The sequence below is a fragment of the Lithobates pipiens genome, unplaced genomic scaffold (assembly GCF_037356315.1).
Source record: "Lithobates pipiens isolate NorthernLeopardFrog02 unplaced genomic scaffold, aLitPip1_a1.2 Scaffold_16, whole genome shotgun sequence".
Taxonomy (NCBI): domain Eukaryota; kingdom Metazoa; phylum Chordata; class Amphibia; order Anura; family Ranidae; genus Lithobates; species Lithobates pipiens.
In genome coordinates, this window is record NW_027507748.1 from 309,714,962 (window position 1) to 309,859,140 (window position 144,179).

The following is a 144,179-nucleotide window of genomic DNA, read 5'->3' on the forward strand; positions in this document are numbered from 1 at the left end:
ATTTTTTTCTTGCACTTCAGGTAAAGTGGTTCTAAAGGCTTAAAGTAATACCAAACACACACTATTCATTTTACATTGTCCCTTCTATTTCTGTATGCGGATGATGGCACTGTAACTATTTTAATTAAAAAAACAACAACATCTAAGTATTTTTTCCTAATCGATATACAGCTGTCATATGACTCAGATTTTTCCCAGCCAGTCTACGGGTAAACATAAGCAGGAGGAGCTTCTAGTCCCCAGCTGCTGGTCACATGTTCAAAAAAAAAAAACTGCCTTTGGAATACAGAGTAAAAATAAATAAATAATATAAATAAACTGTTTTAAATTGGCATACAAATATATATTTGAAATGAAATCTTTATCATTTTGTGGAAATAACATGTTGTGAGCAGATTTCCACCAGTCATGGTATGTGTCACGCCCCTCCATCCTGTTTCTTAAAGGGGAGGGCCACCCTGAAAAACAAAAAAATGTTAAAAATTACAAAAAATCTAAAAAAAAAAAAATGAAATTTTTTTTTATTTTTTACTTACCAGAAATGCCTGTTGCTAGGCACTTTCTCCTAATCTTCCTCTTCCTCCTCCGCGGAGATCTTCTGTCTTCTGTCTTCGTCGCGGCGTCTTCTGGGTAATGAGTCGCGCTGTGTTCTGGGAACTGTGTGTTCCAGAACACAGCGCGTCCCATTCGGAAAGCGCTGCGGAACTCGTGCATGCACAGTAGCTGCGGGACTCGCGCATGCGCAGTAGGAAACGGGCAGTGAAGCCATAAGGCTCCGCTGCCTGTTTCCCTTACAAGGGATGGCGGCGCCGGGACCCGAGAGCCGAGGGACGGGTCGGCCTCGGGCGGCCGACATCGCGGGCGCCCTGGACAGGTGAGTGTGTTTATTAAGTCAGCAACTGCAGTGTTTGCAGCTGCTGACTTTTTTTTTTTTTTATAACCGGCCCTCCGCTTTAATTATTCTACATGTATTATTTCGCCCCCATTGTGTCTTAGCTGATTAGTGAGCATGGAGGAGGGAGGGAGTGGGCTGTCATTTACCACACTGTGTATAGGTCCACATATGTGACTCTATGTGACATGTGTGATGTTCGGACCTGGGTGGCAAACCCCATTAAAGTCTTAAAATGAAAAGTCCCCATTTTGAAGGCTTATGTGCAAGTTATTGGCTATAAGAAGGGTATGGGAGCCCAGTTACTGCCCTGGGGGACATGTACCCATGCAAAAAAAACTTTTAAAAAAGATTGTTTTTAAGGAGCAGTTATATTAATGGTGCTTAAAGGTGCTTAAAGTGAAACAATAAAAAAGAAAAATTCTTGTAAATATAGTGCCTGGGGGTCCCCTTTAGTCTGCCTGTAAAATGGCGTATCTGTACCATGTATAGATTCTTCTGCAGCAAGCAAAACTTACATTTATAAAGAAAACAAAATGACATTTAACGTGATTGTAAGTCTTGTTTTAAAAAAATAATAACAAACATGTTATACTTACCTGCTCTGTATAATGGATTTGCACAGGGCAGCCTGAATCCTTCTCTTCTCGGGTCCCTCTTCGCTGCTCCTTGCCCCTCTGTCATTTCGAGTGCCCCCACAGCAAGCAGCTTGCTATGGGGGCACCCGAGCTGCAGCTCCGTGTGTCTATTCAGACACTGAACTGCCATTTGGCCCCATCCCTTCTCTCTGCTGATTGGCTAAATGACTTTGATTAACAGCCGCAGAAGACAATGGTGCTGCTGCTGTGTCTCAAGCAATCAAGAGGGAGGGTCCCAGAGGGCCGAGGGACTTGTGGACATCGCTGGACAGAGATGGACCTCAGGTAAGTATTGGGGGGCTGAGGGTGGCTGCTACACAAAGGCTTTTTATCTTAATGCATTCTATGCATTAAGATAACAAAAACCTTCTGCCTTTACAACTCCTTTTAAATTGATTTGCCCCCGCAAGCTTTCTTTATTTTGTAAGCAACAGCTTGGGGAGCCAGTCTGTATGATGAGGCCACATTTTAGTGCACTCGGGAAAAGATCCGAGATTTTTTGGATAAATTCTGGTGTCTCTTTGGCAGACTTTGGATGTAAATAACACATATTTGCACCACAGTGAGCTAGTCTAATGTGAAGAAGCCAAATTATAGTACACTCAGGCCAAGATTAACATATTTTTTTAGATAAAGTCTGGTGTCTCTTGCATAGACTTTGGCAGGGGCGTAACTAGAAATCACAGGGCCCCATAGCAAAATGTTGTATGGGCCCCCCCCCCAAAAAAAAAAAACTAATGCCATTGAACAACAGATTACCACACCCATGTGGCACAGTACCCAGGCAACAGCTTATATTCATTTCGAACAACAAAGTATGCAGTATACTGTATGCAGCCCCTGAAGGACACAGATTGCTGACCTCCATCAGTACAGTGCAGACCCCCCAGCAGTACAGACACCCCCTACCTCAGTGCAGAACCCCAGCAGTACAGACACCCCCTACCTCAGTGCAGAACCCCAGCAGTGCAGACACCCCCCCAGTGCAGACCCTCCCAGTGCAGACACCCCCCTCAGTGCAGGACCCCCCAGCAGTATAGACCCCCCTCAGTAGTACAGACCCCCCAGCAGTGCAGACACCCCCCTAGTGCAGACACCCCACTTAGTACAGACACCCCCCCATTACAGACCCCCCCCCCTCAGAGCAGGACCACCCCAGCAGTACAAATACCTCCCAGTGCAGACACCCCCCAGGCCAGACCACCCCCTCAGTACAGACCGACCCCAGTGCAGACACCCCGCTCAGTGCAGGACCCCCCTCAGTGCAGACACCCACCCTCAGTGCAGACCCCCCCTCAGTAGTGCAGACTCCCCCTCAGTGAAGACCCCCCTCAGTAGTGCAGACACCCCTCCATTACAGACCCCCACTCAGTGCAGGACCCCCCAGCAGTACAGACACCCCCCAGTGCAGACACCCCCTTATTACAGACACCCCCAGCATTGGAGACACCCCCCAGCATTGCAGACACCCCCCCTGAGTAGTGCAGACCCCCCTCAGTGCAGACACCCCTCAGTAGTGCAGACAACCCCCCCATTACAGACCCCCCTCTGTGCAGGACCCCCCAGCCGTGCAGACACTCCCCTCAGTGCAGACACCCCCCCAGCAGTGCAGGCTCCCCCCTCAGTAGTGCAGACTCCCCACCTCACGGCAGACACCTTCAGTAGTGCAGACCCCCTTCAGTAGTGCAGACCCCCCTAGTAGTGCAGACCCCCCTCAGTAGTGCAGACCCCCCTCAGTAGTGTAGACCCCCCTCAGTAGTGCAGACCCCCAAAGTAGTGCAGGACCCCCCCTCAGTAGTGCAGACTTACCCCTCAGTAGTGCAGGCGCCCCCCACAGTAGTGCAGACCCCCCCTCAGCGCAGACCCTCCCCCTCAGTAGTGCAGACCCCCCCACAGTAATGTAGACTCCCCCTCAGTGCAGACCCCCCTCAGTAGTGTAGACCACCCTAGTAGTGCAGACCCCCTCAGTGCAGGACCCCCCTCAGTAGTGCAGACCCCCCTAGTAGTGCAGGACCCCCCCCCTCAGTAGTGCAGACCCCCCCTCAGCACAGACCCTCCCTCTCAGTAGTGCAGACCCCCCCACAGTAATGTAGACTCCCCCTCAGTGCAGATCCCCCTCAGTAGTGCAGACCCCCCTAGTAGTGCAGGACCCCCCCCCCTCAGTAGTGCAGACTTCCCCCTCAGTAGTGCAAGCTCCCCCCACAGTAGTGCAGACCCTCCCCCTCAGTAGTGCAGACCCTCACCCTCAGTAGTGCAGACCCCCCTCCACAGAAATGTAGACTCCCCCTCAGTGCAGACCCCCCTATGTAGTGTAGACCCCCCTAGTAGTGCAGACCCCCCTCAGTAGTGCAGACCCCCCTCAGTAGTGCAGGACCCCCCTCAGTAGTGCAGACCCCCCTCAGTAGTGTAGACCCCCCTCAGTAGTGTAGACCCCCCTCAGTAGTGCAGACCCCCCCAGTGCAGCAGACCCCCCTCAGTAGTGTAGACCCCGCTCAGTGCAGCAGACCCCCCCTCAGTAGTGCAGACCCCCTAGTAGTGCAGACCCCCCTCAGTGCAGGACCCCCCCTCAGTAGTGCAGACCCCCCTCAGTGCAGCAGACCCCCCCTCAGTAGTGCAGACCCCCCTCAGTGCAGCAGACCCCCCTCAGTAGTGTAGACCCCCTCAGTGCAGCAGACCCCCCCCCTCAATAGTGCAGACCCCCCTCAGTGCAGCAGACCCCCCTCAGTAGTGCAGACCCCTCTCAATGCAGGTCCCCCCTCAGTAGTGCAGACCCCCCTCAGTGCAGCAGACCCCCCTCAGTAGTGCAGACCCCCCTCAGTAGTGCAGGACCCCCCTCAGTAGTGCAGACCCCCCTCAGTAGTGTAGACCCCCCTCAGTAGTGTAGACCCCCCTCAGTAGTGCAGACCCCCCCAGTGCAGCAGACCCCCCTCAGTAGTGTAGACCCCGCTCAGTGCAGCAGACCCCCCCTCAGTAGTGCAGACCCCCTAGTAGTGCAGACCCCCCTCAGTGCAGGACCCCCCCTCAGTAGTGCAGACCCCCCTCAGTGCAGCAGACCCCCCCTCAGTAGTGCAGACCCCCCTCAGTGCAGCAGACCCCCCTCAGTAGTGTAGACCCCCTCAGTGCAGCAGACCCCCCCCCTCAATAGTGCAGACCCCCCTCAGTGCAGCAGACCCCCCTCAGTAGTGCAGACCCCTCTCAATGCAGGTCCCCCCTCAGTAGTGCAGACCCCCCTCAGTGCAGCAGACCCCCCTCAGTAGTGCAGAACCCCTAGTAGTGCAGACCCCCTCAGTGCAGGACCCCCCCTCAGTGCTGCAGATCCCCCAGTGCAGGACCCCCCTCAGTAGTGCAGACCCCCCTCAGTGCAGCAGACCCCCCCAGTAGTGCAGACCCCCTCTCAATAGTGCAGACCCCCCCAGTAGTGTAGACCCCCCTCAGTGCAGCAGACCCCCACTCAATGCAGACCCCCTCAGTAGTGCAGACCCCCCCTACATACCTCAGAACAGCGCTGATACACAGTGCAGTGTGTGTCCCTCGAGCGTAGGCTCCTCCTCCTCTGTGGATGTAAACAGAGAGGAGGGGGAGGCGGCTGAGGTCCGTGCTGCTGTGTCCCTGTCCCGGCACGAGGTACAGCGGAGAGCAGTGTTAGTGATGCGGGCGGCTGCCGCTACCCCAGTGTGTCACCCCTCTGGCGGGTGTCACCCGGAGCGGCCAGCACCCGCCCGCTAACACCACTCCCCAGGCCCCAACTCGGCTGCGGGCCCCATAGCGCCCGCGTGGGTCGCTATGGCGGTAGTTCCGCCACTGGACTTTGGATAGAAATAATAGGTGTGGAAAAATTAGGCTTTGGGTGTTGGTGTGCCTTCACACCTTAACCCTATAGAAATACTCTTGATGAAAGCAGAAATTGTGCTTGCTGTAAAAAAATTAATTTGATGCCCCTATTAAGCAGTTGCTGAAAAATGTATCTTTGGGTGTTGGTGATGCCTTCGCGCCATAAACTTCTAGAGGTACTCTTGATGAAAGCAAGAATTGGCCTTGCTGTAAAACAGGTGTGGAAAAATTGATCCTTATGTGTTAATTGTGCCCATGAAGCCTATACCAAAAAATGACTTCAAGATAAAATCAACACAAAGCTAGGCAGCCTAGACAGTCTAGACACACCTGGTGGGCATGTCACAAATCAGGAGGTTTACGGCAGGTGGCGTTCCCATTGAATTTCAGCCAACCGAACCCTGTATGACCACCTGACATGGCTAAAGACTCTTCTGGCCTGCCTTAGAAGATCTTGCAAACCTGGGTACCTGTTTAAGTAACGCTGCACCACCAAATTGAGGACATGTGCCAGGCATGGCACGTGTCAACTTTCCCTAATGTGGACCTTTCGGCAGACTATTATTATTATTATTATTATTATTAATAATAAACACGATTTACACAACTACAACCCAATAACCCAACAATGCCAAAACATTGCTTTCCAAGTGATGGTACAAAGCTGGAATGGCCTTATGTGCAAAGAAATAGCATCTTGGAACCTGCTGTTGTGGCACAGCACATTGTGCAAATTTACGGAAGGGGGCAGAATGAACCAGATGGAAAGGCAGGAGTTGTAAAGCCAGCCATTTAGACAAGCTGGAATTTAGCCCTTGTACGCATACGGTCGGAAATTCCGACCACAAAATCTGTCTGATTTTTTTCTGACGGATTTTGTCCGAAACTGGTGTTGCATACACACGGGGTCTCGTACTTTGATCTGAGCATGCTTTGTCCGATCGGAATTCTCTACAAACGATCGGAAAAAGTCAGATTGGATTTTGTTGTCAGGAAATTTGAGATCCTGCTCTTAAATTTTTTCCGTCCGAATTACCGATGGAAAAAGTCCGCTAGAGCCCACACACGATTGGATTTTCCGACAATATAATCCGATCGGAACGCTTCCGTCGGAATTTCCGACCATGTGTACAAGGGCTAAGCGTGTGTGTGGCAGGGAGTGTATTTTTGCTGCAGCAGCTGGAACAGAGAAATTTGCCTGCTATACTCTACAGCTGGTGGCGTGCTGCTGGTGGGAGGTTAAATGCCTTGTCAAGCACGTAGTACCCAAATGGCTGGTGTTTTTGCCATTCTTGATCTGCTTGCAACAAAGATTGCAAAATGCAACAGTGTGATCGACTGCACATGTCCTAAAAAAAAGGCCCATACAGCTGAGCTGTGGGAAGTAGGCCAGGAGATAACAGCTCCACAATCTGATAGAATAAGGTGGCTGCTCTCTACTCTTCCATGATGGCTGCCTCTGGAGGACATCCTGCCTCTTTGAGATTGAGGTTGGGGTTGTTTCTCCCCCTCACTTTCTTCCTTTGCTATATCCATCAGCCAAAGCTTTCTATGGGAAGGAACCTTTTATAGTGTGGGATGGGACTATGGGCACTAAGTCATGATTGGAGTAAGTCATCATTACTTTGTCCAATCAGTGCTCTGTGCCCTAATTGGCAAAGCCTTCCAGCTGACCAGCTGTCCTAGAATGCACTGTCAAGCGCGCAGTACATTGTGGGGTGCTCAGCAAGCGAACATCCGTTGTTCAAGACAAACTTTTGCTCAACCATAACCGTTCCCCCAACTGTAGTGGAGATAGAGAGCAACAGGATCAACCAGGTTTTTTTGCAGAATACAGAAAATTAATCTCATAGTGACTGAGTATAAACAGCATGTAATAGAGCATTTACATAGTTGCCAACATTTCAAAAACATTTTAGGGACATTTTTCTCCAGAAAGCCAATGTAGGTGGAATAGAATGTTAGTAAGGAGGGGACATGTAGCACTGTCTTGACTGTGAGAAATTGGGTTTAAAACTGCACTGCCCAGTGACAGCTGGATAACAGAAACCTTTACCTTCAAAGTCCCCCTGTAAAATCTGAGTCCTTTATCATCACTCCCCCCCCCCCCTCTTTGCAGGCTTCTGATCATCAGTGTCCCTATTATCAGTGCAGCCCCTTCAGTGCATATTAGTGCTGCCTCATCTGTGCAGCCTCATCAGTGCCCATCAGTGCAGCCGGGGACACCATCGGGGGTACAGTCCATACACTTGTAAGGGACCCGATCGACTGGCTGGGATGTGAGAAGGCAGGGACGGGTGCAGAGGAGCTTGTGACTGCTTCTGTATGTGTCAGCCGGCAGCTACTGCTCTGTGTGATTGAGCTCACATCGGGCTCTTTGTTGCCACCTCTGGCCATTTCCTGCATGGGCACTAGTGAGCTGCCTGTACTGAGTGTACTGTATGCTTGACTACAGCTCCTATCTGTGTCTCAGCCACATGTGGAAACAAGAGCTGGGACTAGAATGTCCACCTTACAAGTAAGGGCTGTTGTACAAGTGAGGGTGGCTATATTTAATTTTATTACTGATAGAGTTTTGCATACTTAGATCGGTAATGCATATGTGTTTTTGACTTCGGTAATAAAGTTTGAAGCAGTTTTAATGAAATATATATTGTTAAACAGAGAAGGCTTGTTGGCAACACATGGAAGCAAGCCTTTATAACCATTTATGTAGAGCAGGGGTGTCCAAACTTTTTTCAAAGAGGGCCAGATTTGATGAAGTGAACATGCACGAGGGCCGACCATTGAACCATTAAAATTCTGTCTGCGTGTTTGTTCAAGCACTAATACACTGCCCAGCAAAAATTCTCTTGCCTCTGCTCTTTAGGGGTACCATTAATTCTTAATGGTACCCCACACATTGGAAAACGTGGGGTGCTTTTGGTGCAGTTCAATTAGAAAAAAAAAAAAAGATTGGGGACTTCTTTCCCTGTATTTTTGTGGGTAGGGAAGCCCATTGAAATGAATGGGCTTCCCTACACGCAGCCACACAGATGTGAACCAAGGGCTTGTTCACATGTCAGGTTGGAGGGGCAGTAAAACTACATGGTTAAGCTGTTTTTACCACCCCCACCTTCTCCCCCTTTAGCTGCAGAGGGAACAGCTGGGAGTGTACACATGATATGGCTGCAGCTGGAGGTATACCAAGGATGTGTGTGCATTTCACAGTTGCGGTATAGTGATGCCGCATTTACAGGCTTAAAACAAGTGGTGAGGAGGCAACATAATGCCTCTTTACTGCCTTTCAAATGCCTCTGAAAAGCGATCTGTGCATGGATTTCTTTGCAGAGGAGCAGCAGTCCTGGCTGCTATCACACACAAGCCCTACAAAAGCAGTTCTGATAGTACAGGAATGGGGGGGGGGGGGGTCTGGATTAAAAGTAACATACACACAGACACATGCAAACAAATGCACGCACACACAGACACATACATACAGACACACAGACATACATACAGACACACATACAGACACATACATACAGACACACAGACATACATACAGACACACATACATACACACATACATACATACATACATACAGACACACATACAGACACACATACATACAGACACACATACAGACAGACATATAGACACACATACATACAGACACACATACATACACACACATACAGACACACATACTCACAGACACACAGACATACATACATACAGACACACAGACACACATACAGACACACATACATACAGACACACATATAGACACACATACAGTACATACAGACATACATACATGAATAAAGCACTTTTAAAATGAATGTAGCTTCTAGCACAGTATTTATTTTTTTTGTTTAATAAATGTTTATTGAAGGCAAAAAGAAAAACAGAAAAGCAGGGAATACAAACGACATAAAAGCATGAACCTGAACATGACCTGACAATAAAGATTCTGTAGGTAGAGTCTAGGGCATTAAGGACTGGAAGGAACATTCATAGACCCAAAAGAGCATTATCAAACCAGTTTCATACTCCTTACATGACTTTGTTTGAATAAATTGCTCTCAGCAATGCTTTTGATAGCCCAAATGAAAACCCTTATGTTTTCGGTCAAGTGGGGGAAAGTGTGCTTGGTTCCCAGTATTGTACAGTATTGTACCTTTCCAGCTTCCTCATTCAGCTGGGTACTGCACTATAGGGGGAAGCAGAGAGCACAGCACACTTCCCTGCATTTTACTTTCACTTTTGGGGCTGAGGAGCTTCTCAGAGTGCCGATGTACAGCTTGGCATCGCTCATCTGACAGCCCTGATAGCCAGGCGGTCCGTGCAAAACCGGTCCGCGGGCCGCGATTGGCCCGCGGGCCAGACTTTGGACATGCCTGATGTAGAGTGTAGACAATCGTCTTCCCTATTTTTGACCACAAGATGGCAGCGCGTGTTGTTTAATTCAGCCTGCACCCTCCTGGGTGGCAATGGCTGCATGAAACATTTTTTCCTCATCTCTGATATGCCTGGTTTGTTTATCCAATGAGCGCTTTTGGGCTATTTGGCTTAACCAATGGCAGCGCTCCTTTGTCTTGCCAATGAACTATATAGAGCGTCGGCGCAGACGTGTGGTCGTAACCCTGATGACATCATATCTGACAAAACGATCGTCGGGACACTACGCTCACACGCATGCGTGATCGCTTACACATGTTCGTGGACTTTTTACTTGCAAGGAATTCCTTTTTATCCATTTTGTACTGAACACTTGCTTTTGAGTTGGAATATTTGTATGCAGCACTGCAATACTTACCATTAAAAATACCTTAAAAAGACAACACTGCACCATTGGGACAATACTGCATAGGTCTAATCATCGCTCGATGTCTGTGGAGGCTTCTGGTGGGAGACACTCAGGACATCTGGACATCCTTTCATGGGATCCCTGATCCAAAAGCACTTTGTGACCCCCCTGAATAAGGGTGGTCGCTGGCTTTCTGGTAAGACTTTTACCTCACTGTGGTAATGGGTATCACGCGGTCAAGCATTTGATCCAGGCTTCACATCTCACATGGGATCTTTTTCATTAAATTTCAGCCATTAGTGAATTTTTTTCACATTCACACTGTTGAATGATTTATCATTTGGCACTTTATATGTTACTGTACTTTATAATATAACGTGTACAGCTATTGTGTTGGTTACATGAAATCAATATTGTATAGCAGTCATAGCTACTTTTGCACATCTGCACTTTACCGTTATTATATGCTATATTCACATTTGCATTCATTTGAATTGTATTTTTCGAGCTGCACTTTATATTTTCACATGTGTGTGTACATGCCTGTGTGTGTGTACATGCCTATGTGTGTGTGTGTGTGATATATACACATGTGAGGGGGGCTGAGAGCATACTGGTGTGAGGGGGGCTGAGAGCGTACAGGTGTGAGGGGGGCTGAGAGCGTACAGGTGTGAGGGAGGATGCTAGTGTACAGGTGTGAGGGGGGCTGAGAGCGTACTGGTATGAGGGGTCTAAGCCCCCGTACACACGGTCGGACATTCCGACAACAAAATCCGTCGGATTTTGTCCGAAACTGGTGTTGCATACACACGGTCGGACAAAGTTGTCGGAAAATCCGATAGTTCGGAACGTGATGACGTTATTTCGTTACGACGGGACTACGTTCAGGCTAGTAGCCAATAGCTTTGGTCTAGGAATTTGATCTGAGCATGCGTGGTACTTTGTCCGATTGGAATTCTTTACAAACAATCTGACAAAGTCCGATCGGATCATGTTGTCGGAAAATTCTATATCCAGCTCTCAAACTTTGTTGGTCAGACATTCCAACGGAAAAAGTCCACACACGGTCGGATTATCTGACAACACGGTCCGATCGGACATTTTCCGTCGGAATGTCCGACCGTGTGTACAAGGGCTAAGATTGTACAGTTGTGAGGACGGCCAAGACTGAGGTTCATAGAGTGAGGGTATGGGATTCCATGACTACTGGAATCCCATATGTACATATACTTATGTACAATAAGTATACAATGTAAAATATCTGACAATAAAACAATGTTTTGAGCAACACTAGCAGCAGAACAGCTAAACAGTACACATTTATAAGCAGTGTGGCTGAACAACCAAAGCAGTGTTGCCTTATTTTGCCAAAGTGAGTACCAACCATGGTCAAGGAAATAAATGCCATTTTTGGGCCAAGGAAATGTTCTGGTGTAAGGTAGTATGAGCTCCCTGAAATGTGAGGCACAAAGAACAGTCCATAGCACTGCTCCTCTTGGAAGAGGAATGTATCAGACATTGGAATGCATTGTTTTTTTAGCAGTGCACTTCTGGGTAGACGTTGGCTCCCCTATTCTGGGATCCATGCTTGTAGGGAGAGAGTCCAGTCACTGCTCAAAATAAAGGGGTGTTGTCAGTCCCAGTGTATCTTCTGTTTTTTCACTCCAAGACCATCATCCTATAGCACATAGCAAAATGTCATCTACATTATCAGATTTTCCCCTTAAAGTGATATTAAAAGTCTCTTTTAAAAAATAACAAACATGCTATACTTACCTACTCTGTGCAGTGGTTTTGCTCAGAGCAACCCAGATCCTCCTCTTCTCAGGTCCCTTGATGGTGCTTCTGCCCCCTCCCTCCTGCTGACTGCCCCCAGAGCAAGCAGCTTGCAATGGGGGCACCCAAGTAGGCTTGCTGCTGAGCTGCAGCTCTGCTTATCCATTTACACAAGAGCCATGGTTCGCCCCATCTCTCTCCTTATTAGCTCAGTAGCTGTGATTGCCAATTGCTTCCGCTGCTGTCTCAGCCAATGAGGAGGCAGAGTCCCCGAAGAGTCGAGTCACTCGTGCACATCGCTGGATCGAGATGGGGCTCAGGTATCAGGGTGGGCTCGAGGAATGCTGCATAGAGGTTTTTTACCGTCATGCATAGAATAGTAGTAGTCAAGATGAGCTAGGTCAGCAACTGGAGTAAGGATACAGGATCACAGGTTCTCAGGACACACAGAAGTGTACAAGGACACGACAAACCAGGTATGTTACACGTGTAAGTACACGACGAATAAGTCCAAGTATTCCTGGAAAATGTCATTAATAAATCGCTGAAGTGTTGCTGGGACATTGCATAGTCTGAAGGGCATAACCAGGTACTCACAATGCCCAAATCGGGTACGAAACACAGTTTTCCATTCGTTACCCCCATGTATATGCACCAAGTTGTATGTCCTTGTAGGTCCAATTATGTGAAAATAGTGGTCGATTTGAGTCTCTGAAATGGTTCTGGCACCAAGGGTAAGGGGAAATTGCTGGTTTCCCTCACAAGAAATGGCAGTGGCAGCACCCGAGAGCCAATTGAAAAATCAGCTGGGGTGAAGACATCGCTGGATTCCTGGACAGGTAAGTGTCCTAATAATAAAAGTCAACAGTTACAAGATTTGTAGCTGCTGACTTTAAATTTTTTTCTGCGGGAGCCTGGAGCTCCTCTTCAAAAAGATAGGTTCTATTGTAGGCAGTTATAAGCAATTTCAATAGGATTTACTTTCAAGAATTTTGCAGTAAAGATTATTTGCTATGGATCTTCTGTTTATAAGAAGGCTGGTGAAGGAATCCCTTAGAATTTCATAGTCTATGCTACATCTTGAGGTGCAGGTCCCTACAAAACCATAAGTTATTGATAAATATATGTGCATATTGTATATCACAATGATTTAGGTGTCTTTTTGTGGATTCAATTGAAATCCAGATAAGAGAACCAAAATCACGATGAAGTGGAGAATTCAAGATCTTTATCTGAGCTATGTCCATCCCTCTATGGATGTAAACATTGACATACACAGTGCCTTGACATTTTCCACATTTTGTCATGTTACAGCCAAAAATTTACATGTATATTATTGGGATTTTATGTGAAGGACCAACACAAAGTGCCACGAAATTGTGAAGTGGAAGAAAATGATAAATGGTTTTCACATTTTTTTACAAATAAATGTGAAAAGTGTGGTGTGCATTTGTATTCAGCCCCCTACTTTGTATAACCACCTTTCACTGCAGGTCTTTTTTGGGTATGTCACTCCCAGCTTTGCACATCTAGAGTGACATTTTATCCATTCTTCTTTGCAAAACAGCTCAAGCTCTGTCAGATTGGATGGAGAGAGTTTGAGAAGAGGACAGCAATTTTCAAGTCTTGCCACAGATTCTCAATTGGATTTAGGTCTGGACTTTGACTGGGCCATTCTAACACATGAATATGCTTTGATTTAAACCATTCCATTGTACCTCTGGCTGTATGTTTAGGGTCGTTGTCCTGCTGGAAGTTGAACCCCTGCCCAATCTCAAGTCTTTTGCAGACTAACAGGTTGTCTTCTAAGGTTGCCCTGTATTTGCCCTCAACTATCTTCCCATCAACTTTGACCAGCTTCCATGTCCCTGCTGAAGAAAAGCATCCCCACATGATGCTGCCACTACATGTTTAACGGTGGACATGGTGTGTTCAGGGTGATGTGCAGTGTTAGTTTACCGCCACACATAGCGTTTTGCTTTTAGGCCAAAATGTTTATATTTGGTCTCATCTGACCAGAGCACCTTGTTCTACCTGTTTGCTGTGTCCCCCATATGGCTTTGCACAAACTGCAAACAGGACTTCTTATGGCTTTCTTTCAACAATGGCTTTCTTCTTGCCACTCTTCCATAAAGGCCAGATTTGTGGAGTGCACATCTAATAGTTGTCCTGTGGACAGATTCTCCCACCCAAGCTGCGGTTCTCTGCAGCTCCTCCAGAGTCACCATGGATCTCTTGGCTCGTCTCTAATTAATGCTCTTCTTGCCCTGCCTGTCAGTTTAGGTGGACGGCCATGTCTTGGTAGGTTTGCAGTTGTGCCATACTATTTCCATTTTTGGATGATGGATTGAACAGTGCTCTGTGAGATGTTCAAAGCTTATTTTTTTTATTTATTTTTTATTACCTAATCCTGCTTGAAATTTCTCCACAACTTTATCCCTGACCTGTCTGGTGTGTTCCTTGGCCTTTGCAATGCTTTTTACTCACTAAGGCCGGGTTCACACTATAGCGATGCGGGAACGCCGCGAATCCGCGGCGTTTACCCGCATCGCACACCTCCCGCCAGTAGTTCACACTGCCCTATGCGGACGGCTGGGAGTGTCAATGTTATGTTAATGACACCCCCAGATCCGTCGGCATATCGCAGTGCGATCTGCCGACTCGCACAGGAATCGGATCGCATGGTGTGAACCCCCATGCGATCCGATTCTGTTGCGGACCCAAAAAAAGGGTCCTGTGCGAGTTTGCTGCGGGAGCGCTGCGAATTCAGCCATACTATCTGTATGGCTGAACTCGCATCGCTACGGAGATCGGATGTGATTTGCTGTGCGAATCACATCCGGATCTCCCCCCGCAGCGGTGTGAACCGGGCCTAAGGGTCCTTTCACACGGGGCGGATCAGTTCTGATCCGCCCCGTGGATGTCCGTTTGCTCAGCGGGGATCACTCCGCCGATCCCCGCTGAGCAGGGAGATGACAGGTCTGTCTCCGCACACTGTGCAGGGACGGACCTGTCACAGCGCCGCTCTCCCCTATGGGAGATCGGATGACGACGGACCGCAGTGCCCGTCGTCATCCGATCCGATCCGCAGACGGATGGAAAAATAGCTTTTTCCTCCGTCACACTTTTTCGGATCGGAGCGGGTCGGATGTCAGCGGACATGTCACCGCTGACATCCGACGCTCCATAGAGCTCTATGGAGCACCCGTTCAGGTCCGCCTGAAAAACTGACAGGCGGGCCTGAACGGGACGTTAGTGTGAAAGGGGCCTAAGGGTCTCTAAAAAACCTCAGACGACTTCACAGAATAGCTGCATTTATACTGAGATTAAATTACACACAGGTGGACTATGTTTACTAATTAGATGACTTCTGAAGGCAATTGGTTCCACTAGATTGTAGTTAGGGGTATCAGAGTAAAGGGGACTGAATACAAATGCACGCCACACTTTTCAAATATTTATTTGTAAAAAAAATGGAAACCATTTTTCATTTTATTTGCCACTTTGTGTTGGTCTGTCACATAAAATCCATTTACGTTTTTGGTTGTAACATGACAAAATGTGGGAAATTTCAAGGAGTATATTTTGTCACGGCACTGTAAGTGAACATCCATACAGCCGCTACATCCTCTCGGCATGTTGGCTGCACTGAACACCCTCTGTACAGAGAGGTACAAGTCAATGAATGAAGTCTGTGAATGAAGCCTAAAAGCAAATCTTTCACCACACTGAATATACAGTATCTCACAAAAGTGAGTACACTCCTCCATTTTTGTAAATATTTTATTATATAGTGTAAATTTGCTGCCCCCTCAAAATAACTCAACACACAGCCATTAATGTCTAAACTGATGGCAACAAAAGTGAGTACACCCCTTGGTTAAAATGTCCAAATCGGGCCCAAAGTGTCAATATTTTGTGTGGCCACTATTATTTTCCAGCACTGTCTTAACCCTCTTGGTCATGGAGTTCACCAGAGCTTCACAGGTTGCCACCGGAGTCCTTGACTCCTCCATGACGACATCATGGAGCTGGTGGATGTTAGAGATGTTGCACTCCTCCACTTTCGGTTTGAGGATACCACACAGATGCTCAACAGGGTTTAGATCTGGAGACATGCTTGACCAGTCCATCACCTTTACCCTCAGCTTCTTTAGCAAGGCAGTGGTAGTCTTGGAGGTGTGTTTGGGGTCATTATGTTGGAATACTGCCCTGCAGCCCAGTCTGCAAAGAAAGGGGATCATGCTCTGCTTTAGTATGTCACAGTACATGTTGGCATTCATGGTTCTCTCAATGACCTGTAGCTCCCCAGTGCTGGCAGCACTGATGCAGCTCCAGACTATGACACACCCACCACCATGCTTGACTGTAGGCAAGACACATTTACAGTATCTTTGTACTCCTCACCTGGTTGCTGCCACACACACTTGACACCATCTGAACCAAATAAGTTTATCTTGGTCTCATCAGACCACAGGACATGGTTCCAGTAATCCATGTCCTTAGTCTGCCTGTCTTCTGAAAACTGTTTGCGGGCTTTCTTGTGCATCATCTTTAGCAGAGGCTTCCTTCTGGGATGATAGCCATGCAGACCAATTTGATGCAGTGTGCAGCGTATGGTCTGAGCACTGACAGGCTGACCCCCACCCCTTTAACCTCTACAGCAGTGCTGGCAGCACTCGTAGGTCTATTTCCCAAAGACAATCTTTGGATATGACGCTGAGCATGTGCACTCAACTTCTTTGATCAACCATGGTGAGGCCTGTTCTGAGTGGAACATGTCCTGTTAAACGACTGCATGGTCTTGGCCACCATGCCGCAGCTCAGTTTCAGGGTTTTGACAATGTTCTTATAGCCTAGGCCAGTGATGGCAAACCTTGGCAACCCAGATATTTTGGAACTACATTTCCCATGATGCTCATGCACTCTGCCGTGTAGTTGAGCATCATGGGAAATGTAGTTCCAAAACATCTGGGGTGCCAAGGTTCGCCATCACTGGCCTAGGCCATATTTATTTAGGCTGGATTCCCACCTATGCAATTGTAGTGCTTTTTGCATTTTGCACTACAGTCCATTTATCATGGTTTCCTATGGAACACATTCTGTAGTGCAAATCTGAAAAATGCAAAAAGCACAAAAAATGCCATAGGTGTGAATCCAGGCTTAGAGCGACAATTCCTTTTTTCAGCTCCTCAGAGAGTTCTTTGCCATGGGGTGCCATGTTGAAGTTTCAGTAACCAGTATGAGGGAGTGAGAGCGATGACACAAAATTTAACACACCTGCTGCCCATTCACACCTGAGACCTTGTAACACTAACAAGTCACATGACATCAGGAAAGGGAAAATGGCTGATTGGACCCAATTTGGACATTTTCACTTAGGGGTGTACTCACTTTTGTTGCCAGCAGTTTAGACATTAATGGCTATGTGTTATTTTGAGGGGACAGCAAATTTATTTACATTGTTATACAAGCTGTACACTCACTACTTTAAATTGTAGCAAAGTGTCATTTCTTCAGTGTTATTATTAATTATTATTATTATAAATATCTTGTTTATTATTATTGTCACATAATATGTCACAGTGTTGTCACATAATATATAATAAAATATTTACAAAAATGTGAGGGGTGTACTCACTTTTGTGAGATACTGTAGATAACATTTACTCTTTCACACAAACACATATCACTTTCACCATTTATATTTTTACTGGTCTACACTTATTTTACACAGATCCATACAGTTGTAGGTTTAAGTCCATTCAAGTTTATATGTCATTTACTAAGGCAGCGGTCCCCAAATATTTTGGTGCCATTGACCGGTTTTGTGGCAGACAATTTTGGTGAGGCTGGCGACTACAATGTATTGCTATTTTTACTTGCCGCACAGCAGGGGGTGAGTGACAAGCGAGTGAAGCTCCGCCCCTGTTAATAAGTGGCGGCTATTCTCCTCCTCCTGACACCCGAGGCACATCAAACACTTAAAGGTCCCCCACTGCCAGCCAAACAAGAGGCGGAAAAGCAAACATCTGCCAATAGAGACCGAGCTGCCACCAACTCCCCCTTTGTGCTCCCCAGCCCCCAACAGGTCACAGACTGGCACCGGTCCACGGTCCCGGGACCCATGATGCAAGGCATGCATGTACAGTATACTGTGATCATTTCTAAATCACCTCCTCACACTATATTACCCTCCAATACACAGCACCCCGTCTCCCATATACCAGCACACGTATAGTACCCTCCAGTGCACAGAACCCCCACCTGTGCCATACACCAGCATACATACAGTACACTATAGTACCAACCCAACATACATCAGCACATATACAGGACACTATAGTACCCTCCAGCACACATACAGGACACTATAGTACCCTCCAGCACACATACAGGACACTATATTAGCTCCCATACACCAGGACACTATAGTACCCTCCAGCAAACATACAGGACACTATAGTACCCTCCAGCGCACATACAGGACACTATATTACCCGCCAGCACACATAAAGGACTCTATAATACACTTCAGCACACATACAGGACACTAGATTAGCCTCCCATACACCAGGACACTATAGTACCCTCCAGCACACATACAAGACACTACAGTACCCTCCAGCACACATACAGTACTCCATAGTACCCTCCAGCACACATACAGGACACTATATTACCCTCCAGCACATAGAGAACATTATAGTACCCTCCAGCACACATAAAAGATGCTATAGTACCCTCCAGCACACATACAAGACACTATACTACCCTCCAGCACGCATACAGGACTCTATAGTACCCTCCAGTGCACAGAACCCCCACCTGTGCCATACACCAGCATACATACAGTACACTATAGTACCAACCAATACATCAGCACATAAACAGGACACTATAGTACCCTCCAGCACACATATAGGACACTATATTATGCTCCAGCACATACGGGACACTATATTAGCCTCCCATACACCAGGACACTATAGTACCCTCCAGAAAACATACAGGACACTATATTACCCTCCAGCACACATACAGGACACTATAGTACCCTTCAGCAAACATACAGGACACTATAGTACCCTCCAGAAAACATACAGGACACTATATTACCCTGCAGCACACATACAAGACACTATAGTACCCTTCAGCAAACATACAGGACACTATAGTACCCTCCAGTACGCATACAGGACTCTTTAGTACTCTCTTATATACCAGCACACATACTGTACACTATCGGTCTCTCCAACATACAGCACCACCCCCGCCGTCATCATAGCACAGCACACCCATCAGTCAAGCACTGTAAAAACTCTTTTGTATACACCAGAAGCCACGCCCACTTTCCACTGTCACGTGATCGTGACCTCACGTCCCGTCCACCTCCAGACCCCTCTATTCTCTACCGTAAAGTAACTTCTGAGAGTCTCGGCCGGACTGTACGTTACGGGTTTAGCGCCCGGTGTTAACCGTCCGTTGGCTCCAGTTACAAGTGCCCTGGCGGAATCCTCCGAAGAGCGGGCTGACGACGAGGGGGGGAGGTGAGCTCAGATTAACAGCTTTTACATACATCTACCTAAACCTCTTCTCTTTCGTTGTCCCCCTATTTTTCGTTATAGTTTGTTCTGGACGCATGAGAATGGCGCATGGAGCAGTCCAAAGTTGTGGGGTGACAGGGGGGGTGTAGCATAGTGTATAGCTGGTTTTCTCTCCATTACAGGCCTTCTGGACTGACTTTGGTAATGGAAGAGTTGCTTGTGTGGATGTTGTGGAGGATCAGTGTTCTAATATGTAGCTTGTCTAGGTCAGAGTGAGTCAGGGAAGTGCTGGATGTATACTTGTGTACATAGAGCAGTAAAGAGGAACTTCAATGAGGAAAACAAAGGCAGTGTAACCCATGGGGTAAAATACAGACTATAAAATCCATTCATCATACAGACTAGGCTATCTTATATTCCTTAGGAGTTTCTGTTCTCTGCCTCACCGCCATTCTCAGTAAGGCTTCATGCATACGGATGTTTTTTGGGCATCCAACGTAAATTGTGGTCATCATTCCGCACCCGAGGGAGAGCGTTTCAACTTACAGACGTCTATACTAATTGCAGTACTTGGGTGTACTGCATGCTTGCGTAAACTTGCACACAGGTATAGATTCCTGCTTGCACCAGTCACGTCTGTGCCCCATTTACACAAGTACAGCGTATACCAGCATGCATTCCTTACTATGGGCTGACATAAACTGAAGCTGTCTCTCCCAGGTGCAGAAATGTGCCCTTAATTTCAATTGGATGCCCAAAAGTGTCCAGGTGTCTGAGGCCTAAGGGCAGCGTAGTCATCTTTTCGTTTCTAAATCTCTGTGCCACCTACCACAGTGATCAGCAATATCCCACGCATGTGTACCCAGCACATTAGCAGGAATTGTTTTCTGTACATGTTGCCATAGTCTTGACAATGTGTAAACGGCACGATTCCATACAGAGTACTGTTTGCGCATGCGCAGGATTGGCAGTGCATGGGCTCTTAGAGTTTCCTCAAGACTTGCAGTATCTCACAAAAGTGAGTACACCCTTCATATTTTATTCTGTCTTTTCATGTGACAACACTGAAGAAATGACACTTTGCTACAATGTAGAGTAGGGAGTGTACAGCTTGTATAACAGTGTAAATTTACTGTCCCTTCAAAAAAAAACTCAACACACAGCTATTAATGTCTAAACCGCTGGCAACAAAAGTGAGTACACCCCTAACTGAAAATGTCCAAATTGGGTCCAATTAGCCATTTTCCAACCCTGGGTGTCACGTGACACGTTAGTGTTACAAGGTCTCAGGTGTGAATGGAGAGCAGGTGTGTTAAATTTTGGTGCTATCGCTCTCACTCTCATACTGGTCACTGGAAGTTCAACATGGCACCTCATGGCAAAAAACTCTCTGAGGATCTGAGAAAAAGAATTGTGGCTCTACATAAAGATGGCCTAGGCCAGGGCTCGACAAACCCCAGGCGCCAGGTCGCCAATGCGACCAGAAATCGCGACCTGGCGCCTAAGCTGCCACCAGCCCACTCACCCAGACATGCAGCAGCATTAACACTGACTGCCGTCCTCCTCCCTCCTTCACACTCTGCAGCACCGCGTCTAGTGTGTGAAACTGACACGCAATGGAGAGAGGAGGATCTGTCAGCCTGATGTGGGGGTGGGACCCAGCAGCGATCAAACACCAGCCAATGGGATCTGGGCGGGCCGCTACGTGTATGTGGCCCGCCCCTTTTCTTAAGCAGCCCAATCGTTGGCTGCTGTTTGATCGCTGCCGGGTCCCGCCCACCCCGGCCGGGTCCCGCCCACCCCGACATCAGGCTGAAATCTGACATATCCACCTCTCTGTTACGTGTCAGTTTCACACCCCGGCAGAGTCCCGCCAGCTCCTCTGTTACATTTCAGTAACAGAGTGCTCCGTGTGAAGCCTGCCAGTTCCAATCAGTGCCACCTGCTAGTGCCACCTCCAATCAATACCACCTGCAACCACCAACCAGTGCCACCTGCCACCGCCAATCAGTGCCAGCGCCAACCAGTGCCACCTGCCACCGCCAATCAGTGCCACCTGCCACCGCCAATCAGTGCCACCTGCTAGTGCCAACCAGTGCCACCGCCAATCAATACCACCTGCCACGACCAACCAGTGCCACCTGCCACCGATCAGTGCCACCTACCAGTGCCACCTGCCACCGCCAATCAGTGCCACCTGCCACCACCAATCAGTGGCAGTGCCAACCAGTGGCACCTGCCAGTGCCACCACCAATCAGTGCCACCTGCCAGCGGCAACCAGTGCCATCTGCCACCGCTAATCAGTGCCACCTGCCACCACAAATCAGTGCCACCTGCTAGTGCCAACCAGTGCTACTGCCAATCAATACCACCTGCAACCACCACCCAGTGCCACCTACCAGTGCCACCTGCCAGTGCCGAGTGCCACTGCCAATCAGTGCCACCGCCAACCAGTGCCACCTGCCACCACCAACCAGTGCCACCGCCAATCAGTGCCACCTGCCACCGCCAATCAGTGCCACCTGCCACCGCCAATCAGTGCCAACCAGTGCCATGTGCCACCGCCAATCAGTGCCACCTGCCACCACAAATCAGTGCCACCTGCTAGTGCCAACCAGTGCCACCGCCAATCAATACCACCTGCAACCACCACCCAGTGCCACCTGCCAGTGCCACCGTCAGTCAGTGCCACCGTCAGTGCCGAGTGCCACCGCCAATCAGTGCCACGTGCCACCGCCAACCAGTGCCACCTGCCAGTGCCAACCAATGCCACCTGCCACCACCTACCAGTGCCACCTGCCACCACCTGCCACCACCTACCAGTGCCAGTGCCACCTGCCAACACCAACCAGTGCCACCGCCAATCAGTGCCACCTGCTAGTGCCAACCAGTGCCACCGCCAATCAATACCACCTGCCACGACCAACCAGTGACACCTGCCACCGATCAGTGCCACCTACCAGTGCCACCTGCAACCACCAACCAGTGCCACCTGCCACCGCCAATCAGTGCCAGCACCAACCAGTGCCACCTGCCACCGCCAACCAGTGCCACCTGCCACCGCCAACCAGTGCCACCTGCCACCGCCAATCAGTGCCACCTGCTAGTGCCAACCAGTGCCACCGCCAATCAATACCACCTGCCACGACCAACCAGTGCCACCTGCCACCGATCAGTGCCACCTACCAGTGCCACCTGCCACCGCCAATCAGTGCCACCTGCCACCGCCAATCAGTGGCAGTGCCAACCAGTGGCACCTGCCAGTGCCACCACCAATCAGTGGCACCTGCCAGCGGCAACCAGTGCCATCTGCCACCGCTAATCAGTGCCACCTGCCACCACAAATCAGTGCCACCTGCTAGTGCCAACCAGTGCCACTGCCAATCAATACCACCTGCCACCACCCAGTGCCAATCAGTGCCACCTGCCAGTGCCGAGTGCCACCGCCAATCAGTGCCACCTGCCAGTGCCACCTGCCAACGCCAATCAGTGCCACCTGCCACCACCAATCAGTGCCACCGCCAACCAGTGCCACCTGCCACCACCTACCAGTGCCACTGCCAATACCAATCAATACCACCTGCCACCACCAACCAGTGCCACCGCCAATCAGTGCCACCTGCCACCGCCAATCAGTGCCACCGCCAATCAGTGCCAACCAGTGCCATCTGCCAACGCCAATCAGTGCCACTGCCAATCAGTGCCACCTGCTAGTGCCAACCAGTGGCACCGCCAATCAATACCACCTGCAACCACCACCCAGTGCCACCTGCCACCACCCAGTGCCACCTGCCAGTGCCACCGTCAGTCAGTGCCGAGTGCCACCGCCAATCAGTGCCACCTGCCAGTGCCACCTGCCACCGCCAATCAGTGCCACCTGCCACCACCAACCAGTGCCACCTGCCAGTGCCAACCAATGCCACCTGCCAGTGCCACCTGCCAGTGCCACCTGCCAATCAATGCCATCTGCCAGTGACAACTAGTGCCATCGCCAACCAGGGCCACCTGCCATCGCCAACCAGGGCCACCTGCCATCGCCAACCAGGGCCACCTGCCATCGCCAACCAGGGCCACCTGCCATCGCCAACCAGGGCCACCTGCCAGTGCCTAACCAGTGCCACCTGCCAGTGCCTAACCAGTGCCACCTGCCAGTTCCTAACCAGTGCCACCTGCCAGTTCCAAACCAGTGCCACCTGCCGGTGCCATCTGGCAGTTCCACATGCCTTCCAGTGCCACCTGCCAGTGCCAGCCAGTTCCATCTGTTGCCAGCCTTACTCTTTCTGGTCAGCCCATACCCCTGATGTAACAGCGTTTCAATGGAGTTATTGACTGGGTGCTCCATTGTGAGTTAGGGATAGGGGGTGAAAAAGAGTGGCCTTACCCCGGGAGCTGGAAAAAAAAACTGGCTCCTAACTTTTTTAACTGGCTCCTAAATTCAAAGCAAATTTGTCAACCCCTGGCCTAGGCTATAGTCATCGTTAGGTGGTGGCTATTGAGGATGGAGACCTGAATGTGGGGTCAATAGCCCAGAGTGTCCAGCTTTGAGAAAGGATGGACAGTGCGGCGGCAGCCACATTTTACCTTGTGTGTGATCCGGCCCTGCCCACTGAACTGTTATTGGCGAAGTGATATTCCCCCTGAGGAAAGCGGCAGAACGGCTGCGGTGCTCAATTTCTCCTTGTATGGAGCCGGTGCGGCGACACCCCCTTCTCCCTCCAGAGTCTGTCACGCTGTGTTTATGCCTTAAGCAGCCAGCAGGAGAATGGAATAATGACCGTGGTGGCTGGCTGGGACAGAAGACAAGGTTAAAGGGGTCTCCCCCACACACAGTGGCTGAATTTGATAGGGCATTTATTTTTATTTTTTTCTACAGAGCCCGCAGAGCATTGCACCCAGTTGTATTTTCCCTGGGTGGGGAAATACAACCATGGTTTACATTGTACGTCCTTCTACACCATGTGCCCTATAAAAGGGGGTGGGCATTAAGGTGTGTATACATATATACAGAGTAAACACCTCAAAAATCTTGATATACCAGATGTGTGTGTCAGGTTGGTGAGTGTAATGGTCAGGGTATATCAGGTAAATGAGTGTAATGGTCCGTGCATGTCAGGTAGGTCAGTGCGTAACACCCCCCCACCCCTCCCCGGTGCCAGGCTTGGACTTCGGGCTGAAGCACCTGTTTTTTTTTTTTTTTGTTTTTTTTTTTGCCACCTAGCAACACCTCTGGCCTAGGCTATAAGAAGATTGCCATGACCCTTTAACCACTTCCCGACCAGCGCACGACGATGTACGTCGACAGAATGGCACGTGCAGGCATATTGGCGTACATGTACGTCCAATATTCGTTGCCGCCGTGCCATCGGGAGCGCGCCGCCGGCGGCGCGCTCTCGCGCTGGTCGGGACCCCCGTGAGTCCGGTCGCGGGACCCGCGGACTCGATCGCCGCGGGCATCCCCGCGATCGTCTCACGGAGCGGCCGAATGGAGGAAATGCTGTATAAACAACATTTTTCCATTCTGCCTAGCAACTAGTGACGCTGATCTCTGCTCCATGTGATTGGAGCAGAGATCAGTGTACACTAAATGAAAGCCCAACCCCCCCACAGTTAGTAACACACCCCTAGGGACACTTAACCCCTACACTGCCACCCACTGGTTAACCCTTTCACTGCCAGTGTCATTTACACAGGAATCGCTGCATTTATATAGCAGTGATTACTGTATAAATGACAATGGTCCCAAAAATGTGTCAGAAATGTCCGATGGGTCCCCCACAATGTCGCAGTCACAATAAAAATCGCAGATCGCCGCCATTACTAGTAAAAAAAAAAATAATAAAAAATTATTAATAAAAATGCTATAAAACTATCCCTATTTTGTAAACGCTATAACTTTTGCGCAAACCAATCAATAATCGCTTATTGCGATTTTTTTTTTTTACCAAAAATATGTAGAAGAATACGTATCGGCCTAAACTGAGGGAAAAAAATGTTTTTTTATATATTTTTGGGGGATATTTATTATTACAAAAAGTAAAAAATAATGCGTTTTTTTTCAAAATTATCGCTCTATTTTTGTTTATAGCGCAAAAAATAAAAACCGCAGGGGTGATCAAATACCACCAAAAGAAAGCTCTATTTGTGGGAAAAAAAGGACGTTAATTTTGTTTGGGAGCCACATCGCACGACCGCGCAATTGTCAGTTAAAGCGACGCAGTGCCGAATCGCAAAAAGTGGTCTGGTCTTTGACCAGCAAATTGGTCCGGTCTGAAAGTGGTTAACTGAACGGCAGCAGGGTGGCCAAGACCATACAGCGGTTTAACAGGACAGGGTCTACTCAGAACAGGCCTTGCCATGGTCGACCAAAGAAGTTGAGTGCACGTGCTCAGCATCATATCCAGAGGCTGTCTTTAGAGAAATAGACGTATTAGTGCTGCCAGCATTGCTGCAGAGGTTGAAGGGGTGGGGGGGGTCAGCCTGTCAGTGCTCAGATCATACGCTGTATACTGCATCAAATTGTCTGCATGGCTGTCATCCCAGAAGGAAGCCTCTTTTAAGGATGATGCACAAGAAAGCCCACAAACAGTAGACAGGAAGACCAAGGACATGGATTACTGGAACCATGTCCTGTGGTCTGATGAGACCAAGATAAACTTATTTTGTTCAGATGGTGTCAAGCATGTGTGGTGGCAACCAGGTGAGGACAAGTGTGTCTTGCCTACAGTCAAGCATGGTGGTGGGAGCGTCAGTCATGGTCTGGGGCTGCATGAGTGCTGCCGGCACTAAGGAGCTACAGTTCATTGAGGGAATCATGAATGCCAACATGTATTGTGACATACTGAAGCAGAGCATGATACCCTTCCTTCGTTGACTGGGCCGCAGGGCAGTATTCCAACATAACGACCCCAAACAGACCTCCAAGACGACCACTGCCCTGCTAAAGAAGCTGAGGGTAAAGGTGATGGACTGGCCAAGCATGTCTCCAGACCTAAACCCTATTGAGCATCTGTGGAGCATCCTCAGTTGGAAGGTGGAGGAGCGCAAGGTCTCTAACATCCCCCAGCTCCGTGATTTTGTCATGGAGGAGTAGAAGAGGAATCCGGTGGCAACCTGTAAAGCTCTGGTGAACTCCATGCCCAAGAGGGTTAAGGCAGTGCTGGAAAATAATGGTGGCCACACAAAATATTTACACTTTGGGGCAGATTTAGTCATTTTCACATAGGGCTATACTCCCTTTTGTTGCCAGTGGTTTAGACATTAATGGCTGTGTGTGAGTTATTTTGAGGGGACAGAAAATGTACTGTTATACAAGCTGTACACTCACTACCTTACATTGTAGCAGTGTCATTTCTTCAGTGTTGTCACATGAAAAGATAGAATAAAATATTTACAAAAACATGTGAGGGGTGTACTCACTTTTGTGAGATACTGTATATGATTTTTTTTTTTTTATCTGCGTAGCCCCCTTGCAGTGTGGGCTACACCATTCTGGCCTAGGGGAGAAATGCGGAAGCAGAGGGGGGCAGGCTTGGCGAGGGGGGGGGGGGGAAGATTTTAATAAAGCAAGCCCCCCTTACCCCAAAGTGAACCCACAGCTGTATGCAGCTCTGCGTGTTCAAAGTGTCACTAAAGGCAAAACTTTTTTTTTTTTGGGGGATATAGTGGAGAGGAATTAGAACACTGGTGAGTTTTTATTGCTATCTGTGTTCCTGGTCGGGAGATTCACCCTCCTGTTTACTGTTCTCATCGAAAGTAAAAGAAAATCCCAAATTGTGGGTTGTCCTCAGAATAGGAGTAGAGGGGAAATCTTTCAATGGTGACCCTCCAGGATTTCCTAAAGCTCCATACACACTATCACATTTTCTGCTGAGTTTTTCCTTCAGATTTACCAAAACCCTATACTGTGCTTTCTCGATGGACTCGCCACCTCCTGGGACCTGTACTGGGTTTCAGGAGTAGAGATGGGCTCGGGAGTGTTCGAAATCACACATGCCCAATTCTGCCAGGAAGCCTACACTGCACACGGCTAATCACGGGCAGTGAGACATTTCCCGGTTCGCAGCTGCACAGATCGGGAAATGTCTCACTGCCTGTGATTAGCCGTGTGCATTGTCGGCTTCAGTGTTTGACAGGTGGGATTCGAACACGCCCGAGCCCATCTATCTACTCAGAAGGTTGTGGTCTAGGCGATCCAAGTGGAAGTGTAGCTGGTACCTGTCAGAAATAGCTACCTGCTCCAAGGGACAAATTAAACCTCCAATAGTGTTGGAGGAGTGGGGGGGAGGAGAAAAAGCAAAGCTTCCCTTCTAAGGTGAAATCACAATTCAACATATTCCTGGCTCCAGGTGGCTTCCTTCATCCATTGGACCTATCCATCACTGCTGCTCTCTAAGGTACTCTCATCCACGATTGCATGCTTACCTCCTCCACTTACAGTATCTTGAACTTGATAACACCAAGGGACCGCTTACACTTGGACCACCAGAGTAAGGAGGACTCTCCGAAGCTGTCCAGATTTGTTCATACCTTGCCTGGCTTCTTCAAGTTGAGTGGCATTGTGATGCCCCCATTGCTAAAGCCAAGGCAACAAACATGACACCAGATCTTTAAATGCTGAGATGGACTACATTGCTAGGCTGGGGGAACGAGGATAAAATAGCCTGCCATGGATGTCAAATGCTTTTAAAATGGTGGCTTGGGCTTTGGGGAAGGGGTAACAAACCAAGGGGATTGAGTAAAAACAAGCCTAAGTGGGTGTAGGTAAGTGATTTCACATTATACTGAAGGTACATTAGATAGTACTGGCAGTTTATTGGGCAGCGAAGCAGCTTTAATTGGGGGGGGGGGGTATTAACCACTTGCTTACTGGGCACTTAAACACCCTTCCTGTCCAGACCAATTTTCAGCTTTCGGTGCTCTCACACTTTGAATGACAATTACTCAGTCATGCAACACTGTACCCAAATGAATTTTTTGTCCTTTTTTTTTTCCCACAAATAGAGCTTTCTTTTGGTGGTATTTGATCACCTCTCAGGTTTTTATTTTTTGCGCTATAAATGAAAAAAGACCGAAAATTTTGAAAAAAAACGCATATTTCTTTGTTTCTGTGACAGAATTATGCAAATTATTAATTTTTCTTCATAAATTTTGGCCACAATTTATACTGCTACATATCTTTGGTAAAAATAACCCAAATTAGTGGATATTATTTGGTCTTTGTGAAAGTTAGAGAGTCTACAAGCTGTGGTGCGAATCGCACAAAATTGATCACATCTGATGTACTGGTGGCCTATCTCGCTTCTTGTGACCCGAACAAGTCAGGAAAGTACAAATACCCCCCAAATGACCCCTTTTTGGAAAGTAGACATTCCAAGGTATTTAGTAAGATGCATGGTGAGCTTTTTGATGTCATTTTTTTCCCACAATTCTTTGCAAAATTAAGATTTTTCATTTTTTTTTTCTCCACAAAATTGTCATTGTAATAGGTTATTTCTCTCACATGGCATGTGTATACCACAAATGACACCCCCAAAAAAATTCTGCTACTCCTCCTGAGTATTACAATACCACATGTGTGGGACTTTTTCACAGCCTGGCCACATAGAGAGGCCCAACATGCAGGTAGCGCCATCATGTGTTCTAGGAACATAAATTACACATCTAACTTGTTGACTATTTATTACGCTTTTGAAGCACCAGGACAATGACACGGGGCACTGATGACACGGGGCACTGATGACACGGGGCACTGATGACACGGGGCACTGATGACACGGGGCACTGATGACACGTGGCACTAATATGTGGCACTGATGACAGATGGCACTAATATGTGGCACTGATGACAGATGGCACTAATATGTGGCACTGATGACAGATGGCACTAATATGTGGCACTGATGACAGATGGCACTAATATGTGGCACTGATGACAGATGGCACTAATATGTGGCACTGATGACAGATGGCACTAATATGTGGCACTGATGACGCGTGACACTGATGACAGATGGCACTGATAAGTGGCATTCATGACACGTGACACTGACAACAGATGGCACGTGACACTGACAGGTGGCACTGATGACAAATGGCAGATACGTGGCACTGATGACAGATGGCACTAATACGTGGCACTGATGACAGATGGCACTATGTGGCACTGATGACAGACGGCACTTATACGTGGCACTGGGGGCGGATGGCACTGCTGGGGGCGGATGGCACTGCTGGGGGAGGATGGCACTGCTGGGGGAGGATGGCACTTTTTACTTTACTTTTTTTTACTTTTTTTTTTTTCTTCAGCTCAAGGCAGAACGGCTGCCGCTGCAGCCATTCATCTCTCCCCTCTCACTCTGTCTGTGTGAGGAGGGAGAGCGGCGCTGAGAGATGATCTCATATGTTTACATATGAGATCATCTCCCATTGGATACGCCGATCACGCTGTAAACGGCCGCTGTGATTGGCCGTTTACAGCGATCTGTGTTTGCCTGTCCCCGGGGGACACGGCGAACACAGAACTTCCGCGATGCGCGCCCGCGGCGGCGCGCATTGCGGAAGTAAACATTAGGACGTCCAGGGACGGCCTCCCGGACGAACGCGCCTGCTCTACAGCCGTCATTTGGCTATAGGGCGAGCGCGAGGTGGTTAAAGAGGAACTGCAGTCTGCTCACATATTTGTAATAAAAACATCTTTTGTCATTCTGAAGCTTCCCTCCAACCACTTTGCATATTCTTTTATATAAACTGTGATTCTGTACTTGCCAAATATGCTGCAGAAATCTCCCTCCACTGAGTCTGTCTGCATCTATTTTAACAGTGGGCAGCTGAAGGTGCTGCCTGTTCACTTCCTGGATTCACACACAGGCACGCTTCCAGCTCTGAAGCTTTCATTGGTCCTCTTATGGCTCACCCCCCCTTCCTGGTAAACTCTCACCAGAGAAAGAGAGCTGTGCATGATGTCATAAGCCTAGGCTTTATACTAGACAAGAAACAGAAAGTGGGCTGTATAAGTGTATAGTAAAAAAAAATTTTTGCCAGTAAAGTTAAAACAACAAGGGCAGAAGATTTAATAGATGAAAAGTTTAAAAAAAAATGACTGAAGGACCGCTTTAACAATTGCTGTTCAAAATTTTGTTCTGGTTTGAATTGTTGTCCTGTGGGAGATCTCCTTTCCGATTTTATTGTGAAAGGCCTTGCCAAAAAGGAAATGTGTTTGTAAATAAGCTAACAAGGGAATGTTGCTACACTGGGTACCTGAGTGACTTGTTACTTCCAAGGTCCAACTCAGACACAGGTTTTTTTTCTTTTTACATTGTTTAGTGAGAGAGTTGTAATATGTGAGTATTGCTTTTTGTGTCCCCACCAGGAAGATGTTCCCTTACTTCCTGTGCTGCGACACCATTACAAGAAATGGGGATTTGCTGACGTCTACTAGACAGGAAGATGCAGACGGGCAAAACAAATCCGATACTCTAGTTTAAAGTTATATCTACATAGATGATTAGGGGCATACAGTAGATTTCTTTGCCAAGTCACAGCTGGAAAGTCTGTACAAAGCAATGACAGGCTGACAAGAGCCGCAGCTGTTCGCATGTATCTTCACACCTGGAAATTACCTGCAGTTAGGGACAAGTGTCTGATCCTGGACCTAATCTTTTTGTTTCCAGGGTTTCTTATCCCATCCCTAACCACGGGTAACTGGGAGGTGTGCATCCTTTTTGGTTTAAGGTCTCAAAGCCTTTAGCTTTTTGGATCAAAAGTACAAGAGGGTCAGTAGCCTGCTGCGCCTCTGACGGACAGACCTGCGAGTTGGCTAGTGATAATAACTTTTGTTGGAGATTCATAGATTACACATTAGATACAGATTGGTCATATCTTTACAGCTGGGATTGATAAATTTGCTTTGAATCTAGGGGCCAGCTAAAAAAATTTAGAAGGCTTTTTTTTTGTCTAACAGGACTTTATTTTCGGCAACTGAGATGGCAGATCTTGAATTTGTGCATGAAGGGGACTGGAGCTGGGCATGCTGCTGAGTGGGACAGCTTACTCACTGGGTGATTTCAGGGTATGCATGTCCCTTTTGGCGCTCTTGGGGTGTGGGAGTTTGACACTTGAGGTTGTTTGGGCTGAGGTTTTTTATGTGTCGTCTAGGCTGGACTCTGCTCTGCTTCCCTGCTTGTCCCCGGTGCCATGCGCCGGGACCGGTGGGGTGAAGGAAGGGTGGACCATGGTGCGCACAGATTTTCTGCTGCTGAGGGAGAGGGGAGTGTGGGGGAGCCTTTCTGGGGGGCAGAGGTTAGATAGATAGAAAATAGATAGGAAAGTATATCATTTATTTTGTTTTGAACCTTTTTTTTAATTTTAATTTCTTCAGTTTCCTTGTTTCCAGACCTAGGCCAATGATGCTATACATCTCAGGAGTCTTCAGGAGGGGCTTTCCCAGTGTTACTAAACCCAGGACCCTGCATTCACTATATCGGACCGTACACGGAACATGGAAATGCAATAGTTTTAGTAAATATAAACTGCTGAATACCCTTTTTCATCAGCAGTTAAAGCAGTCTTGTGACTTCTGTCAGTGTCTGGTTAAAGCTTGTAGGAGGAGATTTATTTCTCCTTTGAATTGTCCTATAAGGCTGCAGGACCCCTGAACTTCTGTGTGGACAGTGCTGATTGACCCTGTGCTGATAACATGCACCCTCCCAAGAAAAAACTCTAGCAATAAACACCAAACTGAGCATGTGCAGCTTGTCCCCTAACCTCTGTTCTTTTAGGAGATTATTTGGGGACAGTGGGAGAAGGGAAGGATCAGAGAACACTGGGACAAGCAGCATTTTTACACAATGCAGAGGATTAACCCCTTAGGTTCCACTGTGACCTATATGATTTATTGCATATACAGACTGATTTTACTGTTGTGGGTTTAGTAACACTTTAAGCCCAACCTCCTGCCTGCATGCCTGAGCCAAGGGCAAATGGATTGCAGAAAGTAAATTCTACATGAAACCTCTGCCCTTACTCAAGATGGCCACAGACAGAAATGCTTGGGGATGTTTTTCAAAGTAATTTCTCAGCAAAATAAATCCTGGAGACATGGATGGTTGGGGAAGTTTACTCTGAATATTGAAATTGAATGAAACCATGTTTTTGGTTTGTGGTGCTCAAATGCAGTGAATTTACGCTTTAAGTTTATGGCTAAATATCGTTTTGGGCCAGGTGACCTATGAGACAGAGGAAGCAGGAGGGGGGCCGAACTTCTCTGTGCCATCTCTGTTTTGGGACCTGTCAACCCCCCCAAAAGGTGCCAAATGTGGCCGGGTGGGGGTTAGGGTGGAGGCGGCGAATATGCAGATGTTCTGCTTTTGGGTGGAACTCCGCATTAAATGTCATTTGTCATCAGGTCAGCACACTACCCTTTGGAGCTGTATCAGGCCCTAGATTCTTCAGAGACTGTGGTGGACGCAACTTACTGCCTTAAAGTGGTTGTAAACCCTTTCAAACCACTTTGACCTACAGGTAAGCCATAATCTAGGCAAGAAATATCTCCTTAACCTACACGGTTAAGGAGATATTTTACAAAAATAGGGCACCGCTGTCTATGGTGCATTTGTGCCATAGACAACGGCACAGGCGCACTGGGTGCGCCGCAAGTAAAGGCAAATATGCCGTCACTTACGGCTCCCGCCTGCATGTGCCGGAGTGACGTCACCGCTGCTCCAGCCACTCACATCGCCGGAGCAGCAATACTCAGAAGGAAGATGGGATACTTCATGCTACAGGGGACAGCGGTGACATCGCTGGCTCCTGTGTCAGGTAAGTGACACATAATGGGGTTCTATGCGATGCATAGTAGTCCATTATGCTTTACCTTTGCAGGGAAACAAAGAGGAAGTAAACCCATCAGGGTTTACTTCCTCTTAAAAAGTCAAGCTTATGTTGTGGAACAATATTTCTGGAAATGCTGGCGAGGAGATCAGATATCATTCTCAAATATCAGGGAATTAAATGTAGTTCGGGAAGAACTACAGACAGCACATGTCCACAGAAGACACTTTTCAATGTTTTTGGATGAGCTGTGAATTAAATCAACAGTTTGGAAGGTACATGAGGCCCAATGCTTCCAGTGCTAGGACACCAGAAGCTCCTTGACCTTTTATGAAACAAAGGCTATATCATATTGCAATGACCTTTTACTGCACTAGAAGCCTTGGGCAAAACAAAGCTCTTTAGGAAGAGGAGTCTTTTAGAGAGAATACCTCATTCGGAATTTCCAGATTTGCTATAACAGAAATATGTTGAAGACTTTTTAGGTCATAAACCATTCATGCATCTCTTTATAGTTTCCATCGGGTTATCGGGAATAAAGTGAAGGGAGACCGAGGGAGGAAGTTTTGAGGCCTTTGACCTCTCCTGATGTTCTGTCCCATAATTAGGTGGGAGGACACAGTTTCACTGAGCTGCTGTCCTGAAGGATAAGCTCATCTTTCTAGCAATCATTAACAAGTGTAGTAGAAATGTTGCTAACATTTACTTAACAGTTTAAGAATTCTTTGGAATGTTTTCTTATTGTTATCACTAATTTAGGGATACTTAGATGTGCAAACTTATTTTTTTTTTTTTTCTCCAGGCCCTTTACAAATACTTATCTGATGTACCTACAGTGCAATGAGAAGTGCATAAATTGTATTCCTTGTACATTAGAGCGTCTCCAAAGTAGCACAGTTTCCAGTGTGACTTTGGAGTGCAACTTTGCGTCTCTTGGTATGGCTTTGATCTGACTTTGCATTCTCTGGGCCAAAGTCGCATCAAAAGTCAGGCCAAAGTCATGCAGGAACCTTTTCTGAAGTCACAGCAACTTCTGTAGTGCCAGTAGGAACGGCTCTCAAAGTAAAAAAAAAAAATATTTTATATATCCTGCAACTTGGGGTCTCATAAGTCGGATCCCAAGTCGCACAAGTGTGAAAGGACCCTTTGACACCTCAAGAAACAGATTATTGCACGAAAGTGATTGTAAAGCTTTGTTTTTAAATTTAAAATAACAAAAATATCAGTTGCCCGATCTGTGCAATGGTTCTGCTCAGAGCAGCTCTGGTTCTCCTCTTCTTTGGTCCCCTGCTGGTCCTCCTGTCTCCATCCTTCACCTGGCTCCATCGAATGCATTAGGTAAAAACCCTTTAGGCTTTAGAAACACTTTAAGAAAAATGTGTATAGTTTAAATGCCATGTTTTTAGGCTAGCCATACATGCTTGAATTTGTCCCCAGCAATCAATATATTCCCCCATCCACTTTAAACTGTGGATGGGATGTATCTACACTGCTGGCTATTGTATATAGACAGCTGCAACACCCGTGTCTGTCTGAGTACCCTGATCAGTGACTGCATCTTATACACCTGACAATTTTCCACCTGGCTCCTTTGATTTTTCCAAACCATTCCTGTCCCAAATTATGGCTGCTTCATCGGGATTTCAAGCTGTGTATGGGCAGATTTTTGTAGTCGTGCTTTATTTTTATTTTTCTTGGTTTGTATTAAAGCGGAACTTCAGTAACTTTTTCATCTTTCCATCTATTAAATCCTTTGCTCGATCTGAATGTCACAGTTCCGTTAAAAATAAATAAATAAAAATTGGTAATAAAAATGCCATAAATTAGTTATTGGTTAGGAGCTGCAACATTCGTGCTTAACCAATCAATATATGCTTATTGCGATATTTTTGGTTAAAAGAAAAAATATAGAATACATATTGGCCTAAACTCAGGAAGAAAAAAAATGTTTGGGGGGATATATTTATTATAGCAAAAAGTAAACAATATTGCTTTTTTTTTGTTTTTTTGTTTTATAGCATAAAAAATAAAAACCGCAGAGGTGATCATATACCACCAAAAGAAAGCGCTATTTGTGGGGGAAAAGGACGTTAATTTTGGTTGGGTAATGCGTCGCACGACTATGCAGTTGTCAGTTAAAGCGGCGCAAAAAATGGCCTGGTCGTTAAGGGGGTAAATCTTTCCGAGGCTTAAGTGGTTAAGATACAGATGTATATCATTTTTTTTCTCTTTGCCTCCTGAAATATATACGTTTATACACTCTCAGTATATGTTGACAACATGATATATTTATTGGATTGTCTGTCAAGTTTCACATTCATTTTTCCGTACTGCAGTCAGTCCTTGCCTTTTTATTTTCTGCGTATAGTGATAACAATGTACAGAACCTAATACAGAGATCATAGTTTAGGTAAAAGATAAGATCACAGGTCTATAGTACATGTGCACTTGTTTTAACCCTTTTACTGTTGCTGCCGTAACCAATAATCACAATCTACTGTGGTGACTGGTGTGCACTTTGAAGGGAGTGGATTTGGGGCATCATAAATGATATGCATCTCACTTTTATTTTTTTAAATTTTGTTCATCCTTTCTTTATTTACTGCAGCGGGTTGAAATGCATTGTACTGTACATTGAAGTAAGTACTACCTTGCCCTATGTTTTTTTTTTTTTTTTTTCAGCATGAAGTGCAATAGTGTGGTGGACTGACAGATAGGACTCCGTGCAGATTGCCTTGTCTGTCTTTTGAGACTGTGTTGGACAAGGATGCCCAACTCGTATAGTGTGAACAGGCCCAAAATGTTACAGCTCAGTGTATAGTATATAAACAGACTTGCAGCTGCATGACCCTCTGTCCTCTCTGCTTCATGGTATAGGCATGAATACTTGAGTACAAGTATTATGTTTGTACCTAAAAGCTGGACTTTAAGACCTCTTTAGTTGGATTATGTCTGCACATCCAAATATCCTCTGATGTCTCTTGCAGCTTATTAAAGGCAGGTCATTTTACGTTTTATTAGCTGCTATTATTTCTTCAAGCAGGCTTTGTCATTGGGTTTTTTAGGCTGACTTTTGCCAATTACACTTACACATAAAAAGTATGTTTGAAAATATGTAGATCTAAAGCTTCTCAATATAGATATTTATATCTCCTTACCTGAACTCCATAAATGTAGTCACTCAAGTATACATTTTACAGTGGCCCTGGGTGTCATTAGTGAGAAATATACTGAAATCCACTCTTTGACCAGATCACTCTTTAGTGGCTAAAGAGATGCAGTTCTATTTTTAATCTGTGATTACATTTTAGTGCAGGCATGCTGTGTTTCTCCCAGATGCGATGAAGACTCCCATACCACTAGCAGTAGTATATTATCAATGTCTCTAGATGCCTACACATCAGCCTTCCTTTCCATTTTACCATCATTGAAGCACAGAAGAGGGGTGGCAGAAAAAAGATCAAGTGATCCTTCTAACCTGCCTTTGTCTGAGCAGAGATACAGATTTGTTTCAATCATGTTCGAATCCACTTACTTTTGACAGACTCACTACCTCTGTTGGAAGTCTGTTCCAAGCAACAACTTGGAATCCTTATGGATAGAGCTCCAAAGGGATGTAGCTAAGGGGAAAATAATACTGGGAAGTATGCTATATGCCTTATAATGTGAGGGAGAGGAGGGGGGAGACTGACCTCCTATCACAATTTGGATTAGCAAGGATGGGAAGTGTCGTCATAATGGGGGATTTTAATTATCCAAACAGACTGGGTGAAGGGAACCACACATTCATCTAAGGCTTGCCAGTTCCTAAATGTCTTGCAGGACAATTTCACGGGTCAGATGGTAGACGCACCAACTAGAAATAAAGCGTTACTAGATCTACTGATCACCAATGTGAAACTCTGGGGCAATTTAGGAAACAGCGATCACAGGTCAATTGGCTTCAGTTTAAATCGCACAAATAGGAAATATAAGGGAAATACAAAGACACTGAATTTCAAAAGAGCCACCTTCCCTAAACTACGAACCTTTCTAGAAACGATAAATTGGGATAAAATCTTAAGAATTAAGAACATGGAGGAGAGATGGGTTTGCTTTAATAGCATATTAAATAAGGGCATTAGCCAGTGCATCTCATTGGGTAATAAATTTAAACTAGCAAAGTCCCGGATTGCTAAACTCCAATGTAAAAATGCATATAAAAGCAAAGGAGAAGGCCTTCAAAAAATACAGGGTTGAGGAATCATCATCAGCATTCAAACTTTACAAAGAATGCAACCAGAAATATAAGGGTGCGATTAGGGCAGCTAAGATGAAACATGAAAGACACATAGCGGAGGAGAGAAAAAAAAATCCCAAGAAATTCTTTAAGTATGTAAAGGGGAGGATGGACCATATTGGCCCCATAAAGAATGAGGAAGGACATCTGGTTACAAAGGATGGGGAGATGGTGAAGGTATTGAATGTATTCTTCTCAAGCTTCACAAGGGAATCTAGGAGCTTTAGTAACCAAAACTGCAGTGTCAATAGTATGCAAGCTCTTGGAGGGGATGATGAGGAACTATACACAAGATTTTAGTAATGAAAATTTCATCATTCTCAGTAATCTGCATGGATTCATGAAGAATCATTCTTGCCAAACTAATCTATTAACATTCTATGAGGAGGTGAGTTGCCGTCTAGACAAAGGAAGGTCCTGTAGATGTGTATCTGGATTTTGCAAAATAGTTTGACACAGATCCCCATAAACGTTTACTGTACAAAATTAGGTCTGTTGGCATGGACCATAGGGTAATGAGTACATGGATTGAAAACTGGCTACAAGGGTGAGGTGAGTTCAGAGAGTGGTGATAAATTGGGAGTACTTGGTATGGTCAGGGTGGGAATTGGGGTCCCACAGGGTTCTGTGCTGGGACTAATCCTATTTAATTCATAAATGACCTGGAGGATGGAGTAAACCATTCAATCTCTGTATTTGCGGATGATCCTAAGCAGGGCAATAACGTCTCCACAGAATGTGGGAACCTTGCAAGAAGATCTAAACAAATTAATGGGGTGGATTACATAGCAAATGAGGTTTAATGTAAAATAATGCATTTGGGTAGCAAAAATCTGAATGCAGTCTATACACTATGCAGTGATGCCGAACCTTGGCACCCCAGATGTTTTTTGTTTTTTTTTCAAATATAAGTTTTATTAAACACCAAGGGAAGGTCCCGACATTACAATAAATCAAAAGGTACAAATCATGTGTGTATACCATGTTCAGCATAACAAGTTTGCATGCACTACCACATAGTCATACATCGACCAACTAACATCGAATAAACCGGTAACGCATAAGGCTATGTAGTACCCTTTTCACCATTGTGGCTGGTGTTTTCCACTTTTTCTCCGTGAAACAAGGATGAAGAAGAAAAGGGGGAGGGAGGAGAGACGTGAAAAGAGTAGACATTGAAGCGGAGGGGGGCAAAGGGAGTGGTGGAGGGGAGAAAGGGGGGGGGGGGAGCTCACCTGGAGCGAAAGCTATCGTGGGCGGACGACACAAATTTCAGTGTCATAGTTGGTAAATGGCCGTTTATGACCCTAGAAGGGATTTTCCCTCATCTGAGTATACAAAAATATTCCAAATGGCCCAGGTAGCAGCATAATTTTCACTTTTGTGTTGCGCAGTGAGGACCAGGTCCTCTAGTTTCCTGATTTCCTCCACCTTGCGCATCCAGTCCGACACTGTTGGCATGCATTGTTGTTTCCAGTAGAGCGGAATGCATGCCTTCCCTGCACTTAGTAGGTGGTGGAGCAACAATTTATTTGTAGTGTTTTTTTACCTGCAAAGGAAAAGGCATAATGAGCTCCATTATGAAATACTTACCTTAGAACGAGGCTTCGACATCTGTCCGGATCCATCCTGCGGGAGCTAACATGTTCCCTCGGCGCGTCTTCCGGTTATCGTGGCTATAGCGCTGTGAGTGGCCAGAGCCGTGATATTGTCACTCCCGCGCATGCGAGCGGGAGATTTCTTTCTGGCAGGGTCCAGCGTCTGCCGGACTTTCAGCCGAGAATCCCCTGTGCGCATGCACCGCTGCAGTCAGTGGCGCATTGTGAGAGGAATATTTTTTTTTTATTACCTACAGGTAAGCCTTATTATAGGCTCACTTGTAGGTAAAAGTTCAAAAAATTACTATACAACCACTTTAAGGGGAATCTGCGACAGGTGAAGGAGGAAAAAGCCAGCGTCATTTGGTATTGCATATTCCGTAAATGTCTGAGTGATGTGCCTGATTGTGCTCCAAAAATTCTGAAGGTTGGGGCAGGACCAGAAGATGTGAAGCATTGTGCCTTCCTCATCCCCACAACGCCAGCATTGATCTTTGGTATTGAGAAAGCATTGGTGTAGTCTGGAAGGAATATGGTACCAACGTGTTAGGATTTTATCGTTTTGTCTCTTGTGTTCTAGTACATATGTATGTTTTTTACAGAGCAACTAATAATTTTCTGTTTTTGTGTGTCAGAGAACGTCCGTCCGAGATCTCTCTCCCACCTGTCTAGGCCGAGTAGGCGGGGTTGTGTAGGAGGGGAGTTAAGTAGTGTGTACATTTTGGAAAGGATCAGGGAGCGAGTGAAGGAAGTGGTGCAGCTGCACTGCTTTCCAAAAAGGGAGTTCGTATGTGCCTGGCTCTTCAGTTCCAGCAAAGTGGGGCAACATCCCACCGCCACAAACTTGGCTGCATGATCAGAGCCTGTACTCCTCAGGGCACTGAACTCAGTGGATTGGAGGCCTGGTGTAAAGTCTGGGTGTCCCAGTATTGGATAGAGTGGGGATTTGTTCGAGGTGAGAGAGTGTTGTGTACTTGTCTGTTTACCGTGACGTAATGTGTGATTTCAGTATCAGAGGAAGGGATTCGTAGCACCATAACGCACTCTTTAGTGGGATATTCATCTGCGCCTGCTCTACCTGCACCCATAGCTTAGTAGTTTCGTTTTATCTCCGGTCTAGTATTCAGCCTAATTGAGTGACCTGGAAATATTGTCAGGTATCCAGTATCGCTAAGCCTCCCTGATCTTTGGGGAGTGACATCTGAGTTCTATTTAGGCGGGTATTTTTGTTAGCCCAAATAAAACGTGTAAAGAGGGATTGTATTTGTTTGAAGAACGAAAGTGGTATGTTACGGAATGGGAGTTTAGCATGTTGGAAGTGAGGTTCCTGTATAAAGGCGATGTCTGCCCGGGATTTCCAGAGGTCATTCAATAACATACGCCTTTTTTCCGGGATGTTTAGGCCCTTGGCGTTGAGCAAGATTATTTTTATAGAGTCCATCGCTCCGGCTGAAGGCAGGGAAGAGGAGGACCTGTAAGGGGTAGGGGAGAATAGAGGAGGAGTGAGGGGGCAGAGAGGAGGGTGAGATAGGAGAGTAGGGTAGGTAGGGGGTGAAGAGGGAGAAGGAATGTAAGAAAGACGTAGGGACAGGAGAGTGACCCGAGAAAGGAAAGGGGCGACTCTCCCGAATGGGGCAATGCTGTGGGGGGAATGATATGTGAAGGGGGGCAATGCTGTGGGGGGAGGGATATGTGAACGGGGGCAATTCTGTGGGGGGAGGGATGTGTGAAGGGGAGGCAATTCTGTGGGGGGAGTGATGTGTGAAGGGGGGGCAATTCTGTGGGGGGAGGGATGTGTGAAGGGGGGGCAATTCTGTGGGGGGAGGGATGTGTGAAGGGGGGGCAATTCTGTGGGGGGAGGGATGTGTGAAGGGGGGGCAATTCTGTGGGGGGAGGGATGTGTGAAGGGGGGCAATGCTGTGGGGGGAGGGATGTGTGAAGGGGGGCAATGCTGTGGGGGGAGGGATGTGTGAAGGGGGGGCAATGCTGTGGGGGGAGGGATGTGTGAAGGGGGGGCAATGCTGTGGGGGGAGGGATGTGTGAAGGGGGGGCAATGCTGTGGGGGGAGGGATGTGTGAAGGGGGGGCAATGCTGTGGGGGGAGGGATGTGTGAAGGGGGGGCAATGCTGTGGGGGGAGGGATGTGTGAAGGGGGGGCAATGCTGTGGGGGGAGGGATGTGTGAAGGGGGGGCAATGCTGGGGGGGAGGGATGTGTTAAGGGGGGCAATGCTGTGGGGGAGGGATGTGTGAAGGGGGGGCAATGCTGTGGGGGGAGGGATGTGTGAAGGAGGGGGCAATGCTGTGGGGGAGGGATGTGTGAGGGGGGGAGGGATGTGTGAAGGGGGACAATGCTGTGTGGGGGGAGGGATGTGTGAAGGGGGACAATGCTGTGTGGGGGGAGGGATGTGTGAAGGGGGACAATGCTGTGTGGGGGGAGGGATGTGTGAAGGGGGACAATGCTGTGTGGGGGGAGGGATGTGTGAAGGGGGACAATGCTGTGTGGGGGGAGGGATATGTGAAGGTGGGTATTACTGTGTGTGGGGTGATATGTGATGGGGGCAATGCTGTGTGGTGCGGGAGGGATATGTCATGGGGCAATGCTGTGTGGTGGGCGAGGGATGTGTGAAGGGGGGGGGCAATGCTGTGTGGGGGGAGGGATGTGTGAAGGGGGGGGACAATGCTGTGTGGGGGGAGGGATGTGTGAAGGGGGGGGACAATGCTGTGTGGGGGGAGGGATGTGTGAAGGGAGGGGGACAATGCTGTGTGGGGGGAGGGATGTGTGAAGGGAGGGGGACAATGCTGTGTGGGGGTAGGGATGTGTGAAGGGGGGGACAATGCTGTGGGGGGGAGGGATGTGTGAAGTGGGGCAATGCTGTGTGGGGGGAGGGATATGTGAAGGTGGGTATTACTGTGTGTGGGGTGATATGTGATGGGGGCAATGCTGTGTGGCGGGGGAGGGATATGTGAAGGGGGGGACAATGCTGTGTGGTGGGGGAGGGATGTGTGAAGGGGGGGACAATGCTGTGTGGGGGGGGAGGGATGTGTGAAGGGGGGGACAATGCTGTGTGGGGGGAGGGATGTGTGAAGGGGGGGGGGCAATGCTGTGGGGGGGAGGGATGTGTGAAGGGGGGCAATGCTGTGTGGGGGGAGGGATATGTGAAGGGGGGGCAATGCTGTGTGGGGGGAGGGATATGTGAAGGTGGGTATTACTGTGTGTGGGGTGATATGTGAAGGGGGGGGGGCAATGCTGTGTGGCGGGGGAGGGATATGTGAAGGGGGGGACAATGCTGTGTGGCGGGGGAGGGATATGTGAAGGGGGGGACAATGCTGTGTGGTGGGGGAGGGATGTGTGAAGGGGGGTCAATGCTGTGTGGGGGGAGGGATGTGTGAAGGGGGGGGCAATGCTGTGGGGGGGGGAGGGATGTGTGAAGAGGGACAATGCTGTGTGTGGGGAGGGATATGTGAAGGTGGGTATTACTGTGTGTGGGGTGATATGTGATGGGGGCAATGCTGTGTGGCGGGGGAGGGATGTGTGAAGGGGGGGACAATGCTGTGTGGGGGGGAGGGATGTGTGAAGGGGGGGACAATGCTGTGGGGGGGGGAGGGATGTGTGAAGAGGGACAATGCTGTGTGTGGGGTGGGATATGTGAAGGTGGGTATTACTGTGTGTGGGGTGATATGTGATGGGGGCAATGCTGTGTGGCGGGGGAGGGATGTGTGAAGGGGGGGGACAATGCTGTGTGGGGGGAGGGATGTGTGAAGGGGGGGGGGCAATGCTGTGTGGGGGGAGGGATGTGTGAAGGGGGGGGACAATGCTGTGTGGGGGGAGGGATGTGTGAAGGGGGGGGACAATGCTGTGTGGGGGGAGGGATGTGTGAAGGGGGGACAATGCTGTGTGGGGGGGAGGGATGTGTGAAGGGGGGGACAATGCTGTGTGTGGGGGGGGGGGGAATGACCGGAAGATGTGAAGGGGACAAGCAGCAGCACACAAAATGAGGTACTGCACAAGAAATCTGTAGGGGTATTGACTCTTAAACGGACTGAAATAAAAGGTGCAATTTCCCACACATGGAACTTGCATGGTACAAACGTACCATGCAGTCTCCATACAGCTGCATTTTTAAAAAGGTGCCAGGACTTTTTCCCAGCAGAAAACAGGCACATCAGCCCATTCAAATGAATGGACTGTCATCGCACAAAACTGCAATTTGGACCTCGGCTGGAAGAAAATTACTAATCGGACCTCCATGAATTTTTTTAATTTGATGCTCCTGTAGTAGATGGCTCAGCAATGGCATGCAATGCCAAGCTGCTGCTAACAAACCAAATAGAATATTGGCACGCATTAAAAAAATGGATTAACTCCAGAGATAAAATAATTCTCCCGCTCTACTAGACTCTGGTCTGCTTGAGAAGGGATATGATTTCAATATACAAATACCATACTGGTGACCCCACAATAGGGATACAACTTTCTTATGGAAGGGAGTTTAACAAGACTTGTGGTCACTCATTAAAATTAGAAGAAAAGAGTTTTAACCTTAAACTACATAGAGGGTTCTTTACTGTAAGAGGCGGCAATGATGTGGAATTCCCTTCCACAGGCTGTGGTCTCAGCACCTGAACGACTGCAACTTACAGGGATATACAATGTAATACTGGCGTATAATCACACACATAGTTTGGACTTGAGTCTTTTTCAACCTCGCCTACTATGTAACTACTGTTTCCATAAAATAATACTTTCTAAGGCCCCTTACACGGGGTTTGGCTCCGCTAGAGTCCACCTGCTCGGTGAGAAACCTGTCTGCTGATACTCGTTGAGCAAGAGGGTGGCTGGTCTGTGTTCTCTCCGCGTTTGCAGAGTGGACATAGGTCCTTACCTCTATGGCTGGTCGGATGTAAACGGACCTCCAGTCCGATTATACCCGCCTGCCATCCGATCCGCCAGACAGATTAAGAACGGATCTTCATCCGTCTGTTTTTAATGGATTGGATGTCGGCAATGCTGCTCCATAGAAGAGACTGGAGGGTCCAATCCGATCCCCCTGAAAAACTGAGAGGTGGACCCGGTGGGTTGACTAGTGTAAAAGGACCCTAAGATTAGTTTAAACTTTCCTCTGCTATTTTGAGGTCATGTCAAATACTGCCCACATATGGAAAATAATTCGGTCCGGATGGCCGCACTGCAACAACGATTTCTTTATTGGTGAAAAATCATACAGCAAAAGATGAAATCTACAGCTGACATGTTTCACGCTGTAACTACTGGTGCTTACTCAAGCTTTGCACACTGAGTCGGCACCATTATTTGATGAGAAGATTTTTTTTTTTGTGTCCCAGACACCTGGAGCTAGTTCTTTTCCCTATTTGTTTAAATACTGCCCTCCTGAATCCTTTATTTTTTATTTTTTAACCCCCTTTTATATGTATTTAAAGGTTTCATCTCTCCCATTTCCATTCTTTCCTCCAGACTTTAGCCTATACAATTTGAAGGCAAAACTTTCTTACCTTCTTTTATTTTAGTTTACGTTTTTTTATTGCTGTCTGTGCCCCATTAAGGAGACCTCCCCCCCCTGTATTTGTCCTGTTTATCATTATTTCAATTACTATTATTGAAAGTAAAAGAGAACCCCACATTCTGGGCTGTCCTCAGAAAATTAATAGTTCTGGTGACCTGGGGATCCCCAAGGGATTCCCTTAATTTGCAGGGATTTCCTCTGACTTCCTGTTTTGGCTATGGGATAGGAAGTGAAGTGAAATCTCCCTTGTGGTCAAAAAATAAACAGATGGGGGTTATGACCCTCCCTTACTCTGTCCAAAATGCCTTTTTAGTTCTACATCCTGCAGTTCTATGTTTCCGTATTCTCCCCTAATAGGTTTTATCCATCAGACCTTTCACCGTTTTTGTTGCCTGTCTCTGGACTTCGGTATCTTTTTTGTACATGAAGTCTTCAGATCTGGACACAGTATTCTAAATGAGGTCTAACTAAAGATGTGTATATAGGGGAATTAGTACCTTCTTCCTCCTGCTGGTGACCAACGCTGCCTTTAATCCATGGTTGGCCCCAACTCTCAAGCATTGCTATTGATTAGTAAGTGCACACAGCACTTGGGCTTAAAAGATGGAGCTGGCATGTCAAATCGAGGTGTGCAGATAGTTCAGTGCCAGGGTGCTCTCAGATTTGGCACACTGAGGTGCACAGTGAAATATTGACTTGAATCTAGTTCAGGCATATAATGATTTAGGCCGGGTTCACACTAGCTGGGGTTTCTAGCAGGGGGTCTCGTGCGTACCTCCTCTCCGTTTCAGGGGTGACTCGGGTCTGAATTTTTGCCTGAATACGGACCTGAAACGAAGCCGAAGACACACGGGCCCTTCTTCCAGTGTGCTCTGCGCCCGCCCCGGAGGTGTGTGAAGTGGCTCCATTGAGAGTCGGTCACAGTCTCCCGTCATGCAAATTGGATGCGGAACAAACACGCTTCCAATTTGCATAAGTGTGAACCGAGCCTTAAGAAACCAGATTTTTAAAAATCCAAACCTAGCTGATAGGTAGGCTGTGTAAAGAGATTTCTGCATATGCATAAATGTGACATCTCCCAACATACATTCATTCAGTAGTGAAAGTCTAAAGCTAGTAATATCCCCTTCAAATTTCTCTTGTTCATCCCAAGGGCCGAGCAAGAGAAGTCCATTGATTCCCCTATCCATGCTAGGCATTGTGGATAGAGCAATGTTGGCTATTAACCTCCCTGGTTGGTTTCCCGAGTGTGACTCGGGGTTAAATTTCCATACCCTTAGCGGTAACCGCAGACCACACTCAGGATTGCATTGTATGGTCCTGGTGCAGTCTACGTACCTTGTCCCCAGGGTCCTGCGATGTCATCCTGCTGTGTCTGTGGGCTCTATCCTCTGCCCGATGCCTGTGTGTGCCAGGCTCTGTTACCTATGAGCGTCACGACACATGGGGTGGAGCCTGGCGGCAAATTCAAAAAGTCGAAAATTCATAACACATACAGTAATCTCCCACTTCCACTTGGGCTGCCTTGGCGGCCCCTCCTCCCTACAATCTTTTGGGACACATGGGTCCCAGTAGATTGCCCGGCCATTTGGGACACACAGCGCAACTCTCGCATGCACAGTGTGCACCCGGCTGTGAAGCCGCAAGTTGTCACAACTGGGTACCCACAGTAGTGATGCCAGTGGAGAGGGAGAGAACCGAGCCTTCGGGTGCCTGCATCGCTGGACTGTGGGACAGGTGAGTGTGTTTTAAGTCAGCAGCTACAGTTTTTTGTTTTGTAGCTAGCTGCTGACTTTTAACCACTTCAATACAGGGCACTTAAACACCTTCCTGCCCAGACCAATTTTCAGCTTTCAGCGCTGTCGCACTTTGAATGACAATTGTGCGGTCATGCTACACTATACCCAAATTAAATTTTTATCATTTTTTTCCCACAGATAGAGCTTTCTTTTGGTGGTATTTGATCACCTCTACGGTTTTTATTTTTTGCTAAAAAATACTAAAAATACCGAAAATTTTGAAGAATTTTTATTTATTTTTTTGTTTCAAAACTTTGTAAATAAGTAAGTTTTCTCCTTCACTGATGGGCACCAATTAAGTGGCACTGATATGTGGCATTTATAGGCGGCACTGATAGGCGGCACAGATGGTCGACACGGATGGGCACTGATGGGTAGCACAAATTGGCACTGATAGCTGGCACAGATGGGCATGGATAGGTGGTATGGATGGGCATGGATAGGCGGCACTGATAGGTGGCACGGATGGGCACTGATAGGCGGCACGGATGGGCACTGATAGGCGGCATTGTATTTTATACTGTACTAATGGATGCCAATCAGTGCCAAACAATAATGCATGCCAATCAGTGATGTCCATTGTGGGCACTGACTGGAATCCCTGGTGGTCTAGGGTGGCATACCTTGTGCTTGGTATCCCTGGTGGTCTGGTGGCGTCCCTGGTGGTCCAGTGTGGGCATCCTCGGGGGGGGGCTGTGCTGATAATCGATCAGCACAGACCCCCCCCCCCCCCTGTCAGAGGAGCAGCCGATCGGCTCTCCTCTACTCGCATCTGGCAGACGCGAATGAGGAAAAGCCGATCACCGGCTCTTCCTATTTACACTGTGATCAGCCGTGATTGGACGCGGCTGATCACGTGGTAAAGAGTCTCCACCGGAGTCTCTTTACCGAGATCGTAGTTGCGGGGTGTCAGACGGACACCCCGCAACAACGATCGCCGTGATGTGCGCCCCCGGGGGCGTGCAGCGGCTCAAAATCCTGATCACGTCATATGATGTCCGGTCAGGATTTTGAAACCACTTTGCCGCCGTGCTTTTGTTATAGGGCGGGCGGCAAGTGGTTAATAAACGCAAACGGCTGGAACTCTGCTTTAATATTTACTACTTGCAGCCAGCACGTGATAAATGTGAGGATACAGAGTGACCTAAACAAACTGTTTTTACTACAATGTTGTGAATTATCAATTGACAAAAGGAAAGCATACCTTGCAAACTGAGCATAATGGAAGCACCCGGTATTAACCACTTTCAGACCGGACCATTTTGCTGGTAAATGACCAGAGGTCTTTTTACAATTTGGCACTGCGCTGCTTTAACTGGTAATTGCGCGGTCATGCAATGTTGTACCCAAACAAAATTTGCGTCCTTTTCTTCCCACAAATAGAGCTTTCTTTTGATGGTATTTGATTGCCTCTGCAATTTTTATTTTTTGCGATATAAACGTAAAAAGACCGCAAATTTTGAAAAAAAATGATATTTTCTACTTTTTGTTATTAGAAAAATCCTATAAACTCAATTTTAGTCATACATTTAGGCCAAAATGTATTCAGCCACATGTCTTTGGTAAAAAAAAAAAGTCAATAACTGTATATTTATTGGTTTGCGCAAAAGTTGTCACATCTACAAACTAAGGTACGTTTTCTGGAATTTACGCAGCTTTTAGTTTATGACTGCCTATCTCATTTCTTGAGGTGCTAAAATGGCAGGGCAGTACAAACCCCCCCCAAATGACCCCATTTTGGAAAGTAGACCCCCTAAGGAAATTGATAAGTGGCATGTTGAGCCCGTTGAATATTTTATTTTATTTGCCTCAAGCGATTGAATAATGACAAAAAAAATAATTTTTTTTTTTTACACAAAGTTGTCACTAAATGATATATTGCTCACACATGCTATGGGCATATGTGAAATGACACCCCAAAATTAAATTCTGCTGCTTCTCCTGAGTACGGGGATACCACATATGTGGGACTTTTTGGGAGCCTAGCCGCGTACGGGGCCCCGAAAACCAAGCACCGCCTTCAGGCTTTCTAAGGGCGTTACAGTTTTGAAGGCCATAAAATGCCAAGATGGCACAAACCCCCCCCAAATGACCCCATTTTGGAAAGTAGACACCCCTAAATTTAGGGGTACACTAGTGAGACTAGGTAATAAATGGCGGGTGCCCTGAAACTATAAAAAAATAACTAACCAACCAGCGTCACCTGTAACAGTTATATGGTGATCACTGGTGAAAGGGTTAACTAGGGGGCAATCAGGGGGCTTTATGCGGTAGTATATGGGGGTCCCTGGCGCTATAAAAAGCTGCGGCGAACCTAAATACCTACCTGCCTAACTAGCGTCACCTGTGACACTAATACAGCGATCAGAAAAACGATCGCTTATTAGGCTGGGTTCACACTGGAGCGATGCAGGAACGCCACGAATCCGCGGCGGGTTCCCGCATCGCATGCCTCCCGGCGGCAGTTCACACTGCCCTATGCGAACTGCTGGGAGAGTCAGTGAAATGTTAATGACACCCCCAGATCAGTTCGCATATCGCAGTGCGATCTGCAAACTCTGATCGCATGGTGTGAACACCCATGCGATCCGATTCTGCTGCGGACCAAAAAAAGGGTCCCGTGCGAGTTTGCGGCGGGTGCGACACGAATTCAGCCATACTATCTGTATGGCTGAACTCTAATCGCACAGAGATCGGATGTGATTTGCACTGCAGTGCGGTGCGAATCACATCCGTTCTCATAAACCGATGCCATGTGAACCCAGCCTTAGTGACACTGGCGACGGGGGGTTAGGGGGGTACCTTAGAACTAAAGGGGGCTAACCCTAACTGCCCTAACAGTTATTACAGTCACAAATGACACCCGCCGGGTGATCAGGGGGTTAAACCTTTATTAGGTAATAAATGGCGGGTGCCCTGAAACTATAAAAAAATAACTAACCAACCAGCGTCACCTGTAACAGTTATATGGTGATCACTGGTGAAGGGTTAACTAGGGGGCAATCAGGGGGCTTTATGCGGTAGTATATGGGGGTCCCTGGCGCTATAAAAAGTTGCGGCGAACCTAAATACCTACCTGCCTAACTAGCGTCACCTGTGACACTAATACAGCGATCAGAAAAATGATCGCTTATTAGGCTGGGTTCACACTGGAGCGATGCGGGAACGCCACGAATCCGCGGCGGGTTCCCGCATCGCATGCCTCCCGGCGTCAGTTCACACTGCCCTATGCGAACTGCTGGGAGTGTCAGTGAAATGTTAATGACACCCCCAGATCAGTTCGCATATCGCAGTGCGATCTGCAAACTCGGATCGCATGGTGTGAACACCCATGCGATCCGATTCTGCTGCGGACCAAAAAAAGGGTCCCGTGCGAATTTGCGGCGGGTGCGGCGCGAATTCAGCCATACTATCTGTATGGCTGAACTCAAATCGCACAGAGATCGGATGTGATTTGCACTGCAGTGCGGTGCGAATCACATCCGTTCTCATAAACCGCTGCAATGTGAACCCAGCCTTAGTGACACTGGCGACGGGGGGTGATCACGGGGTTAAACCTTTATTGGGGGGTTAGGGGGGCACATTAGAACTAAAGGGGGCTAACCCTAACTGCCCTAACAGTTATTACAGTCACAAATGACACCAATGCAAAAAAAAAAAAAAAATGCAATTGGTGTCACTGTGACTGGGGGGGTGATCGGGGGGTAAAGGGGGGGTGTGAGTGTGCCTGGCATGTTCTACTGTACGTGTAGTGTGTTGGTGCAACTCACCGATCCTCTCTCCTCGGTGCCGGAACGAAAAATACCGACACGGAGGAGAGATTACATCACTTCCTCTCCTGTGTTTACATTACAGCAGAGGAAGTGATGTCACGGAGCATTTCTATTCGTCGGGAGCGATCGCGAGGGGGTGGCCATGAATGAATGGCCGCCCCCTCATCCCGGATCGCTCCCGTACGAAAACCGACCGCCGCAGGCACCGGGGGGGGGGCCCCGATCGGGCCCCCCACCCGCGGGAAGGCAGGGACGTAAATATACGCCCATATGCCTGCCCGTGCCATTCTGTCGACGTATATCGTCGTGCGGCGGTCGGCAAGTGGTTAAAGTGGTTCTAAAGACAGAAGATTTTTTCTCTTAATGCATTCTATGCATTAAAAACCACCTGTGTGCAGCAGCCCCCTTAACCCTAACCCAAGCCCCATCACGACTCCCTCGGCCATCTGGGACTCTCCCTCCTGCATCGCTGGACCGTGGGACAGGTGAGTGTGTTTTAAGTCAGCAGCTACAGTTTTTTGTTTTGTAGCTAGCTGCTGACTTGCAGCAGTGCCATTGGCTCCCCCTTCTGTCAATCAAAGTCAGTTAACCAATGTGGAGAGAGGGGGTGGGGCCAAACCGCGGCTCTGTGTCTGAATGGACACGCAGAGCTGCGGCTTGGGTGCTCCCATAGCAAGCTGCTTGCTGTGGGGGAATTCGACAGGAGGGAGGGGCCAGGTGTGTCAGCGAGGGAACCGAGAAGAGGAGGATCTGGGCTGCTCTGTGCAAAACCACAAAAGTAGAAGGCAAGTATAACATGTTTGTCATTTTTAACCACTTAGAGCCGGTTCACACTGTGGGCGATGCGAGGCGACACGACTCGCCGCGCTCTGGCAAGTCGCCCCCGTTCTGTACAATGGAACCGTTCTGAGAGGAGCGACTCGAGTCGCTCTGACTCAGAAAAAAGGTTCCTGTACTACTTCTGGGCGACCTCGGGGCGACTTGCATTGACTTCTATACAGAAGTCATCTGCAAGTTGCCGCTGAGGTCGCGGCGAGGCAAGTCGGTGTCGCCTCGCATCGCCTGCAGTGTGAACCGGCCCTTAAGGACCAGGCTTTTTTTTTTTAGATGTGGTGTTTACAAGTTAAAAACTGTTTTTTTTTTTTTTTTTTTTTTTTTTGCTGGAAAATTACTTAGAACATCCAAACATTATAAAATATATCAATATACTAAAAATATTTAAAAAATACAGTTTTTTTATTAAAAAATAAGACAACAGTAAAGTTAGCCCAATTTGTTTTTATATTGTGAAAGATAATGTTACGCTGAGTAAATTGATACCCAACATGTCACTCTTCTAAATGCACATGGTCCATTTTAGCCACAGTAACGAAGATCCATAGACAAGCTTCAGCTCATTCTCCCAACCGACAGACAGACCCCTTTAAAGATGACCATAGATCATGCGCTTTTCTTTTTGCAGGGAAGAATGAATCGACTTGGGTACAATCAGCCTGCCCATAGATGGTTAGAATTTCGACCGGTCCCTGCAAAACTCTCTATGGCTGGCTTAAAGTGCTTCACTTCTTAGAGCTTAAGGATATTTATATAGTTTTGTTACTGTGGTTCACATTGACAGTGTGCGGGATTAACATTATGGAGCCCAGATATTGAGTCGGATGTGTCCAAGCATCAGATTGCACCTGGTACCTGGCTTCATTGTTCATTATGTTTTTTTATTTCCTCCAGCTTGTGCCAGGAGGCAAACAGACCCATGTTTGATCTATGGGCAGGTTGGTGTAAATTGACCTATGTCCTTTTATGTCCTGTTGGCTCTAAACTGACACATTTAGCTCCAAATAATGCAAAAGGCATTAAAACTTTTTTCTTTTTCCTGGAACTAAATGCACACTGAGGTTACTTGTAAACTGATGCACATCCATTGACATCTGCCTACCTATAGATTAATAGAGCTTACAATCAGATCAGAAAAACTGATGGGTGGATATGATTGGACCGCTTGTGCAAAAGGACCAAGCTTTCTGTGGGACTCACAAAACATGAAAATGAAAGGAAAGAACAGACATGCCTCATTTTGCAAACCGCACTGCACCACGCAGGTCTGAACAGTCCTATTGAATAACAATGCTTTTTATGACTCTGTATAATCCAATAGAAAAGCCACACATGAATGATGTCTTCACAGCAAAACATTAATCAGCTGTCAAGCTTCAGCAAATGATTTCACCCCCAGGGTTATCTCCGACATGTTTCACCTGATGAGCTTAATCGTAGAAGAACTTGCTTTCCTGCTTCTTTTGACACATGCACTGTTTTGCTCTACAACACACACATTGAAATGCAAAAATGTGAATTGCACCTTTTATAGTTTCCCTTAAAGCAGAACTTTCCCCATAACAGCTTGATAAAAAAAAAAAAAAATCATGTTCTTTATCAAGGAACATACATTCCACATGATTTTTTTGCTACCAAAATTGGTGGGTGCTGTTAATTGCCTCCAGCATTGCTTCTGTTTTTTCATGCTGGAGGCTGCCATTTTGCTGAAGCCCAGAGCACTTGAACAGCAGTAAATCATAAAGTGGAACTAAACCTATCAACTTAAGTTTAAAAAAATAAATAAAATAAAAAGTTACATTCCGGGATTGCTAACTGCCACATTTGCTTTTGTCCTCAACCAAACTTTCAAACCATCAAATGGCTGGTGTCCTAACTGATCACATGTGCATTACCATGGCAGTTGTGGATCAAACAGAAGCAGCTTCTTAAAGGATGGGAGGGTTCCTCTACAAATTTTGTCATTGCCTAAAAGTGCCTTAAAATGGAGAGCAACTGAGCATATGCAGAGCCGGGTGAGACAGTGTAATACTGGATTTTAAACAATATAGATCCTTATTTGAATTTTTATTTTTATTTTTTTTTACATAGCTATACCTGCACCCATAAGTGGAACCCACCCATTACACACACCACGAATGCCGGCAGCAGCACCCACGAGCTGATGGAAACATCGGCTGGGGTGCCGACATCGCTGGATTTCAGGACAGATAAGTGTCCTAATATTAAATCAGCAGCTATAGTATGAACTCTGCTTTAATTTTCTGTCTAAAGTTCCACTTTAGGTAGTTATTAAAGTGTAATTAAAAAACTATAAAGTAATGATTAAATGTACAAAAAGTGTAGAAAAGGGGGTTTCAATAAAGTCCAAACGCACAAAAGGCTAAGATCACAAAGTCCAATGGCTATGGAACAAACAAACTCCTCATGTGGTGCAAGAAAATAGAAACTGGAAAAGGGAAATCCTCCACCTTAAGAGAGCCATCGACACACAGGTTAAGATGTACTCTTACCAAAACAGGACCCTTTAATTATGGAAGGTCAAATCAGCCTTAAACCTACGATTGTTGGCCAATCGAGCGTCTTCAGGGCGCGTGCCAGGATCTTGTCTTGCATACTAACGGTACACAATTGTCGTGCAGCAAACGTAGTGACGTACTATGAGCAATTTCAGCTCTTGAGCAACACCCTTTGGGACCCTTCTTCTAATTTCCTGTTTGAGCATCGATTCCGAGCATGTGTGTTTGTACTTTTTGACTTTTGTGTGACGGATTTGTGTACTGACCATACGAAAATTTACCAAACCCTTATAATATGAGGTTAAACCTTAAGAGTCCATTCACACAGGGGCAACATGACTTCCAGCGTGACTTTTGGAGGCAACTTGGACACGACTTTAAGTCACCCCAGGCCAGATGACTTTTGCCGTGGCCAATCAGAGAATAACCAGCTCTCGAGGGGGAATTCCACGTCAAATTTTAAATAAAAAAACAGCATGGGTTCCCCCTCCTGGAGCATACCAGGCCCTTAGGTCTGGTATGGATTTTAAGGGGAACCCCCTACGCTGAAAAAACAGCATGGGGATCCCCCCAAAATCCATAACCGCCCCCCCCCCCCCCCCCCGAACCGTACCAGTCCGCATGCTCTCAACATGGGGCTGGATGCTTTGGGAAAGCACCTTGTCCCCATGTTGATGAGGACAAGGGCCTCTTCCCGACAACCCTGGCTGGGGAAAAAGTGTCTATATATATATATATATATATATATATATATATATATATATATATATATATATATATATATATATATATATATATATATATATATATATATATATAAACGCAACACAGGTTTTTAAAGTAATTTATTAATCAGCTCCGGGGGTCTTCTTCCGACTTCTCTGCTCTGTTCGGCCTCTCCTCCCGGTGTCCGGCCTCTTCTCCCGCTCTCCGGGGTCTCTCCTGCTCTCCAGTTCTTCTGCCCACTCCTCCGCTATTTTCTTCCAGCTCTTTTACTAGCGGAGGAGCCCGGTCCTCTCCGTCCTTCTTCCCTCTTCTCTTGTCTCTTTCTTCTTCCAATGTTGACACAACGCTCGCTCCTGCTGTAATGGCTTGTGCGACGTGCGCGGCGACTTATATAGGTATGGGGCGTGGTCACCGGTGATGCCACAGGGTGATCCCGCCCCTTATGACATCAGTCCCAGCATGCCCCGGGACTTGACGTCACAGACTTGTCACATTAACATTACCAAAAAAAATTTTTTATTGGAGAAACAGGACTACAAAATTTTAATTAAAAAGCAACTATATAAAAAATAAATATGAAACAAAATGGCTAGTAATTAATAAAAAAGTTACGATCCCAATCTGTTGATGCCATGAGGAGTAAAACTTTTGAGAAAATTCATCCATCCATCTATCCATCATTATACACAGTGGGGAAAAAAGTATTTAGTCAGTTAGTCGAGTTCTCCCACTTAAAAAGATGAGAGAGGCCTGTAATTGTCATTGGTATATCTCAACTATGAGAGACAAAATGTGGAAACAAATCCAGACAATCACATTGTCTGTCTGATTTTTGAAGAATTTATTTGCAAAGTATGGTGGAAAATAAGTATTTTGTCTATCAAAAGTTCATCTCAATACTTTTATATATCCATTGTTGGCAATGACAGAGGTCAAACGTTTTCTGTAAGTCTTCACAAGGTTGTCACACACTGTTGCTGGTATGTTGGCCCATTCCTCCATACAGATTTCCTCTAGAGCAGTGATGATTTGGGGGTTTTGCAGGGCAACACGGACTTTCAACTCCCTCCCAAATGTTTTCTATGGGGTTGAGATCTGGAGACTGGCTAGGCCACTCCAGGATCTTTTTGAAATGCTTCTTACGAAGCCACTCCCTCGTTGCCCGGGCAGTGTGTTTGGGATCATTGTCATGCTGAAAGACCCAGCCACGTTTCATCTTCAATGCCCTTGCTGATGGGAGGAGGTTTGCACTCAGAATCTCATGATACATGGCCCCATTCATTCTTTCAAGTACACGGGTCAGTCGTCCTGTTCCCTTTTCAGAGAACCCGCCCCAAAGCATGTTGCCGCCACCCCCATGCTTCACAGTAGGTACGGTGTTCTTTGGTTGCAACTCTGCATTCTCTCTCATCCAAACATGACGAGTTGTGTTTCTACCAAACAGTTCTACTTTGGTTTTATCTGACCATATGACATTCTCCCAATCCTCTTCTGGGTCATCCAAATGCTCTCTAGCAAACCTCAGACGGGCCCGGTCATGTACTGGCTTAACCACTTCCCAACCAGCGCACGACGATGTACGTCGACAGAATGGCACGGGCAGGCATATTGGCGTACAGGTACGTCCAATATTAAATGCCGCCCTGCCATCGTGAGCGCGCCGCCGGCGGCGTGCTCCCGCGCTGGTCGGGACCCCCGTGAGTCCGGTCGCGGGACCCGTGGACTCGATCGCCGCGGGCATCCCCGCGATCGTCTCACGGAGCGGCCGAATGGAGGAAATGCTGTGTAAACAACATTTCTCCATTCTGCCTAGCAACTAGTGATGCTGATCTCTGCTCCATGTGATTGGAGCAGAGATCAGTGTTCACTAAATGAAAGTCCAACCCCCCCACAGTTAGTAACACACCCCTAGGAACACTTAACCCCTACACTGCCACCCACTGGTTAACCCTTTCACTGCCAGTGTCATTTACACAGGAATCACTGCATTTATAAAGCAGTGATTATTGTATAAATGACAATGGTCCCAAAAATGTGTCAAAAATGTCCGATGGGTCCCCCACAATGTCGCAGTCACAATAAAAATCGCTGATCGCCGCCATTACTAGTAAAAATAATTAAAAATTATTAATAAAAATGCTATAAAACTATCCCTATTTTGTAAACGCTATAACTTTTGCGCAAACCAATCAATCGCTTATTGCGATTTTTTTTTTACCAAAAATATGTAGAAGAATACGTATCGGCCTAAACTGAGGGAAAAAATGTTTTTTTATATATTTTTGGGGGATATTTATTATAACAAAAAGTAAAAAATAATGCGTGTTTTTCAAAATTGTCGCTCTATTTTTGGTTATAGCGCAAAAAATAAAAACCGCAGGGGTGATCAAATACCACCAAAAGAAAGCTCTATTTGTGGGGGAAAAAAGGACGTCAATTTTGTTTGGGAGCCACGTCGCACGACCGCGCAATTGTCAGTTAAAGCGACGCAGTGCCGAATCGCAAAAAGGGGTCTGGTCTTTGACCAGCAAATTGGTCCGGTCTGCAAGTGGTTAAGCAGAGGGGCACATTTGGCACTGCAGGATCTGAGTCCCTGGCAGTGTAGTGTGTTACTGATGGCAGCCTTTGTTACATTGTTCCCAGCTCTCTTCAGGTCATTCACTAGGTCCCCCTGTGTGGTTCTGGGATTTTTGCTCACCATTCTTGTGATCGTTTTGACCCCACGGGGTGAGATCTTGCGTGGAGCCCCAGATCGAGGGAGATTATCAGTGGTCTTGTATGTCTTCCATTTTCTAATTATTGCTCCCACCGTTGATTTCTTCACACCAAGCTGCTTGCCTATTGCAGATTCAGTCTTCCCAGCCTGGTGCACGTCTACAATTTTGTTTCTGGTGTCCTTTGACAGCTTTTTGGTCTTCACCATAGTGGAGTTTGGAGTGTGACTGTCTGAGGTTGTGGACAGGTGTCTTTTATACTGATAACAAGTTAAAACAGGTGCCATTAATACAGGTAATGAGTGGAGGACAGAGGAGCTTCTTAAAGAAGAAGATACAGGTCTGTGAGAGCCAGAAATCGTGCTTGTTTGTAGGTGACCAAATACTTATTTTCCACCATAATTTGCAAATAAATTCTTTCAAAAATCAATGTGATTGTCTGTCTGGATTTGTTTCCACATTTTATCTCTCATAGTTGAGGTATACCCATGATGACAATTACAGGCCTCTGTCATCTTTTTACTTTAACCACTTGCCGACCGCCGCACGACGATATACGTCGACAGAATGGCACGGGCAGGCATATGGGCGTATATATACGTCCCTGCCTTCCCGCGGGTGGGGGGCCCGATCGGGCCCCCCCCCCGTGCCTGCGGCGGTCGGTATTCGTTCGGGAGCGATCCGGGATGAGGAGGCGGCCATTCATTCATGGCCACCCCCTCGCGATCGCTCCCGACGAATGGAAATGCTCCGTGACATCACTTCCTCTCCTGTAATGTAAACACAGGAGAGGAAGTGATGTAATCTCTCCTCCGTGTCGGTATTTTTCGTTCCGACACCGAGGAGAGAGGATCGGTGAGTTGCACCAACACGACACTACACAGTAGAACATGCCAGGCACACTCACACCCCCCCCGATCACCCCCCCCTAATTACCCCTGCCCCCCAGTCACAGTGACACCAATGTCATTTTATTTTTATTTTTTTATTTTTTTTGCATTGGTGTCATTTGTGACTGTAATAACTGTTAGGGCAGTTAGGGTTAGCCCCCTTTAGTTCTAATGTACCCCCCTAACCCCCCCAATAAAGGTTTAACCCCGTGATCACCCCCCGTCGCCAGTGTCACTAAGGCTGGGTTCACATTGCAGCGGTTTATGAGAACAAATGTGATTCGCACCGCACTGCAGTGCAAATCACATCCGATCTCTGTGCGATTCGAGTTCAGCCATACAGATAGTATGGCTGAATTCGCGCCGCACCCGCCGCAAATTCGCACGGGACCCTTTTTTTGGTCCGCAGCAGAATCAGATCGTATGGGTGTTCACACCATGCGATCCGAGTTTGCAGATCGCACTGCGATATGCAAACTGATCTGGGGGTGTCATTAACATTTCACTGACACTCCCAGCAGTTCGCATAGGGCAGTGTGAACTGCCGCCGGGAGGCATGCGATGCGGGAACCCGCCGCGGATTCGTGGTGTTCCTGCATCGCTCCAGTGTGAACCCAGCCTAATAAGCGATCATTTTTCTGATCGCTGTATTAGTGTCACAGGTGACGCTAGTTAGGCAGGTAGGTATTTAGGTTCGCCGCAGCTTTTTATAGCGCCAGGGACCCCCATATACTACCGCATAAAGCCCCCTGATTGCCCCCTAGTTAACCCTTTCACCAGTGATCACCATATAACTGTTACAGGTGACGCTGGTTGGTTAGTTATTTTTTTATAGTTTCAGGGCACCCGCCATTTATTACCTAGTCTCACTAGTGTACCCCTAAATTTAGGGGTGTCTACTTTCCAAAATGGGGTCATTTTGGGGGGGTTTGTGCCATCTTGGCATTTTATGGCCTTCAAAACTGTAACGCCCTTAGAAAGCCTGAAGGCGGTGCTTGGTTTTCGGGGCCCCGTACGCGGCTAGGCTCCCAAAAAGTCCCACATATGTGGTATCCCCGTACTCAGGAGAAGCAGCAGAATTTATTTTGGGGTGTCATTTCACATATGCCCATAGCATGTGTGAGCAATATATCATTTAGTGACAACTTTGTGTAAAAAAAAAATTTTTTTTTTGTCATTATTCAATCGCTTGAGGCAAAAACATAAAATATTCAATGGGCTCAACATGCCACTTATCAATTTCCTTAGGGGGTCTACTTTCCAAAATGGGGTCATTTGGGGGGGTTTTGTACTGCCCTGCCATTTTAGCACCTCAAGAAATGAGATAGGCAGTCGTAAACTAAAAGCTGCGTAAATTCCAGAAAACGTACCTTAGTTTGTAGATGTGACAACTTTTGCGCAAACCAATAAATATACAGTTATTGACTTTTTTTTTACCAAAGACATGTGGCTGAATACATTTTGGCCTAAATGTATGACTAAAATTGAGTTTATTGGATTTTTCTAATAACAAAAAGTAGAAAATATCATTTTTTTTCAAAATTTGCGGTCTTTTTACGTTTATATCGCAAAAAATAAAAATCGCAGAGGCAATCAAATACCATCAAAAGAAAGCTCTATTTGTGGGAAGAAAAGGACGCAAATTTTGTTTGGGTACAACATTGCATGACCGCGCAATTACCAGTTAAAGCAGCGCAGTGCCAAATTGTAAAAAGACCTCTGGTCATTGACCAGCAAAATGGTCCGGTCTGAAAGTGGTTAAGTGGGAGAACTTGCACAATTGGTGGCTGACTAAATACTTTTTTGCCCCACTGTAATAATTAAAAATATATATATAATATGAGCTGCCACGACGAGTCGACGTAATCGATTACGTCTTCTACAAAAATACGTTGACGTGCGTGCAGGGCGTCGATGCGTCACAGTGCTTAGTATCTACCGCTATCCTCCGTGCCACCGTCCCTAGGGGTGCAGCGGATCGTCGCTGATCCGTGATCCGAACGGGTCACCCCATTCGGATCGCCACATGCCGCGCTCCGCGGTCTCAGCCTTAGGAGAGGCCGCGGCTTTAGGCCCAGCTCCGAAGCGGCGGCCATCTTTCTACACCCAGGCGTTTACAATGTGATCGCTCCAACGGAAACAAACCAGCGTCATGGCATGACGCTGGTTTCTCTCTCCCCTCTCTGTACTGATCTGTGCAGTGGAGGGGAGAGGTCGGATGGAAGCAGCCATCCCTCCATACCCAGCCCATACTCTGCCAGCCCATACTCTGCCAGCCCATACTCTCAAGGTTATCCAAAGGATTAATTAGCTAATCAAAAAAAAAACCCACTAGATTCATAAAAAAATAATAATAATCGGATAGTCGTTGACTAATCGAAATTGACAGACAAATTAATCGTTAGTTGCAGCTCTAATATAATATATATATATTATATAATTTTCCATCAATCTATCCACTTGGTCTCCATTCTAGGTAATTCTCTTAATTTAAGACTACCCCTCCAGTGGGGAACAAAATACCCACAAACGGGGTCCTAGTGGGTCCCTATTGTTATGTACAAGATCCTAGTGCCATGAGACACTATGATTCTTGTATCCTCTTTTAATGTTGGCAATATGCTCATTGAACCTATCATTAAAGCGGAACTAAACCATCAATTTAATAGTTTAAAAAAAAAAAGTTACATTCCCGAACGTGACAGAAATCTGTCACATTGGTTGCGCTCTTGACTAAACTGTCAAGCCATCAATTGGCTAGTTTCGTAACTGATCACATGTGCCGCACCATGCTAGTTGCAGTTCAAGCAGAGGCTAAGATGGCAGCTTCCGCTCATTGAACACAATAGGAAGGTTTAGTTCTGCTTTCATATGAATATTCAATATTTTTAAAGTATACAAATGATGAAATATAATAAAAATATTAGTTTGGCAATACAAAATATAAAATGGTAAGCCGGTTATAGTTTCTTTTCGCTAGTTATTGATAGTAATGGTGTAGTTTGAACAAATTGCTGGAAAATATCAGCTACTTTATTTGTATAGTAAAGATGTGAGTGATACCAGACCTAATAGTGTTTTTCAACCTACATTTCCCCTGATATGTAACCTGGGCAGCACAAGATTTGCTAAAGAAAGATCCATTTATTGAATAATCATTGTTTTCAATAACATCACTTGTTAATATAATATCTCTATTTTAGCTACCAAGCCTTATTGTGGATATACCTAAAATATGTTGTTGTTACCACCACAGATTCTGCTTTGTATGGGAGTGCCTGCCCACCAGAGAGTGGAGGAACAGACTGTCAACTGCCGTGGGATCCGGGATTAGGGTAAGCCGTACTCTGCATCTCACCACCCCTTTGGAAAATAAGCATTTTTTCTGCATCAATTGAGGGAGTATGAGACATGGATATTTATTATATGTATGATTGGAGTTCTCTTTTAAAGTTAACCTTTGGTTTGCAATAAGTTTTACTTTATACCCACCCCCATCCCTATCATTTTATGCTTGCCTATCTGCACTCTACTGCTACTCCGTTTAACTGGGGTGCTAAACCATCTCTTTGTAAGCTCATGTCCAGGATTACTTTCACTTTAAATAGAAAAAAGTGTTCAAACTGAAAGTAAACTTGGACACAAGCTTTAAGTTAGATTAGCAGCTGGAGCTTACACAGGGCTGACTATCTACTTGCCTCCATGTAATAAGACCGAGCTGATTACCAAAAGCTAACGCTGTGCCATAACCATAAATTACTGGTATTTCTATTTCTCCTAGTTGGTAAATGATGAAGCAGGGGGACAAAATAGTTGTAAGTAGGTGCTACTAGGGGGTCAAGCTTCAAAGCAGAATTATTGCTTTGCCTAGCTGCACAAAGAACAGGTTAGCTTTAAAGTGATTGTTCAAAATCCCGTAGCTGTTGACTTTTAATAAAAGGACCCTTACCTGTCCAGGAATCCGGCGCTGTCCTCGCCAAGGCTAGTTCTTCACTAGCCTTCAGGTTCCCAGTATCTACATCCTAACTGGGTAACCAGCTATGCTGCTTTTGGTTCTACAGCTGATTTCCCACTGCACATGCGCAAATCGTGCTCTGCTTTGGGAATGGTCCCTCAGTCTTTTGGGGCCTGTGACATGTCCCAGAAGACAATGAGGAGAGAGGAAGTGGAGGAGTTCCCCTTTGGGTGAAGTTCTGCTTTGTTTTCTTGTTGCAGTGAGGTTGATTTGTTGTGCAGACCATGAAGCTTTGTGAACTTTACCATCTGACTGTTTTATACTTAACAGCAGCAATGGCGATGACTGAACAAACGCAGTGTTTTCCAATGAGCAATCACACAAAGGAACGTGTCACCATGACGAAGATGACATTGGAAAACTTCTACAGCAACCTCATCGCACAGCATGAGGAACGAGAACTAAGGTGATTCTATATCTCTTTTATGAATGTTGTCTCAATCCCCAGTATTTTATAGTAACTTATTTTTAAGCTTGGTATACTTAGAGGTGTACAATGACACGGAGCAGTCGTTTTGCAGACATAGATTTGCTGCTCTTATTACATTTGGCTAGATCTGTAGCTGGAGAAACATCAGAGAAAAAGCTACATCTTTCTTTTTTTTGTTTTTCCTGACTCTGGTGTCCTTTCTGCCCAAGCCATCCCAATGCACTCATCTCTCTCTCTCTCTCACCTAGTCCACATAAGCTTTGAGCTGTTCAAAATTTTATTAAAAAAAATGATCATCGTGTGAGCGTCAAGGAACTTCATATTCCATCATTCACTACCTTACTGCATCACAGAATAGGGTGTGTTTTACCACTCTGGACCACTCTTGAAACCTTACTATATCTATCAGCTCTACTTTCCACCCACGTTCCTATTTCTTCCATCATAAACTCATGTAGTGAACACCAACTATGCCCGATTACAGATTGAATGGATTGTTCAGGTGGGTTATTTTATTACATAGTTTTGGTAAATCTAAAGGAAATTGTACAGAGATTGCACAATCAGATTGCATAGTGTATGTCCAGCTTTATACAAGTACATGGGAGGAAGACATTCAGCTGTCAATGTTCTTGTAGTCCAGGTCCAGCTCAAACAAAGTGGGAGTGTGCTTTATTTTGGAGCATTTTTTTCTGTTGCATGCACAGGGAAGCTCATTTATTTATTGCTGTGTGGATGCATCATTTCTCAAACAAGACACAGGGGCCAGTTGCACTGTTACAGGTGACCCACTATTTTAGGGTTGTCATCCTGAGTCTTTCGCTGGTTGAGCCTAAGTCCTCCTTCATGTTCACAGGCACCTCAATGTCCACTCAGGACTTTTTGACTGTATGTGCTCACTTATTGGGACATCCTGCCCGCAGAGGCTTAAAGCGTGCTCCTTGGCCTTTCTCTGCACAGTTTCTCTGGCTTTCCGGAAACCCTAGATCAGACTGGGCCTTTGGTCCCTGTCTCCATCTCTGACACAGTCTCTTTGAAGAAAGACTGCTGGGACTCTAAATCTATTTTTGACGCACCACAGAGGTTTGAGCACTGGAGTGTTCTTCATCTTGTTTGTGGCAGGCAGAAATCCTGACTGACAAAGCTTTGAATCAGAGCACAAACAGATTCTAACACAAGTCCCTGCACCCAATTCTAGATCGGTTTCAAGCCTGCAACAAGTGGCATACCTGACTTTTTCAACTTCTGCAACTATGTTGCAATTTCTTGAACAATTAACGGCTTTAAGGGCTCATTTACACTTGCTTCGGCTTTAACACACATTTAGGCCAGTTTACACTTGATTCAAAACAAGGCTTCGGACACGCTTTATTAAAGCTCTCTGAACACCAGTCAAAGCTCCTGTCACTAAACAAAATGGATAGCTTACAGTCCTGTTTACACCTTGCTTTTGCTTTGCTTCGGCATCGCTTCAAAAATTATACCCCATGTAGCTTTAGTGGTGCTTCAAAACATCTTCAAAGCCTCCCTAGAAGTCTATGGCAAAGCTTGCTTGAAGCCCCACCAAAGCCTCATCGAAGAACCAAGCAAAAGCAAGGTGTAAACAGGACTGTAAGCTAACCATTTTGATAAGTTACAGGGGCTTTGACTGGCGGTCAGAGAGCTTTAAAACTGTGCAGGCCTCAAAAGAGCCAGGCTCCTTCTCCTGCTCAGCCATCTCTACCATATTCTTTCCACTGCAGCAGTGGCAGACATTGTTGCAGTACTGATGTTCTAGGCATGTGATACACTTAATGATTATTTATGTAGAAGCTGCATATGCTGTATTTCCCCTTTTCAACGTGGTGAGACAAATCATTTTCTGAAGGTTAGAAAAACTTTTACCTATGGTTGTCCGCAGTTCTACGCAGTTACTTTCTGTTTAAAAAGAAATGATAATGAAGTATATTATTATGATTATTATTATTTACTATGATGCAGTAATCATCACAGCCAGCCATGACCCTACTATTTTATTGTAGTGTTTTCGCTTGTCTTGTTCTGTATATAAAACTTGTAATGCTTTTTTTTTTTTTTTTCCTTTTTTAATGCATTTTTAACTATATGCAGTAGTATTGAGCTAGACTGGAAGCAAGTCAGGTAATTCTTTACCTTCTCAAGTCATTTATGTGAGCACTGAGAAAAAGCGGACCGTGCCACATAAGCCATTTCATGGTATAGTGAAAATGAATGGAACAACAATGTACAGTATGTCTCAGATTTCTCCTTTCTGTTTTTAGACAGAAGAGGCTGGAAAAAGTGATGGAAGAGGAAGGCCTTCGGGATGAAGAGGTAAAGAAAACTATATACCTACAGTAATTACTTGAATTAATTATAAATAAACATCTCTGGATCAAATGACTGCATCTCCTTCACTTCTGATAAAATCTTTGTAACGTGCACACTGCTGAACTAGAAGATCTGCCCATCTGCTACTTTTTATTGGTTGAAAGAAAAAGTAGAAATTCCTTTAAATCTCATGCAAAGTAAAATACCTGTGTGAGTACCCTCCGATGAAAGCTGCCAAGGTAAAACCCCAGGCTCCATACTATTTCTGGGACAGTGAATGCTATTCATACTGAGCAACGCACATTTTACTTCTGCAAAACAATACAACATTTTGTCAAAAAAATTGGGGTAGTATATGATTTTTCTTCAGTGAATATGCCAGCATGGGCAGCACACTCCAATTTTTACTTAGCATTGTATACTTTTATGCTACACATCTCTGCTGGTGCCTAAAGCAGAACCATCCTAGTTATGTATGAGGTTTAACCTTAAACTGCGTAGAGGGTTCTTTACTGTAAGAGCGACAAGGATGTAGAATTCCCTTCCACAGGCCGTGGTCTCAGCAGGGAGCATTGATAGTTTCAAAAAACTATTAGATAAGCACCTGAACGACCGCAACATACAGGGATATATATACAAGGTAATACTGACATATAATCACACACAGGTTGGACTTGATGGACTTGTCCTTTTTCAACCTCCCCTACTATGTATGCTCATCAGCAAACACAGCTGAGGCATGTCGTTGTTGAAAAGCAAAACCTTGTGTGTGGTGGGTTTGACTAAAATGTAAAGGCTTGTGAGTTCAGACTTAAAGCACTAGTAAAGTCCGATTTTTATTTTTTCCAATTTGTACTTACAGGGAAGCCTATGATACGTCTTATCATAGACTTACCTGTGGGTACAGTGAATATTTCCTAAACGTGCACTGTTTAGGAGGCATTCACATTTGTAGCAGCCATTGACATCGCTGGTGCATGTGCACTTTACTGCTGCTTTAATACTAAACATCTACATGGTACACATAGAAAAGCTGGATTTTTGTTTATCATAATGAAAGTGCCACATCCCTACTATATAAGGAAAACTAGTATTGGTACACATGGGACCAGAAGCACAAATATATGTAAAAATATCAAATTTTTATTTCAAACATCAATAAAAGCAGAAAACCTTAAAATGTACTGGCAGGCCTCTTCCTCTAAGATTTATGCTCCTCTAATAATGTAGAAGATACTGTCTACTTCTTTAATCACATGCAGTACAAGGTGGCTACCATATTCTGTCAAACTTTGACAGAAGTCTACATTTAAAAACCCAAAATGTTTCAATAATCATCTTCAGGGGTGTAGTAGTGGTCTGTAAAACAAGGATCCAATATACACATGGAACCAACCTATCTGTAAAAAGCAAGGTTCCAAAGAATTGCCACCGGGTCCAACAAGGAAGACCGGCGTAAGATACAAAGATCAACAGAAGTCCCCTCTCAAATCAAACATTAATGCTGTAACAGGCCCACAACTTCTAGTAACCTATTTTTTAAGATCCTCAATAGTTCTGAGCTATTTTTACATTCCAGGCTCAACAGTTTGATCTATTTTTAGATCCTCAATGGTGCGATCTATTTTTAGATCTTGGATTCAACTGATTAAAGGGGCACTAACCCTGGTGTCTCCCCCGAACCCCCCCTAATTTAAGGGGCAGTTAGCTGGGAAGATGCCAAGTTAAATGGTCACTGCAAATGAAACAAATGGTCTACAGTTTTTCGATTCAAGCCTGTAGTAGAATGGTATACAGTGTGTAAGAAAGTGTGTTCAGACAGAATGGCGCTCTGGATGTTTATTTTTGTAATAAACTGTTTATTTGTATTCTGTTATCTCTGAGGTACAATTTTTAAGTCCCATCTTTATGTACCCTCATCCTACCCAGATGCCTGATGGGTTGAGGGAGTTTGGTTTTACTTTCAGATAATTTAATTAAATTTTTCACTTGAAGCTTGTTTGCATGTAAACGATCCTCTGAACTTCCCTTCAGTGTGGCTGTTGGCTACTATTTCCTGTTGTGGAGTTTACATGCTATGTGCTGGGTGATAGCTCAGATCTGACCTGGTGACAAGAGAGAGCTGGAAGATCTAATGCAAGTAAACTCTGCCACTCCCCTGCTCTTTGCTCTACCCTTCTGAGACCTGAGCCATTGATCATCCTCCTGCAGCTCCTCCCTTGAAACGGAGGAAACTGACAGTGGTGTGAGAAATTAGTGGAGAAAATTTTATGAGTGGTGTGCTTTGCCTCTGTCTGCACCACTGAACTTTACACTACTGGTCTGCATCCGTCAACTCCTGCCCAGGAGATATGGGCGCTGAGAGCATAGTAATGACATCTCAGTTAAACAGACTTGTGTCTTTCACTCCTGTACTTGGATCAACTGATCAGCATCCTACAGTATCTAGCTGTCAAGGAGTTCCATGTAACAGTGCTTCAGTGCATTAGACTTGCTATTTCCTTGCTGTGCCTCTCTCTGCTCTGCTCCCCTGATCCTTGCTTGATTCACTCGGTTCACTAAAAAGGATACAACAGCAAAGATCTTAGTGATGCCGGTGAAACTTTAGTTTAAAAAAAGTTCTTGTTGTGAAGCTCTGTTGTGAAAAAATGTAAATATAGAATTCATGAACTGATAGGGAGGAAGTGATCACAATCTAACTCTGGTATGGTTATTTAACTAGCTGATTTACTTACATGCAGAAAGGACAAGGGACTCCTCTGTTTTCTTGTTATCACTCATAAAAACATCCACAACACCACCCGGCAGGGTCTTACCTTGGCTGCCACTGATGGAAACAGTCCCGATGAACAGATGAATATCTCCTTATATTGAGCTGAACACCATTCCTTATCTGTGCCAAAATTCTGAGCAGTTATCGGCCCTGCCTGAGTTTCCTCCCCTTGACTACAGAATACCTCCACTTTGTTGTGGGGATTAAGAGGGAAAGTTTTCTGTAGTCAGTAGCAGGGCCCTTCCAACCCTTTTTGTATTGAATTACATTGTTGCTGTACTGTCTCTGTACTGTGTATTTTAAAGCGCTGTACAAACTTTTGGTGCTGTATAAATCCTGTCTAATAATAATAGTTCAGCATTGGAGAATTAGGAGGGGCCAACAACACCACCTTGGATTTCAGAGCAGCAAAAGCAAACCTCAAATACATTAATAAGAGTTCCCCATGTACATTTGTGTTCATTAGTGATTGGCAATGTGTAATTTAAATTGCTGTGTGTGTTTAACTATTTTTTAACTTTTTTTTTTTTTTTTTTTTTTTTTTTCACCTGTTCTATAAATTATGCATAAATGTGTTGTCAGTCACAGACTACATCAGTAAAGATTTGTAAAATTTTAAATTCGGTATAGCAGTCTATCAATTTCAATTCTATTAAATGATGATTCCCATTTCACAAGCGCTTTCACATTTTAGCAGGTTCTCTACAGTCTACTAGATTTTAGTTGGAATTAATGTTCAAAAGCCACCTTTTGCTGAAAGGTTTAGACTTGCTAATTAAACTCTGTTGAAACGCCCTCCTCATAATTGCGCCTTAATTTAAAAAAAAAAAAAAAAAAAAAAAAGTGTTTGCATATTGACTTTTTTTTATCAAAACTTTTTATTTTTTCTTTATACAGAAAAAAATGAGGAGATCAGCGCATGCCCGAAAAGAAACAGAATTTCTTCGGCTAAAAAGGACGCGGTTGGGGCTAGAGGATTTTGAGTCTTTGAAAGTAATTGGGAGAGGAGCTTTTGGGGAGGTAAGACTAGTTAACCCTTCCAAACTCTACCAAAGGTTTGACAATTGGTAACGATTACTTATTCTGCTGCCTGTGCCACAGCCCTTTTGTTATTTTGCAGAGCTGTGGTGCCTGATGAATTTTCAGTATCTGATACTTCTGGGTGTATCAGTTGCCCGATTCTCCTCTGTGCTCTGTTTTCATCCCCTTGCCCCTTCATCACTACAGAACAACAGTAATGACATAGAAGCTGACAGCAGGAATCTGTGTGCAGCAGGGATCATGCACAAGTTTTTTTCAGTCATCGTGCCTCTTTTATCGAAGTGAAGATCGGAAGCGAAGACAGTTAAGAACTAACTATTAAGGATCGACCAATATTTTTTCAGGGCCAATACCGATTATTTTCGGTCACCTTTCAGGCCAATAGCCAATATCGGGTGCCGATATTTTGTACATCACTGTCGCCTGCCACTAGATGCAGCGCATCGCTTTCCACGGTCACCTGCTCCCCAGATGCAGTATGTCACTTACCACAGCAGTAATTTGCGGAGTGCATTGAGAGATGTCGTCTCTCCTGCCTGTCGCACCGCTGACTGAAATTGGCAGAGACTGCAGCGAGTGGCGTGCGGGGACAGGAGGAGGAGGAGGATGAGGAGGTCTGACTAATATCGGCACGTTTCTGACTGATAATTTGAAAACTGAGAAAATAGATAGACACCCCCCCCATATGATGATAAATGAATGAAAAAAAGGGGAAAAAATAAATGTGTGTGTGTGTATATAATATTGTGTGTGTGTATATATATATATATATATATATATATATATATATATATATATATATATATATATATATATATATATATATCTCTTACACACACCATTTTTATTTATTTCTTGTTGTTGTAGTGGGGAGAGTTACAACTTATGTTGCTTTCTTGCCAATCATTCAGGAAATGTATCCTGACTTCCTGTGTGGTCGCCATGTGGGCAGGGAGGAGAACATGCACATTAGGGACAATAAAACTAGTCTTTTTAGTACAATAGTGAAGAGTTGGAAAAGTTGTTTGACCTTGACTGTAGGTTTGTTTTTTGTTTTTTTTCGTTAGGTTCGGCTAGTTCAAAAGAAAGACACTGGCCATGTATATGCAATGAAAATTTTGCGTAAGGCAGACATGCTTGAGAAAGAACAGGTAACCTTCTGATTTATGTATATTAAAAACCTTTCTCTCTTTACATTTGGAAAGTATATTTTTTATGTTGTAAATATGAAGACAATGTGCTTACTGGAAATTCTTGTTGTTGCATCTTGTTCAGTAATGATGTATTTAGTTTCTCGACCTTATGTTGAGTATTTGAATGCCTTTCTTACATTTTAAAGGCTGGTTTATGCTTTATCCCTCTCGATCCAGCGATGTACATGAGAGCCTTGTCTGTCTTAGGACTCCCTCTCATGAGCTGAGACAGCAGTGAGGGCCATTGGCTACCATGGCTGTCAATCACAGCAGAGCTTGGGAGTAACTGCCCCCATAGCAAGCAGCTTGCTATTGGGGGCACTGGTAAAAGGGGGGGGGGAGCCAGAAGCACCTGCAGGGGACCTGAGAAGAGGAGGACTGTGCAAAACTATTTCCCAGAGCAGGTAAGTATAACATGTTTGATATATATATATATATAATAAATATATATATATATATATATATATATATATATATATATATATATATATATATATATATATATATATATATATATATATTTTTTTTTTTATCTGAACCTTTAATACCACTTTTACCTACCTTATTCCACCATTTTCTTACCCTTTTTTATTGTTTACCTACCTTTTTTCACCCACGTGTTTACATGAGTATAGAAAATCTTGTTTGCTATATACTGTTTAGCACCCTCTACCTTAGGTAGGTAGGCGCTAGAGTAGTGTTTTGTGTTTTTTTTTTTTTTTTTTTCACTGTCAGTGCAGGTAAATTTAGGCAGGTCTAGCTGAGAGCTAGGCTCTCTGGCACCTCCTTTGTTTCCGGTAAGAAGGTTTGGAGAAGAGGCAGGGCACAGTGCTGGAGTGACATGGGGTGTATTTGGGAGCCCTGACCATGGAACCACTGTTACATTTGTGAGATATACATGCATATAGTATATGTGCAATGATTGGTGAAAATTGGTGCACAGATTTTCCACGATGTTTGCTGGACAACAATCTAAGCACCAGCAGATTAAGGGTAGCTGTCACTGGGGCAGGTCAACTGAGTCGGTAACACTTGCATAGTTTCCCAATGGTTTCTCATTACAGAAACTGAGATGTAAACACAAAATGTTTAACCTGAGTCAATGCTTTTAGTATAAGCAATTGGTTACACGAATAAAGATTTGAGCTTAATCTGTTGCAAGAGTCACTTGCCTTCATAACATAAATCTCAGTAATCCTGAGTAGCTCCATTGGTAAATTAAGAGTCCCAACCTGCTCTTGTAGTATCTTGTATCCTCTTCTTTCCCTGTAAAACTGGTTGATGCAGAGCTTCCTCACCCAATCAAAAGGTCCAAGAGGTGTGGTGTAGGCGTGGAGTGTTTTTTTTATAATGCCCTATGAAATACCCTTAAAGTAATGCTAAACTCTAGTTGGGGGGAAAAAAAAAATTCTATTCAAGTATGTAACTCTTAAATTAAGGTGTACTCTATGCATTAAGGTGAAAAAACATCTGACACTGCCTGCGCCCCGAGCCGCCCCCTCCCCCTCCCCCCCCCCCGTTTTTACTTGCCTCACCCCTCGAAAATCCCACGCTTACCCCCGCCGTCCTTCTTCACCATTCAGCCTGGCCGCTTATTGGCTGGAGTGGATGGATGGAAAGCAGCGCAGCCATTGGCTCGCGCTGCTGTCAATCACATCCACTGACGTGGAGCACCGGTGGACGGGGCCGTGTGATACAGAGAGTGGCTATAGCCGCCGGCTGTATCACAGGAGCGTGCCCGCAGATGCTTCTCACCATGCGAGGGAGCTCGCATGAGCGGGAGGGAGCCGAGACAGCCAACGAGGGACCCCAGAAGAGCAGGTCCGGGCCACTCTGTGCAAAACGAGCTGCACAGTAGAGGTAAGTATAATGTGTTTGTAAATTTAAAAAAAATTAAATAATTACTTTACAATCACTTTAAGTACCCTTTTTGTATTGCTATCAGTATCCTTCAGGTCTCCAAATTCCTTTTTTTTTCTGTTGTGATCCAATCTCTGTTAGAGGGTGGCTGTGTTTGTTCTCCTTGGTCCAACTGTATGTGGGTGGTAGCCACCATCTCTTGCTTGTACCTAAGATAGACCAGGCACTATGGGGTGTGTAGTGTGCATAGAGCAATGCACAGGACCACAATGATCGTGCACTGCTCATTCCAAATAAACAGAAGCCATTATATGGAGGCAGAAAAACACAGTAAGAAACAAATTACAGAACAATTAAGTGGTGGATATATATGGATTATTCTTGGAGAATAAGAATATTTAGTGTCACTTCAATGCCAATTATCCAGGGTAAGTCTTTAATTCAATAGGACAATGCTTCATAAACCAGCATATAATTTGCAATAAAGCGAACATGTATATTATATATATTTCTCCTAGGAGGTATCTATCCAGGGTCTTGGACGTTGAAATAGTTTTTGGAGTTTTATCGTCTACATTAGTGTATCCACTTTTTAGGAAGGTAACCTCATTGCAGTAGAAATTATGGAATGTGTATGAATGTTGACACTGGGGAGTCCAGTTATAGGGCAGTACTCCATTTTCACAGTTGTGCATTCCTAAATTGAAGACCAGACAATTTATGATGCAACTATTTATGACGGGCCTTCTCTGAAGTCCTTTGAAAAATCGGAGCTAATTAAGGTTTATGAAACCTCTGCATATCTTGTAAGTTGATTCTTGCTTTGTGTTAAATGCGCCGACTTCCAGTACAGACAGGAGATTTTAATCAGACTATCTTGATACCGCTTTTGAATTTTGGAGAAATGCTGGTGACATTATGCTCAGCACCACTTCTGTTCTCCCCACGCAGTTTTGGGTTTGTCGGTCTTTGCTATCCCTTGTAGTTTTTATTTATTTTGATGTAAACAAATTAAATTGTAATATTTTGTATAATAGAGTTGGCAGATGCGGATTGTGTACGTAGCAAGGTCCCAGGCCTCCTCTAGTCTGAGAACCTTTTAGAGCCAAAACCTGATGACATCCTTCCGTACAGAGTGGGTGTAATGAAATATGGATTCATTGGCGCCAGACACTTCTTGAATGCAAAGAGATTTTTTTTTTTCTCTTAAACAGAACTTTGGGAGAGAGGGTTAGGGCAGGCCACCCATAGGCAGTTGCAACTTTTAATTGGCAGACTCCAAGACTTCTGCAGGACAGCCATGCAGGGAAAGCATCCAGCAAGATGCCACATCTGCATGTGTAGGATTGCTGTCTCCTATGGCAACAGTCTTTAACAGTTTCTAACACAAAGTGTAATGGTTCTTTCACTTCCACTACAATCACGTCTTGTAGTTCTGTAACCCGCTCTCTCTCACTAGACTAGATGATTCACTGCCACTGAATCCCTTGAGCTGTTCCAATTTTCACTGTAGTATCTTCCTCAAGCGTCACCCACACTTCTCTGCTGGGTCCCTATCTTGCCACTCCAGATACTTCTTCTCAAGCTTCACCCCATTGGCCTGTGACACACAAGGCTGCTCTGCAAGCGTCACCTCCACTGGCTGGGTCCCTGGCTTGATACCCAATTTAATTTTTCTGATTCTTCACCGTCCCCAGTTGTTAAGAATTCTGCCCCAGTACTTGATTCAGTTGCTCACTGTGGTCCCTGGTAATAAGGTGGTTGGTCCTTTAATGGCGACAGGTTCTCTGGCCGGCAGAACCGTCACATATGGTTGGACGGCAAGCCCAACCCAGCGTTGCTCGCTTGCTTGTGAATAGGCCCTCAGACAGCCTAGTAGCCAGATGTGCCCGGGATAGGCACAAACTCCGGCCTAGCAGCCCGGGCAATGCAACACCCTTCCACCTAGACAGCTGTCCAGGTAGCACAGAGCACTGATCACCTGACTCCACCCAAATATATAGGTTCTCCCAGCAGCCCAAAGGATTCAAGAAAACCCCCTTCCCATTGGCTGAGATACCCCATATACTCCTAATCTGTCCTTGCTTTGCCCTTGTCTTATCTAATGCCACCAGGTACCCGGCCTCTTAACGGCAGAAGAGAGAAGCGCAGCAATTCTAGACTTAGGGTGAACTCAATTGATCCCTAACAATGAGCCAATGTAACTACACCTGGCAGGTAAATTTAGGAACAACCCTGCCTAAACACCAGGGTGCTACATGTATAATTTGTGTGTTTTTTTTTTTTTCTAGTTATTTTTTTCAGTTTCTCATTACTACAAGTGATTGTCAGAGTACCCTTATTACAAATACGGTATACATTTCCTAATAGCTGTCAATGTTCACCCGGTCTTCCATTCAGGGTCGTGGGTTTTGGCAACTTAAATGGCCGAGCACATAATGATATCACTCCTGCGGCACAGTGCATACCCCTTGCCATTCCTTCAAATCTCATGCGCCGGTAAGATCCCGTGCACTTTTTAGGAGATGTTCGTTCTACCTACAGGTAAGCTTTATTACAAGCTTACCTGTAGGTAAAAATCCAAATGAGGGTTTACTATTACCACTTTAAGAACCATTTTCTTTTGGCGTACAGAGACAGATTTTGCGAAAGTGTCTCGTATGAGTTCCAGATTCAAGAACAAGCTCTAGACGGGTACATAAGTTTGACTATGCTATGCCACTTTTAGAACACATGCAAGGCACTTTTGATGTTTTTTTTCTATGCTAGTATTTATGAATTCCAAGGTGTATGTTTCACAAGAAGTGGAATGTTTTAGGGAAGCACACTGCTGAACTCATTTCATGTAATACAAAGTAATTGTTTTAGTACATTTTGGTCTTTTACAAAAATAGTTTGGGAAATTTTTTCTTTGTTACATTTTTTTTCCTATTGGGATCAGATTACCAAGGTGCATCCAGTACCAGCCAACTGATGTTGCATGCAGAACACTACAAAAATGTAAAAGTAAATAAATGATGAAATGACCAAAACAAAATATTTAAGAAGCCAGTCTAGAATTGGCCTCACTGAATTCATTCTGTCATGCAGGTATCATGGTATGGAGAGCAGTGCACATATGGTGGTACAAAGAGCATTTGTGGAATCTATTTTGAATAAAGAGGAGCTCTAAAACAAAAAGAAAGGATCCTGTTCTTTAACCACTTCCATATTCTGGTACTCCTCTCCTGCATGTAAAAATCATATAGATTTTTTTTTTGATCACTTTTATTTCTTACAAGGAACGTAAGCATCCCTTGTAATAGAAATGGTGTGAGGCAGGTCCTCTTTATGGAGAGATGTGGTGTCAATAAGACCCCACAGCTCTCCTCCGTGCTGGAAACACAAGATACATTTTTTACACAGTACAGTGCTTCTGTGTATTTGGCCCCCTGTATCACTTAAAAAAAAAAAAAACCCTGGTTGATCCTGCCAGTTTCTGCCCTCCCCCTGTAAACTGACCATGGTTTATCATGGCTACTGCGCATTGACACTGAGGTCAGTTTATGTGTCTGAGTGATCCGCGCTCTCCATTCTTCCCCCTGATCCCCCATTACCTCCCTGCCTGTCAGCTCCATTCACGCCAGAATCCTCCCCTCCTGCTGGTAAAATAATAGTGTTATGTCTCTACAATCCCCTTTGTTAACTTGTGCCCCACTGTATATCCTTTATTTAAAAAAAGCCGATATCTACCTTATTTCAGAGCGTCTATAGGCGCGTTGGTGACTCCTAGGCTCTCTCTGCCTCTCCTCCTCTCCCTCCCCGCTGACGTTCTTGGCCCACCCGCTGTATATGTCAAACGGGGAGAGGAGAAAGCTTAGGAGTTGCGTGAGCACCAGGAGACACTCTGATAGAAGGTATAAATTGTTTGATTTTTTTTTTAAATAAAGGACATTCAGCGGGGCACATGTTGTTATCTAATGGGATTGTAGAGACATAAGTGTTACAACCACTTTAAGTCGGCAGCTACAAAAACCTGTAGCTCTTGACTTTTAATAAACACCCACTTGTCTGTCCCAGGATTTAGCGCTGTGCTTAGCCGATGTGTTTTCATCCTGTGTCCTCTGACCCTGTTGCTGACATCTTTACTAGGGGCACCCCACTGCTCATGCACTGTGCATTGTGACTGGTCCCACAGTCTTCTCGGACCCGTCGCATGTCCCAAAAGACTGCGGGAGGAAGGAGAACTTCCACTTAGGACCGCCTACGCAGTTGGAGTGAGTACCTGTCAAAATCGCATACCAGTTCTCTCTTTGTATACACCGCTCCTAAAGCACCTCAAAGATGCTGCTTGCAGGACTTCTCCAGTCGGAAAGCACTCAAGCTTTCACTCTGGAGTGACTGGAGAGGCACTATACAGGTGCTATTTTTAGCGCTCAAATGCCTGTAAAGCACCTCAGTGTGAAAGTAGTCTAATGCCTTGTACACACGGTCGGATTTTCAGATGGAAAATGTGCGATCGGATCATGTTGTAGGAAAATCTGACTGTGTGTGGGACTTTTCCGTCTGATTTTCCGATGCACAAAGTTTGAGAGCAGAATCTAAAATTTTCCGACAACAAAATCTGATTGCATAAATTCCGATCGTGTGTAGACCGTTCCGACGGACAAAGTGCCACGCATGCTCAGAATAAACAGAGACGAAAGCTATTGGTTACTGGCCCGTTTTTTTAGTCCCGACGTGCGTGTTTGACGTCGCCTGGTTCAGAATGATTGAATTTTCCGACAACTTTGTGCGACCGTGTGTATGCAACACAAGTTTCAGCCAAAATCCATCGGAAAAAATCTGACTGATTTTGTGGTCGGAATGTCAGACCGTGTGTACAGGGCATAAGAGTTACTGCAAAGTGGCCACTTATATTTGAATTTTTTCTTTTTTGCGCTGCCTCGTTGAGGAAGAAATCTAGAATTAATAGGTTTGATATGTTTTATCAGTTACATTTTTTATTTAGTACATTTTTATTGTGTATTTTTGCTTCTAGGTTGGACACATTCGTGCAGAAAGAGATATTCTGGTAGAAGCAGACAGTCTATGGGTGGTAAAAATGTTTTATAGCTTTCAAGACAAGTTGAACCTTTACCTGATCATGGAGTTCCTACCTGGAGGTACTTTGGTTACATAAGCATAGTTAACTGTTAAATAATAATAATGAAATTTGATTATTTATTTTTTATTATTCATATAAGAATTCAGGCTATATATAGATCAAGGAAAACTGAAACGATGTAGCCTTTTATTTGCATTTTTGGCAAGTAAATTTGGTATTTAAATTCTATAGATTTTTTTCTTTTTACTGATTCAAAGGACAATGCCAATCAGAACTTTTGTTTTTCTTTTCCAAAGTTTTGGGTTACATGGAAATATCTTGGGTTAGGTTTACATCACCATCATTGTCCTTGCTTTGACGTATATGCTTGGGGAAGAAGTGAGAGGATTTCTCCAATGACAGACAGATGGCAACAAAAGCAGGTTTTATTTAGTAGAGTTGGGAAGAGTTAGAACCTTTGTCAGGTTTTTTGATGTCTGTGTCCTGTTGGGAAGGCTTTTGTCTCTTTCTGTTTGATCAACAAAACAGAAAGTGATGGGGGCATTGCAACATCTTCCCCGTGGGCCAGATGGCAATAAAATCCTGAAGAAGTTCTAACATTTCTATCGCCCGAGAAAATGTAGTCTAGACCTGTGCTTCTATTGATGTAAATTTAAAAAAAAAATCACAACTGTACATGTTAATGTTAGGTGACTATTCTTTGAAAATAAGCACAAAAAAGAGTGAACCCACATTCAAATTTGCACTTTATTTTTATAATAGGTGACATGATGACCTTGCTGATGAAAAAAGATACTTTGACTGAAGAGGAAACCCAATTTTACATTGCTGAAACTGTACTTGCAATTGATTCAATCCACCAGCTTGGTTTTATACATAGGGATATCAAGCCAGATAACCTCTTACTTGATAGCAAGGTAATTGTATACTATATAGTCCTAGATAAACAGAAAAGGTCATAATCAACAAGATTTTTTTTAATGTAAATATAGGGGGTTATTTACTAAAGGCAAATCAATCTTCTGGTCCAAGCACAACGCTGCTTCTACAGGTGTTTTTTTGCTTTGCCTGTAGAAGGAGCCTAGGGGGGTTATTTACTAAAGGAAAATCCACTTTGCACTGCAAGTGCACTTGGAAGGATAGTCACTGTAGATGCGAGGGGGACATGCAAGGAAAATAAAAAACAGCATTTTAGCTTGTAAATGATTGGATGATAAAATCTGCGGAGCTCCCATTCATTTCAGATCTACCCCTAAGACTTAGAGCGACTGCACTTGCGCTGAAAAGTGGATTTGCCTTTCGTAAACAACCCCCATATTGTTGCTTGATGTTGAAATAATGCTTTGCATGCCTAAAATTGAAAACCCATACATACAAAAAAACAGTACATCAATGCAAATTCATATCTCTATGTAGTAGTTTGGTAAGCTTTTTGTTGCTGGTGTGTTTTTTGTTTTTTAGAAAAAAAAATTGTAAAGTCTAATAGGCTTACTAAGACTTTGGTAAGAAGATATTGGGCCTCTTAAGCAGTTAGTGTTGCTGGAGCAATCCCTCCCGTTGAGCTATTGTGTTCTCTGGGCGGTGTGGTGAGCCGTCCATTCCAGGGATAACAGTGATTGTTTCTATCGGCTATGGCAGCTACCAATAGTCGCATGTAACAATCCAACATGCTGGTTGTATGCAAGTCAATCTATCAACTTGGATACAATAAGCTTGCCCGTAGATGGATCGAATCTCGGGTAGTCTTTGCTGAACCGGCTGAGATTCGAACCTATGGCCGGCTTAAGTTATTTGGAAGCCTGACAAACATTGACTGGATATCTCCTTTGAACTACAGGGAAGAAATGTTTAGTATAAACTATGCCATGCCCAGTTTATGGCCCACTTCAATGTGGTAGAAAAAGAAAGCTGTGGCCCGTCTAAAGTTAGGCAGTGTTTAATGCTTTGCTTATATCACTAGCATTACTTGTCTGTCTTATTGCTCAGCCTTTACCGTATATACTCGAGTATAAGCCGAGATTTTCAGCCTCTTTTTTGAGGCTGAAAGTGCCCCCCTCGGCTTATACTCGAGTCATCGCTGTCTGCCCGCTCGATCAGCGTGTCGAGCAGACAGACAGCGGCCATTCTATTCAAAAGCCGCGCCTCCGGCTCCGCCTTCGCCTGTGATAGGCGGAACACTGAATTTCCCAGCAGCCTGTGTTCCGCCTATCACGGACATCGTATCATCCTCGTACTACGGACGAGGATGATACGACGTCTGTGATAGGCGGAACACAGGCTGCTGGGAAATTCAGTGTTCCGCCTATCACAGGCGAAGGCGGCGGCGCAGCTTTTGAACTTTACAATGGCCGCCGACGAAGAGGGCACGGGACGGCACGGCACGGGACGGGACGGGACGGGGGCAAGGCAAGGCACGACACGGGACGGATGCAAGGAGGCAAGGCACGGCACGGGACGGAGGCAAGGAGGCAAGGCACGGGGCGGAGGCTCGGGACAAAGGTAGGCTGGACACACACACACACACACACACACACACACACATGGATGGAGACACACACAGGGATGGATGGATGGATGGATGGAGACACACACACACAGGGATGGATGGATGGATGGATGGATGGAGACACACACACACAGGGATGGATGGATGGATGGATGGAGACACACACACACAGGGATGGATGGATGGATGGACACACACACACACAGGGATGGATGGACGGACACACAGGGATGGACGGACGGACACACAGGGATGGACGGACACACAGGGATGGACGGACACACACACAGGGATGGACAGGCATGTCTCACCCTCGGCTTATACACGAGTCAATAAGTTTGCCAGTTTTTTTGGGGGTAAATTGGGGGCCTCGGCTTATATTCGGGTCGGCCTATACTCGAGTATATACGGTAAGTGGAAAACACACTACAGAAAAACTGTTCTTCTTCTGTTTTAATTATTGATATTAGCGAAGTCTTGTAAGTACCTTGGGGTTGGCCCCTAGCTTCGGAATTATTACCACTCTGTCCGGGAAGGTGGTTAGAAAGGGCTCTTTTGACCCTAAAGTCTGGATTTCAGAAATCTTTCTTGCCAAAGTGATGGCTACCAGGAAGGCAGTTTTGAAAGTAAGTTCTCTGATTGAGAGTGGTTTATCGAGTTGCGAGAAAAATTCAAGGATTAGTGGGAGGTCCCATTTGGTGAACCTAGACTTCCTTTGCGGTCTGAGCCTAACTGCTCCCTTGAAGAATTGCTTAACCAGGGGTTACCTGGCACATGACACCCCAGTGAAGGCTGAGATCACTGACACCTGTACACAGAGTGAATTGACAGATGAGGAGATATCCAGTCCTGACTGCAGGAAGCTTAAGATGTCCTGAACTGCTGGGGCCACTACATGAGTTGGAGTGTGTATTTAGCACATATCCTTTCGTACACCCGGTTTTTGCTTCTTCTTGCACAGAGCGGTGTGGGAATAACCTCTTTGGGGTACCCTATTACCTCCAGCCTTCCCCTTTCAAGAACCAGGCCTTTAGGGGCAGGTGAGCCGGACAGAGGTGTAGTGTCCTGCCCTGAGAGGGAAGGTCTGGTCTAAGTGGCAAGGGCACTGGTTCCCGAACACTGAGAAGCGTTAGGGGAAACCAAGGCCTGTTGGGCCAGTAAGGGATTATGGTTGGTGCCTTTGCTACTTCTGACTTGAGTCTCCACAGGAACTGGAGGATAATGGGGGGTTGGCGGAAAGGCATAAGCCCTGCGGAACCACCATTGCTCCATCAGGTCGTCTATCTCGTAGACCTGAGGGTCCCGATACCTTGAATAGTACCTTGCCAGTTTTTTTTTTGCAGGGGGAGGCAAAGAGGTTGTCTTCTGAGGAGATCCCCCAAGGTGAGGGTACATTTGAACAACACCTCGTGCGGAGACCACTCGTTGTCTAAAAGGACTCGAGTGGAAGTCTGCCTGGACATTCTGGATCCGGGGTACATATGTTGCTGTTATGTTGGCCAGGTTCCTCTGAGCCCAGATCATAATTGGTTCCACCTCTTGAGGCAGGGACAGGCTTTGCGTACCCCCTTGTCTCCTTATGTAGGCTACTGCCGTCGTGTTGTCTAGTCTAAGTAATAAAGAGGCCCCTGTTATCAGATGGCGAAATGCCAGAAGTGCCTGGATTGCTACCTGTAGCTCCTAGGATGTTCAACACTGTTCCTCGAAGGAAAGTCCCAGGAGCCCTGAGCCACCTCTGCCAGACAATGAGCACCCCAGCCCCTGTTGCTGGCATCTGTCTTTATTGTAACCCATGTGATGGGAAGGATGGAGTGACAGTTGTATAGGTTTTTCTGCTGGAGCCACCAAGGAAGGGAAGCCTTCATGGCCGACATTATGTGAATACAATGGGCTTTGTTGCCTGACCATTGAAGAAAAAAGCCTTTTTGGAAGGGCCGCATCCTCCACTGTGCCCATTTCACCATCGGTATCGGGCCACCATGGTGCCAATGATCCTCAAACACTGGAGGGCATGGAGATTTATCGCAACCTTCTCAGGTAAGTAGATGATGCCTGTTACTGTGTTGAAGTGAGCTCTGAGGAATACAAGAGACTGCCGTTCCAGCTGACACTCTTCTCTAGGTTCAGGAGCCACCCGATTTCCTGGAGAGTGGAGATGACCTGACACCTGTGTTCTAGGGGTCGATCTTTGTCTTGAGCCAGCAGGAGGAGATCATCCAAGTAATGATGGAGACAAATCCCTTTGGTTCTCAACAGAGCCACAAAAAAAAGTCCCTTTAAAAGCTATCTAGGAGAGGGGATGTTTCCCATTGAGCAGTCAGCTAGGCATGCATGAGCCGCTCAGTGCATGAACTGTAATGTAATGTAATGTCTCTGCTTGCAGAGAGAAGGAGTTAGAACTTGTAGCTGATGTCGAGGGTGGGTGGGACTCAACAGCTAGCCTATCAAACACCAGCCAAAAGAATAGGGGCTGGGTGGGATGCTCTGTGTATATGGCTCTGCACCCTTTCTTAAGCAACCCAATCATTGGCTGGTGTTTAATAGCTGATAGAAAGGGGGCAGAGCCACATACACGGAGCGGCCCGCCAATCCCTCGACATCAGCATGTTTGATAGGCTACCTGTTTGGTCCCGCCTACCCCCAACATCAGCCCTGGGTTTTGACCGCTCCTATCTGCAAGCAGTGGCATTACATTACATTTTAAAACACTAAGCTGCTCTTACATGCCTCCCTGACTGCTTAATGGGAAACTGTCTCACAGGCAGCGTGCTATACAGTCTCTTGCAGCACCTTACAGCAGATCTCCAAACACACATTAGGGTGTGCCCAGGCACAACCTGCACACCCCGTGCGCACGTCTATGCAGACAACGAATGTAATAGGAGCATTCACAGTAACCACTAATGTAATGTGAAAAGGATTCTACACAAAGCCCCAATGTAATGAGATGATTTACACCGCATAGTGGTGTAGTGGATAGCACTTTCGCCTAGCAGTAAGAAGGGTTGCTGGTTCGAATCCCAACCATGACACCACCTGCCTGGAGTTTGCATGTTCTCCCTGTGCCTGCGTGGGTTTCCTCCCGCACTCCAAAGACATGCTGGTAAGTTAATTGGATCCTGTCTAAATTGTCTCTAGTATGTATGAATGTGAGTTAGGGACCTTAGCGTAGTAAGCTCCTTGAGGGGTATGGACTGATGTGAAGTGCTGCGTAAATTGACAGCGCTATACAAGTACCTGAAATAAATTTACATTTTACACTGATCAACAATGTAACTGAGACATTAAGCCTGCGTTCACATTTGTGTGTCGGGAACGCATGCAAAATCTCTTTCCTGACACCACAGAAACGTGCTTCCCTTTAGCAGATACACAGCAGTGCCATTCAATGTTAATGACACCCTCATGCATCTGCTGACATGCTGTGCAACCGTGTGATTTTGAAAAGCGTTAGAGACTTCTGCATTTCTAGCACGTAGAGCAGTCCGTTGAAATAATTGGGCTGCCCTATACATGACCTATATCTTTATACACCCTGTTAGTACACCTTTTGTATCCTAAAACCCCTGCTAACCTCTGCACTCCAAACCCACCCCTTACTCTCCACTCCACCCCTCTAACTCTACCTGTCTCCTCTGCTTATCTTTGCACCCACCTTCCCTACCTCTATACATTCCTGTCCTTGCTCACCGGTGCACTCAAACTGTAATTCCTTCTCTGCCTACCTCTGCACACCCCCACACTACCCTCCCCCCACTAATTTGCTTACCTTTGCAGAACAGGCTGATGTAAGGCTAAATGACCACAGTTGCAGGCAGGACTTTCAAATATGCCCCTTTATCTCAGTGGGCAGCATTCAGTATAAGTGGTGGTGAATATGAATGCTGCCGCCCTGTGGCTATTTACATATGAATGCAGACTCTATTTACATGTAAACACAGAGTCTGCAGGTGAGTCCTCTGTACACAATAGGGCAGAGCTGGGCAGCATTAGTAGGTGCAATTCACACTGAGATATCGGGACACAGCACAGGACTAAAACTTCAAGGGGGAATTTAAACTGGGATAGTTGGCAAGTATGAGGCAGCTGCTTTGGGCCCCACAACAATGACCAGGCCCAGGGCAGATGCCCCTTCTGGCCTGCCTTAAAGCTGGCCCTGACTACTTGTGATCTTATTGGGCAGGGGTAATTCTAGAAATTAGAAATCAAACCATTAGTAACAGAGTGAAACGAACATCAGAGGTTGTACAGAAGATAGTTTTCTGGCTAATTCTGTGCGGTTCTTGCTCCTGAATTTCAAAAGTATTGTTATTTTTGCAAACCACTGTTTGGTTCAGTACCAGGATATTTCTTAAACACAGTCTACGAATAAGAATGCATTCTCCAATTTTTAAGCACCTGCAACTTTGCCATATTTTATGTGTAACAGCTTACTCCCTCCCCTTGAAGCCTATTATAATAATTACATTTATGTTTTAATTTAGTTGTCTTGAATAATTTTGTTTTAACTTTTAGCAAAAAACAAATATATTTTGTTCCTGTTACTAGTCCAATTTGTGTGTTTTCCTTACGTACAAATATACTTTTTATTCTCTTAAAGTCTTACTGTATAGTAAATCTTTGAAATAGTTTTTTGTTATTTTAGGGACATGTAAAACTATCAGACTTTGGATTATGTACAGGACTTAAGAAGGCCCATCGCACAGATTTTTACAGAAATCTGAACCACAGCCTGCCGAATGACTTCAGTAAGTACTGTTTGTTCTTGTAGTGTTTAAAGCGGAGCTCCACCCTAATTTAAACCGCTATGCCCCTAAGATTGTAATAGGGTGTAATTTAATTATATCCCCATTACCTTGCTGCTACCATCTTCTCTTTGTGTTTTTTTTTCAATTTCCTGGTCTTCTGTAGTCTCCGGATATGGGCGGTGCGGCTGCGGCTAGGGGCGGTGTTGCAGCGGCAGGTCTGCACTTCCTCTTGGCCGCACTGTCTCCTGGGATCCTTTTTTTTAAAGTTCCCAGGAGTCTGTGCGGCGCCCAGTTATTGTCAGCGCTCAGATTTGTTTGATTTGCGCATGCGCGAGATCGGCGCTTGAACATGCTGGGATATCAGCAGCACAGTGTCCCGGAAGAGAATGCCTGTGGGCTTCACATGCCCACAGGCAAGATGGAAACCGTCGGGAGACGATTTTATAAACTTGGAAAAAGTCGGAAAAACTGCAGCATGAGAGTTTTAGCATGGCACAAGTAAGTGGAACTATTCAAAATCGTACTCCTTGTCATTTCCCCCCAGAAAAAACAAAAAACACGGCGGTGGAACCCCCGCTTTAATGTCATTTTAAATTTTTTTTTTTTTAATCCTGACCGTCCCATTGGTAACTGTTCAGTCTATTAATTTTGACAGATTTTCTTTTACAACTAGAATTGTGCTGCCTAGCAGAGCCATTTTATATGCTAATCGCTTGCCTACAGGGCACTTTCACCCCCTTCCTGCCCAGGCCAATTTTCAGCTTTTAGCGCTTTTGCACATTTGAATGACAATTGCGCGGTCATGCAATACTGAACCCATATGACATTTTTATCTTTTATTTTTTATTTTTTTTGGAGATTGGGACCGGGCTTTCTTTTGGTGGCAGTTAATCACTACTAGGTTTTTTTTTTTTTTTTTTTTTTTTTTTTGGGGGGGGGGGGGGGGTTTGGACTGATTTATATAAATGTATGTATGTTTATAAAGGTCATGTATAATATGTATGTCTGTTTGTTTTTACTTTTACTCTTACTTTTAGTTATACTTTAATAATAAGGTTTAGGGTTATTAGCTTCACACACATTTACATGCTTTACTGTTATCATTATTCGTAATTATTTTGAGATTTCTAGGTTAGCCACTAGAGGGAGAAAAAACTGTGTTGAAATAAGATGTCTGCCAGATAGGGAGTGCAATGTTTTCTGTGAGCCTAACCACTCACTTGGGAGAGTAAAATAGAACTGCATAAGTAGAGCAGGAAGCAGAGCAACTGTCAGTGTAGCTGGAAATGCTCTGGGGTCTCAACTCAGTCTACGATGATCAAAGTACAGGCAACCACACTAAGGCTCTGTTTCCACTAATGCGACTTTGGACACATGAAGCCGCATGATAAGTCACAACCCATTGATTTCAGTGGCACCCGTTCCCTTCTATGTGACTTTGTAAAGGTACCTGCAATGCTTTGACGCAGCTTTGAGCCAGAGAGTATAAAGTTGGATCAAAGTTGCACTCAGTCGTACTCTAAATCGTGCAACTCTGGGGTCGCAGTAGTGGAAACATGACTTGTCATGCGACTATGTGTCCAAAGTCACATTACAAGTCACAGCCAATTGATTTTAATGGTACTCGTTCCCTTCTATGCGACTTTGAAAATCAGTATCTTTGAAAAGGTACCTGCAATGCTTTGAGGCAACTTTGATCCAGAGTGTAAAGTTGGATCAAAGCTGCACTCAAAGTTGCATCAGTCACACTCCAAAGTCACACTAAGGCTACGTTTCCAGCAGTGCGATTTAGAGTGCGATTTTGATGCAACATTGAGTGCAGCTTTGATCCAACTTTTACATTCTGGATCAAAATTGCATCAAAATTTGCATCAAAGTAGTGCAGGCACCATTTCAAAGTCAATGATTTTCAAAGGCGCATAGAGGGGAACGTTTGCCATTGAAATCAATGGGCTGTGACTTGTGATGCGACTTTGTGTCGAGTCGCATCACAAGTCGCACTAGTGGAAACGGAACCTTAAACTCATTACTCACATATAGCTCCCTCAGCTGGACGTGTGCAAAACCGTTCACACGGTACCATGCAGAAACAACCATGGGGGTGTACACTGTAGAAAATATGCAGCATGTTGCATTGTAATCTATCTTTCAGTTTCTAACAAACTTGACCTACTTCCAAAGCCTTTATCTATCTATCCAAAACAAGGCAGTAAAGACAGGAGGGGTTGGGCAAGACACAGGTGGTTAAAATGAACAGTAGGCATGCCTGTATAGAAGAGAAGGACAACCTTTTCAGGAAGTGAGAGGCCCCCATGCAGAATTAAAAAAATAAAGAAGTAAGGTTGTCCCCGTAGAACAGGAAGAAGCTGATTGTCTGTCTGGCTTTGATTTAGACTTTGTAATGCATAATGCATAAAAGGACATGTTTAATATTTTTTTTGTACCCATATTTAGCAGTATAATTTTTATGATCATTGCAGATTTTCAAAATATGAATTCAAAGAGAAAAGCGGAGACATGGAAGAGAACTAGACGGCAATTGGTATGTTGACGCCAATGTCAAATCAAATTTAGAAAACTGCCCCCCCCCCTTTTTTTTTATATTTATTTTTCTCATTTTGAACACCTATAAAACTTTTATATAGTATAAATTGTACTTTTAAAATGTTTCATCTTCTAAAGTAAAATTTTGTTACAGGTCTGCCACTACCCTTTCTTAGAGCAAGTTTGGCCTTCAAAATGGCAAAACTATATAGGATCATTACTGAGCAACTTGACAAATGCTTGGAAATGGGGTCCCTTTCACACAACTCTTCTGATTGGATGATCCATTCATCCCTATGGACCGGCAGGTGTAAACAGGCTTGTGTCCAATTGCACCTACCTCCCTTCAATCCAATCGGGTCTGCTAAAAATAAATGGAAGGGGATCTGTCCTCCTCTGTGTAGGTGAATTGGAGGTAATTGCGTGCAAACGGGCAGTGAGCGGAGCAGGCTCTGTCCGTGTCTACTCTGCATAACCTGAGCAGACACGGACTTGTCATCTGCCCACTCTGCTCTGATCAGCAGGGGATCTGTGAGTGAATCCCATGCTGATCAGGACTAATTCTGCCCCATGTGAAAGGGACCTGTTTCAGAATTTCACAAAGGCAGGAAAATACACTGACGCTAAAAGTATATGACTATAAATGGAAGCGGGTGCTGCCCAAATTCAAATTTTCAACAAAAGTAAAAAAATCTACTTGTGTAGCCAGGTGCTGCCAACCAGGCCATCCATGCAACATATTTTGTGCAGTTCAGCAAAAGATGGAAGATATTCTCCCCTTGCCCTCCTTTGTAATGTTTGTCCCTTCCGTGCTGCCTGTACACGTAGTTTATGACAATCCCTTTATATTAGCAGTCTTACAAAATGTTTAGAAACACATAGATTTAAATTACAGTAGCTTTCTGGGGATGCAATTGTTAGTGCCACACATAGTGGCCTGTCTTTTACGTTTAAATATTTTATATATCTGATGCCCCATCACCTTCCACTCAACACTTCTTAGTGGCAATAATGTCCACTTAATCTAATTTTACCTTTTTTATTTTTTTGTATTTTAGGCATTCTCTACTGTGGGTACTCCAGATTATATAGCACCAGAGGTATTCCTGCAAACTGGCTATAATAAATTGTGTGATTGGTGGTCGCTAGGAGTCATAATGTATGAGATGTTGATCGGTAAGACATCTTCATATTTCTTTGTTTGTTTGCCTTTTCTAGGATTCATTGTAGTTGTCTTACTTTTCTCCCAGAGCCTTTTTGTCATGTTCTCCTTCATACTTGCAAACATATTTTCATGTATAGCAATATCTGCAAATTTGTGAAAGGCAGATTGTGATATTAAGGTGGAATTGCCTTCAGATTATAGTACACACCTTCATTTTGTTCAGGATGGATAAGAATCTGGCGAGAAATGAATGAACATATTGGAGGAATATTTCTAACTGTAATATTTATTGCTTGTGCTTGCGTCACACTTTTTTTAAAATGTATTTTATTTTTTTATTTTTTTTCTGCACTTTTGTTTTTATTAGGGGGGGCCCTATCTAGTAAGGAATATGGGAGCTGCCCTTGTTGACATGTATAAACTACAGAGCTGTCAGCCCTCGAGTTCTCCCTTTCCAGAACATGTTGGCAATGGCAACTTCCATATTGTTTCCTGACTAGTCCATTTTAACCAGTATTTTTAGTGATCCTGTACTAAATATGTCTAAAATAAATGTTTATTTTTCACAACCTTGTAGTCAACAGTTGATTTAACCACTTCCCGATGTATGTCGGCAGAATGGCACGGGCAGGCATATTGGCGTACAGGTACGTCCAATCTTAAATGCCGCCCTGCCATCGCGAGCGCTCACGTGCCGGTTGGGACTCCCGTGAGTCCGGTCGCCGGTCCCGCGGACTAGATCGCCGTGGGCATACCCGCGATCGTCTCACGGGGCGGCTGGAATGGGAGATGCCGTTGTAAACAGCATCTCCCCCGTTCTGCCTAGCAACAAGTGATGCTGATCTCCGCTCAGCCCCCAACAGTTAGTAACACACCCCTAGAAACACTTAACTGCTACTTTGCCACTCACTGGTTAACCCCTTCGCTGGCAGTGTCATTTACACAGGAATCACTGCATTTGTATAGCACTGATTGCTGTATAAATGACAATGGTCCCAAAAATGTGTCAGAAATGTCCGATGTATATGCCATAATGTCGCAGTCACAATAAAAATCGCTGATCGCCGCCATTACTAGTAAAAAAATTAATAAAAATGCCATAAAACTATCCCCTGTTTTGTAAATGCTATAACTTTTACGCAAACCAATCAATCGCTTATTGCGATTTTTTTATTTATTTTTTTCCCAAAAAAATATTTAGAAGAATACGTATCGGCCTAAACTGAGGGAAAAATGTTTTTTTATATATTTTTGGGGGATATTTATTATAACAAAAAGTTAAAAATAATGCGTTTTTTTCAAAATTGTCGCTCTATTTTTGTTTATAGCGCAAAAAAAATAAAAACTGCAGAGGTGATCAAATGCCACCAAAAGAAAGCTCTATTTGTGGGGGAAAAAAGGATGTAAATTTTGTTTGGGAGCCACGTCGCATGACCGCGTAATTGTGAGTTAAAGCGACACAGTGCCGAATCGCTAAAAGTGGTCTGGTCTTAAGCCAGCAATATGGTCCGGTCTGTAAGTGGTTAATACGGGTTTGCATGTCTCTAAATTGGTGATATTAACCACTTGCCGACCGCTGTACGCAGATATGTTGGCATAATGGCAGTGGTGGGCAAATGGGCGTACTTGTACGTCCCCTTTAAGAGCCGGGGCTAGCAGGCGCACACCCGCCGCGTACAGCGCGACCGTGCCAGCGGGACCGGTGGACTCCACCACTATGTCTACCGGCGATCGTGTCACAGAGCCTCAGAACGGGGAAGTGCCTATGTAAACGAGGCATTTCACTGTTCTGGCTTGTGTCATGACAGAGATCACCACTCCTTGTCATCGGGAATGGTGATCGCTGTCGTGATATAAAGCCCACCCCCCCACAGTTATAATCACTCCCTAGGACACACTTAACCCCTTCATTACCCCTTAGTGGCCAACTCCTTCACTGCCAGCTTATTGTGATTGAGATATATATATATATATCTCTCAATCGCAATTTGTTTTTACCAAAAATATGTAGAAGAATACATATTGGCCTAAACTGAGGAAATTTTTTTTATATATATATTTTTGGGGGATATTTGTTATAGCAAAAAGTAAAAAATGCTTTTTTATTTTTTTGCCCAAAACTGTCACTCTTTTTTGTTTATAGCGCAAAAAAAACGCAGAGGTGATCGAATACCACCAAAAAAAGAGAGCCCCATTTGTGGGGAAAAAAGACATCAATTTTGTTTGGGTGCAACGTCGCATGACCACAAAATTGTCAGTTAAAATGACGCAGTGCCGGATTGCAAAAAGTGCTCTGGTCAAGAAGGGGGTAAAATCTTCCGGGGCTGAAGCGGTTAAAGAGGAACTGCAGTCCGCTCACATAATTTGTAATAAAAACATCTTTTCCATTCCAAAGCTTCCCTCCAACCACTTTGCATATTTTATATGTACTATGATTCTGTACTTGGCAAATATGCTGCAGAAATCTTCATCCACTAAGTTTGGCTGCAGCCATTTTAACTGTGGGCAGCTGAAGCTGCTGCCTGTTCACTTCCTGGATACACACACACACACACACACACACACACACACACCCCCCTCCAGCTCTGCAGCTCTGATTGTCTCACCTATGACTCATCCCACCTCCCTTGCTGGCAAACTTGCACTAGAGAGAGAGCTGTCCATGATGTCATAAGCTTAGGCTTTTTACCAGACAAGAAACAGGAAGTGGGCTGTATAAGTTATTTACTGGCAGAAAAAAAATGTTTTACTAACCAAAGTTAAAACAACAAGGGCAGAAGATTTAAAGGGGTTGTAAAGGTAAACGTTTTTTCACCTTTATGCATTAACGTGAAAAAACATCTGACAGTCCTGGCGCCCCCAGCCCCCCCCCCCCCCATTTTACTTACCTCACCCCTCGAAAGTCCCACGCTCGTCCCCCGACGTCCTTTCCACCGTTCAGCCTGGCAGCTGATTGGCTGGAGTGGATGGATGGAAAGCAGCGCAGCCATTGGCTCGCGCTGCTGTCAATCACATCCACTGATGCGGAGCGCCGGAGGGCGTGGCCATGTGATACAGCCGGCGGCTATAGTATGTATCACTGGAGCGCGCCCGCAGATGCTTCTCAACGTGCTAGGGAGCTTGCATTAACGTGAGAAGCACCTGCAGGAGGAAGCCGAGACAGCCGCCGAGGGACCCCAGAAGACCAGGTTCGGGGCCACTCTGTGCAAAACGAGCTGCACAGTGGAGGTAAGTATAACATGTTTGTTATTTAAAATAAAAAAAAAATTCACTTTACAATCCCTTTAATAGATGAATGTTGGAAAAAAATAACTTAAGGTCCACTTTGAAGAGTCTGTCGCCGGGTAACGCTTTTCTGGCTACTCGCCAATATTGAATGTTTGCAATTGGCACTTAATGGTGCTGCACTTCCTATAGCAATTGCTTATATCATTTGTCAGGAAAAGCCGTGTAGTTTTCTTCACCTGCTGACATCTTTAGTAGTGCCGGAGGCTTTCTGTAGTAGCCCCATATGGGCCCTCGTGTCACCATGCTGCTTGTGAAACTTACAGAAGCCTGACACCTTGGTGGACCAGGAGGGAAGGAGCAGTGCAAGTTGTTCGAAAGTGTCTGAGTGAAGAAAATGACTGTGCTTTTACTGACACAAGGTGTAAAGAATTGCTTTACAAAGGCAGGGTCAGTCAGTGCAAGCTGTAAGCATTTTACTTATGTGAGTCCCCAGTTGCACAGTCCCCTCACCCTATGTGTGAGCTCCATGTGTCCATGTTCTCCCCTTACTGAAACAGGATGTTCAAACCTTGCAGGAGTACAGTAATGAGGCAGAGGGTCATGTTGGGGACCTTTTCCCTGTACTAGTGGAAAATGGCCTCTAAAGGGTATCCAACAACCTACAAATGTAAATTTAGATGATCTTAAAAATTGTTCCAGAAGGAACAATTTCTGCTTTGTCAGCTTTCCTGAAAAATGTGAAAAATTTATTGAAAAATTGCTTTGTAAAGCTCTCCTTAATGTTATGGTATTGCCTGATTTTGTGTTTGAATGTGCACACCACCAAGCCCTCCGGGGAAAATCCTAGGTCCATCAAAAATGAATTTCAGAGATAAAGTTGCTATCCATTGAACTGTGTGTGCTGCAGGAGAGCTACTCTTTAATGGCAACCACCTCAATCTTTGTAAATTATACAATAGCTGTGCTACCTCAAACCATATGTCAAATATCAATCTGTGCCAAAAAAATGAATTGACAATACTTGGGACGCTGCTGCTATTTCTGTTGTGCAAGCACAGCCTACTTATCAAATCACCAATGAAGATTACTGCGCTGCCCCCTAAACTTTATACAATAATACACAATGCCACAATTCATAAAGTCCAACAGTAGGCAATAGCAGATGCTAGCAGTCCATAAAAGTGCTTCAAATAGAGTGCTGCAATTCTTGTATGCCATACGGACCTGGCAGAGAAAGGGTTAATACGTAAACATGCAGCCCTTGTAGTCCCTATTTCAAAGCAGAATACATACAGTATGTGGTCAAATGTGAATCCTATCATTCTATACTCCTTCCTTAGATGCCATCATTTCAGTTAAGGTTCTGGCCATTCTGATCAATAAATATTAAAACTTTGAGGAACAGGGATCAGATGGGTTTTATTTCCGGCAGCATTGCATTAATATAGGTAGAATGTTTATGATTTTACAGCATTCCTATGGCTATTCCGGGCGCCTTGTGGTAGTCTGCTTTTATGTACACAAATAATGCAATCTATCAAAGCTTACTTATTTAGTGATTGGATTTACATCTCCATTAACTACTGTAATTGCACTACATATATTATTTTCAGTGTCTACTTGTACTATGGAGAGTATGTATGCTGCCGTTGTTGACCTTTCCTTTTGAAGATGCAAGTTGCCTGGTTTTCATGTTTGTTTTTCCAATTAATAATGTGAAAGTCTGTGATTTCACTTGCCACACGTTTATTGTGAATCACTGACTCAAAGCATTGGCCAGAAATAGACTAGAATTTTGAAGAGCATGTTTACTTCATATACTCATTACTCCCCAGCCTACCAAACTCAATACTTTGAACTGTTACAATTGTTATTTACAGTTTTACTGTATATCTTCATTCTCTATAAAATGTGTTGTATTCTGCGCTTACATGAGTCCTCTTTTATTATAAAGGATATCCTCCGTTTTGCTCTGAAACTCCCCAAGAGACCTATAAGAAAGTTATGAACTGGAAAGAGACGCTTACATTTCCTCCAGAAGTTCCCATATCAGAAAAAGCAAAGGACCTTATCTTACGGTACCTGATACTGAGAAGCAATTACTGTTATTTACCTGTATTTATTTAGATATTTAATTCTGATTGGAAACCTATTAATCTTATTCCTTTTTGTTGTGTATTTATTTTCACGAGTGAGAGTTTGATATTTTCACTTTGTAAATGCAAAATTAACCCTAATTTACTCATTTGTTAGAGGTGTGTCATTCATCACTGCATAGTGTGATTAAAGGAAAAGTACATATCCAATCCAGGCAACAGCCAAAGATTACCTTTACAGTGGAACCTTCTGCGTTGTATGGGAGGGCTGTTGGGGGGCAGCATTGCAAGGGGATTTTCGTGTTTTTAGTCTTGCTTGGTCCACTTGCTGAGAAATGTCATGCACGCCTCTTCCTCCACGGATAATTGGCAAGTACCGGTAATACTACTTGTAGGGGCTATAAACGAGGCCAAGAAAAAATTCCAAGCTTAATTACCGACCAGTCCACGGACAACTGAATCAACCTGTATAACAGTATGCATTAAAAACAGGGGTTTAATCTACACACATTTGCAAATACATGCGTAAGATACAGGCCACATCAAGGCACCCTGGTATTTGTAGTTCCTATCACTGACTCCACAGTGGAGGCACATGCATTCTGATGAGTAGGTGGACAGCAGATGGACTGAAGGGGAGCCCCCACCCCTTCTTAAAGGTGCAAGGTGCACACTGAACAATAACCAGCAATGCCCTGCCAATGCTCTGCAATACCCAGGAATGCCCTGCCGATGCTCTGCAATGCCCTGCCGATGCTCTGCCATAAATTGCCATACCCAGCCATGCTCGGTGATACCCTGCAATACCCAGCCATGCTCGGTGATACCCTGCAATACCCAGCCATGCTCGGTGATACCCTGCAATACCCAGCCATGCTCGGTGATACCCTGCAATACCCAGCCATGCTCGGTGATACCCTGCAATACCCAGCCATGCTCGGCCATGCTCGGTGATACCCTGCAATACCCAGCCATGCTCGGTGATACCCGGCCATGCTTGGCTGTACTCGGCCTCTGTATGTGGCCAGGCTGTGGAAGTCTCACACATGTGGTATCCCCGTACTCAGGAGGAGTAGGAGAATCTATTTTGGAGTGTCATTTTTGGTATGTACATGCTATGTGTTAGAAATATTGTATAAATGGACAAGCTTTTTGTGGGGAAAAAAAGGATGTCAATTTTGTTTGGGAGCCACGTCTCACGACTGCGCAATTGTCAGTTAAAGCGACGCAGTGCCGAATCGCAAAAAGGGGCTTGGTCCTTTGACTGCAAATTGGTCTGGGGCTTAAGTGGTTAAAGCGGGAGTCCGCCGGGACTCCGCGTTTTTTTTTTTTTTTTTTTTTTTTTTTTTTTTTTTTTAAAAGCCAGCAGCTACAAATACTGCAGCTGCTGACTTTTAAAATAGTGACACTTACCTGTCCAGCGCGCCCGCGATGTCGGCACCCGAAGCCGATCTCTCGATCGTCACTCGGGTGCTGCCGCCGCCATCTTGGGTATGGGAATCAGGAAATGGAGCCTTTCGGATTCATTTCCCGGTTCCCTACTGCGCATGCGCGAGTCGCGCTGCGCAATAAGGACGGTCCCCGCTGCCTCTGGGATCTGTGTGTTTCCCAGCAGGCAGCGTGGCACTTGCGGAAGGGGGCGGGCACTTGCGGAAAGGGGTGTAATCTACGCCCCTTTCCGCAGAGAGCTATCCCGGAAGTGGGTGCAGTTACCTGGATTATCCAGGTAACTGCACCCCCTCCCCCCTGAAAGGTGCCAATTGTGGCACCGGAGGGGGGGGAGGATTCCGATGAGCGGAAGGTCCACTTTAGGGTGGACCTCCGCTTTAAGCTGTCCATCCTTCTTCTTTTTTTTTTTTTTTTTTTATATTATTTTTTTTTTTTGGCAGGTTGTTGAAAAAAATTATTGAATTGGGTTCACACTTCACACAAATCTATAAAAAAAAAATGCATTGAATAGTTATGTGGTAATGTTATGTATTTATTTTAGTTAAATATTTCCATTGTTAAAAAATAAAAGCTATTGATATATACATGGTGTATTTACCTAAGGGTGGGATGAGGAAATATTTCATTGCATCATATTTTCTTTGTTTTGTATGCTTTCAGTTTCTGCTGTGAGTCAGAGCAACGAATTGGTGCTTCTGGTGTAGAAGAGATCAAATCTAACCCTTTCTTTGAAGCTGTTGACTGGGAACACATTAGGCAAGTGTCTGGACATTGTGCCTTTATTGCACAGTTTTCTATCTTTCTTTATAAAGATAACATTTTATGGTGTCGCCTCATAAGCCAAGACCTATGGTGACAAACATTTTGGATGGTCAAAGAGGCTTTTTTTTATTGTATTTTATTTCAGGTTTTATTGGAAACTTCTTTAGAAAAAATAACAAAATATGGGAATTTGTTACAATGTTTTTAGGGTAACATAGGATATGATTACATACAGTTGTGCTCATAGGTTTCAATCAACTGTGTTTACTCTTATTAAATCATGATCAAAAGTTTTCACACCCCAGTTCTTAATACCGTGTATTGCTCCCTTGAACATCAATGACAGCTTAGGTCTTTTGTGATGAGGCTTTTTATCTTCTCAGATGTTAAATCTCATGTCACTAGGCAGAACAGGGAAGTGCCTTGTTTACATAGACATCTCCCAGTTCTGCCACTCCGTGACACGATCGCGGAACACCGGCGGACATCGAGTCCGCAGTCACAGAGTACTCGGCGGCGCACTATGTCGTGCCTTAAATTGGAACGTACAAGTACGCCCATTTGCGCAGCCGTGCCATTGTGCCGACGTATATCATCATGCACTGGTCAGCAAGCAGCTAATCAACTATGTTTACTTGTTATCAGGCCAAAATCACCAGGGTATGTAAACTTTTGATCGCGGTCATTTGGGTAGTTTCTGTTGCCATTATGATTTAAAAAGAGTAAACATGATTGATAATAAATGGCTTCAGCCAAACGCTAACCATAAGTGAAAAATGTTTTTGTTATCCATGTTCTCTGAAAAATGGCTAAGAAATCATAAATTCCGCCAGGGTATGTAAACATATGTGCACAACTTTACATAGGATAATATGCGTACATAGGATATATAGTATACATACTCCAGAAGAATGTTTTTCACATCCCCTTGTATGTGCAGGATGACAGGAATGTATGAATAGTACCAACTATTCTTTTTGACCCCATTCTAAACTAGAAATCCCAGTATGCAGTTCTCCTTTGTGGCAGTTTCAAGGTATTTTTTGGTGTATAGGAATTCTAACTTAAAGCTACGTTCACTTTTTTTTTTTTTTTTTCTAAATTCCAGCTCCCCTGTGTGCTAATATAGCATTAATGTACTTCTTTTGCAAAAATAATACAGCTTTCCATTTATTTTACATGCGCTCACCCTCACTATCCTCATGGCTGTTCAAAAACACTTATCCATTACTTCTGCCTTACTTCCTGGTCAGAGCTTAGGTCATGACACAGGAAGGAGTTGACCAGCTGAGTGTAGAGGATGCAGGGTGTGTGCTGAAGTCTATGTGCTGAAGTCAGCTGGTCAACTCTTCCCTGTGTCATGACCTAAAGTCTCACCAGGAAGTAAGGCAGAAGTAATGGATACGTTTTTTTGAACAGCTATGAAGAGTGTGAGGTAAGCGTGTGTAGAATAAATGGAAAGCTGGTTTAATTTTTGCAAAAGTACATTAATGTTCTATTGGTACATAGGGGAGCTGGAATTTAGAAAAAAAATCTTGTTCTGTATATATTGTGCCCTTCTGCTGACTGTATAACAGAACAGTATTGGAAGCATCTCACTGAACAATGAAAATGTTATTTCTTTAGTGCCGATTTAAAGTGGTTGTAAACCTCAGAAATAAAATACACAGAAAGCATATCCTATTATGTACCTGCCTCGATCCAAAGTACTGTGTGATTCGTGATTTCTCTCTGCTGCCTCATTACTCTACTATCAGCAAGAATCTCTTCTGAAACGTTTTTCAGACCCCAAGAGATAAAAGGTGATGGAGTGATGTTCAGCACACAGCCTGTGACTGATCTCAGCTCTGCATGTTCCTTGTGTACTGTGTAAAGGTGTGGGGGGATTAGAGCTGTCCTCATGGAGATACCTGCTTTTCAGAGCTGGGAGCTCCTGTGTAAATTCTGGACTTTTAACTGATGTGGAGGACAAATTGATGCAGATAAACGGGTACAAACTGTTAGGAGGATTTGTTTCATTTCTGTTTATCATCAGATGCTTGTCAATTCACTGGGTATATGCGATGGTTTTCAACCACTTTAATACAGATGTATTACTTGTATTTCCAGGCATTTCAAAAATTCCAATTGAAAGCTTCCACTACTTTTAACATACACAGAATATATACTTTTATTTTAATTGAAATGTGATTATCTCACACATATGACATACACAGAATTTGAGAAAGTAAACCATTATAAACAAAACTTGGGGAGTGGCACAAGATGGCGGTTGTGCAGAGAATGGTGATACAAATTTAAATGGTACATATAGGCCAACAACAAGTCAAGAGACGCTTAGCGGTTGGCACTATAAACAGTGGCAGGGTGTAATTTCTTTCAATAGGAAAACCTTGATTGGAACAGGGTTGTATAGTGAATGTAAATGTTATCATTTTCATTTTATTTGACCCCTTGAAACCCATCCATGGACCACTTAAGTGGTCCATGAACCCCAGGTTAAGAACTCCTGCTTTAAATATACAGATGAAATATTATATATGCTGTTTTACCTGAAATAGAAGTTGCCATTCGTATGTCTCACACTGCACAGCCTATAAACCTTATTTCCTGGGTTAGCCTTACTGCTTCCTGGGTCACTGCAGTGCTCATTGGAAATTGCTAATGTTGCAGATTTCGTGTTTATTCAGCAGGCATAAGGTGACTATCATCTGCATTGCCTAACCAGGATTTAGAATTAAAATACCACCTGAGGGGAAATTACGTACGTGCGTGTATGTGTGTATTTGGCTGGTTTTCTTGAGTTTAACTATAATGATTACATTGTAATTTTCTTTAAATGTTTTATTACTATTTAATTTTCAGAGAAAGGCCTGCTGCTATACCTATTGAAATAAAAAGTATTGATGACACTTCAAATTTTGATGAATTTCCAGATTCAGATATTCTTAAACCAATGGGTAAGCTGCGGATAATGTCAAGTATATGCAAATTTTGTAGTGCATGTTTTCCTTTTCTTCTCCCCCCCCCCCTTTTTTTTTGGACCCTAAATATAGTTTTCTAGTGGTCTTTGCTGTGCAATGTCATTAGTCGTGTACCTCATCTTCTCCACATGCATGGTGTGAACTTGGCCTTCTATTTATAGTGAATGCATTTTGGGTTGGACATGAGCTGGGGAAATAGAACACGATGAGAAGATTGTTGCTGTGCAGAAATACTAGGGGCCATTAGCAGGATAGTGTCTTCATGCTACCATCTCATAATATGTAGACATGGCTATTCCTATCCTGAGGCAAGGTTTGTCCTAGGTTCTCCCCAGTGGTGACTTATGATGACCTTCTCATGTTATCTCCACTGCTTCTTCTCTAAGAGCACTAAAGAAAGGGTTGGTAATGAGGGGGCAGTTTTAAGTGCTGCATCAAGGAAGCAGGGAATGCCCTTGAGCTTACTTTATCACACTGGATAAAATGCCATGCTGCCATAAAGGATAAGTTCATCTTTAAGACAAAAAATGTGAATGTATTTATTTTTTTCTAGGTAAAAAAATTTGCATTTATTAAGGAATCTGCAACGCTTTGCACCTACGATCAGCAGATCACGGGTGCAATGTCCAGCTCCTGCAGACTTTCAGCATAGCTGTAAGCTCTTACTTCGTACAGGCAAGCAGTTACATGAGAGCTGGAAAATCAATGAACAGAGATAATTGAAATCTACAAGCCATCAGCAGCTGATGGTTCTTGTAGGTATTCATAAGAAACTGTGAATGCGTGATCTGGCCATGTGGGTGGGGCCCCAGGTGGCCATGCTGTTTACATAAAATGACAGCGGAGAAGATCCCTGGCTGGAAACGGGTGGAACTTTTAACATGTTCCAAAAAATGAGCTTATGCTTTAAAGTTACCTTAGCAAGGTGGTGGCATATTCCAGGTTAGTGACTCAAAATAAGGAAGCCTGAGACAGCCAGGCAGTTAACATCTTCAGGTGGTCAACAAGTGTAGCCTCCACATTTCTCAGTACTGGTGTCCTTTAAAAAAAAAAAAATATAATGTATATTCAAATATTTTATTAAATTGAGTATTACAATAAGCATCACATGTAACATAACAGCCATTATGGATAATGGAAACGCTTCCACACAGGGAGTGGTACAACAGCAAGTGCCATTAACATGTCAAAACAAATGACAATTGCACACAATAGGCCAATCAATGTATGGACAGAAATATTCCATCAAATTATGGCTTTTAGCAACCTAATAGCTAAAGAGGAGGTAGGAAAAAAAGTGAGCTGATGTTCGGGTGGCCCACCCTAGCCATGGCATGGAGGAAAACTAGGACCAAGTCAGCAAAATATACAGCAATGTACTGATAAACAAGAAAAGGGTAGCAAATTAGTGGGTGAAAGTGGGGGTATAAAGGGAAGGGATGGTTCTGGGGATTGAACCTGCCGCAGTCCCAAGAGCACTTTCAACCGACTAGTATAAAAGGACAGCTAAGGCTCAAAAAAGGAGGTGTCAAAATTAGGGGGCAAAAATCTATCAACCCAAGGTTGCCAGATTTGGAGTATCGTCTCACCTTGTCCTGGAGCGTTGCCTCTATCTTGGCATTTATCATTGCCTTGGTGACTTTTTTTCCCCATTTTTTTTTTTTTTTAAACAAAGTATAGTCACTATTGAAGTCAACATATTAGTTATAGTAGTTTTATATACTGTATTTTCATTAACTTCAGAGGTTAGTATTTTTTTTTGTTCTGTTTCAGCAATGCTGAGGATATTATTTTAACCTCTTACAGTCTTTTCTTCCTCAGGGGCAAGCAACCATCCAGAGTCCGACTTCAAGAACAAGGATTGGGTCTTCATCAACTACACATACAAGCGCTTTGAAGGACTAACAGCTAGAGGAGCACTTCCAACTTTTATCAGGCCACGGAAATAAAACTTTCTATACTGTGACACAAGTGCTCACCTATTAGTATTTTTAACTTGGTTGCCTTAGGACTCTGGCCTGTTTTGGTGCTTTATTTAAGCATGACTGTATGCACCAATGGAAGGTTTTCGACTTCCATGCCTTCTTATGTCATAGCCTGTATCCTCTGGAAAATGCCATAAATTCAGTTTCACCATCAAAGGGATTAGTCTTGCACAACTACTTGTTTTTAATCTAGTCTCATACATTCAAAACGTGATCTGTGATCATGTGACTGCCTTTACCATTCCCGGTCACCTTTCCAAAATGATGTTTCGTTTTTATCCTACCTATTTGCAGTCCAGTGTAAATGTAATTCCCAGTGGAAGATTCTTTTGGTACTCCAGATATTTGTCTGACGCTAAGGCCTCTGCAGCTTTAAGAGTCACTTTCAGCACCAGCAGCATCATGCACTTTGTCCACATCAGACTGTGTCTGCACCAGTTTGGATCGGCATACTTGTTATTCCAAATGACAAACTCTAGACTGTTTCAAGAACGTGGAGCCCAAACTATTTATTTAGCTTTTTTTTTCTATGTTGATTTCTAGGAGAAAAATGTTTGTAAAATAACAGTGAAGAAAATTTGAATTTTTCTTATCTCGTATTTTCTTTTTCTATTTGTAATTTGCTTTGTGGAATTTTAAGTGCTTTAAAAATAGCACTGAGGCAAACTCTGCTTTATATTTGGTATTTTTACAGCATTAAACTATTGTATGCACTTTTTGCCTTTTTCATGAAAGGTGCGATGGAACAAATCGGCATGTAAGAGTACTTCATATTGAATATTACTCTAGTTATTACATGTGCGGAAAGGTTGGGTATTAGAGGGAAACTGCAGATACTACCAAATATTACAAAAGTGCCTGAGCCACCACTTTTTATTGTATATGTTGTTAAGCAATTGAAGCTGTAAGCAGATTTAAATTTAAGCATGCATGAGGGATCCATTTGTTCTGATGTTGGTAGCCTTCCATCTGTCCACTCCACTGTCCCTGTCCTCTCCTTGTGTGTGTTTTTTTTTCATGATTCAATTTTAAAGCTATAAAAATTATTCACTTGGAATTCTGCTTTCGGCTCATGAAACTTATATTGAGATGTAGGCAGCAGTTGTGCTTGAGCAGACTTGCTCGTCTCTATACAGGACAAAGATAAACTTGGCAGAGGCTTGGCTGCAATGACTAAAACATGTGAAGCTGAATTCTCTGTTAGCTGGAATCGGTCAATAGGTTAAAGAAAAAAATGTTTTACATTTATATATAGACATTTAAACACTGTTAGGGTGCACATAATGCACACTTGGTAGTGTGCATTTTTGCATGAATTGTAAAATGCATTGCAGTGTGTGCCTTTTTTTTCTTAAACTTTATCAAAGTTGCCACCTTAAACCTCTGCACAGCAGCACATTGCCATGCGTTCTGGCACATCGGAATGCACTGCACACAAATGCAACGTCCTTTTGTGCTTTGCAATGTCCTTTTTATTTTATGCTTTTGCCCAGCACACACCAATGCAGCCTGTTGGTGTGAACTGAATCGGTAGTACATAAGGCCTCGTCTATGCATTGGACGATGCAGCTCAACAGGGCTGTTGTGAAACCACCCCTAGGGCGACCCTATCGCTAAGTAACATTTTGCAGACTGAATATATTAGAATGTTTTAGGGCTCATTCACAACTGCTATCGCACGTTAAGGTGCGCCCTCCGGTGTGCTGTGATGCATTGTAAAACGCACGCAATGTTTGGGTTTATTTTTTTAACTATTAAAGTTGTTGCCCCATTATCCCTATGCATAGCAGTGCATTGTAACACGGTGTGCTGTACAATTTGTCCTACTTTTTTCCATCACATGTGAACGAAAGCAATAGGACGTAAGGCAATTTGCATAGTCTGTGCGTTCGAACTGCCCATCAGAGCTGGTGTGAAGAGCCTTCAAGTAGCACTGGCTCATTATTCTATTATCCTTCTAATTATTTGCCCTGTTTGTGGATAAAGCGCTAATAAGTACACCTCTTCCCACCCACCATCTGTGTGTAAACCTTTCACAGTTCATACTGGAGATTTTTATAAACATTCCTTCCCTTTAAAGCCACCAGCCTGTCCTGGCAGCTTGGGTCTCCACCGATGATCGAGAATAATGGTTTCTCAGTCATGTGACCCCCCTATGTGAGCTATGACATCGTAATCACCTGTTGGCTGGATGCTTCTTTGAAAAAAATGAAAGCCAGACTGCATTGTAGTTTGTTTAATGTGGTTGTAAAGGCTCAAGGTTTTTTAGTTTCATTTTACATTCTATGCATGAAGGTAATAAAATAAATAACCTGCATGCAGCAGCCCCCCTAAGGCCCCTTTCACATGGGATGGAATCTGTCCAAGAAGATCTGCCTGCTCAACGAGGGAAATTTCCACTGATCCCCACTGAGCAGGCAGATGACAGGTCTGTGTCTGCTCTGCTTTGCTCACTGTTCTCTAGGGAGTGGTCAGATGGAAACTGACTGCATGTCTGTTTCCATCTGATTGTCATCCGGTTCGCAATAAGGATGGTGAACATATCCCCATCTGTCTGTTTTTAGGGGACAGGATAGGATGACAGTGGACACATGTCCGCTCACACTCGCCGCCCCATAGAGAACAATGGGTGGTCTGATTGGGTCTGCCTGAAAAAACAGATAGGCAGTCCTGATTGGTCTGGTGGTGTGAAAGGGGCCTAATGCCTGAGCCCCATTTGCTTTCCAGGACCACTCCTCATTGGCTGAGGCAGTCGCAGAAGCCAGTGCACCCCTGCTGCTGTCAAGCACAGCCAGTGAGCCAATCAGTAGAAGGAAGGGAGTGTGGATGGACACACAACCGCGGCTTGGCAGTGAGCCTGGTTGGTTGCCCATGCCCCCAGGGCAAGGTGTTCGCTGTAGGCACTTGGCAGGAGGGAGAGGCCAGGAGTGTCAGTGAGGTACCCAAGAAAAGGAGGACCTGGGCCGCTCTGTGTAAAACCAATGCACAGATCAGGTGGGTATGACATGCTTGTTATCTTTAGGAGAAAAAAAGTTAGTATTGCTTTAAATCTGTAATTGGGTGACAATATTTTGAAAAAATTATCAAAATAAATTAAACCGTGAACCAAATAAAAAAAAATTTGTATGTCCTTTAAAAAATAACATTTTAGGTATGCAAAATAGTTGAATAATTGTGCAACATGCTACATGCTGACATTGCTAGATTTGACTAGAAAATCAATGACCGCTGGACATTAAAGGGTTTACCTTTTTGACACTTCCAGAACTGTCTGAGGCTTTCTCTCTTACAAAATGATGCCCCCCCCAACCTTTGGCATCACCAAGGCTGCTACCCACTGCCTCTAAAGACTTGTCTGTAGTCTGTTGCTGATCTCGGCACAGGCAGAGCTTCTGTTAATTTCGTGTTTTGGTGAGCATTGATTCCGAGCATGCGTGTTTGTACTTTTCGACTTTTGTGTGACGGATTTGTGTACTGACCATCCAAAAATCTGATGTGGAGCTGTCGTTTGACAAAAATTTACTAGCCTGTCATCCAACATTTGTTGGCCGAAAATTGGAAAGCAATTGTTAAAAGGAGCGTACTAACGGTAAGAACTTCGGACAACAGTCTGTCAAACGTCAATCCCCTTCTGATTTTTGTACCATGTGTACAAAACTTTAGAATCTGTTTAATCTCTGCTGTCACTGAGATTGTGTGCAGCCAGGTACACAGACTCTGAACTGTGATTACAACAGATTACCTGAGCACAAGGTCCAGCGGGGAGGTTTGGAAGTATCCGGTGCTCTAAATAAGAGCCTCTGGAAGTGTCGGAGGCTGAAAAGAACTTCAGAGCAGTTTATTAACAAACTGGGAAACTAATTAGCAGGATATTAAGAACTTGAGCAAGTGCTGCTTTCATACAGTCTACTGGTCTATTCAGCTGTCATAGTGTAACCTGGTTGACAGGGTCACTTTCAGATATCAAATATTTGCCATGGTTTTCAGATGTAGTTAAACATAAGTAAAAAAATAATAATAAAAAAAAATGAAAATAAAATACTTTCTTTCATTTTCTTGTACATTTATTTGCTTAATAACTGTTCATATCCTTGTCTGTTGTATAACATAAACTTAGATTTCCTGTTGAAACTTGATGAAAAGCCAGCACCCCATGCATAACGTTGGGCGTATTTAATAACACAAATAGTAAAGTGACTCATAGAAGCAACCAGTTAGAATTTACAGTGCCTTGAAAAAGTATTCATACCCCTTGAAATTTTCCACATTTTGTCATGTTACAACCAAAAACATAAATGTATTTTATTAAGCTTTTATGTGATAGACCAACACAAATTGGCACATAAATGTGAAGTGGAAGGAAAATGATGAATGGTTTTCAAAAATCTTTACAAATAACAAAAATGCATGCCACACTTTTGTATTCACCCTCCGAGTCAATACTTTGTAGAAATATTTTTCCCTGAAATTACAGCTGCAAGTCATTTTTGGGGATGTCTCTATCAGCTTTGCACATCTAGAGTGACATTTTTGCCCATTCTTCTTTGCAAAATAGCTCAAGTTCTGTCACATTGGATGGAGAGTATCTGAACCCCAGTTTTCAAGTCATTTCACATATTCTCAATTGGATTTAAGTCTGGACTTTGGGCCATTCTAACACATGCATATGCTTTGATCTCAACCATTCCATTGTAGCTCTGGCTGCATGTTTAGGGTCATTGTTCTGCTGGTAGGTGAACTTCCGCCCAAGTCTCAGGTCTTTTGCAGACTCTAACAGGTTTTATTTCTAAGATTGCCCTGTATTTGGCTTCATCCATCTTCCCATCAACTCTGACCAGCTTGCCTGTCCCTGCTGAATCCCCCCAACATGATGTGCAGTGTTTGTTAGTTTTCTGCCACACATAGCGTTTTACTTATAGGCCAAAAAGTTCAATTTTAGTCTCATCTGACCAGATCACCTTCTTCACATGGCTTCTCAGACTGCAAAGGGACTTCGTATGACTTTCTTCTTGCCACAGTCAGATTTGAGTGCACGGCTAATAGTTGTCCTGTGGACAGATTCTCCCACATGAGCTGTGGATCTCTGCAGCTCCTCCAGAGTTACCATGGGCTTCTTGGCTGCTTCTCTGATTATTGCTCTCCTTGCCCAGCCTGTCAGTTTAGGTGGACGGCCATGTCTCTAGGTTTGCAGTTGTGCCATACTCTTTAAATTTTCAGATGATGGATTGAACAGTGCTCCGGAAGATGTTCAAAGCTTGGGAATTTTTTATTTATAACTCAACCCTGCTGTAAATTTCTCCACAACTTTATTCCTGACTAGGGATGCGCTCGGGGGTGTTTGCACACTCCACGTGCAGAACCCACCAGGAAGTCGGCGCAGCACTGCGCTAATCACAGGCAGTGAGACATTTCCCGATCTCTGCAGCCACCTATCGGGAAATGTCTCAGTGCCTGTGATTAGCGCAGAGCTGCACTGACTTCCTGGTGGGCTCTGCACGTAGAGTGTGTGAACATGCCGGAGCTCATCCTTATTCCTGACCTGTCTGGTATATTTCCTGGCCTTCATGATGCTGTTTGTTCACTAAAGTTCTCTAACAAACCCCCTGAGGACTTCGCAGAACAGCTGTATTTTTACTGAAATTAACTTACAGGTAGATTCTATTTACTAATTAGGTGAATTCTGAAGACAATTGGTTCCACTAGATTTATCAGAGTAAAAGGGGGCTGAATACAAATGCACGCCATACTTTTTAGATATTTATTTGTAAAAAAAATATATACATTTACATTTTTGGTTGTGACAAAACATGACAAAAATGTGGTACAGTTCAAGGGGTATGAATCCTTTTTGAAGGCACTGTATCTTTTAGTGCTATGTCGGTGAAGGTTCTCTTTTGTCTAAGTCACAGTATAGCTAGTAGTAGTAGTTGGTCACCATTCACCTGGACTTTTCAAGCTGCTGCTATCTATGTTTGTACTGTGAAAGTAAACATAAAAAATGTATAGTTACATAGAAGTTCAAAATCCTGACCGGACGTCATATGATGTGATCAGGATTTTGAGCTGCTGCACGTCCCCGGGGGCGAGCATTGCGGCGATCGTTGTTACGGGGTGTCAATCTGACACCCTGCAACTACGATCTCAGTAGAGATTGACGGAGACTCTTTACCACGTGATCAGCCGTGTCCAATCACGGCTGATCACAGTGTAAATAGGAAAATCCGGTGATTGGCTTTTCCTCACTTGCGTCTGTCAGACGCGAGTAAAGGAGAGCCGATCGGCTGCTCCTCTGACGGGGGGGGTCTGTGCTGATCCATTATCAGCGCAGCCCCTCCGAGGATGCCCACACTGGACTGCCAGGGATACCCAGGACAAGGTATGCCACCCTAGACCACCAGGGATTCCAGTCAGTGCCACAATGGATGCCAATCAGTGCCCACAATGGGCATCACTGATTGGCATGCATTATTGTTTGGCACTGATTGGCATCCATTAGTACAGTATAATGTAATACAATGCCGCCTATCAGTGCCCATATGTGCTGCCTATCCATGCCGACCTGTACCGCCTATCCATACCCATCCATGCCAATCCGTGCCAGCTATCAGTGCCAATTTGTGCCACATATCAGTGTCCATCAATGCCATCTCATCGGTGCCCATCAGTGCCGCCTTATCATTGCCCATCAGTGTAACCCCCATCAGTGAAGGAGAAAACTTACTTATTTACAAAGTTTTGAAACTGAAACAAAAAAAAAAAATTTTTTTTTTTTCAAAATTTTCGGTATTTTATTTGTTTAGAAAAAAATAAAAACCGTAGAGGTGATCAAATGTCACCAAAGGAAAGCTCTATTTGTGGGAAAAAAAAATGATAAAAATATCATTTGAGTACAGTGTAGCATGACCACGCAATTGTCATTCAAAGTGCGACAGTGCTGAAAGCTCAAAATTGGTCTGGGGAGGAAGGTGTTTAAGTGCCTGGTATTGAAGTGTTTAATTTGAATGCAAGAAAACCATACATAACCTAATTTTTGTTTAACCACTTGCCCACATGGCACTTAAACCCCCTTCCTAACCAGACCAATTTTTAGCTTTCAGTGCTCTCACATTTTGAATGACAATTACTCAGTCATGCAACACTGTACACATTTTTGTCCTTTTACACAAATAGAGCTTTCTTTTGGTCATATTTAACCCCTTAAAGCGGGAGTCTGCCGGGAGTTCCGCGTTTTTTTTTTTTTTTAAAAGCCAGCAGCTACAAATACTGCAGCTGCTGACTTTTAAAATAATGACACTTACCCGCCCAGCGCGCCCGCGATGTCGGCACCCGAAGCCGATCTCTCGATCGTCTCTCGGGTGCTGCCGCCGCCATCTTGGGTATGGGAATCAGGAAGTGGAGCCTGTCGGCTTCAATTCCCGGTTCCCTACTGTGCATGCGTGAGTCGCGCTGCACAATAAGGATGGTCCCCGCTGTCTCTGGGATCCGTGTGTTTCCCAGCAGGCAGCGGGGGACCTTCGGAAAGGAGCGTAGATTCTGCGGAAAGGGGCGTACCTTCTGCAGAATCTACACCGGAAGTGGGTGCAGATACCTGTACTGTACAGGTACCTGCACCCCCCTCCCCCCTGAAAGGTCCCAATTGTGGCGCCCGAGGGGGGGAGGATTCCAATGAGCGGAAGGTCCACTTTAGGGTGGACCTCCGCTTTAATGACCTGGCCATTTTTTTCCGATACGGCACTGCGTTATTTTAACTGACAATTGCGTGGTCGAGCAACACTGTACCCAAATAAAATGTACGTTCTTTTTGTTTCTCCCCCACAAATAGAGCTTTATTTTGGTGGTAGTTGAACACCTCTGTTGTGTGGTTGTGTTTTTTTTTTTGATTTTTTTTTAGTTTATAGCAAAAAATATATAATTTTGAAAAAAAAATTTTTTGTTTTCTGCTATAAAACATACCAAAAAATGTTTTTGGTTGATTTTTTTTTTTTTTTGGATTGTGGTGGACAAATCGACCTCTAACTGACCTTTTTGACACTTTATTTTTGGTAAAAATTGACTTTATTACAGTGATTAGCGATAAAGAATGATGTGGTCCAAGGCACAAAAAGTAATTGTCCTCCATCCCAAATTTTAGACAAAGAAAAGGGAAAATGGTCAGCGGGACTTTAAATGAGGCCAATCACTGTATAAATTTAAACATGTGGGATATAAAACAGTGTTGCTTTTGTGGGTTCCAACAAAAAGTAGTTTTTATTTTATTTATTTTTTTTGAATGAGAGATGTATACCAAAAAATAGTCTTAGCAAAAGAACATTTTATTATACCATGTGGGATCATGTATAACATACGGAATAACACAAAAATGCATACACAGAGTCGCATACACACGGTATGCTGAAAACCACATATAAATATTGATGCCATGGTACTTGGCATATGATAAAGTAAAAACAAGTCCTGCACAATATGGGCCACTGGAAGGGCTGAATGATGTTGGAAAGTCTAGAGTAAAGCAAAATACGAGACATAAAATCATCTGTATGGACATCATGCATCTATGTAAGTCTGACTCGTTTCATTGGGGTATACCAACTCTTCAGGGGCCAATGCAGTGGTGATCTATAAAGAAACATAACCATATGGTATAATATTGTAACTAAATAATAGGAATAAGTACTGTGTAAGGGACAGGATGGACATCCCTATAGATACTCACATCAACTACATAGATGTGAACAGAGGATCAGAGCTGTTAAAGAGGTCTGGCATGGGAGCTGAGGTAGAGACATGTGGACAAGCAGGGAGCACTGTAGATTCACCATTGTAAATGCAAATATGGGTGACAGTGAGCCCAAATTTCCGTGAATTGAGATCAGTAATATATATTAAATGTGTGATATTTTTTGATGGAGTGTGAAAAACCCATACACCAGGTCACATTAAGGGAAAAACTGAGCATAGATGAAAAAAGTTACTCAAAACCATCAAATAGGAAGGAGAAAGAAAGAGAAGAAAATTGTATCCTGGTGAGATGGTGAAAGAACCAAAGAGAATGAAGAACAAAGTGCTAAAATATAGGTGAAACTTATGGTGATTTACTTTGTTGGTTCACAAGAAAATGGGGAACCAAAATCAACAAGTAAATGCTTGCATGTGAGGTGTTGCCAGAAAGACCAACACCAAGCGAGGTGAATTGAAATGCTCCTAGCTGATACAGCGTGTCCCACCCAGCGTCATGTGGGCATGGCAAGTGAGGGGAGGCATCCGTAACAGAGTAAAAAAAATCCACCCGTACAGGCTCAGGTACCTCCCCAGTGTGTCCCTTACACAGTACTTATTCCTATTATTTAGGTAAAATATTATACCATATGGTTATATTTCTTTATAGCTCACCGTTGCATTCACCCCTGAAGAGTTGGATTTACATAGATGCATGATGTCCATACAGATTATTTTATGTCTCTTTTGTTTTACGTTAGACTTTGCAACATCATCCTGCCTTTCCAGTGACCCATGTTGTGCAGGACTTATTTTTGCTTTATGATCTGCCAAGTGCCATGGTGTCAATATTTTTATGTGGTTTTCAGCATGCCCTGCATGTATGCGATTCTGTGTATGCATTTTGTGTTATTCATTATGTTATATATGATCTCACACGGTATAATAAAATGTTCTTTGCTAAGACTATTTTTTTGGTATACATCTCATTCAAAAACTCCCCCTTTTTGTTGGAACCCACAAAAGCAACGCTGTTTTATATCCCACACGTTTACTTTATACAGTGATTGGCCTCATTTACAGTCCCGCTGACCATTTTCCCCTTTCTTTGTCTAAAATTTGGGATGGAGGCCAATTACTTTTGGTGCCTTGGACCACATCATTGTTTATCGCTAAAATAATGGGTGGAAAACATCCCTGGTCATTTAGTAATCTGGTGCACCATATACCAATTGCTGCCACTTGGCACATAAAGGGGAACCAGTGGCATATATATTTTTTTTTTTTATGCCCCAGGGGTGCACTTGCGCCATGTAGGGACGGCACTACTCCCTCCCTCCACTAATTCCCCTTTTTCCTTGTTCCTATTTAGGGGTGGAATCGCATGGGTGCATGTATTTTATGCTAAATTCTAAACTGTTATTAATACATTTTTATAAGGATGGAGGGGTGTAACCATTCAGCAGTCTGCAAAGAATTTTTCCATTGTATGTTTTGCAATCCATGATAGACCCAATCGTGGCTTTATTATACTTTATATTTTCTCAACTCTCATGACTTACTCATACATATATATTTTGCATACTTTATTTCAATTCACCATCTCTTGTTCCTAGTACCCTGTTCCACATGGTAGGGTTTTCTTAAGCCTCATACACGTGATCGGACTTTGTACAAACTTTCCCATGGACTTTTGTACAAAGGCCGTTGGCTGTAAATTTGTATTGCATACACACAATCAGACTTTTTTAGGCAACAAACAGAAACGTAGTGACATTTTTAAGGTACTGACGACACTTCAAAAGAGGACAATCAATTACTCCGGCACCACCCTTTGGTCACCATAGGTTTCACCTATACTTTTAGCACTTTGTTCTTCATTCTCTTTGGTTCTTTCACCATCTCACCAGATTCTTTCTTTCTTTCGATGGTTTTTGAGTAACTGTTTTGTTTTTTCATCTATGCTCAGTTTTTCCCTTCATGTGACCTGGTGTATGGGCTTTTCACACTCCATCAAAAAAAATATCATACATTTAATATATATTACTGATCTCAATTCACAGAAATTTGGGCTCACCGTCACCCATATTTGCACATTTACCCTGGTGAATCTACAGTGCTCCCTGCTTGTCCACATGTCTCTACCTCAGCTCCCATGCCAGACCTTTCTCACAGCTCTGATCCTGTTCCCATCTATGTAGTTGATGTGAGTATCTATAGGGATGTCCATCCTGTCCCTTACACATTATTTATTCCTATTATTCAGTTACAATATTATACCATATGGTTATGTTTCTTTATAGATCACCACTGCATTGGCCCCTGAAGAGTTGGTATACCCCAACGAAACGAGTCAGACTTACATAGATGCATGATGTCCATGCAGATTATTTTATCTCTTATTTTGTTTTACTCTAGACTTTCCAACATCATTCAGCCCTTCCAGTGGCCCATGTTGTGCAGGACTTGTTTTTACTTTATCATATGTCAAGTACCATGGTGTCAATATTTCTATGCGGTTTTCAGCATGCCCTGCGTGTATGCGATTCTGTGTATGCCTTTTTGTGTTATACATGATCTCACACGGTATAATAAAATGTTCTTTGCTAAGACTGCTTTTTGGTATACATCTCATTCAAAAACTCCCCCTTTTTGTTGGAACCCACAAAAGCAATGCTGTGTTTTATATCCCACGCTTACTTTATATAGTGATTGGCCTCATTTAAAGTCCCGCTGACCATTTTCCCTTTTCTTTATTATACTGATTAGTGCTAAAAATATGCACTGATATTGTACTAATGACACTGGCAGGGAAGGGGTTAACTGTGTTCCCTCACTGTGTGTTTCTAACTGTGTGGGGGGATGGGCTGCCTGAGACAACACACACAGATCCGTCTTCCTGCATAGCCGAAAGACAGGATCTCTGTGTGATCCCCTGTCAGAACGGAGATCTGCCTTGTTTACACAGGCAGATCCCTGTTCTGTCTCTGCAGGGAATGATCGCGGGTGGCCGGTGGACATAGAGTCCATCAGGCCCGCTGACTGGCTCCCCCGCTGGCCAATGGGTGCCCACAGAATGCCGTGTAGGAGCCCGACATACACTTATGGCAAACTGCAGCCGAGCCAACCTGCCACAGTATACCTGTGGTAGCTGGTAGGCAAGCGATTAATCGCTTCAGCCCCGGAAGATTTTACCCACTTCCTGTTCCAGAGCACTTTTTGCGATTCGGCATTGTGTCGCTTTAACTGACAATTGCACGGTCTTGCGACGTTGCACCCAAACAAAATTGCCATTGTTTTTTTTCCTGCAAATAGAGTTTTCTTTTGATCACCTCTGCAGTTTTTATTTTCTTTCTATAAACAAAAAAGTGTAAATTTTGAAAAAAACGCAATATTTTTTACTTTTTGCTATAATATCCCCCAAAAATATATATTAAAAAAACGTTTTTCTCCTCAGTTTAGGCCGATATCTATTCTTCCAAATATTTTTGGAAAAAAATAAATAAAAAAAATAAAAATAAAATCGCAATAAGCGTATATTGTTTGGTTTGTGCAAAAGTTATAGCGTCTACAAAATGGATAGTTTTATGCCAATTTTATACTAATAATGGCAGCGATCTGCGATTTTTATCGGGACTGCGACATTATGGCGGACACGTCAGACAATTTTGACACATTTTTGGGACCATTGGCATTTTTACAATAAAATGCATTGATTACTGTAAAAATGTCACTGGCAGTGAAGAGGTTAACCACTAGGGGGCGATGGAGGGGTTAATGTATTCCCTATTGTGTGCCCTAACTGAAGGGGGGATGAGACTGTGTGCAGGGGAGATGACAGATCGCTGTTCATACTCTGTATGAGCAGCAATCTGTCTCTTCTCCCTTCAGAGAACTGGAAACTGCTGTCGGCTCCGTGGGCGCGCACGTGCCCCCTAGTGGGCAAATATGTTCCTGACAAAACATAATGGCGATTCGTGCAGCCGAGCCATTTTGCTGCAATATAACTGCGGTGGCTGGTTGGCAAGCGGTTAATCACCACTGGGTTTTTTATTTTTTTGCATTATACATGAAAAAACACTGAAAATATTGTTAAAAAAAAATATCTATTTTTCTGTTTCTGCTATAAAATTTAGCTAATTGTCTTTATAAATCTTGGCCAAACTTTATACTGCTATTTATCTTTAGTAAAAAATAACCCAAATCGGTGTATATTATTTGGTCTTTGTGAAAGTTATAGAGACTACAAGCTATGGTGCCAACCATTGAAAATTGATCATACAGCCTATCTAATTTCTTGCGACACTAACAAGCCAGGAGAGTACCACTACCCCCCAAATGACCCCTTTTTGGAAAGTAGACATGCCAACGTTTTTAGTAAGAGGCATGGTGAGTTTTTATTTGAAGTTGTAATTTTTTCCCACTATTCTTTGCACAATGAAGATTCCCCCCCCCCCACAAAATTGTCATGTTACTATATACTGTAGTGGCACAGATGGGGATGAATAAGGCATGGATTAGACAGAGATGCTGATGGATGAGCCATGAATAGGGATGGCTGGGCACAGATCAGCACTTCAGATCCAGCTCACAAGCACTGCTGCACTCGCTCCCTTCTGACACACTGTACTGATCGTGTGAGGAGGAGAAGCTGAACTGGACATGCTCCAGTTTGTTGGCCAGTGATAGTTCTGTCGTTGGACAGAGCAGTCAGTGGAAAAGGGCCGCTTTCATTGGCCCTTTACCTCTATCTGTGATGGGCCGGGTCAGGAAGACCCGACTGTCATGGACATTCCAGAGGGGGCACAGAAGGCAGTATTCTTGGAGGATGTAATTTTACACCCTCCCAGAATTATCCAACCTCGCTGTAGCTGTCATTCGGCTATGGTTAAATATAAAAGATAATGTTACACCCAGTAAATAGATACCAGACATGTCATGCTTTAAGAGTGTGCAACAGCGAAAAATGACATAACACTTACTATCCATGGGTGACATTTTAAAAGCCTTTACAGGTTACCACTTTAGTTTTATACAGGAGGTCTGGTGCTAGAATTGCTGCCCATGGTCTGACACCCACGGTGACACCTCACATGTGTTGGACGATCGCTGTTTGTGCGCATGCAGGATCGACGGGTGCAACAAGGGCACTTTAATTAAATAATTTTTTTCTATTAATTTATTTTTACACTGTCACGTTTAAACATTTTTTTTTTCACTTTTATTTATTTTATTATAATGTAAACATCCCTTGTGATAGCAATAGGCTTGTGACAGGTACTCTTTATGGGAAGATCTGGGGTCTATACGACCCTAGATCCCTCCTCTGCCCTTTTAAAAGCATTTGATCACACCAAGATTTTTGAAAATGGTGCCGTTTACATCCAGGTAACAGCCACGTCAGGTCATTGCTTTCAGTATACTATGTCACAGAGCTGGGCAAAGCTGATCCAGTCTTTGGCTCTCTGGTCAGACGACGGACCGGTGCGATGGGATATCCCCGTAAGGCTGATGGATTGCTTTTACATGCAGCAGGAAGGACGTGGATAGATATACTTGGTGCAAAGGACACTACTGGGTGGGGGGGGGGGGGGGGGGTGGGGCTGCAGAGGGCACTTTTTCTGGGGGTAGGGCACAGGGCACTACAGTGGGGGAGGGGTGGGGTGATGGGTTGATTTGAAGGAGACAGAGCACACTGCAATGGGGGGGGGGGGGGGGCAGATTTGATGTGAAGGGGAGCAGAGGACACTACATGGGGGTCTGTAAAAAGGGGAGTAGCACTACAGCCTAATATGTTAAGTGTTTTCAATAATATACAATGAAATGCCTATGCACTGTGGCCAGAAATCTTAGAAGGGCCAATAAGGGGGCTTTTGCATAGGCCACCCCCCCAGTATAAAATGAGAGAGACAGAGTAGTCATAGCCTTGAATATTCAGGGAAAAATAATAAACTGCATAGGAAGAAATTAGAAGAAACTGTACATTCATTCTGATTGCTAGCTTTAGACTTTTTTAATGGATTGTAGTTTGTGATGTTGTTTTTGCTGCTTTCCAGGTCGTAGAGAGGTGTTGGGGAAACCCAAACTCATGTGGTTTCAGTAATATTTTTACAATTGAAGCTAAAGTCAGAAGTAGATGTATTTATTATACAAATATGGAACAGGAGCAACACAATTCAGAGTATTGGATTCAATAACTAGATGGGGGCCTCTAATACAATTTTACATGTCCTAAGATGGATGGGACCTGCTATCTATTTACTTTGAAATGTCATCCTTCTTTCTGGTGGAATTTATTGAGGCGATAACATTTGTTCACACAAGCTTGTTACTTCCAGCAGGTCCTTCTAATGCCTCGTACACACGATCAAACAATCCGCCTGTGTGTAGGCTCCGGCGGACATTTTTTTACCCAAAAGTCCGGCGGACTTGGAAAGTATTTTTACACTCCTAAGAAACAGTTTCCTAAGGATAGAAAACAATGTCCCATCTGGAGGTGTAAATGGCATCCTAACACAAGGATTATGGAATGTTACACAATAGGTCTTCTAAATACAAATATATTCAATATATCTGCCTAATCAAAACAAAATATATGATAAATAATGCCTGTTCCACTTTCCCCTTCAAAAGTAACATTCACTTGTTATTGACCACCTGTTCTTGAAGCCATTTGTTTGCAGCACACCACTGCATTTTTTGAAATACAACCTCCTTTATTCCAGCTGTTAAACAGCTGGAATAAAAACATAGCAGGAATTTAAGTCTATTTAAAAATGGCCCCTATACCTCCAACAGAACTTTTTTCCAGACAAAAACAGACCTTAAACTTTGCCTTATGCCTAACAATGCCAACTTGGCTCGACAAAATATTTTTACCTTAAAGGTAACGGTCCTTACACAAAGCTGTATTGTGAATTCTTTCAAACTTAAGATGGACGTTAAGACCCTTTAAAGATCTTACAAATTGTTGAATCTACAACTTCTGCATTATAATAGCTGCAACTCGCCCAATTTGATAAACCGGCAATGTCACCATTGGATGCAGCATCATTGCTACCTATTCATGCCACTTTGAAAATTTTATTGGAAGAGATCTCCCTCACTGAAGTTTAGCTGGCCATTAAATCGCTCATGCTCAAAAAAAAGACTGTAGTACTAAAATGCACCAATCTCCAAGCTCCATGGAAAGGGCCATAAATTAAATCCTGAATCCTTGACTGCAGCATGATCCCCAAACCCAACTCAGAAAAATTGCTCTCACTCCTTATCTTTAACAATAACCTAGTTTAAATCTTGGCCCTCTCAAAACATATCTTGCTGACTTGATTGCTAGCAACTAAGTGGGTTTTGTTCTCCTTAGATATGTGGGAAACAGCATCATGCAAGTGTCCCGTTTTCTTTATATACTATAGTCAGGAAGAAGTGGCTCCCTACCATGTTCTTTTCTTTGGATATTAGTAAAGCGTTTAATTCCCTATCCTGAAAATACTGCCTAGTCCTAGAAAGATGGGGTTTGGTTCAACTTTTGTTCTCACTTGGTTTAGAGCCCTATACTCTGCTCCTCAAGCATTTGTAAAATATGGAAGACACTGTTCTGATTTTCTTATCGATTAGAGGGACCTGTTGAAGGACTACAACCTCTCCATTATTTCTTCTCGCTATGGAGTAATCAACCAGTTAATTAGGAATAATCTTGATATTAATGGCCTGGAGGTGGGTGGGAATCATCACAAACTGTCTTCTTACAAAACCCCTACATTTACCTTCTTAACCTTTCTGGACTCAAATGAATACAGCAAAATATAAAAACTTATACCAACACAAACCCTACCAGATATAGAACATTCCTACCATTTCCACTAATATCTCTCGCTTTCTACAGCTCGTAATACCGAGCAAATTACCCAGCCCTCTTCAAAAACTTAGGGTATGCTATTTGATGTGTAGATCACGATCTCACCATACTGCTAGCTTTTGACCCCACCTGTTACCTCTCAGGTCAAAGTGAAGTGAAGGAAGTCCGGAGAGTAAAGGGGGAATTTAAGCTAGGAGATATTTTAGTTGAGGAGTGAGGCTTGTACTGAAAGGGGGTATACAGTACTTTCCTGGGGTGGGGGGGGGGGGGGGTTCAGGTGTTTTAGCGCTAAAAATAGTGCCTGAAAACTGCCTCTCAATATACCCCAGTGTGAAAGCCTGAGTGCTTTCAGTGCGCTTGCAGGACAAGAAAAAAAAACTCCTGCAAGCAGCATCTTTGAAACAGTGTATACACTGCTCCCAAACCACCCCTGCCCACTGGAATGAATGGGCACCACTTCCTAAGCGCCTGAAAAGCGTTTCTGAAGCGCTGCATCAAGGGCGCTTTTAATCCCTTGCTGTGGATGCCTATGTAAACAAGGCATTTCCCTGTTCTGCCTAGTGACATGACAGAAATCTACTGCTCCCTGTCATCGGGAGCAGTGATCACTGTTATGTCAGTGGTAGCCCATCCTCCCCCCACAGTTAGAATCACTCCCTAAGACACACTTAATTGCCCCCTGGTGTTTAACCCCTTCCCTGCCAGTGTAATTTATACAGTAATCAGTGCATTTTTATAGACTGATCGCTGTATAAAGGACAATGGTCCCAAAATAGTGTCAAAAGTGTCCGATGTGTCCGCCATAATGTTGCAGTCATGATAAAAATCACAGATCACTGCCATTACTAATGAAAAAATAATGATAATAAAAATTCCATAAATCTATCCCCTATTATGTAGACGCTATAACTTTTGTGCAAACCAATCAATATATGCTTATTGCGATTTTTATTTTTTATTTTTTTACCAAAAAATATGTAGAAAAATACGTATCTAAACTGAGAATAAATTAGTTTTTTTTTATATATTTTTTGGGGATATTTATTATAGCAAAAAGTAAAAAATATAGCTTTTTTTTAAAAATTGTCGCTCTTTTTTTGTTTAAAGCGCAAAAAATTAAAACCACAGAGGTGATCAAATACCACCAAAAGAAAGCTCTATTTGTGGAAAAAAAGGACGTCAATTTTGTTTGGGTGCAACATCGCATGAGCGGGCAATCGCAAAAAGTGCTCTGGCCATGAAGGGGGTAAATTCTTCTGGGGCTGAAATGGTTAATAATAAATGGCTTCAGCCAAACAATAACCATGAGTGAAAGAAACGTTTTTGTGTTATCATTCATATTCCCTGAAAAATGGCCAAGAATTCATAAACTGCCAGGGTATGTAAACTTATGAGCACAACTGCAACATACCGTATTTATCGGCGTATAACACGCACTTTTTCCCCCTTAAAAGCAGGGGAAAATCGCGGGTGTGTGTTATACGCCGATCCCCCGCAATTCTGAGCCTCTGGGCGGCTTTCAGCCGCCTTCGGCTCTTCTCGGCGGCTTTTCGGCCGCCTTTGGCAATTCTCAGCGGCTTCCAGCCATTCTCTGTGGCTGAAAGCTGCCGAGAACGTCCGAAAGCTGCCGAGAAGAGCCGAAGGCGGCTAGAGGCCGCTGAGAACTACCGCTCGCCGCCGAGATACACAGGGCATCCGGCTCTGTATCTCGGCGGCGGCATTTAAAAAAATAAAGAAAACTGACAAGGATGCAATAGTGGACAAGGCTGACTGACAAGACTGCAATGGTGGACAAGGCTGCATATGACACTGACAAGGCTGCAATGGTGGACAAGGCTGACTGACAAGGCTGCAATGGTGGACAAGGCTGCATATGACACTGACAAGGCTGTAATGGTGGACAAGGCTGACTGACAAGGCTGCAATGGTGGACAAGGCTGCATATGACACTGACAAGGCTGCAATGGTGGACAAGGCTGCATATGACACTGACAAGGCTGCAATGGTGGACAAGGCTGCATATGACACTGACAAGGCTGTAATGGTGGACAAGGCTGACCGACAAGGCTGCAATGGTGGACAAGGCTGCATATGACACTGACAAGGCTGCAATGGTGGACAAGGCTGACTGACAAGGCTGCAATGGTGGACAAGGCTGCATATGACACTGACAAGGCTGTAATGGTAGACAAGGCTGCAGATGGACAATGATAAGGCTGCATTGATGGGCATTTAAATGTACGTTTTTTTTTTTCTTAAACTTCCCTCCTAAAAGTTTTTTTCCTTAAAATTCCCTCCTAAACTTGGGGTGCGTGTTATACGCCGATAGATACGGTACTTCTGCACTCTGCCTTACTGCTAACCCCAGAACTTTGTGTTTCTTACTACTGAACCCTAATTTAACTCTTTTTAATGGGGCTATGTTATCTTCCAAAAAAACATGCTGTATCCTGTAGATCAGCCTTTCTCAACCTTTTTACCCCAGGGCAACCCTTAAAATAACTTTCAGGTCTCAAGGAACCCCTGATAAAACCCATTCATTGGGGGTCAGTAGGAACAATGACCCTTACTTTGGTGTTCAGTGAGAAGAATGCCCTTTTGTACAGTGGTGGTAAGAATGCCCCCCTTACAGAGAGCTATAAAGATCATTGGAGTCATAGCACTGGCTCCTCCAAATGGCATTGGCTCAGAACTATGTAGGCACCATCAAACAGGAGGTAAATCAGCCACAGCTCAAGGAACCCCGAGCTACCTCTGAAGGAACCCTAGTTGAGAATGGCTGCTGTAGATCTCTTCCAAGTTATTCAGGTAGAGCTCCACCTCTCCTACCTATGGTCTACTTCACACGAAAGTAGAAAAAGTAAACAGAAATAGAATAGCATTATCCTATGTATTACAAGTGATGTTTGCTCAGCAACTATTACCAAGCAGTAAACTTGTAGACAACATTACAGTTAAAGTGGGAGATCCGCTGTTGTTTTTTTTTTTTTTTTCTTTTAAAGTCAGCAGCTACAAATACTGCAGCTACTGACTTTTACAATGTGGACACTCAACTGTCCAGCATGCCCACGATGTCGGCACCCGAAGCTGATCTGACGCTCGACTCTTGGGTGTTGCCGCCGCCACCTTGTGGCTTCACTTCCCGGTTCCCTACTGCGCGAGTTGGACGGTCCCTGCTGTCTCTGGGATCTGTGTGTTTCCTAACAGACAGTGGGAAAGGGACAGGAAGTGGCGTAAATACTCACAGATTCTGCGGCTATCTATGCCCCGAAGTGGGTGCAAGTACCTGTATTATACAGGTATCTGAACCCCCTGAACGGTTCCAATTGTGGCACCGGAGGGTTCAGATGAGCGGAAGTTCCACTTTAGGGTGGAGCTCCGCTTTAAATGAAATCCTGGTGGTGTTTTGCTACAGTACAATTTACGTATGATTTACTTTTCACTTGCCTGAACAGTATGAAGGATTTTATAATATTTTTTGAAAAACCAACTCTAATAACATGCAGTTTTAAAATGGTAGCTGTTCCTTTTCCCATTAGGCAACAGAAGATTTCCTGCTCTGCTTCTGCATAAGTGCAAGCAGCTTTGCCTTGTATGCCTTGCTGGCAGTCAGCATGATGTGTTGAAGCTGTGCAATGGATGTTCTTCCTTTAGGAGTCAAGCATATGGAGAGTCATTTTATAAGTTTATGGTAATTTACAGGCACTTTTCTGTACCCAGGGAGCTTGAGGTGCCTCATATATCCTACCATACGTGAATGGCTTATGCCCCGTACACACGATCGGATTTTAGGACGGAAAATGTTCGATGGGAGCTTTTTGTTGGAAATTCCAACTGTGTGCAGGCTCCATTGGAATTTCCGTCACACAAAATTTGAGAGCTGGTTCTCAAATTTTCCGACAACAAAATCCGTTGTCGTAAGTTTCGAGCATGTCTACACAATTCCGATGCACAAGGTTCCACGCATGCTCGGAATGAAGCAGAAGAGCCGCACTGGCTACTGAACTTCATTTTTCTCAGCTCGTCATACGTGTTGTACGCCACCGCGTTCTTGGCGTTCGCAATTTCTTTGTGTGACCGTGGGCATGCAAGACAAGTTTGAGCCAACATCCGCCGGGAAAAATTCATGTATTTTGTTGTTGGAGTGTCCAATCAACGTCCGATTGTGTGTACGGGGCATTACACTGGCCCCAGCTTATGTCAATGATTCTTTGTACTGGGGTCTACCTGCACATGCGTGTCTGACATATTTCCTGAATGCAAAACATCCCCGTTCAGGAAATACATTGAACACGCATGCATGGGTGAACACCAATCCAAAGAAGCAGCAGTGTTTGCAAAAGTACATGGAGCTATTCACTTGCGTAGCAGATTGTCTGTGTCACTGGGAAAATAAATTTAATTTAATATATATTATAGGTAAAATGCCTATAAAACCTCAATGTGCTAAAACCTTTACTGGTCAGTTTATCTGCCTTGTCAGAGCAGTGAAATGAGCTCAGTGGAGACGTGTCTGTGTGGTGCCAGGGAGGGCTCTTAGTGACAAAGTGGGCATTCCCGGGTGGACTATTTCTTCATAAAAGTAGAAAAAGTAAACAGAAATAGAATAGCAGGAACTTTGTAATGCAGGAAGTCCTTAGAACAGGAAATTATATCTCCAGAGAATTGTTGCAGATTGTACCGTATTTGCCGGCGTATAAGGTGACCAGGCATATAAAGCTATACTCCTTGTATAAGACGACCCCCTTCGGACTAATCTGTCAGCTCAGTGGATGTGCGGTAATACTGTACAGTAACTTTGGCAACATACAGTATACCGCTCTGAGCTAATCACAGTGAGCAATGTATTCTATTAACGAATACAAAGTCTGCTCGGATTGGCTTTGAGAGTGAGAGAGGCGTGGGCTGATGTTCCAACCTCTTCCAATCACGGCGAGCAATGTATTCTATTAATGAATACAAAGCCTGCTCAGATTGGCAGAGGTTGTAACATCATCAGCCTGCGCCTCTATGACTCTCAAAGCCAATCCGAGCAGACTTTGTATTCATTAATAGAATACATCGCTCACTAGGGATGAGCTTCGAGTTCGAGTCGAACTCATGTTGGACTCGAACATTGCCTGTTCGCCTGTTCAGCGAACAGTGAACAATTTGGGCTGTTCACGGCAAATTCGAAAAGCCGGAACACCCTATACAAGTCTATGGGAGAAATCTAAAGTGATAATTTTAAAGGCTAATATGCAAGTTACTGTCCTAAAAAGTGTTTGGGGACCTGGGTCCTGCCCCAGGGGACATGGATCAATGCAACAAAAAAAAGTTTTAAAAACGTCAGTTTTTTCAGGAGCAGTGATTTTAATAATGATTAAAGTGAAACAATAAAAGTGTAATATTCCTTTAAATGTTGGACCTGGGGGGTGTCAATAGTATGCCTGTGAAGGGGCCATGTTTTCCGTGCTTAGAACTGTCCCTGCGCAAAGTGTCATTTGTGCAGGAAAAAAAGTGTTTTAAAATCACTTGCGGCTATATTGTCGGCTCCCATAATACAGAGAACACTCAATGAGTGTTCTCTGTATTAGCCGACATCTCATTCATTCATTGATTAAAAAAATAAATTAAATTAAATTAAAAAAAAGCGTGGGGGTTCCCCTAAAATTCAATTACCAGGCCCTTCAGGTCTGGTATGGATATTAAGGGGAACCCCGTGTCAAATAAAAAAAAATTTTTTACGTGGGGTCCCCCTAAAAATCCATACCAGACCCTTTATCCGAGCACACAACCTGGCAGGCCGCAGGAAAAGAGGGGGGGAAAGAGAGAGCGCCCCCCCTCCTGAAACGTACCAGGCCACATGCCCTCAACATTGGGAGGATGCTTTGGGGGTCTGTGACCCCTCAAAGCACCTTGTCCCCATGTTGATGTGGAGAAGGGCCTCATCCCCACAACCCTGAGCGGTGGTTGTGGGGGTCTGCGGGCGGGGAGCTTATCAGAATCTGGAAGCCCCCTTTAACAAGGGGACCCCCAGATCCCGCCCCCCCCTGTTTGAAATGGTAAGGGGATACAAAAGTACCCCTACCATTTCACAAAGAAAGTGTAAAAATGGTTAAATAAGACAAACACACTTTTGAAAAATTCCTTTATTAAAAATAAAAAAAATAAAAAAAAGATTCCAGCGGTGCTAATCCACTCTTGCTATCCAGCGACAGATCTCCGGGGTCCAGCGATGGATGATCATATCCAGCGACGGGGGATCTCTCAGTCCAGCGCTGTCCATACATCCGTCTTCTGTCTCCACTGTGGAGACACTGCGGGGTTCCCAGCGCTGACGTTTCTTATATTAGGAGGGCGGGGCCACCCGTCACCCCACCCCGCCCCTCTGACGCTGGTGAGGGGAGCCAGGGATTCCCTAATGACGGAAACCTGCGTTACATCAGAGGGGGGCGGGGTCACCCATACATCACTGGGGAACCCCATAGCTTTTCCCCCGCGACAGAGTGGGCGTGGTCAGGTGACGAGTGGCCCCGCCCTCCTAATATAAGAAACGTCAGTGCTGGGATCCCCGCAGTGTCTCCGCAGTGGAGACAGGAGACGGATGCATGCACAGCGCTGGACTGAGAGATCCCCCGTCGCAGGATATGATCATCCATCGCTGGATTCCGGCAGATCCGTCACTGGATAACAAGAGTGGATTAGCACCGCTGGAATCTTTTTTTTATTTTTTTTATTTTTAATAAAGGAATTTTTCAAAAGTGTGTTTGTCTTATTTAACCAATTTTACACTTTCTTTGTGAAATGGTAGGGGTACTTTTGTACCCCCTTACCATTTCAAATGGGGGGGCGGGATCTGGGGGTCCCCTTGTTAAAGGGGGCTTCCAGATTCTGCTAAGCCCCCCGCCCGCAGACCCCCACAACCACCGCTCAGGGTTGTGGGGGTGAGGCCCTTCTCCACATCAACATGGGGACAAGGTGCTTTGAGGGGTCACAGACCCCCAAAGCATCCTCCCAATGTTGAAGGCATGTGGCCTGGTACGGTTCAGAAGGGGGGGCGCTCTCTCTCCCCCCTCTTTTCCTGCGGCCTGCCAGGTTGCGTGCTCGGGTAAAGGGTCTGGTATGGATTTTTAGGGGGACCCCCACGTCAATTTTTTTTAAAAATTTGATGCGGGGTTCCCCTTAATATCCATACCAGACCTGAAGGGCCTGGTAATTGAATTTAGGAGAACCCCCACGCTTTTTTTCTTTAAATCAATGAATGAATGAATTGTCGGCTAACACAGAGAACACTCATTGAGTGTTCTCTGTATTACGGGAGCCGACAATATAGCCGCAAGTGATTTTAAAAGACTTTTTTTCCTGCACAAATGACACTTTGTGCAGGGACAGTTCTAAGCACGGGAAACATGCGCCCCTTCAAAGGCATACTATAGACACCCCCCAGGTACAACATTTAAAGGAATATTACACTTTTATTGTTTGCCGTTTTTAAAACTTTTTTTTGCATTGATCCATGTCCCCTGGGGCAGGACCCGGGTCCCCAAACACTTTTTAGGACAGTAACTTGCATATTAGCCTTTAAAATTAGCACTTTAGATTGTGAACGTTCGAGTCCCATAGACTTTAATAGGGTTCTAAAGTTCACACGAAGTTTAGGTCTGTTCACAGGTTCTGGTGCGAACCGAACAGGGGAGTGTTCGGCTCATCCCTATCGCTCACCGTGATTGGCTCAGCACGGTATATTGTAAGTTGCCAAAGCTACTGTGCAGTATTACCGCACATCCAGCGGGCTGACAGATTAGGGACGTTCCTTTTGGGCCAGCTTGCCCCAAACAAACTAAAAGTACACATTTTATACCTGCGTATAAGACAACCCCTGATTTTTGGGGGATGCTGTTAAGTATAAAAAGTAATCTTATACAATGCAAAATACAGTATATATTTTATTATGAAGATGGATGCAGGCAGGCAGTTGAGACTAAAGTTGCATTCACACTTTACTGGCTTTTGTTTTTTTGGGGTATTTTTAAGCAGTGTACAGGCATCTTTTAGCATTTCTGTGGGTGTCTGACTTGAGCGTTTTATTTTTAGCCAATGGAAAGCCAGTTACTAGGGAAGAAAACATGCAATATGAAAGTTTTCAAAAGTTTTTCAAGCGCTCCTGTTGAAGTCTATTGGGGCCAAATATTCTTCAAACTCAAAAAATCTAAAAAAAAAAAAAAAAAAAAAAAAAAAAAGCTAAAAGTGACACTACACTCAAACAAGCACAACTGAAAACCATGGGACTTTAAATGTGGAGTTTTTAGCTTCAGACCACTCAGGTATGAATTGGGCCTCACAGTGGCAGCTGGTGGTAATTTCTTCTTCTCCTTTTGGCCAATAGAGAAACCCATGCTTTTTGGATTGGCGGAGAAGCGATGCGTTAGTGTATTTTCATTTGCTTTTCTAACATACTAGGGTGGGCTCCAAGCGCAATGCTCTGCATCCGGAGCCCACCCTATTTTGAAGCCTATTAGAGCCTCTGACTCTAATCAGGGGCTTAAAAAAAAAATCTCCCGCAGCTGTAATTCGTGCACCTGGCACCCTGAAAGGGGCCAGACGCATGAATAGGGAGTGGCAGTGGCGATGGAAAGGGGAGGGGGCATCCTAAATGGACGGATCGCCCCTGGGGCCTCAAATCTTTGAACAAAGCAGAGACAGAGACCTTGCTACACATTGGAAGAAAATAAAAGGCATGCTAGAGGTGAATATTAAAGTGGTTGTAAACCCTTACAAACCACTTTGACCTACAGGTAAGCCTAGATTAAGGCTTACCTGTAGGTCCAAGAAATATCTCCTAAACCTATACGGTTTAGGAGATATTGGCTCGAAGACAGACACCGCTGTCTACGGCGCACAGGCGCACTGAGCACGGCATTTATAACAGCGGAGCTGCCGCGCGTGTCGGCTCCCGTGCGCATGCTCGGGAGTGACGTCATCGCGGCTCCGCCGAATGACAGCGGCGGAGCTGCGAGACCCCACCGAAAAGATGGATGCGCCGGACTACAGGGGACATCGGTGACATCGCTGGCTCCTGTGTCAGGTAAGTGACACATAATGGGCTACTATGCGATGCATAGTAGTCCATTATGCTTTGCCTTTGCAGGGAATGAAAGAGGAAGTAAACCCATCAGGGTTTACTTCCTCTTTAATGTGACGCTAAACCTTTTTTTTTAAATAACAAAAATTACCTCCACTGTGCAGGTCGTTTTGCACAGTGTGTCCCTGAACCTCATCTTCTGGGGTTCTTCTGGGGTCCCCCGGTGGCTCTCGCGGCTCCTCCTTGCATCAGGTAAACCCCCTGGGAGAAGCACAATCCCTGCGGGTTACCTTGCGGCCATGCTCCCGAGTCTAGCATTTGCGTCTATAGACACAGAATGCCAGACTTGGGCCCGCCCCCATGGCACCTGTGTCATTGGATTTGATTGACAGCAGCGTGAGCAAATAGCTGAATTGAACAAAGGGCTCAGGAGTAAAATGGGGTGGGGGGGGCATTAAGGTGGAAAAACACAAGGGTTTACAACCCCTTTAAAGCACTTTTTTTGTCAGCTCACAACAGGAAGTTAAGTTTTTTGTACTGGCAGGGTTTGTAAAGGGATACAACACCTGCCAGGTCCACTAGACTTCCTTGTTTTACCTGAAGGAGCGAATGTTCTTTGTTCTGTACTTGTCTCAATCCAGAGCACTAGGTGTCATTTCTGTCTGCTTCTGCATTCCTCTGCTATCAGCATCAATCACTTCTGACAAATTTTTCTGACACCAAGAGAAAAATGGTGACAGGGGAGGCACTTCCAGCTGATTGACAGCCTAAGCTCTTTTTGTCTGTGTGCTGTTTGGAGGGGGTGTGCCCCTTCCCTCCAATCAGCTCTCAGCGCTCTCCTCACTCAGTGTAACCAGCTCTCTGCCCACTTTTTTCTGAACTCTATGACAAGCTTTATAATTCTGCCTTTTGAACGGATGGAGAGAAGAGAAAACTGCAGATAAACAGGTACAACTTATGCAGGAGGATTTGTTTCATCTTTGTGTATCGTCTGAGGCCAGTCACTTCACTGGGTATATGGAAGGGCTTACAACCACTTTAACATAGTAAAATAGTCCCTTACGTATCCTTTACTCACTTCTATACACACTAATTTTGATTACTAGTCGGAAAAGTCCCTCCATAAAAGTGAAACTTCTCTATGCAACTTCCTGGTTCTGAATATTTACGCTTAAAGACTATTTATGTATTTTAGCATAGTCTTTTGCATATTAACTTGCTTTCCAATGTCAAAATGTCTTAGCAAACCTATCTGCAAATAGACATGGGCTATCATCAGTATGCTGCTTGTTCTTTCGCTGTCCAATCACAGATTGGGGCAATACCTGGACGTTTTACCTAACTGCAGAAGGGGAAAAACACGTTTGGTTACATAGTTACATAGTAGGTGAGTCATCAAGTCCAACCTATGGTTTCCCTACTAGATAGAACTATAGTGTGTGATACAACTGTTTAACCACTTGCCGACTGCCGCATGTACATATACATCGGCAGAATGGCATGGCTAGGCAAATGGGCATACTTGTACGTCCCTTTGAATTTGCCGCCATGTGGTCGCATGTGTGCCGCCGGCGGTGCACTCGCGACCCTGTGGACTAGATGTCTGTGGGGATACCCGCGATTGTCTTGCGGAGAGGAAGAACAGGGAGATACTGATGTAAACCAGCATCTCCCCATTCTGCGTAGTGACAGTGTCACTGATCATAGCTCCCTGTGATCGGAAGCGGTGATCAGTGATGTGTCCACACCCCTAACAGTTAGAATCACTCCCTAGGACACATTTAACCCCTTCCTAGCCTGCTAGTGGTTAACCCCTTCACTGCCAGTTTCATTTTTACAGTAATCAGTGCAATTTTATAGCACTGATCGCTGTAAAAATGACAATGGTCCCAAAAATGTGTCAAAATTGTCCGATGTGTCCACCATAATGTCACAGTCATGATAAAAATCGCAGATCACTGCCATTACTAGTAAAAAAAAAAATATATTAATAAAAATGCCATAAAACTATCCCCTATTTTGTAAACGCTATAACTTTTGTGCAAACCAATCAATAATCGCTTATTGCAATTTTTACCAAAAGTATGTAGAAGAATACATAGCCTAAACTGAGGAAAATTTTTAATTTTTTTTATATATATATTTTTTGGGGGGATATTTATTATAGCAAAATGTAAAAAAAAATGTGTTTTTTTCAAAATTGTCGCTCTTTTTTTGTTTATAGTGCAAAAAAAAAAAAAAAAAAACGCAGAGGTGATCAAATACCACCAAAAGAAAGCTCTATTTGTGGGAAAAAAAGACGCCAAATTTGTTTGGGAGCCACGACGCACGACCACGCAATTGTCAGTTAAAGCGACGCAGTGCTGAATCGCAAAAAGTGCTCTGGTCTTTGACCAGCCAAATGGTCTGGGGCTGAAGTGGTTAAATCTTAGGAATGGATTAGAATACAAAACCTTTGGCATGAAACACTGTTACACAACCCTGTGTAAGTTCAAGTGTGACCTGGAGCTTACACACTTTGAATGTTGAGCATTTTAGAGCTTCTAGCTTCAGACTGCTCAGATGAGAATTGGGCCTGATTTCTTTGAACAAAGCAGAGACCATGCTACACATTTGGAGAAAATAAAAGGAAGGCCGGAGATGAGCATTAAAGCACTTTGTTGTCAGCTAATTATACATTCAGCTGCACATCTACCTTAGACAGTGTTATTATTTGTATCAACCCCTGTCACCATCAGTGCAAAATCTGGTGCAGCTCTGCATAGAAACCAATCAGCTTCCAGATTTTATCCCCAAAGCTTAATGGGACAAGCTGAGTTTAGAAGCTGATTGGCTACCGTGCACAGCTGAACCAGATTCTGTGTGCTTCAGTTCTAGTAACTGTCCCCCTATGTGTAAATGCGGAGGGAAATATAAATAGTATTATTACTTTATTGCTATGATTACCTTATAATAATCACATGCAGCTATCAATCACATTTGGATGGGTATAGCCCCCCCACCATATGCTTCCAGGACCTTAAAGTGACTATAAATGATCACCTTGTAAATCAACCCACTCAGTTTAAAATACAAATGAAAGGCAAAATATGGAGCTGCATAAGAGCTGCAGGGAGGAGGAGAAGCAGCAGCACACTGAGCTTCCCAGTGAAAGGCTGTGCAGAGGGGGCATGTCAAGACAAGTCTGATCATTGGAGGAAAGCAGGTTGAGTTCCCAGCATACCTAGATAACCTGCCTAGTGTGGTCAGTTTTTAAAAGGAAAGCAGAGGGATTGGCAGGAACACCAGGGATTTTACAGAAAGAAAGTAATACAAAGAGAACAGGATACTTTCTCATACAAGTACATGGTATAGCAGGCACATATCAGAAATATGAAATGTTGAAATTAAATATGAAATGTTGGTGTAACAAATGCTTTAATGCATAAATTTGAGCCCACCTGCAGCCTCTGCGTTTCTCTTTTACCTTCCCTTTACCTTTTACCTTATGTGCAGGACCTACTGTAAGTGTGCTGCTCTACCTGGCTGATCTAAGGGCTGGCTGTCAATCCGTGCGTTTGGGTTTAGGCTGAACACAGTCCCTGGTGTACCGGCTAGATGACCCAAAATCCAGGGAGCCCCTCTGCTGGCCCTGGGGGTGGCTTTTATCAAGGTTAACAGCTATGTCTCGGGTCTGCTTGGTCCATGTGAAGTTGTCAGCTGTGTCAGAGTCTTCCCTAGGCAGGTGCGCCCACGCAGTGCCAGTGTTTACATTCAGAACGTGAAGGTTGGGTGTGCTAAATTTTTAAATGTTTTGTATCCAAATGAATGTTGCATTACTGGGTATTGATGACTGGGACAAAAATGCGGCCCTGGACTTCATCCAGACCGGCCCTCTTTAATTCAATAAAATGCTGCCCCCCCCCCCATTCCCCCCTTAAAAAAAATCATACCCACCAAAAGTCCCCTACATCCATTATTGTATATCATGAGAGGGTGAGAGAGGAGGGAGGGGGGGGGGGGTTAAGGGAAAGGGTGTAAGACCCCTTTCCCACTGAGGCGTTTTTCAGGCGCTTTTGGGCTAAAAATAGCGCATGTAAAGCGCCTGAAAAACGCCTCCCCTGCAGTCCTAGTGTGAAAGCCTGAGTGCTTTCACACTGGGGTGCTGCGCTGGCAGGATGTTAGCAAATGTCCTACGAGCAGCATCTTTGGAACGGTGGAGGAGCGGTGTATACACCACTCCTCCCCATTAAAATTAATGGACGCTTTGCAGGCTCTTCGGCAGCAGCGATACAAGGGCAAATTTAACCCTTTATTTAGCCGCTAGCGGGGGTTAAAAGTGGCCTCTAACTGCCAAATAGCATCGCTAAAACGACGGTAAAGCACCGCTAAAACTAGCAGCGTTTTACAGTCAACGCCCACCCCAGTGTGAAAGCAGCTTAAGAGTCAGGGAGTAAATGAGAGGGGGTGAGAGACAGGGGGAGCTGAGAGACAGGGGGGCTGACGGGGGGGGGGGCTGAGAGACAGGGGCCAGAGCTGAGAGACAGGGGGGGCTGAGAGACAGGGGGTTTGGTAGCTGAGAGACAGGGGGGGGGGTAGCTGAGAGACAGAAGGGGGTGAGCTGAGAGACAGGAGGGCCTGAAAGGGGGGGGGTTGGGAGACAGGTTGGGATGAGAGCAGGGGGGGTGAGAGACATAAGGGAGGGGGCTGAGAGACAGAGGGGAGAGGGGTGAGAGAAAGAGGGGAGGGCTGAGACAGACCACATAGCACTGTCCTTATCTGCAGTCCCTCAGCGTGTGAGGAAAGTACTGCTAATAAGCGGCAATTCTGTTTAGCCTGTGATCAGCTGTGGTTGGACACAGCTGATCACATGGTAAAGGGCCAATGTGATTGTCCCTTTACCACAATCTGCGATCACAGGGTGCGCCAGATGCATACCCTTAGGAGCGTGCGAGGCGGCGTAGTTCTTGGACGACATCCATGGGCGCCCTCCCAGTACAACAGAGCTGTGGAGTAGTCATCTTTCGGCTATGGCACGGTTGGGAAGTGGTTAAAGTGATTGTAACCCTCAGACATGAAATATGAACAAAGCATATCCCGCTATAGTGTGTACTCGTCTCAATCCAGAGCACTAGGTGTCATTTCTGTCTGTTGCTTTATGCCTCTGTTATCAGCATTAATCTCTTCTGACAAGTTTTTCTGACACCAATAGAAAAATGGTGACAGGGGAGGCACCTCCAGCTGATTGACAGCTTCAGCTCTGTTCCTGTGTGCTGTTTGGGAGGGGGTGTGTTCTTCCCTCCAATCAGCTCTCAGAGCTCTCCTCACTGAGCTCTGTGAAGTGTAACTTCAGCTCTCTGCCTCCTTTTTTTTGAGCTCCCCGACAAGCTTTATAATTCATCATTTTGAATGGATGTAGAGAAGAAAATACTGCAGGTACAGGTAAAATATATGTAGGAGGATTTGTTTGATCTCTGTATATCACCTGATGCCAGTCATTTCACTGGGTATATGTAAGGGTTTAAAGCCACTTTAACATAATAAAATAGTCCCTTACATATCCTTTACTCACTTCTATACACACTAGTTTTGATTACTAGTGGGAAAACTCCCTCTATAAAAGTGAAACTTCTCTATGCACTCCCTGGTTCTGAATATCTACACTTACAGACTATTTATGTATTTTATCATTGTCTTCCATGTATTATCTTGCTTTCCAGTGTCAAAATGTCAAACCTATCTGCAAATAGACATAGCCTATCACTAGTATGCTACTTCTTCTTTCACTGTCCAATCACAGAATGGGGGAAGGGCAATACCTGTATGTTTTACCGAACTGCAGAAGAGGAAAATCAAGTTTGGGTTCCCTACTAGATAGGACTATGGTATGTGATACAGCTGTTTAAATCTTAGGAATGGATGGACTGGAATACAAAACCTTTATCATGTGACCGCAAAGTCCATCACTTTTTTAGGGCATATCATATACTGCATTCTAGCCGCATAATTTCCAGAATTGACCTAACTAGTTGGGTGAACATGAACATTGAAGGTTAGGGTCATCACTTCCAGAAGTGATGTGCCCTTTTGCCTGGTGCTTTTTTCATGGTAATAGAATGCCAGGCTGAATGGCAGGGAAGGGCTGGGCTGGGCAAGGGGTGGAAAGGGATGGGGCTTATCACAGCTGTGCTTTAATGATCACACAGACAATGATTTAAAGTGGAGGTCCACCCTAAAATGAAAAATTACATTTAACATTCTACAAAAAAAATGTCTTCCTAATCTGCCTCTTCCTATTCCGCTGCGGTGCTCCTTAACTTCCTCCTTTTTGGCAAGTGGCCCCATTGTCTTCTGGGACATGTGTGTGTGTCCCAAAAAACCCCAGGGCCTTTCACAAAGCGCTGCGTGACTCACGCATGCTCAGTACGAAACGGGCAGTGAATCCGCAAGGCTCCACTGCCTGTTTCCCTTAGTTCCCTTAGTTAGGATGGCGGCGCCGGCACCCGATCTGAAGGCATCATGGGCTTGCTGGACAGGTAAGTGCCCTTATTAAAAGTCAGCAGCTACAGGGTTTGTAGTTGCTGACTTTTTTTTTATGCACAGGCACACCATTTTCAGTAAAGCACAGGAGATTGATTGTCTGGATTTGACTGTTGTTTCCATTCTAGAAAATCAGCAATTAGGTTAATGCACAATGTAAAAGTTTTAGAAATACTAAACAAGGGTAGAGTTTGATTTTTAACTGGAATTCTACTTTAAGTATGGGCAGCTACAAGGTGAGTTTTGTTTCACTTAACTTTGTTTTTATTATTTTTTACATTTATTGATAGACCAAGCTTCCTAAATACATCTGACAGATAAACCTTCAAGTGTTACTAAACCCAGGACCCTGCATTCACTATATCTGGTCTCCCACAGTACACAAAACATGGATATGCATTTATTTTAGTAAATATAAACTGTTAAATACCTTTTTTTTTTAATCAGTAGTTAGAGCAGTCTTGTGATTCTATCAGTGTCCAGCCAAGCACTGGTTAAAACTCGTTGGAGGAGTTTTCTGACTGCCCTATGAAACTGCAAGACCCCTGACTCTCTGTCTGTACAGTGCTGATTGGCCCTGAGCTGATCACATGCACCCTCTCAAGAAAAAACAAAACAAAATCCTCTCTAGCAATACACACCAAACTGAGCATGTGCAGCCTGACAGCATAAACTCTGTGTTATCAGGAAATTATTAGGGGACAGTGGAAGGAGGGGAGGATCAGAGAAGCCAGGATCAAACTGCCTTTTTTACACAATGCGGATGATTAACCCCTTAGGTGCCACAGTGGGTATAACAAGCAGGCTTTACTGCATATACAGACTGATTTTACTGTTGTGGGTTTAGTAACACTGTAACACTACTAGTGGTGATTGAGCACTTGCAGCAAACTGCTCAGTATATGAAAAACTGAAATAAGGTAGTTGCTTTGTAAGGCCCCCTAGACCCTTTTCACTGGGGCGACATCTGGTCAAATCAGTCCAATCAGTTGGGGATCTGTGAATAGATCCCCTGTTTAATTTGAGTATGACACAACTGCTGTCACTTTGCAACATCTGTGTCTGTTCAGTTTTCTACTGCATTTAAAAACTAGACTTTTCCAAACCCATGTTAGAGCTAATGGCTGCTAGATGTAAACAGGGTTGCATCCATTTACATCAGACTACTTTAGATCAGTCACATTTAGGTTAAAAAATTTGGAAAAGAGGGCAGACTTTTTAATTTTTGTTTAGGTTCTGGACATACTTGGAAGTAATCAGATGTAAACAGACACAATACTGTTTACATCAAGCCACCCATGATCTAACATAGAGCTTCCCATCAGGTCCGTCTGAAAAATAGACAGGCGAACTTAGGCAGATCACCCCTGTGAAATGGAGCCTTATATACTTTCATCCGTATACAGGTGCATCTCAAAAAATTTGAATATCATTAAAAAGTGAATTTATTTCAGTAGTTCAAAAAAAAAGGGAAACTCATATATTATATAGATTAATTACGCACAAAGTGATATGTTTCAAGCATTTCTTTCTTTTAATTTTGATGATCATGGCTTGACGCTAGTGAAGACTCCGAATTCAGTATCTCAGAAATTTTGAATATTGCATAAGACCAATCAAAAAAAAAAAAAAAGGTTTTTAATACAGAAAAGTTGGCGTACTTCGTCAGGGCTCCTCTTGCATGAATTACTGCATCAATGTGGCATGCCATGGAGGTGATCAGCCTGCCGCACTGCTGAGATGTTAGGGAAGCCCAGGTTGCTTTAATAGCGGCCTTCGGCTTGTCTGCATTGTTTGGTCTTGTGTCTCTCATCTTCCTCTTGACAATACCCCACAGATTATCTATGGGGTTTAGGTCTGTCGAGTTTACTGGCCAATCAAGCACAGTGATATCATAATCATTAAACCACGTATTGGTACTTTTGGCAGTGTGGGCAGGTGCCAAGTCCTGCTGGAAAATGAAATCAGCATCTCCACAAAGCTGATCAGCAGAGGGAAGCATGAAGTGCTCTAGAATTTCCTGATAGAAGGCTCCACTCCTTGTGAATCTCCTCCAAATTCTTGAATGGCCTTTGTTTCACAATCCTTTCAAAGGCTGCGGTTATCCCTGTTGCTTGTATGCCTTTTTCTACCACTTTTCCTTCCACTCAACCTTCCATTAATATGCTTGGATACAGCACTCTGTGAACATCAGTCTTCCTTAGCAATGGCCCTTTGTGACTTACCCTCCTTGTGGTGGGTTTTAATGACTGTCTTCTGGACAACTGTCAAGTCAGCAGTCTTCCCCATGATTGTGTAACCTACTGAACCAGACTGAAAGACCATTTACAGGCCCAGGAAACCTTTTTAGGTGTTTTGAGTTAATTAGCTGATTATAGTGTGACACCATGAGTCTACAATATTGAACTTTTTCACAATATTTAAGTTTTCTGAGATACTGAATTTTGAGTTTTCACTAACTGTAAGCCATAAAAATAAAATAAAATAAATAAATGCTTCAAATGTATCAGTTTGTGTAATGAATCTATATAATATGAGTTTCCCTTTTTAATTAAATTACTGAAATAAATAAACTTTTTGATTATATTCTATTCTTTTGAAATCCACCTGTACCTTAACCCCTGTGCAGGGCAACTCTGATTAGAGGATTATAGAGGTTAAATGTTCTGTGTATAAATCAGACATCATGCTGCACTTTAATATTTTTTTTAGTCAATTAGCAAAAATGTGTGAAACCTGTGTAGCAGGGTGACATCATTCTAGTGCAACTAGGCCAGCCTGATCTCTAATTATTGCCCTGTCCTGTGTATAAGGCCGGGTTCACACTGGTACGACAAACGCTCCAGGAGCTCATGTCGCATGACGTTTGAAAATTAATGTTTCCCTATGGGAGCCGTCTTAACTGGTCCGAAAAAATGCTCCCTGCATTACTTTGGTCCGACTTTGATCCTACTTCAGCCCATTGAATATCATTGAAGTCGGATTGCCGTCTTGACTGATCTAATTTTGGCATGTGACTTTGCTCTGATGATCTTGAAGGGGAACTCCACACCAATTTAAAAAAAAAAAACTCCCCCTCCAAGAGCATACCAGGCCCTTCGGTCTGGTATGGATTTTAAGGGGAGCCCCCCACACCGGAAAAATTTATATATATATATATATATATATATATATATATACACATACATACATACATACATACATACATACATACATACATATATATATATATATATATATATATATATATATATATATATATATATATATACACAGGGCCGGGCTGGGAATAAAAACCAGCCCTGGAAAAAAATTCATACCAGCCCCATAGCATTATTATACTAGCCCAACAGCAAACGTCGTTTTCTTGTTCATGAAGGGGAAAACCATGCAATTTAACCACTTACAGACCGGACCATTTTGCTGGTCAAAGACCAGACCACTTTTTGTGATTTGGCACTGCGTCGCTTTAACTGCCAATTGCGTGGTCATGCGACGTGGCTCCCAAACAAAATTGACGTCCTTTTTTTTCCCACAAATAGAGCTTTCTTTTGGTGGTATTTGATCACCCCTTTGTTTTGTTTTTTTGCGCTATAAACAAAAATAGATCGACAATTTTGAAAAAAACACATTATTTTTTACTTTTTGTTATAATAAATATCCCCCAAAAATATATAAAAAAACATTTTTTTCCCTCAGTTTAGGCCGATACGTATTCTTCTACATATTTTTGGTAAAAAAAATCGCAATAAGCAATTATTGATTGGTTAGCGCAAAAGTTATAGCATTTACAAAATAGGGATAGTTTTATTGCATTTTTATTAATAATTTTTTATTATTTTTTTTTTACTAGTAATGGTGGCGATCAGCGATTTTTATTGTGACTGCGACATTATGGCGGATACATCGGAAATTTTTGACACATTTTTGGGACCATTGTCAGTTATACAGCAATCACTGCTATATAAATGCAGTGATTCCTGTGTAAATGACACTGGCAGTGAAGGGGTTAACCAGGGGGTGGCAGTGTAGGGGTTAAGTGTTCCTAGGGGTGTGTTACTAACTGTGGGGGGTTGGGCTTTCATTTAGTGAACACTGATCTCTGCTCCAATCACATGGAGCAGAGATCAGCGTCACTAGTTGCTAGGCAGAATGGAGAAATGCTGTTTACAACGGCACTTCTCCATTCAGTCGTCCCGTGAGACGATCGCGGATATGCCTGCAGCGGTCGAGTCCGCGGGACCCGTGACCGGACTCATGGGGGTCCCGACCGGCACGCTAGCTTGGCGGCGTGCTCCCGATGGCAGGGCGGCATTGAAGATTGGATGTACCTGTACGCCAATATGCCTGCCCGTGCCATTCTGCGGACATACATCGGCGTGCGCTGGTTGGGAACCGGTTAAAGCACATTTGAAGGGTGTATTATATATGGAAGCACATAGGGCTTTATATATATATATATATATATATATATATATATATATAGGACCCCCTTACATTGTTGTATTCACTCCCCCCTTACATCAGTGACCCCCCGCTCGGACTGGCCTGGCGGCACTGTCACTGACCTCCTCTCAGGTACACTCTGCAGGGCTCAGTCAGTCGGCTCCAGCTTGGTGGCTATGGTTTTATCCTATAGTCTACTCTCCACAGTCCACACACATTTGGCTTTCTCCCATGATCCCCATCCCGGCAGCACTCCCTCTCTTTACTCCTCTCCAGGCTCCCTCACAGACTTCAGACATGATATAAGACAAGAGATGGTTAGAGGTTGTGGACATGATACAAGAGATGGTCAGAGACTGCAGAGATGGTACAAGAGATGGTCAGAGAAGGCAGACATGGTACAAGAGATGGTCAGAGACTGCAGACATGGTACAAGAGATGATCAGAGAATGCAGACATGGTACAGGAGATGGTCAGAGACTGCAGACATGGTACAAGAGATGGTCAGAGAATGCAGACATGGTACAAGAGATGGTCAGAGACTGCAGACATGGTACAAGAGATGGTCAGAGACTGCAGACATGATACAGATGGTCGGAGAATGCAGACATGATACAGGAGAAGGTCAGAGACTTCAGATATGATACAGGAGATGGTACAAGAGATCAGTGCAGCCTCACTGTGCCCATGAATGCAGCCTCACTGTGCCCATGAATGCAACATCACTGTGCACATGAATTCAGCCTCAATGCAGGCTCACTTTGCCAATCAATGCAGCCTCACTGTGTCCATCAATGCAGCCTCACTGTGCCCATCAATGCAGTCTCACTGTCCATTAAATGCAGCTTTACTGTGCCTGTGAATGCAGCCTCGTTGGGCTCATGAATGCAGCTTCACTGTGCCCATGAATACAGCCTCACTGTCCATCAAATGCAGCATCACTGTGCCTGTGAATGCAACCTCACTGTGCCTGTGATTGCAGCCTCACTGTGCCCATGCATGCAGCCTCACTGTGCCCATGAATTCAGCCTCCCTGTGCCCATGAATGAAGCCTCATTATGCCCATGAATTCAGCCTCACTGTGCCCATCACTGCAGCCTCACTGTGCCCATCAAGGCAGCCTCACTGTGCCCATCAATTTAGCCTCACTGTCAATTAAATGCAGCATTACTGTGCCTGTGAATGCAGCCTCACTGTGCCCATCAATGCAGCCTCATTGTGCCCCTGAATGCAGCCTCATTATGCCCATAGATGCAGCCTCATTGTGCTCGTGAATGCAGCCTTACTGTGCCCTTGAATGCAGCCCTACTGTCCACCAAATGCAGCATTACTGTGCCTGTGAATGCAGCCTCGCTGTGCCTGTGATTGCAGCCTCACTCTGCCCATCAATGCAGCCTCATTTTGCCCGTGAATGCAGCTTCATTGTGCCCATGAATGCAGCCTTACCCTTGAATGCAGCCTCACTGTGCCCATGAATGCAGCCTCACTGTGCCAGTGCATGCAGCCTCACTGTCCCCATGAATGCAGCCTCGCTGTCCATCAAGTGCAGCCTCACTGTGTCCCATCAAAGCATACTCACCATGACATTGCCTAGAAGTCCCAGTATGTCCCACTGGTTACACTTGTCTCTGTAGAGCTAGATGTTCCACTGGCTACCCTCCCCCTGTCTCTGTAGAATACGAGGTCCTAGCATGCCCACTGGTTTCTTGCTTGTTTCTGCAGAACTAGATATCCCAGTATCTCCCACTGGTTACTCAGTCGCCATGGCATTGCCTGGATCACACACAGCATTCCCCTCCCTCGCTCTCTCTCTCTCCTATGTGTCACACATAGTGGGCATCTCCCACAGTGTGTGTCATGGAGCTGGCTGGGTCTGTGTTCGGCTGTGCTGTAGCAAGGTTCCACCCCCCTAGACTGGCTCGTGTGATAGGCGATTGAATCCAGTGTTCCATCTACTATCACAAGAGCCAGTCTAGGGGGCGTGACCTTGCTACAGCACAGCCGAACACAGACCCAGCCAGCTCGGAGTTGCCCGCTGTGTGTGACACATAGGAGAGAGAGAGAGGGAGGGGAGTGCTACAGTAAGCCGCAGCTCAAAGCGACCCTAGGGCAGGCGGCCTACCCGGAAATTTCCTGGTATCCCGGTAGGCTAGTCCTGCCCTATATATATATATATATATATATATATATATATATATATCTGCACTCAGTGTAGCCCATATATACAGTGCATTCGGTGGTGTATCGTTTCTAATACACTTCAGGTGGTGTACACAGTATATAATACAGTGTAGTGTGGTGTTGCAAAACAAATAAAAAAATACATCATGTACAGAAGGCCACCAATGAGAGGCAGATGCTCATAGGCCCCTAAAAGAGGGCAAGCAGCCTCTGTGTCTACAGTCGACAGTGGTGGTCGTGGACATGGTGCATCTTCGGCAGGTGGACATGGGGCACGCTTGTCCTTTTTTTCTGCTGCTTTCCGTGTTATTGAGCCACAACATGTAGAAGCGTTGGTGGAGTGGATAACAAAGCTGTCCTCATCCTCTGTTACCCAGGCCCAGAGTAGTTTGCCTTCCTTCCATATCCCCATCATCATGCACGGAGGAGACCACAGAATTATTCAACCACAGTGTCGGGTACATGCTGCTGGAGGATGAGCAGCGATTTGAAGGCTCCGATGTTGGTTCCCAGGTTGAGGAAGGAAGTAACGTGAGCCTAGATAGAGGGGGTGCCACAGAAGGACAAGAAACTAGCAGTCATGTTCCCCCAGCTGCAGCATACTGCCCAGTTGGCTCCAGTGACGAGGAGGGAGGGGATGATGAGGTCACTGAGTGTACTTGGGTGCCTGAGAGAAGAGAGGAGGAAAGTGAGGAGGAAGAGGAGGAGGCACAACTCCAATGAAGCAGGATGTCCTCTAGGGGAAGCTTAAGGGCAGCCACCCTATTGCATCACACTGCAGAGCTCCGAAGGTGCAGGGCGCTGCTGACTCCTGGATGACTTTTAAAAGTTCTTTGGTTTGGGCCTTTTTCGACACGTGTGCACCATTGCTGTTTGCAACCTATGTCTGAAGCAGATCAAGTGTAGCCAGAACAGCAGCCGATTGGGCACCACATGCTTGACCAGACATATGACGACCTGCCATGCAGTCTGTTGGCAACAGCACTTGAAAGACCCACATCAAAGAAAAAGGCGGACTTCTCCTTCCTCCCCATCTGGGATCTCCAACCCTACTATACTTTCAGTCCTCTCAAAAACCTACATAAATAAAGGTATAGAAATAGGTGTCCAAAGGACTTGCAGCCAATCTGCTAGCAGTACACCGCAGATTGATTTTAGCAGGCAAATTTTCCCAGTTGCTGAACTGTAAAAAGAAATTTGGTCCCAGTCATCCACATGCTCAGCGTCTAAATGCTAGCTTGGCCAAATTGCTAGCACTGCAACTGCTGTCTTTTCATCTGGTATACTCTACCGACTTTTGTGAATTTGTGGAATGTGCTGTACTTCAGTGGCAGGTTCCAAACCGTCTTTTTTTTTTCACGGAAAGCCATTCCAGCTCTCTACCGGTATGTGGAAGGCAATGTTTTGGCCTCTTTGGACAGGGCAGTTAGCAGTAAGGTGCATATTACCATTGACTCATAGTCCAGCAGGCATGGGCAGGGATGTTACCTTTCCTTCACGACTCACTGGGTAACTCTGCTGGCATCTGGGAAGGCTTTAGGACAGGGTTCAGTGTTGTTGGAGCTTGTTCTGCCACCACGCCTCCAAAATGCTAGAGGTGATTCTGCCACAGCTTTCTCCTCCACCCCCTCCTCTTCTTCTTCCTCTATGGCCTCTTCTGCAGATTTGTCTTCTGAACCAGCGGTGCTTCATATGCGTTCAAGGGGCTACGCAAGCAGTCAGGCTAAAAGATGCCATGCGGTGCTTGAGTTGGTCTGCCTAGGGGACTGGAGCCATGCTGGGGCAGAGATTCTGTCAGCTCATCAGGGGCAGGCTCAGAGGTGGTTGATGCCACGCCAGCTGCAGCCAGAAATGCTTGTATGCCACAATGGCACCAACTTTCTCTCCGCCCTCCAACAGGGACACTTGACCCATCTTCCATGTTTGCCACACATCCTGAATTTTGTGGTGCAGTGGTTCTTGAGCAGGTACCCAGGCAGGCCAGAAAAGTCTGTGGTCATTTCCCCCCCGTCTTACAATGCCAGTGCTCAGCTGGGTGTCATGCAAAGGGGATGCAACCTGCCCACCAACCACCTCATTTCTGACATGCCCACCAGGTGGAACTCAATGTTGGCAATGCTGCAGCGGCTGCACACACAGCAGAGGGCCATCAATGAGTACCTGTGTGAGTATGGCACTAGGACAGGGTCAGGAGAGCTTGGCTTCTTTTCGCCATGCCAGTGGCTACTGATCAAGGATGCACGCACTGTCCTGCCACCATTTGAGGAGGCCACAAGGATGGTGAGCAGTGACAATACATGCATCAGTGACTGTCCCTCTAGCCTTCCTGCTGAAGAATACGCTTCATGAAATCATTGACGGGGCACTTGAGGCAGAACAGCAGGAGGAAGAGTAGGACTTCCTTACCTCTCAAGACTCCCTTTATCCAGATAGCAGTCCTGCGGGCCTGCCAAACACACAAGAAAAAGAAGAGGAGGAGGATTGTGTCAGCAAGGATGTAGTGAATAACACTCAGCAGCAGTCTTCAAGGGATGGTTTTCAGTAGCCAGAAACCCAAGGAGTTTTACATGGCTGGGAGTGGGTAGTTATGGATAATGTAATCCTTAGTGACCCAGAGGACTCAGAATCGAATGCCTCTACAAACTTACTCTGCATTGCCTCCCTGATTCTGCAAAGCCTGCGAAAGGACCCTAGGATTCATGGTATCAAGGTGAGGGATCATTACTGGCTGGCAACCCTTCATGATCCACGTTAGAAGAGTAAAGTTGCAGAACTCATCCTGCCTTTACAGGGGGAGCAGAGAATGAAACATCTTCAGAAGGCCTTGAAGAAAGGTTTGTGTAACGCATTTCTAGGCCCAGGGAGGTTACCATCTCCTGGTGCTGGACAACGTGTTGCTGAGGCTTTGCTCAGAGGAAGAGTGGTGGAGAAGGTGGCCGGTTGACGGATGCCTTTAAACAATTTTTCAGTCCTCGGCACCAAGGTCTGATCAGTTCAAGCAGCGATCGCCAGTGTCTGCATTATATGGTGCAGGAATATCTAGGGGCAAGAGCAGACTTGGAGACCTTTCCAACAGAGCATCCACAGGGTTGGAAGAAGAAATGTAGTGCTAAGAAGTGAAATCAAATAGTAAAAAACAAGAGTCCACTAAAAGTCCCTCCTGAACGGTGATGAGCCAACAGGGCTCAGAAATCAATCCTGGGCAAGGGGACTCAGTGGTCAACTATGCTTGATGGAGTAATGACGTCCAAAACAAGCGAAAAAGACTAAGGCCGCGTACACACGAGCGGATTGTCTGCCCAACTAAGTTCGTCAGACAATCCGACAGACAGTCCGTCCAAATTTTGAATGAACGGACTTGACCACACACGATGAACAGACAGTCCGCTGAAAACTTGCGCGATGACGTGTACAGCACGTACGACGGGACTAGAAAAACGACGTCCAATACACTGCAATGCAACCTTCGGCTGTGTAAATCCTTTCTGAGCATGCGCCATACTTAGTCCGTCCAACTTGCCTACACACGAGCGGACTGTCCGCTGAAACCAAGTTTGGACGGACAAAACCAAGTTTGGACGGACAAAATTACGGAAATTCAGAAAGACTAAGTCCGTCAGATTGTCCGCTGAAAAAGTCCGCTGAAGCCCACACACGAGCGGATTGTCCGCTGAAACACGGTTCAGCGGACTAAGTTGGGCAGACAATCCGCCCGTGTGTACGCGGCCTAAATACTCTTACCAGAGTTGGTGGATCTGTATGTCAGCGACACCAGATCTTAAAAGGCATGAAACGATAATCACTAGGAGGAAGCTGGCTGTACAGGATCTCTCGCCGTCCGTAATCATCTGGAAGATTCGGCAGTCCCAAGCTCAAGCACCAAGAAAATCGAGATGTGTGTTTCTTAGACCACTCGAAGGACACAGAGGGCAGATGGCATGTAAAAACATAAAAAACAGGCTCCCAATGGTGTAGGTCTGAGAGTGCAAATTGGCTTTTTTATTTGCAAAAAATGGCAAGTATACAAATAGTAATAAAAAGAAACGTAAAAAATTGCGATGACAGAAATTTAAAAAGCAATATGGAAAGCGTACGAAGTATGCCTAAGCGTTTCGTCTGAGTTGGACTTCAACTGAGGCATCAAAAAGCCACTGGATTACTGGGTCTTGAGGATGAATCAGTGGCCAGAACTTGCTCAATATGCAGTTGAGCTACTGGCCTGTCCTACATCCAGTGTGCTTTCTGAACACACATTCAGTGCTGCTGGAGGGTTTATAATGGATCAAAGAGTGCGTCTGTCCACAGACTCCGTTAATAGGCTCACATTCATAAAAATGAATCAGTCTTGGATCAGCAGCTATCAAGCACCCAATGCTGATGTACCTGATTGAATTTGCTATGGATCTGGAATCCCTTGAAGACTGCCTATGCTGACTATACTATTACTCCTCAATCTTGATGATGCTAGCTTCCAACAATATTTTTGGTTTAGGGCACCACCACCACCCAAGGGCCAATTTTTCTGCCCCTGTAATTGCAATTTTCAATCTAAGGCCGCGTACACACGGGCGGATTGTCTGTCCAACTTAGTCCGCTGAACGGTGTTTCAGCGGACAATCCGCTCGTGTGTGGGCTTCAGCGGACTTTTTCAGCGGACTGTCTGACGAACAAAGTCTTACGGAACTTCCGTAATTTTGTCCGTTCAAACTTGGTTTTGTCCATCCAAACTTGGTTTCAGCGGACAGTCCGCTCGTGTGTAGGCAAGTTGGACGGACTAAGTATGGCGCATGCTCAGAAAGGATTTACACGGCCGAAGGTTGCATTGCAGTGTATAGGACGTTGTTTTTCTAGTCCCGTCGTACGTGCTGTACACGTCATCACGCACGCTTTCAGCGGACTGTCTGCTCATCGTGTGTGGTCAAGTCCGTTCATTCAAATTTTGAACGGACTGTCTGTCGGATTGTCTGACGAACTTAGTTGGGCAGACAATCCGCCCATGTGTACGCGGCCTAATACTTCACAGCAGACCCAACAATAGTATCTGTGAAGGGTTACAGTGTTGTGGCACCACCACCTAAGGCCCAATTTTTCTGCCCCTGTTTAACAGGGGCATGTAATTTCAATTTTGATATAATATTTCAAAGCAGGGCCTGTTTCTGCAATCACCAAGAGTAACTTTGAGGGCTTACAATGTTCTGGCGCCAGTAAAACCAAAGGCCCAATTTTTCTGCTCATGTTAAACAG

The 144,179-nt window shown here is 44.6% G+C and overlaps 1 protein-coding gene across 3 annotated transcripts; it reads left to right on the forward strand.

Moving 5' to 3' along the window:
- Nucleotides 1–19,284: 19,284 nt before the first annotated feature.
- On the forward strand, nt 19,285–104,203 carry LOC143982689 (serine/threonine-protein kinase 38). Of its 3 annotated transcripts, none has more exons than XM_077481615.1 (15): nt 19,285–19,480; nt 61,216–61,294; nt 62,245–62,380; nt 64,684–64,735; nt 68,403–68,525; nt 69,614–69,697; nt 76,620–76,743; nt 77,448–77,602; nt 83,837–83,939; nt 86,420–86,481; nt 87,542–87,659; nt 92,831–92,954; nt 95,082–95,177; nt 98,049–98,143; nt 99,989–104,203. In XM_077481615.1, the coding sequence occupies exons 3-15, from the start codon at nt 62,250–62,252 to the stop codon at nt 100,114–100,116; spliced, it is 1,395 nt and encodes a 464-aa protein (XP_077337741.1). In that variant the 5' UTR covers nt 19,285–19,480; nt 61,216–61,294; nt 62,245–62,249; the 3' UTR covers nt 100,117–104,203. The 3 variants fall into 3 exon arrangements, with proteins under 3 accessions (XP_077337741.1, XP_077337738.1, XP_077337739.1); XM_077481612.1 differs by having other exon boundaries at nt 19,286–19,480; nt 99,974–104,203; XM_077481613.1 differs by having other exon boundaries at nt 19,286–19,480; nt 62,248–62,380; nt 99,974–104,203.
- The last annotated feature ends 39,976 nt before the right edge of the window (nt 104,204–144,179 follow it).

Bases quoted from the DNA above. Each gene is read 5' to 3' on its own strand.
- LOC143982689 (XM_077481612.1), top strand. From the start codon at position 62,250: ATGGCGATGACTGAACAAACGCAGTGTTTTCCAATGAGCAATCACACA. The intron at 76,744-77,447 runs GTACTTTGGTTA...TTTTTATAATAG, and splicing joins CATGGAGTTCCTACCTGGAG to GTGACATGATGACCTTGCTG. The intron at 86,482-87,541 runs GTATGTTGACGC...TTTGTATTTTAG, and splicing joins AGAGAACTAGACGGCAATTG to GCATTCTCTACTGTGGGTAC.